General features: G+C 39.8%; 4 protein-coding genes across 5 annotated transcripts; 2 read left to right on the top strand and 2 right to left on the bottom strand.

Moving 5' to 3' along the window:
* Window positions 1-28,070: 28,070 nt before the first annotated feature.
* Window positions 28,071-66,286, top strand: DPY19L4 (dpy-19 like 4). Its single transcript, XM_070942119.1, has 19 exons — window positions 28,071-28,146; window positions 40,329-40,433; window positions 43,175-43,299; window positions 44,478-44,568; window positions 46,138-46,259; window positions 48,046-48,191; window positions 49,886-50,009; window positions 51,958-52,092; window positions 52,293-52,424; window positions 52,513-52,611; window positions 53,856-53,929; window positions 56,026-56,184; window positions 56,868-56,984; window positions 58,811-58,931; window positions 61,363-61,419; window positions 62,335-62,417; window positions 64,521-64,653; window positions 65,133-65,291; window positions 66,122-66,286. Exons 1-19 carry the CDS (start codon window positions 28,071-28,073, stop codon window positions 66,284-66,286), a joined length of 2,223 nt encoding a protein of 740 aa, XP_070798220.1.
* Window positions 66,287-73,151: 6,865 nt separating this feature from the next.
* Window positions 73,152-97,380, top strand: INTS8 (integrator complex subunit 8). Its single transcript, XM_070940446.1, has 28 exons — window positions 73,152-73,235; window positions 75,836-76,008; window positions 76,471-76,645; window positions 77,033-77,173; window positions 77,953-78,024; window positions 78,762-78,813; window positions 79,302-79,484; window positions 80,364-80,471; window positions 80,928-81,077; window positions 82,207-82,307; window positions 83,734-83,875; window positions 84,476-84,546; window positions 84,946-85,121; window positions 86,794-86,927; window positions 87,013-87,123; window positions 87,619-87,820; window positions 88,469-88,590; window positions 89,982-90,166; window positions 91,021-91,054; window positions 92,043-92,099; window positions 92,188-92,249; window positions 93,825-93,943; window positions 94,600-94,703; window positions 96,087-96,137; window positions 96,302-96,375; window positions 96,456-96,520; window positions 96,950-96,993; window positions 97,161-97,380. The coding sequence occupies exons 2-28, from the start codon at window positions 75,879-75,881 to the stop codon at window positions 97,275-97,277; spliced, it is 2,982 nt and encodes a 993-aa protein (XP_070796547.1). The 5' UTR covers window positions 73,152-73,235; window positions 75,836-75,878; the 3' UTR covers window positions 97,278-97,380.
* A 797-nt stretch (window positions 97,381-98,177) lies between these two features.
* CCNE2 (cyclin E2) lies at window positions 98,178-108,949 on the bottom strand. Its single transcript, XM_070940447.1, has 11 exons — window positions 108,936-108,949; window positions 108,743-108,845; window positions 107,694-107,741; window positions 107,151-107,302; window positions 105,711-105,846; window positions 104,936-105,082; window positions 103,377-103,472; window positions 102,195-102,329; window positions 100,927-101,038; window positions 99,159-99,313; window positions 98,178-98,383 (listed from the first exon to the last, which is right to left on the bottom strand). Exons 1-11 carry the CDS (start codon window positions 108,947-108,949, stop codon window positions 98,291-98,293), a joined length of 1,191 nt encoding a protein of 396 aa, XP_070796548.1. The 3' UTR covers window positions 98,178-98,290.
* Window positions 108,950-124,272: 15,323 nt separating this feature from the next.
* TP53INP1 (tumor protein p53 inducible nuclear protein 1) lies at window positions 124,273-128,647 on the bottom strand. Of its 2 annotated transcripts, none has more exons than XM_070942117.1 (3): window positions 128,442-128,647; window positions 126,180-126,588; window positions 124,273-124,541 (listed from the first exon to the last, which is right to left on the bottom strand). In XM_070942117.1, the coding sequence occupies exons 1-3, from the start codon at window positions 128,554-128,556 to the stop codon at window positions 124,289-124,291; spliced, it is 777 nt and encodes a 258-aa protein (XP_070798218.1). In that variant the 5' UTR covers window positions 128,557-128,647; the 3' UTR covers window positions 124,273-124,288. The 2 variants fall into 2 exon arrangements, with proteins under 2 accessions (XP_070798218.1, XP_070798219.1); XM_070942118.1 differs by lacking the exon at window positions 124,273-124,541 and adding an exon at window positions 125,824-125,935.
* Window positions 128,648-144,179: the final 15,532 nt, after the last annotated feature.

The following is a 144,179-nucleotide window of genomic DNA, read 5'->3' as shown; positions in this document are numbered from 1 at the left end:
CCAACAGAAATATATACAGATAGTCCTTGACATACAACAGTTCATTTAGTAACCATTCAAAGTTACAACAGCACTGAAAAAAGTGACTTACGACCATTTTCCACAATATTTATGACGGTTGCAGTGGCCCATGGTCATATGATCACCTTTTGGGACCTTCTGACAAGCAAATTCAATGGAGAAGTCAGATTCACTTAACAAACATGTTACTAACTTAACAACTGCAGTGATTCACTTAACATCTGTGGAAAGAAAGATTGTACAATATAGCAAAGTTCACTTAACAAATGTTTCACTTAGCAACATAAATGTTGGGCTCAATTGTGATTGTGAGTTGAGAACTATCTGCATTGCATATATTGCATTGCCCTCACAGCCAAGGACTATTCTGCCCCAGGAACTAGAGCAGTAGTTGATGTTTTCCTTATAGTTTGAATGCAGGACAATTAAGGAAAGTGACTGATGGAATCCCCTGGCTTCATTTCTACCCTCAACGGAGGTGGAAAATTAACTATAATCACTCTCCTCAAAATGTGGTGGGATAGGCCAGGGCAGGGCAGAGCAAGTATCGGCAGGTGCTATGAGTGGCCGGTTTAGCCAACTGTCAAGTGTCCAAAACACAGCCTGACTATCAGGTTGCAGGATGAGAAAGATTGTAGGGAAGCTAAGAAAGGAATGGAAGAGAACATGTGGACATAAACAATAAAGAGAGAGCAGTGTGTGAGTCATTTCGCAGCTTATCTTATAAACAGCAACTCAGCCCAGCTCAGGAGTAAACTGGAAAGAAGTGTAGCAAAATATTCAGAAAAAGTCTGCCTTCTGAACTCCCTATAAATATGGCCGAGAAATCCCTATTTTGGTTACCAACTTTGTATTTATTCCAGGTGAGCATTAAAAAGACCTTACTGAAATCTTTGGTTTTGCCCAACTATGGGGCTTGACACCCACTTGGAGGAAGCTCTCCTGATGGTTGCATCTGTAGAGCTCTCTTCCCTTTGACCTTGCCTTTTTCCTCCATGGCTGTTTGCTTGCTTGCTTGCTTGTTTATTTATTAAATTTCTGTACTGCCCATCTCACTGATAAGGTGACCCTGGATCAGTGGTGGGTTTTAAATTTTTTTACTACCGGTTCTGTGGGTGTGGCTTGGTGGGCGTGGCGTGGCTTGGTGGGCGTGAAAGGGGAAGGTTATTGCAAAATCCCCATTTCTTCCTGATCAGCTGGGACTTGGGAGGCAGAGAATAGATGGGAGCGGGGCCAGTCAGAATTTCCGCTACCGGTTCTCCAGAAGTAGTCAGAACTTGCTGAAATCCACCTCTGCCCTGGATGCTTATAAAATGCTTCTGTTTATAAAAAGTTATAAACAGAAACAATTGGATTTTTTTAAAGTTACATAAAGCCAAACCGAGGAGACAGAAAGCATGGGAATGAGGGCTTTTTATCCCATAAACCATCTCCAGCAAGGAGCACCCCTATCGGGGTCCCAAGCTACCTGAAAAACCAGGTTTTAAAGCCTGTTATCAGTGATATCCAAAGAACATTGGAAGGATTTGCACAATCTAAAAAACAATATTGTGGAGTCGCAATGCACTGCAAACCCCATCCTTTTACACATACATCATGCTATAACACTGCATTTGTCATTGCTGAGGGAGGCAATAAGTACCATGTTTCCCTGAAAATAAGACCTCCCCCAAAATAAACCTTCCCCCGAAAATAAACCCACCCTGAAAATATTTAAACGCATGTGCAGCCAGTCCCCGCTATTTCCTCTGGTTAGGGTTAGGGAGACAGAGCTGGAAATTAGGTAAGATGGCAAGAGGATTCCTGTCTCGCGCCCCGTGTCCCAAAATAATAAGACCTCCCTGAAAATAAGGCCAAGTACTTATTTCGGGGTTCAAAAAAAATATAAGACAGGGTCTTATTTTCGGGGAAACACGGTACTTCCAGGGTCTGCTGCTCATCTAATTTTTGCCAGCTTCCAGAAATGCCCACAGTACTTTTTCTCTCTGACATTATATCTGGAGTAGCAACAAAACAATATTTCTAGGGAAATTGAATCTACAGGATCTATAGCTTCCTCTTTTCTTACACACATGAAAATGGTGCACATAAATTTCCTCCAATTAGAGTGTTCAGGAAGGAAGGAGGGTTAGATGCTACTTCAGCCTAACGAGAACAAAACTGTTCTGCTTTTGGATTCATCTGCCCAAACACTCTCCTGGAAAGATTCCCTTCCCATGGCCCTATTTAATTCAACCAAATGCTCTTCGTATTGTAGAATGGGAAGAATAAAGCCTTTCAAGGCTTGTAACGCAAGTTTCTACAAGACTCGGCATGCTTTTTGTAGCTTAAACAAAAGCGAAAACCCCCAATTATGGGCTGAAAAGCTGGTCCTGCTCATTGTGATGATGCCATGAGGCCACAAGTACCGAGCACAGAAAAGCAAAGGAAAACTAGTTGTGTAACCCTTAGTTGCAAGAAAATTGTCCTCTCCTGCTACAGTGGTTAGTCCTGGTCTGGGTCAAGGGAAACTCAGGGTTAACTTAACACCATGCTTAACTCTTCAGTTTACTGGATGACTTTGGGACAGTCGCTTTCTCTTAGCCCAACATACTTCAAAGGTTGCTGCTATGAGCATAAAATCTGAGGTTATTGTGTGTCAATATTTCTCAATCACAGTAACTTTAAAATGTGTGGACTCCTAGTATTCACCTTAAAGCTGCTGAGATTAATTAACACCATTCTGTATACGCTTTCTTTATTCTTTTAAGGGATAGTTGGGATGCATATAAAATGCAGCGTGTAAAATAATAAACATTCCCTTGCAGTTAAGACTGGCCAGTTGCTCGGATTTCAGTGCAGTAAATACAAGAGGCAAGTATATAATTTATCATAAAATAAAATGAATTTAGTTGCGCGCTTCAATCCTAGATTTTATTCACTCTGACAGTTATTAAGCAGGTAGGCTGGGACAATGTTATAACTCATTTGAAGAGGATCACCACCAGGGGTGAAATGTAAAATTTGTTACTACCGGTTTTGTGGGCGTGGCTTGGTGGTGGTGGGGTAATGTGACTGGGTGGGCGTGGCCAACTTTTTTTTTTAAACTTTTCAAAGCATTTTTTCTAATGCTTTGAAAAGCCTCTGCCGATCAGGCAACTCAGCTGGGATCGTCAGAGACTTTTCAAAGCATTTTTTTTACCACCTCTTTGGCCAAGAGGTTGCAGAAAAAAATGCTTTGAAAAGCCTCTGACGATCCCAGCTGAGTCACATGATCATCAGAGGCTTTTTTTTTTTACTTTTAAAAGCATTTTTTCGTCGGAAGAGGTTGTAGAAAAAATGCTTTTAAAAGTAAAAAAAAAAAGCCTCTGATGATCGTGCGGCTCAGCTGGGCATGGTGGGGGGGGCACAGGGATTTTTGCTACCGGTTCTCCGAACCACCCGCCGCCACCGCTACCAGATCGGGCGATCGGTCTGAACCGGGAGCATTTCACCCCTGATTACCACTTGATTCCTGGAAAATAACTTTGAGCTGAATCAGAATTAAATCATAAATTGATAGAACCAACAACAACAACAAAATCTCTTATAGGTTTTGTTTCATAAGATTAAATGAGTTTTAGAATGAGGAGTGGGGGGGGAAGTAATAAAACATTAGAGATTGTACTATGATCATTATGAAGGGGGAGGAAAAAAGAAGTGGGAAGCTGCAGACACTAGTCCAGGCCAACCACACGATTATGTAAGCGAGTCTGATAGCCTGATTATTTCAACTTTTAAATATTAATTTTGCCTTTGGCCTCATGAAACCTGTTTTGCTAATAAGCACCTGGGACTGAGGACTAAACGACAAGCAATGCTGGAGATCTCCATCAGGATCTCCCGACCATATGTTTGTTTTGCTTTAGCGACTGAAAATCAAGGGTGTAGCCTTTTACTTCCCAGTATTGCAAAAACAGTTTGACGATGTTTTGCTATGGTTTTCAACTGCTGAAACACTGAGGTCAAGGAGAAAAAAAACATTACCCAACCATGGACTACTATACATTCTGCTTTAATAAATATCCCATCAGTCCCTTTCCAAACAAACCATACAAACTTCCTCTGTTCCATTATTTCTCATACTAGGTCTCTCTCTCTCTCTCTCTCTCTCTCTCTCTCTCTCTCATCTCTGTCTTTCTGTCTGTCTGTCTATCTATCATCAATCATCTATCTATCATCTCTCCCTCTCTCTTTCTCTCTCTCGCTCTTTATTTCTTTCTATCTATTTCTATCTATCTTCCATTTCAAATAAATTGTAGCTGAGTCAGAAATAAATCGGCTCAGCCTTGTGAACGGTGATTTTGTGGTGGGATCACAGAGATCTGGGGCTGCTACTGAACTGATGCAGAGTCTTTCCATGAGGAATCTCTAGTGATTAACTCCGTCAAACAGAAATTCTTCTCAAATTCAAATAATCCAAAGTGCCATTAATGTTAGGGCCAGGAAAATGAAATTCCAACACCTGCAGGACAGCAGTAGCTTTATATGGATAATATACTCAAGAAACAGGCAAGGAAGTAAGGGTCAGACATTGTTTTCCAAACACTTTTTTTCAATTCAAAGGGCTGCTAGCTATGAAGACTCTCTCTTATTAGGTCAGTTTGTGTCCCTGATTTATATTTATATTTGTCAACCTTTGAAATGAACTGAGGGAACATTTAAAGATTAGAAAGGAGAAAGGATTTTGAATGCTTATCTATATACAACACAACAGATTCCTGCAATTAAACCTTCAATAATTGTGGATAACTTAAAAAAAAACTAGTAGAACATTTTATTTAGAGTTATTGGCAATGAAAAAGTTAGGCTCAAAAAATGTTTGGGAGAGAAACAAATACACATTTTAAAAAGCTCCTATTTCTAGTCACTCAGGATTGAATATCTGACACTCAACATCCCTGTGGATACTTGAATCTAATGTAGGGGTAGACAAGCAATAAGTTACTGACCAATCCAGTCCCTACCTATTTGATAGATGCTGTGCTTATGATTCAGTAGTTCATTTAATGCATCAGACCAGTGGTGAAATTCAAATTTTTTTACTACCGGTTTTGTGGGCGTGGCTTGGTGGGAGTGGTGTGGCTTGGTGGGAGTGGTGTGGCTTGGTGGAAGTGGCAGGGGAAGGATACTGCAAAATCTCCATTCCCACCCCACTCCAGGGGAAGGATACTGCAAAATCCCCATTCCCTCCCCACTCCTCTGGGGCCAGCCAGAGGTGGTATTTGCCGGTTCTCCAAACTGCTCAAAATTTCCGCTACTTGGTTCCCCAGAACCTGTCAGAACCTGCTGGATTTCACCCCTGCATCAGTCCTGAAATTTCCCAGTTTGGCCCTTTAGTAATTCTTGTGAAGTCCAAATCACGGTATGTCTATGATAGAGTCATGCAACAAAATTAGATTATTCATGCTCAGTTCAGTCCAATGTTCATCTAGTTTTTATTCTGGTTCCAGTTGCAACCAGCAAGATCACCTTATGTCAGTGTTTCTCAACTTGGCAACTTTAGAACATATGGACTTCAAGAATTTCTCAGCCACCATGCCACAGTGTGATACACATACACAGCAAGCCAAAATCTTTTTAAAGATTTGTTGATGATAGAACATTATCTATTAGGAGAGGACTGGATATTATAACTATATGTGATTTTATTCTGTAGTAAAACAGAATAAAGAGTCAGCTTCACTTTTTTGACAACAAGCATTAATGGAATGGTATCATAACAAATAAGAGATTTTTCAGCCCTCCACATTACATTATATGCTGGCTTCTCTTGAGATAGTAACAGTTAATCATTGGGAACAAGACATCTTAAGTGAAACAAGGGATTCGTGCCAAGATTGTATATTTTGTTGAGTGGCATGAGAATGACAGATTCTCTTTAAAGCCATTTTTTTTCAAAAGAATTAACTTTAGTTAGCTACCACCCTATATAATCCCTGTATATCAGTGATGGCATGACCTCTGTAGATGCCATATGCTAAAAAAAATAAAAAGCTACCACCCTCCATTCTGAGAACTGATTTTCAAGTTCTTAAACAGTTGAAAGTCTAGGGTTTTCTTGTATTAAAATATTTCTCGCTTTTAAATGGATGTTATCAAATAGCTGATCTGAACATGGTACTCGTCAAATGGGTTCAAGTAGAACTTCTATTGTCCCCATGGGGATTGGGGACATTGCACTCCAATCCATCTGGAGGCCAAGAATTTGGAAATGCTGCAATTAGGGAACAAGTGAAGGTTCAGGGGTTACATCTTTCACATCTCAGAAATTCAATGTACTTAAACATCACCATAGTTTTCTTGTTGAGTCACAACAGTAGGAAATGATGAAAAATGGAACAGTATTAGGGACTGTTTCATTTGCTTCTTCTTTCTTTACATCCCAAGAGATGATCATACAGTCAGGTCCAGAAATATTGGGACATCAACACAATTCTAACATCTTTGGCTCTATACACCACCACAATGGAGTTGGAATGAAACAAACACAATGTGCGTTAACTGCAGACTGTCAGCTTTAATTTAAGGGTATGTACATCCAACTCAGGTGAACGGTGTAGGACTTACAGCAGTTTGCATATGTGCCTCCCACTTGTTAAGGGACCAAAAGTAATGGGACAGAATAATAATCATAAATCAAACTTTCCTTTCTTAATACTTGGTTGCAAATCCTTTGCAGTCAATCACAGCCTGAAGTCTGGAATGCATAGACATCACCAGACGCTGGGTTTCATCCTGGTGATGCTCTGCCAGGCCTCTACTGCAACTATCTTCAGTTCCTGCTTGTTCTTGGGGCATTTTCTCTTCAGTTTTGTCTTCAGCAAGTGAAATGCATGCTCAATGGGATCCAGGTCAGGTGATTGACTTGGCCATTGCATAACATTCCACTTCTGTCCGTTCAAAAACTCTTTGGTTGCTTTTGCAGTATGCTTTGGGTCATTGTCCATCTGCACTGTGAAGCGCTGTCCAATGAGTTCTGCAGCATTTGGCTGAATGTGAGCAGATAATATTGCCCGAAACACTTCAGAATTCATCCTGATGCTTTTGTCAGCAATCACATCATCAATAAATACAAGAGAACCAGTTCCATTGGCAGCCATACATGCCCACGCCATGACACTCCCACCACCATGCTTCACTGATGAGGTGGTATGCTTAGGATCATGAGCAGTTCCTTTCCTTCTCCATACTCTTCTCTTCCCATCACTCTGGTACAAGTTGATCTTGGTCGCATCTGTCCATAGGGTCTTGTTCCAGAACTGTGAAGGCTTTGTTAGATGTTGTTTGGCAAACTCTAATCTGGCCTTCCTGTTTTTGAGGCTCACCAATGGTTTACATCTTGTGGTGAACCCTCTGTATTCACTCTGGTGAAGTCTTCTCTTGATTGTTGACTTTGACACACATACACCTACCTCCTGGAGAGTGTTCTTGATCTGGCCAACTGTTGTGAAGGGTGTTTTCTTCACCAGGGAAAGAATTCTTCGGTCATCCACCACACTTGTTTTCCGTGGTCTCCCGGGTCTTTTGGTGTTGCTGAGCTCACCGGTGCATTCCTTCTTTTTGAGAATGTTTCAAACAGTTGTTTTGGCCACGCCTAATGTTCTTGCTATCTCTCTGATGGGTTTGTTTTGTTTCTTCAGCCGAATGATGGCTTGCTTCACTGATAGTGACAGCTCTTTGGATCTCATCTTGAGAGTTGACAGCAACAGATTCCAAATGCAAATAGCACACTTGAAATGAACTCTGGGCCTTTCATCTGCACATTGTAATTGGGGTAATGAGGGAATATCACACACCTGGCCATGGAACAGCTGAGAAGCCAATTGTCCCATTACTTTTGGTCCCTTAACAAGTGGGAGGCACATATACAAACTGCTGTAAGTCCTACACCGTTCACCTGAGTTGGATGTACATACCCTCAAATTAAAGCTGACAGTCTGAAGTTAACGCACATTGTGTTTGTTTTATTCCAGCTCCATTGTGGTGGTGTATAGAGCCAAAGATATTAGAATTGTGTCGATGTCCCAATATTTCTGGACCTGACTGTATGAGGTGCTTTTTCCCATCCTAGCTAGGGAGAATGACAGATTTTGGGAAAAGACTCTTTGCCGGTCATCTTAGGTCTCTTTTGGTTTTTTTAAAAATGTATACTATAGAGTCCTTGGAGCTCTTTGAGTTTGATTGCTAGTTTACAAATGTTTCATTACCAAACTAGGTAATACTCTCAGGGCAAATAAGTGTGGGGTTCCTGGTTATGTACAGTAACTTGCTCTAGCTATATTGGTGGGGGTGTAGTTTTCTCCTTAGTAGTTTGTTTGTTTGTTTGTTTATTAGTTTGTCAAACATGTAGAAGATAGCAGGTATGAATATGAACATGGACATGAACGAAGGAAATGAATACAAATGAAGGCTATTGCTTAGCACATTATAAGCCGCCCTGAGTCTCCGGAGAAGGGCGGCATATAAATCAAATTAATAAATAATAATAATAAAAAAAATAAATAAATAAATGGGGACAGTAGGACAGGGACGGTAGGCACGCTGGTGCGCTTATGCACGCCCCCTTTACGGACCTCTTAGGAATGGGGTGAGGTCCACGATAGACAGTTTAAGGTTGAAGTTGTGAGGGTTAGAGGCTGTAACAATGGAGTCCAGTAGAGCATTCCAGGCGTTGACCACTCTGTTGCTGAAGTCGTATTTTCTGCAATCGAGTTTGGAGTGGTTTACCTTGATTTTGTATCGATTGTTTACCCGTGTATTATTGTGGTTGAAGTTGAAGAAATAGTTGACAGGTAAGATGTTGTAGCAGACAATTTTGTGTACTATGCTTAGATCAGACGGTGCTTAGGATCATGCTTAGATTAGTTCCTTGATTAGGATATTGTTGGTTGCTGGAGAGGATCTGAAACAAAAAGACCGGAACACATCCTCTCCTACAACCAACACCAAGATAAGCAGGAATTAACACCAGACAGTTTAGCAGAAAACAATACCCTAATCATGAAACTACCAACAAGAAAAGCACACCATCAACAAAACTGGCAATTCAAGCCATAGGCACCAAATCCCACACTCACTAGCAGTGATGTTACTAAGTTGAATAATGAACCACCAAAGCTTAGAGAGCACCAAGGACTTCACAGTTCAACCTTGAGGAATATACATTCTGTCACTATGTTTTCAACAATTGTGATGAATGAATTCTGTGAGGAAGGTGAATGAATATGTGCTAGTATTTCAACAGTTTTCTGCAGGACTAGGCAAATTATTCTTTTCAAGGTAGTAATGCTTTCTGATTGTGTTGTCATGGTCACTACAATCATCAGTACAGTATGAAACCAATACAAGCTCTTATATAATACAAAATGGAACATTAAATATTTTAACTGATTTATTGGCTATAGATCCCCTAATAAAAATGCTTCTAGAAGTTGTAAAATCACTAAACATTAATGGGAAGATTTGTTGATTAAAGTATCAAAGTATAATAGTTATGAAAAGGCACTCCTTGGTTATTCCTGGGGACATGAGACTGCTTTTCTAGGAAACAGTGAATGGATATTGTTCAGTCATGACCACCTGGAACAAATCTGATTACAATGTTTAGTGCTTAGGAAATATGAATTTATAGGAAAAGAAACCCAGCTTTGGAAAAATAAAGCACAAGTTGAGACCCTAACATTTTGTATTTTCCAATGTTTTCATCATTGGTTGAAAATCAAAGTTACCATGAACAATAAATAAATAAATTGTCCAGAAAATATACACAACCAAATTATTCACCTGGACTATCTTGCAGACAAATTCCTCTACTATTTCCTAACTTTTCTGGCAACTTCATCCATAGATTAGGATGCAATTTAACACTGATGTTTTTTTACTGCTGGGCATGCAGAACACACGTGTGATACACAGGTACTCATGGAGTTACGATCACTTGTTCAGCAAGCATTCAAAGTTATGACAGCACTGAACTAGGGGTACTGATGACCAATCCTGGAAGTTGCAGTTGTTGCAGCATCCCATGTCATGAGATCGTTATTTGGGCACTTGGCAACTGGCTCGCAATTACAATTGTTGCAGCATCTTGTGGTCACATGATCAGTACTTGCAGTCTTTCCTGCCAGCTTCCCACCAAGAAAGTCAATGGGTAAACTGACAAGACATTGCAAGTCATTCCCGCTCCTGTGACTTTTTTGCCTGCCTGTAAAGTTCCAGCCTGCTTGCCTGGGACTCCTGTTTCTTCCACACTGTGGTCACGTGAGGTCCTCACTTAACAACCATGCAGTTCTGACGTTATGACGGCAACTGCTGGATTGCCTTTGCTAAGCAATGTGGTCATATAATGTCATGCTTTACAGTCCTGAGACTTATGGTAGTGGTGGATAATCTGATCACAATTGTTGTCATAACCTGAGGACTATCTAAAATATAATTCAAGTAGGGAAATTAATTTTGAAAATTTAGGCTTGGAAGTATTTTGGACAAATACTGTATTTTTTGGACAAGTATTTTTTAATTTTCACTAAATTTGGAGAAAGACTCCATTTGTTTGAAGTGATAGGTTCTTTTACTAAGGATTAGTGGTTGTAACAAAAATGAGGCTAGATCTGAGTATTCTCATGCAAAAATTACAACTTTTTTCTCTCCCATGGCCCTCCCACTTGACCATATTGTTAGTGTCCAATAGCATTCCGGTTTGATGTTTTGGGAACTGCTTTTATATTAGGCATGCCGTGAAGCAGTTTTGCATCCTTTCCCAAGTCAGGCATCCTGGGGTGGCTGGATTAGTCTGATTTGACACCTCTGGTTCCTGTCAGTGCCTTTCCTTTCCCCCTTACACCCTTCTTCTCTCCTCCTGCACAACTTCCCCAAATTCCTCTGCCCCCCCCCCGGTATATGGAAGGATGCTAGAAGCTTAGTGAAGCGTAGCGAAGATGGCAGCGCTGACATTCCACATTCATTCACAGTTTTCAATAGGTGTTCTAAATCTGACTTTGTAATACCTCTTCATTAGTGATGTGGTCACAATATGAGACATGGAGGGTTTTTCTCAAGCAGCTGTCAGGGTTCCAAAGTAGCACCCCCAGCGTTGTTGGAAAAAATTTAATCATTTAATCATTTTGGTTGTATACTTCCATATTTCACAAGCATATATTGCAGTTGGTATAGCAACATCTTTGAAGATTTTTCAATTTTACCCATTGTGAAAAAAATAATGGAATGGATTGGCTATCAAAAACAATGTTCTTGTAGTTTGGTCCTTCAAAATCTTAACTTATAAAGAAAATGGGACACTATCCCTCACATTAAATTTATTTTTTTATATTTTTTTATTATATTTTTTATATTTATGCCCTCGCCACGGTCACTCACGCCCTTGTTACCTCTAGGTTGGACTACTGTAACACCCTCTACATGGGGCTGCCCTTGGGATGTGTCTGGAGGCTTCAGCTAGTCCAAAATGCAGCCGCGCGGGTAGTTATGGGGGCGTCTAGATACTCCCGTGTAACACCTCTCCTGCGTGAGCTGCACTGGCTGCCGGTGGCACTCCGGATACGTTTCAAGGTGCTGGTGCTCACCTATAAAGCCCTTCATGGCTTAGGCCCGGGGTACTTGCAGGACCATCTCCAGCCGTTCTCCCATTGTCCTGTGCGCTCTCACAGAGTCGGCCTCCTCAGGGTGCCGTCGGCCAAACAATGTTGGCTGACGACCCGCAGGGGGAGGGCGTTCTCTGTGGGAGCCCCGACCCTCTGGAATGGATTGCCCACTGAGCTCAGGACAGCCCCCGACCTTCTTTCCTTCCGCCGCGAGCTGAAGACGTGGCTCTTTCGCCAATTAAACTGATCTGTTTGGGGGTACACTGGTATAATTTTAAATTGTTTTTTAACTGGGTTATTGATTTTAATTTTGTATTGTATTGTGATTTGTATTGAAGTTGTCATTTTGTAAGCCGCCTTGAGTCCCTAGGGAGAAAGGCGGCATATAAATCGCAATAAATAAATAAAATAAAATAAATTTTATGCTATGACTTTTTCATATATTTTTGTTACAAGAAAAGCTATTATTTTTTCAGGCTACCAAATTTTATATAATAAAAGTACAAATGAGATACTTTGAAAAGGGACCTGAATGTGACATTCTAGTATTATTATTTTGTACCAGTTGTGCCTACGTTCTTTCAAGAGTCATAATTTGGTAAGTACAAAGCCAGCAATGTTATTGTCACAATCCCATGACCTTTGATAAATTACACAAACTTCAGAGTAGAAAAGCCAAGGGCAAATCAACAGTGTTATGTAACAATGCTATACTATTAACACTGATAATAGATCACAGATTATTTTAATAGTACACTGACTCATAGATGTTTAACCCCTGAAAGACAGAAGGATATAGATTTTGAAATGTATAGCAATTATAAGTTTTTTTTATAAAATCATAAAAAGCAGCTGCCAGCACAATATATAACAATTATGTTCAAGCAATCAACATAATCTTGAAATTATCTTCAGCCAGTTTTCTTCAATTCAGCATTTGTCTATATACATAAATGATTGTAAAATGTAATGTAAAAAGAAATGAGATTCCTGCCCCAACTCATCCATTAACTCTTAACATAAAGATAGTTCTCAACTTATGACTGGTCGCTTAACAATCATTCAAAGTTACGATGAAACTCCTCAGGACTACTTGTGACCCACTTTCAAAGTTCCAATGGCCACTTCCCCCCATGGTCACATGAGTGCATTTTAGGCACTTTGCAAGTCGTCCACATTTACAAACGTTTGTAGCATCCCATACTCAGATGACTGCAATTTATAATATTTTTTATGGAAACTGGGCTTTAGTTCCAGTTACTAACAAAGGCACCCATTGAATAAAACAGATTTGCTTAGAACTGTGGCGTTCACTTAGTGATTGAGATCTTCACTTAACAACCCTGGCAAAAGAGGTTGTAACATTGGGAGCAGTCACATAGTGACCTGCTAATGACTGTTGTGGTTCGTTGCCAGATGAGTCAGATGAGATGGAGGGGGTGCCTGTGTTACCATTGGGGCTTGCAGAAGGCTCTGAGGAGCAGGAGGTCTCAGAGCCAGATGCAGAGCAGGGCCCATCTCCTCACGCTCAGGTGGAGAGACAGCTGTTTTCGGGCCTGAGCTGAGCAAGGGGGAGGAACAGCTGGAGCCTGTCCCAGATGCGCGTATGTGCAGAGAAGTGCAGAGAGGAGAGCAATGTAGGACTGAGGGCCAACTATCCAGGAAAAGAAGGAGATGTTAACAAGCCCCTCCCTGGCTGGGATATAAGGAGGAGGGGTGTGGGAGGTGCAGTTGTCGGAGACAACTGTTCACGCTCCAGAAGAGTTCTCTCTGGCAGATTCCTTGACAGGATTTCCTTGCCACTATCCAGGTTGGTCAGGACTCTTTGTGTTGGGATTGAAGGGCTAATTGAGGCTTCCTGCAAGGAACTCAGAGACCGCTATGGCTTGTGACCTGGAGCTTTGTTAGTGAATGCCTGTATTCCTGCCTTTCTAAATAAAAGGGGGTTTCTCCTCACGAGTAGGCTTTTTGAGTGGGGCACGTGAAGGCTGAGTCAGAACAAGGACTGCCACAATTTACTACTGTAATTCCAGCCTCAATTTCAGTTGTGAGCCAAAGACTACCTTTATATCAAGAGAGGGTTATACTGAGGAGAGAAAGGGCGGCATCCAGGCATCCCTAATTACTTCTGGATATTATATATATTTGGAAATAGTTTATTAATATTAGGCTATTTTGCTCTTTCTTCGTCTAAAACCAAGGTCCTACCAAGGCCTCAGGAGACTTTGGGTGCGAGATCTGAGAAACTTTTTGCAATTTGCATAACTGCCCAAAAAAAAACAAATGCTCATTTAAATGAATTTGGGTAAAGAATGTGAAATACCCTTTTGTGTCGCAACAAGGGGAAGAGATACAACTACCTCAGATTACAAAATGGTAACACCATATTTTTATGAAGCACCAATGCTTCCAGATAAGTATAGTCTTGTTTTTTCCCTCTTCTCAAGGACACCTGTTTCATTCATATCATATGAGGCCAAGAATGTTTCATAAGTCTAAGCATGCAATTAATTAATTAACTAGGATAATTTATACCTCCTTTCCTCCTCAAGTTCCACAACAAAGGATGTGGTTCTGTCTCTAGTTATGCCCACAATAGCCCAATGATACTGGCTAAGCAGAGAAAATACCAAACTGACCTAGTTAACTTCACAATTGAACCAGAGTGTGAATTGAGTATCTTGGCTTAGCTCAGTCTGAATTTCTATCATTCTAAAAATAAGGGTTTGTTTATTAATTGATTGATTAGATATACATACTATTTTTTTTCCAAAGACAAAGTACAAAATACAGAATAAAAAAAGAGAAAACCTAACAAAACAAGAATTACAAACAAGATACAAGAAAAGAAACAAGAAATATATATCTTTGTATATAACAAAGATAAAGTTAATGGTAAACATACAACCTCCATCTTGGTTGAATGCTAATATCTGAACCTCAAACAAATCTAATAGATTCCCTCCCCTTTGCAATCTGGATCTACAAATAATACTACACTATTACAAATTTCATCTATGCCTACTAAATTACTATTTTATATCACATTCACTTAGTATCCCAAATATACAAATCTATTGTCTGTCAATCAAGGTGACCCAATATCCATTCACTTCAAGACAGCTGTTAACTATTAACCCGCAAAAATAAATTAAACTTCAAAGCAGAGGTGAAATCCAAATTTTTTTACTACCGGTTCAGTGGGCGTGGCGTGGCGGGTGTGGCATGGTGGGTATGGATTGGTGGGCGTGGCAGGGGAAGGATACTGCAAAATCTCCATTCCCACCCCACTCTGGGGCCAGCCAGAGGTGGTATTTGCTGGTTTTCCAAACTGCTCAAAATTTCCGCTACTGGTTCTCCAGAACCTGTCAGAACCTGCTGGATTTCACCCCTGCTTCAAAGCCTTTCTTAACAGTCTATTATAACATTTATCTCGTAGAAACTCTAAAGACCACTTTCAATCTCTTTTAAACTTATCCAAACCATTGTCTCTAATAAAGGCAGTTAATTTCGCCATTTCTGCCAACTCAAGTCAAATTCAAAATCCATGCTTTTGCCAGTAGTTGTCAATTTTCCTTTTTCTTTACAATAGTTGGCATATGCAATCCTTGCAGCTGTCATTATGTACAGTAATAAGGTTCCAAATTGTTTTTCTGTTAATTTGCCCATTATACCTAGAAGAAAGATTTCAGGTTTCATTAATTTTGCATTTTAAGTATTTTCTGCATAACTATTATGACATTTATCCTATATGATTTAGCATGTTTACAATTGATTGATTTGATATAAAAAAATCAGATAAAAAGAGAAGGGTTGCATTTACACAGCACATGTAATTTTGCTACTAAATTTTTCTGGATTGTATAACACAATGAGCCATGAAGTAAACCGAAAAGGTTAGTTTTGAAGAATACACTAAACCACAGATAAATTAACCCAAATTAATGTTATTACCAAAATCACCATACTATGTAAATATAGCTACTGTTTGACCTTGTTAACTGACCCTGAAAAATAGTTTGTCTGGACAGATTTAAATCCCCCTAATTCCAAACTTTGTTTCCTAAACATAATCTCACTACCCCCACAATAACAGATATTCATCAGTGAATTATCACACAGGGTTTTGAGAATGCCTTGTTTTAAATGTCTATGGAGATTCTTAGTCATCCAGGTCATGGTTGTCCCAAATATAATTTTTCAAGAAGCAACTGGACTTCTTGTTTTTCTTTGAAGACGTTTCGCTTCTCATCCAAGAACTTCTTCTTCTTCTTCAGTTGAAGAAGCTTCTTGGATGAGAAGCAAAACGTCTTCAAAGAAAAACAAGGAAGTCCAGTTTCCTCTTGAAAAAGAAGTTTTTGGATTGCCTTGTTTTAAACACAAAATTCACAGTTGCAATTATCCCTAGGCAGATATTCAGCACTTCCAGGGGAAGTCAGGTTGAACACAGCTAACCTAGAGAGCTTTTGGAAGAGTGTGTCTCAGTTGTAGTTCAAAGGTATGTGTGGGAATAGAAAAATTGGTTTTGAGTTAGTTTTTTTTTTCAGGCAGATGTAAAATTGCTCAGAATTGATTTAGAAAGAAAGAAAGAAAAGAAAGAAAAGAAAGAAAGAAAGAAAGAAAGAAAGAAAGAAAGAAAGAAAGAAAGAAAGAAAGAAAGAAAGAAAGAAAGAAAGACCAATGGGCTGGATCTGGTCTGCGGGGTGCTTAGATCTGGCCCATGGGGCCGCCCTGGAAACAGCAAAGGATTGGCCCGCAGTGCCTCTGCCAGTGAAAATGGAGCTTGTGAGGGCTGGGTGCGTCCCTCCCAAGCTCTGGTTTTGCTGGCAGAGGGTTGCAGGAGGCCGTTGCAGCTGAAAACAGAGCTCGGGAGCCCATTTTCGCTGGCAGAGCGCTCCAGCCACCACAGGCATTCCCCCGACACGAGAAATGTTGAGCTGGCCACAACTACCCTGGCCACACTCACCACGGCCCCCTAAGATCAAACACAACCCTGATGTGGCCCTTCATGAAATTGAGTTTGACACACCTGCTTTAGAGCATATTTAAATGTATAAATGTATAGTTATGTAAGTTCGGAGGGCTGAGAATCTCAATCTATTATTTAATAATCATACATGTGCACTCACTAAGCCTTTGCTTCAAGGACCTCACATCCTATTCACAAAAAAATGCTATTTTCATAAATTAATAGTTAATAGTTAATAACAGATTAATAGTTCTCATTTGGCTGAAATAATGTGCCTGGCAACTATTCACAACTCCCTTGGTTATTTTTATTCTAGGGAATTTTCAAAGGGATCACAGAAATGATTGTCCTCTGAAACTCCTATCATTGTCTATGTAAACTGTCCCAAAAGACAGCAGAACTCAAAAGCATATTTATAATTGCCCTCGGGGGGAAAAATGACTTCTTGGAAAATAGTTTTCTCACAGTTTTACCTTCAGGAATCACCAGATCTGGGCTGTTTTATGTATAGCAAACACAGTAGAGAAGGCAAAGGTTGGCTTATGAGCACTAAAACCAATAAAAGATATTTGGCCTTTCAGATATTTGCAATTAAATATTAACTAATATTACCAGTAAGGTATGTTCAACCTATTCAAGACACCTATTCCCTACTTTCTATTCAGGAGGTTAGGGCTTAATCTACATCAACATGCAAAACTCAGTTGTCCTCAACTTATGACTATTCACTTAATGAAAGTTCAAATTAATTATGTAGACTCTAGAAAGAGTGCAGAGAAGAGCAACAAATATGATTAGGGGACTGATGGCTAAAACATATGAAGAATGGTTACAGGAACTGGGCATGGCTAGTCTAGTGAAGAAAAGGACCAGGAGAGACATGATAACAGTCTTCTAATATTTGAGGGGCTGTCACAGAGAGGAGGGGGTCAACCTATTTTCCAAAGCACCTGAAGGCCAAACAATGAATAATGGATGGAAACTGATCAAGGAGAGATTCAACCTAGAAACAAGGAGAAATTTTCTGACAGTGAGAGCAATCAACCAATGGAACAGCTTGCCTTCAGAAGTGGTGGAAGCTTTATCACTGGAAGCTTTCATGATGAGACTGGACTGCAATCTGTCAGAAATGGTGTAGGGTCTCCTGCTTGGATGGGGGGTTGGACTAGATGGCCTACGAAGCCCCTTCCAACTCTGTTATTCTTATTCTATTCTGTTAATGACAGTCTCCAAAAAGATCAGTTATGACCTAAATTTTGAATTTACAATCTTTGGTCTGCTCCCACACTCACATGATTGCAATTGGGATGCTTGATTACTGGCTTACATTTACTAAGTTGTAACGTCCCATAGTCGTGTGATTGTGATTGCAACTTTTTTGCAGGTTTTTGCAAAAAACAAACATAGTTGGTTAAATCTCTATGGAGATTCTCAGTCATCCAGGTCATGGTTGTCCCAAAGGTGCTTTGTTCAAGAGGCAACTAGACTTTCTTGTTTTTCTTTGAAGATGTTTTGCTTCTCATCCAAGAAGCTTCTTCTTCTTCAGTTGAAGCTTAACTAGACCAGAGGGTTGAAACAGTTGCCAGTTTGTGAGAAGGTAGTAAATGGTTTTTATAAAAATAATTATAACCAATTGACCAATACAGCATTATGATGGTAGTCTACTCTGCTCTTCATTCTGGATGCCTGGAATAATGATACATAATAATAGTAACAAAAAGAGCCACACACCTGTTGAAAGTAATTTTTAAACCAAATTTATAAAAGTAACAAAAACTATAATAGATATAAAAAACAGCAACTACCACCATCACCATCCATAAAACATAAGAATATCCTGAGAAAAAAGTAAATCTCAAAATAAAAATATAATACATATAGAGTCCTCATCAAGCACAGGGATGAACTTATTTTTTACCAAGAAGAATGCTTTAGAAGTGAGATATTAAAATTGCAGAGAGACAGTTTGGTGAAAGCATTTTGGCTTGAAACTGGGAGCCTGTGGATTCTGATCCTGCTTTGGGCACAGAGCTAGGAGAGTAACTTTAGGCCAGTCACTTTCTCTCAGCCCTAGGAAAGAATCAATGGCAAACCAGTTCTAAAAATATTGCCAAGAAAACTGCAGGGATTTGTTCGGGCAGTTTCTGAGAATCAGACATGACTGAATGGAAGGAAAAAGAACCCAATAACGGCAAAAGGCCTCTTTCCTGCTTCTACCTGCCTTACTGTCCTCAGATGAAGATCATAAGATCTGTGTGAGTAAATGTGTACTGCATTCCTATGAGTAAGCTTTGCCCAGGTCACTCAGGGTTTCTAGTTTAGAAACAAGTCTGGAAATTGGCTGACAGCTGATGTACAAGCCTAATATGCTACCGTGTTTCCCCAAAAATAAGACCCTGTCTTATATTTTTTTGAACCCTGAAATAAGCGTGTGTGGCCTTATTGCCATGCGTTCAAAAACCTGATTGGGTTTATTATCAGGGGAGGACTTATTTTGGGGGAAACAGGATAGTACACATAGTCTTTGACTTATAACAGCTCTGGAAAAAGATGACTTATGACCATTTTTCACACTTATGACCGTTGCACTGGAAAAAGATGACTTATGACCATTTTTCACACTTATGACCGTTGCAGCATCCCCATGGTCACATGATTTACATTTGGATACTCAACAACTGGTTCCCAGTTATGACGGTTACAGTGTCGCGGGGTCATGGAATCATCTTTGGCGACCTTCTGATGCGCAAAACCAATGAGGAATCCAGATTCATTTAACAACCGTGTTATTCATTTAACAACTGCAGCGACTCACTTAACAAATGTAGCAAGAAAAATCGTAAAATGGGGCAAGACTCCCTTAACAAATTCCTCGCTTAGTAACATCAATTCTGGGCTCAGTTGTGACCATAAGTCGAGAACTACCTATACTAGCCGCTCAAAAGCATTTCTCATAAACTTTAACTATGAAAGAGTCCTCAAACTGCAGGTGTTTCCAAAGAAGTACAAAAAGGCTTAAAGCTGATCAATCTAATTTCCTACTCTCTGGATCATCTTATTACATAAGCTTGCATTACTCTTGCCAGATGTTTGGCATTCTGTGTGTCATGCAGCTAATTGCTCTCTTTTGTTAATTGTTACAGGACTCTGTGCCAAATCCAGTAACAATTCTAGGTAGCAACAAACCACTCTAAACCACTTAGAAGCAGGAAACAAAATATTGTGAATCATCTTTCTGGCAAGTCTACGCATGCTGGGCAAAGACTGCACCTACAGCCAGAGATTTCCCAGGAGAAAGCTTTCATACAACAGGATGTTTTTGTATCATTGTAATTCAGTTTGTAGAGCACTTACAAAGGCTAACCACATCGCCAAATTTTCAGCTCCATTCTGTTTTAACTTGCAAGGTAGAATAATAACATACAATAGTAATTATGCATTGGCTCATGCAATGTATTATTATACATTGGCTTTTCTACCGTACAAGTTATAATACTTTACTGAGGATGATAATGAGGATAAATTATGATTGTCATTATTTCAAAAGTCTTCTGACGTCAAAACAAGCCGCCATCCCAGCCATGATTCAGAGCACAAGTCCTATCATGTCTGGGCTGACTCTGATGTTCTCACAATTTCTTAATGTGCTTTGTTGGCTTCTCAGAAATGATACTCAAGATTCCCAAAGCTGCCAGGAAGTTGGAACTCAAACATGTTTAAAAAATGTTGGGAATACTATGAGACACAATACTCATTCCAATATTTCCAGTTTTAGATTTGCATTTTTATTTTAAATAAAAATGGTCCAAGTCACTTAATAATTCATTTTAAAATTATTTGTTCAACTGTTACCTACAGTTCACCTGACTTTCCAAAATTTCATAATTTCTCTTGTAATGTTCTCTTGAACATTAAGTGACTAGGGCTCTGATGGCGAACTATGGCACATGTGCCAGAGGTGGCACGCAGCACCCTCTCTTTGGGCACGCGAGCCGTCACCCCAGTTCAACTCCACCACACATGCATGCGTGCCTCCCACTGGCCAACTGGTCTTCAGGTCTCTGCCACACATGCGAGGGGGGTGGGGTGCATGCGGAAGCCCATGTGCGCATGCACAGGGGTCAGGGCGCATGCAGGGTGCCATGCGCGCATGTGCAGAGGGGAGGGGTGCATGCACGGGGCTGCGTGCGCATTGCATTTTGGGTCTCCCGGCATATGTGCATTTGCATGCGCATACACGCCACTTTGGGCACTCATTCTGGAAAAGGTTAGCCATCACTGGACTAGGACATGCTACCTCCAGGCATTTATATTTCTAAATTCCTTCCTTCCTTCCTTCCACAGTTGTTAAGAAGCACTGCAATTGTTAAATTAGTAACCTGATTGTTAAGTGAATCTGTCTTTCCCGTTGACTTTGCTTGTCAGAAGGTCACAAAAGGTGATTACATGACCCCAGGATGCTACAACCTTCATAAATATGAGTTGGTTGCCAAGCATCTAATTTTTGACCATATGATGAGGATGCTACAATGATCGTAAGTGTGAAAAACAGTCATAAGTCATTTTTTTCAGTGCTGTTTTCGAACGGTCACTAAATAACTGTTGTAACTTTCCATCCTACGTCTTTCTCTCTTTTGTCAACAACCTCTTTTATGAGTAACATTCCATAAATGTTGTCCAACTATCAGAATCCCTTTGCTTTCTTTCCGCCATTCTTGGCAATTCCATCCCCAATTCAGGAGCTTTTAAATTTTACTTTCAAACTATACTTTTATTTCACTTTCCAAACTATATTTCTCTTTCCCTTCATGGAAAGAACTCCATGCATCATGCTAAATGCTGAATTTCAGATCGCAATGTCTATAATATCACCATAAACCAAATGAAGCCAACCATATTGTGGCAATGTGATGTGTTGGACCATTCAGTACCATTCTATTGTGTCAGTTTCATTTTCTAAATGATCTGTAAGTATTATTATCTGCAATAAATCAGCTAGTGGCTGGGTGGCTTAAGAAGTGTTAAAGGAACTGAAAGCAATAAGAAATGAATTAAACTAAAAAAGAGTTATTATTTGTTGTTGTTAGTTGCGAAGTCGTGTCCAACCCATCACAACTCCATGGACAATGTTCCTCCAGGCCTTCCTGTCCTCTACCATCCTCTGAAGTCCATTTAAGATCATGCCTATTGCTTCAGTGACTCCATCCAGCCACCTCATTCTCTGTCGTCCCCTTCTTCTTTTGCCCTCAATCTTTCCCAGCATTTGGCTCTTCTCCAGTGAGTCCTTATTATTATATTTATATTATAAATATATTAATATAAATATATTAATATATGTTATTATATACAGTATAAGAAATATATGTGTGCTGGTGAAAACAATCTAATGCTGCCTACATGGTGCCCTGCAAATATGTTTAGACTGCATTTCTCAGAATTCCCAGCGAGCTTGTTCAGGATTTGGTGTATTCCCAGGTTAGGAAAAGATGCCTCAAAGTATTCATTAAGAATGATGTAATAAGCCTTAGGCATTCCACTTCTGATATGATATTGAAGGCGAAGGTGAAAGCAGAACAGCTGCAACAGCGCACTCTAGACATGCCAAACATTTTAGCAGCCTTTGAAATTCTTCAGAAATCACATCATTATTTGCATACCAGATGTTTTCATATGCAGCTAAAGGAAGTGAAAATAAGTTTCCAGAACAATAAGCACTATTCCCACCACTACTAGATAATATTACTGTATATATTATTATAAATGTTATGTAAATATTATGGTTCATCGCATAGTGAGCCAGATGTTCAGATTGGGATCTGGCATTTTTGTCTATACATCGAATCCTTTCTATTATATCAATATGAACACTTATTTTAAAAAATCTGTTGGTATACCAATAATGATTGGAGCCCTCAGGGCAATACCTAAAGGACTTTCTCAATAATCTGGAAATATTGAATTTATAAGACTTGAACACTCTAATTTTATAAAAAAAACCTTCTTGCTTGGACACTTAGACACTACCTTAATAATTTTTAGGTCTTTGGTAAGGACTTCAAATCTTTAGCAACATTGTATGTTGGAATCCATGGTAACAATACTGTGATACTATTGGATTGAAAGGTATGTTTGGCTTGTGTGTTTTGGGGTGTCCAAAGACGTGTGGGAGGATGGACACATAGAGATAAACAACATTTACATACCATTCAAAAGAGACAATCAAAAAGCCAAAAAAGGCACATAAATATCAAAACATCTCCTCACCAGCAATCAACTCTCAGATGGGTAGAGATTAACACCAAGATAGACAATAGACCAACAATCAATACCCCCATACAATACTCCAGTTAAGGAACTACCAACTCAAACAAGCAAGCTAACAATAAATAACAACCCAATCAAGGGACCACCAAGACCACTCCTACTCTACTAGCACTGATGGTGTTAGCTTGTTTGGTAATGAAATGTCTGCAAGAAAACAACTAAGCCCAGAGAGCACCAAGGATCCCACAAATTTTACAAACGAATAAACATTACCTTCTCTATTTGGTTTTGATGTATCTGAAATAAATATTGAATAGTTTAGAGGAAAAGGACTGAAATTGATTCCTGTGCTGTGCAGATTATTTCATGCTTGCACCATGGTTTAATTAAGAAATTTCTCATTAAAATGTTCCCTATGAACATGAATGCTGATACAGTCTTGTGTTTCATAAAAGGTTTGCTAAGGTCTGTATTGCTGGGTTTTTGATAAGAGGATCCAAAGCAACTACCTTTTTTTTTTTCCCAACAGTTGGTCTGAAGGGGGAAGCTCTTGTTAGAAGGGCTAAGGGCTACCCAGCTAGGCAAAAATGTAATGTTTTGTTTTGTTTTGTTTTGTTTTGTTTTGTTTTGTTTTGTTTTGTTTTGTTTTGTTTTGTTTTGTTTTGTTTTGTTTTGATTTATTTACCCTGTTTCCCCTAAAATAAGACATCCCCTGATAATAAGCTGAATCAGACTTTTGAGCATATGTGCTAAAATAAGCCCGCCCCCCCCCCGAAAATAAGCCGTCCCCGAAAATATTTAAATGCATGCACAGCCAGTCCCTACTATTTCCTCTAGTTAGGGTTAGGGAGACAGAACTGAAAATCAAGTAAGACAGCAAGAGGAGCCCCATCTTGCTCCACACACCCCAGAGTAATAAGACATCCCCAAAAATAAGGTCAAGCCACTTATTTCAAGGTTCAAAAAAATATAAGATAAGGTCTTATTTTAGGGGAAACATGGTATTTATTTATTTAGTCAAACATGCACAAGATAACAGGTATAAGTATAAACATGGACATGAACATGAACATAGGAAATGAGTACAAATAAATGGGGACAGTAGGAGAGGGATGGTAGGCACGCTGGTGCGCTTATGCATGCCCCCTTTATGGACCTCTTAGGAATGGAGTGAGGTCCACAGTAGTCAGTTTAAGGTTAAAGTTTTGGGGGTTTGAGGATGTAACAAGAGTCAGGTAGAGCATTCCAGGCATTGACCACTCTGTTGCTGTAGTCATATTTTCTGCAATTGAGTTTGGAGCGGTTTACCTTGAATTTGTATCTATTGTTTGCTCGTGTATTATTGAGGTTGAAGCTGAAGTAGTCGTTAACAGGTAGGACATTGTAGCAGACAATTTTGTGTACCATGCTTAGGTCAGACCGTAGGGGGCATAGTTCCAGGTTGTCCAGGCCCAAAATTTTGTGCCTGGTGACATAAGGGATTCTATTGTGAGCAGAGAAGTGGAGTATTGTATTAATGTTCAATATACAGTGTGGATTCCAGGCAGCATAAGGAGTACCAGAAGATCCTTGATGGCAGTATACCATAAGTATCTTTCTCGGGGAAACTTTTGGCAGAAGATTTTAATTAGTGAGGCTTTAAATTACCCCATCTCCTGTAAGAATATGAATATGATTGTGTGATTTAATGAAGATGATGTGATGATAATAATAAGTAAATATATAATAATAGGATAATGGTTAAAATGGGGATGCCATGGGGTAAGTCATCCAAATGTCTTTTTATTTAATGTCATTACAAGTCTAGCAACATCATCTGTGAAAACCCATGGTGGTGAAGATGGAGATTGTGGGATCCATTCCTAATGGGTAGGTGAATTGTCAGAGGAACATTGAAAGCATACATGCCACAACCACTTAATAAGGGACAATTACTTTCTGCATTAACCTTGAACTCTCCATCTCCATATTCTAAGTCTGATAGTGAAAAATCTGCATATGAATTCCTACCCTGAGCTTCAAGCTGGGATTTGCTTTTGAAATTCTCTCTCCAACCCCCCCTCCCTCCCAAGGATAGCAGATTTCAAGTCCTTTTGAATGTCCAGGGAGACTGAAAAGCTCCCTGCTGGTTTTTGGAGTGTCAATCTAGTCTGAAACTCCTGAATTGAAATTCATATGCAAATTTGACACTATCAAAGTTGGGTAGAATAGAGATGGGGATTGACTAGTTCACAGCCAAAGATAATTGTTCCCTTGTTAGGCATTCATGTACACTAATAATCTTTTTTTCCCTTATTCATTATTAGTTGGCAGTGGGTCACATCCATTCTGAAGGAATCTTTTACCCTTTTGCTGGCCCTTGTTTGCCTTGTAATAGTCTTTTGCACTGCCTGGCCCCATTCATCATTAGTCCTTGCTTTTCCTCTCTTAGTATCTCTCTATTTCTCATGCAGTCGAATAAAGTAAATCTCTTCTGCCACTGTGCATTGTCTAGCTTTGATAATGCTCCAAATCTCATTGATGCTTTTGCTGCCTCCTTTCTGCATTTGGTATCTGACGAATTATTATATTTATTTTATTTGCTCTTTTATATATCCAGCAATATCTGCAGAAGCAGCAAAGTTAGGTACAAATGGAAAAATCATCTCACTGATAGCCGATTGCCCATTGAGAGAAGTATGCAGAGCCACTGATGATGATTAAAGTACCTTGGCGGGCATATCTGGAAGTTCTTTGGCTCCAAGCTATTTAATACTTTAAAGATCAGGAATGACATTGAGTTCTGTCTAGAAATTGATTGGCATCCAGAGCAGCTGTCACAGAAGTGATGTTACATAATTCAGGCGTCACCAACCTTTCGGACCTCAGGGACCACTAAATTCATAATTTTAAATCCCGCGGATCACTAATATGATCTGCCTCATGACCGGCTGGGTTGGCGTGGCAAGGTGGTCATGTGACTGAGTGGGCATGGTCAACTCGATGTCAGTCACATTGAGGGGCGTCTTGCCGGCCTCTACCTGCCCCTCCCCTCCCAGCCCCTCCTCACTTGCCTGCCGAGGCTCCTTAGGGCCCCAATAGGCAGCAGTTGTTGGAGCTAAGCTGCCACCATGAGAAAGAGTTGGCAAAACAGCTCAGTTCAAATTGGATTTGACCAAGAAGGAGGCTCAGCAGAAGCACCTCACTGAGGACTAGGAGCATAGGTTTTCCAAGCAGAAGAAAGACCTGCAGGAGTGCAAGGCCAGGTAACGGTGCCTGGAGGCTCAGCGGGCTGAGATGGTCAGCCAGTTCCAGACCATGATGCAGTCCCACTGGAACGAGGCTCTCTGGCTCTTCGCAACCAGCGGCACTTCCCTCCAGCCTTCTCCCAAAGCCCTGCACCAGGAGGCTGAAGCAGACCCCAAGTTGGAATTTCTGCCCCCCTCTGACCCACACAAAATGACCCCAAAGGGGGAGACTCTGCAGCAACACAAATGTTCATTGCACATATTCAGCCCAGGGGCTGTAGTTTGAGGAGCCCTGATTTAGTGCGGACCACCAAAATTTTCTCGTGGACCATCAGTGGTCCACGGACCACCATTGGTGACCACTGACATAATTGGTTAGCCTCAGTTAGGTTTAGGTTTCTTGCTCTGAACTTTAATTGCTTTTATGCAGTTTAACCCTTGACCATAGATGAACCTTGAAATATTAAACAAGGTAATGTGTCAAAATTAGCTTTGACGTCGATTGATCTCATTGCCTTGTGGAAATACAGTACTTAAGAGAATAAGGAAGAAGGATAATATATGTTTATACAAATATCTCTTTACTCAGACTGTTAATGTTGCTTGTAAACTATTTTGGGAATGTAAACAAATTTGGGGTATGAACAGTAGTCAATATTATAGAAATGTTACAATATATTTTAATATTACATTGTTATGTATTACAATATTTTATTCAAATTGTATTTTATTTATTTATTTAAAAGGCTTGTATGGCCACCCATCTTATGTGTCACAACTCTGGGAGGCTCATTAAAATATAATAAACCCAAAAGAAACAATAAAAGACAACAGACAAAATAGCTAGAAGCCAATGTAGGTTGGGCAACTATGGTCTAATATAAGGAAGGGACATCTAACACTGCTTGGATCACCATATTCTGGACCAGTTATAATATCTGGATGATTTTCAAGGCCATCTCTTCATAGAGTGTCTTGCAGTAATCCAGCTGGGAAGAGAACAAGGCATAAGTGACTATGAGCAAGGTCTCCTCAGCCATGAATGGCACAATTGGTACATAAGGCCATGGTTGTCACTTACTCCTTAAGCAGAAGTCATGGAAGACGTCCAAATTGTGTACCAGCTCTGTCCAAGAAAGTGCTAACCCATCAAGAGTCAGATGACACGTAAAAAATGCAAGTAGAAAAATAGGGACCACCTTTGGTGGGAAGGTAACAGTGTTCTGTACGCCTTTGGTGTTTGTTTAGTCATGCCGGCCACATGACCACAGAGCTGTCTTTGGATAGCGTTGGCTCTTTGGCTTTGAAACAGAGATGAGCACCGCCCCCTGGAGTCGGAAACAACTAGCACATATGTGCGAGGGAAACCTTTACCTTTACCTCCGATCCATGTGCTGTTGAATGACCTCAAGAGTTTTCATATAAATATTAAAGTTTCATATAAATATTAATGGTACTGAAAAAAGTTATCCAAATTTTTTGGGTCCAAGGATTGCCTCTTGTATGTATATATATACATACATACATACATACATACATACATACATACATACATACATACATACACACACCTCTCCCACCCCCCACTCCCCACCCCTCTCTCTCCTCTCATCTTTTTACAAGTTAAGACTAATTCTCTGCGTTTTCAAACGGAGATTCTTTCTTTTGGATTCATTCATGAATGAACTGACATCACAGGAATTAGAGCAAGGAGTAGGCAGTGTCTCAGGGCGGAAGTCGAATACAGAGTACTGGCTTGGCCTCAGTACCTACGCGAATTCGATTCCGCGTGTGCCTTCGATCTCTGGGAAGGACCGTTCCGCATCGCCTTGCAGAAAAGGAAAAGATCGAAAATCGGGGAGCTAACAGGAAGTGAAAAGTATCTCCTTCTGTAATCGGGGCAAGGCTGGGGGTTGCTTTAGTGCGACCTGACGCTGGAAAAGAGAGACGAGAGTCCCGATTGCTTTAATGCCGGAGAGTGCGGCGGAAGAAAGCGCGTTGAACTCGGGTTTCTTTCGGTGTGATAAACTGGAGATGGAGGAAGGTGAGATTTCTGTGCGCGCGTTGTGTCTCCTTTTTCATTCCGCCTCGGGCCAGCCAGAGACCTGGGCGGGGGACGGGAGGGTAATCGACTCTAGTCTGTGATAGAAAGAAAGAGGGAAGCGCTGGAAATTAGCCCTAGAAGGAGGCCGCTCAGATGCAAAGAGCAATTTGGGTATAGGCAAAGTCTTGGTTTTACTGGCATTAGAGTTAGGAAAAGGGCGGAGGAAGGTGGCATTTCTAAAAAATAATTATGCATCCTGTTACAAATCAATAAGGTTAGCAGTAACTTCAGCCTCTCTTTTTTGCAAATAACTTCCAAGCGTCAGCAAATCATTTTGATACCAGTAACCCTCCAATGCGTTTGGTTTCTGAGCTGCTTTGCTCCTAAAGCTTTGTGAAAAGCAGAGCAGGATGAAAAATAAGTGGCAGAGGTGCACATACCAAATGTACCTGCAAATGATCCTCTGTCATTCTGTCAACCACAATGGAATTTGTGCTTCTGTCTAGCTTTTTTTGTGGAAAAGATGAAGCATGAGTGGATCTTTTATGCCCCTGCAATATATATGTAAATTCCCTCTCAAAAATATTGTTTTGTTGATTATAGCTACATTAATTATGTTAAGGCTGTATAAGGAAATATAATATGGAAATACTATATAAAAATAGAAACTTTTCCATTCAGCACAATGCTAGATATATATATGTGCATATTAATATAATATTTATGTGGAAACACTTTTCTCAGCTGTACATTATAGATCTATTAGATTCAGTTAAAGTATTAAAAAGCTTCCACTGTAGCAACGAAAGGATTTTTCCCACCTGCAAAACAAAACAGCAACCCAAGAACCTATTGGTCTCTGGGAATATGTTAATTCAAAGCATGGATGTTTTCAAACTTATCCTCAAAAAATTAGGATTCAACTGTCATAGGTTGTCAATACAAATCATTTGCACTGAACAACTGCTCCTGTGTCTCATTTATAACACCTATGATACTGTTAAGAGAAAGCATACTTTCCTTTCTGTTGTTGAACACTGTATAACACGTTCTTCGTGGTGCAGTGTGTTGTAATTTCTTCAAGGTTGCTTAATTCTGTGACTGTTTCCTGCTCAAGGATCATGCATTGTTTATAGATAGCAGCTTGATATACCAGTTCAACTCTCAGAATGTTGCTTTTACATCTCTGCATCTACTGGATGCATTACAGTAGAAGGTCAACAATTTCTGACCCTCAGTTATTTAATAATAGCAGTACAGTATTGTCATATATCTGATTATATGTAAGCCACACCATACTGGCTGGGTTCAGAAGCTGCATAGAGCCATTGTGTGGGTTGTTTGATTTTTGTTGTTAAGGTTCAGAAATTCTAGCTTATGTCTTATCATATTGCATAAAGAGTTATAGCTTATTGAATAAACATAGCATAGAATGCTAAGCACAAAACTATTCACTGTCATTATGACTCATTGTGATATTCTGAAATGTGTGAGGGTTTTTATTTTTGCTTGTGTCAATGGGGTTTCTTGGGCTTTAGTTCATCAAGTCAAGTCTGCTGGATAAGGCCAATATTTAGTGTTCTCTAATGTAGCTTTAGCAGTGACAAATCAGGTGTCCCTTGAAGCTTGCTGACAGAGTATTAATACATTGTTATAACAGGCATTTATCACAATATCTGATATATAGAGGTATTTTGCCTGTGGACATGAACATTTCATTGAACCATTATGAGTAATGACTAATTGCTTCTAGTTTCTCCTACTTCTGAAATATATAAATAAACAAACCTAACTAGGTTACAGAGTGAAAAATCTCAGTTCTATTTTTAGCACTTAACCTTGCTCAACTTTCGTTTCACTTTGTTAAACAATACTCAAGAATGAAAACAACATTTTCCTTATATTTTTTAAATCAGCATCAAATTAAAGAGAAACAGCATGTGTGTATATTATGATAACAGTTCAGAGGCTGGCAAAACCATTGTGTACAGTAGTTTTGCCAGCTGCTCTGTGTTTGATATGCAACATGGACCTTGTAATGTTTCCATTTTCTTGTTTCTGCCATCTGTAGAGAACTGAAGGAAAAGAGTAACTTGATCTTCTCAATCAGGAAAGAAATTCACAAGTAGGACAGGCATCAAAATGTTCCTCTGTAGAATACAATGCTTCTTATTGAGATTTATCCTTCTATCCTTGTTTTCAAGTTTCTACCTGACGGCATTCTTCGGCTGCAAAGTACACCTAATCCTCACTTGACTGTCTCTCTCTTATTTCACATCTCAAATCATATGTATTTTTCTGCAAACCTTGGAGTTCCTAATTCCTGTTGTATTCATGTATGCTCTGAGGATGACTTTTTAGCTCTATGAGCAATAACATTAGCAACATGAATAACAGAAGCAAATGTAGAGTAGAAGAATTAGAATAGATCTTTAAATGGTTTTGTGCTTTCTTAAATCACTTTATGTGGCTGTAGGTAGTTCCAGATAGTGTCACACAGGTAGCAGACAACCTATACTCATCCATTAATAAAAAAAATCTAGATTCTAAAATCTAGATTAATCTTTGAGTTGGCATAGATATATTTATGAATGAAAATGCATACAAGAGAGAGGCTGAGTTTGAATTCTTTGTTTGGAAAGAATTGGTGTCCCTTATCTCCTGAAAAAGATTCAGAATATCCTGGGAGCAGGGAAGAGGGAGTAGTAGTGAATAATTTTGCCCATTTCCTGACAGAATAGGACACTCATAACATGACTGACTATGCCTATTATGGCAGCCATTTTAGAGACGGTCTGTATCATGTTCTTAATCTTCCAAATGTGCCCACTATCTTAGAGGCTGAAGCAGCACTCTTTTATCCTTAATTTGATTAAAGGAATCATTTGTCTTTGGTAGGTTTTTTTCATTGGACTTATTTCTGATAGAATTAGGAAGAGGGAGAAAAATCATTTGAGGGAAAACTGGCAATAATGAAATGACACTGTTGAGAAAGAATGAGCACATACCTCTTACTTACACAATAACCTTACTTAACTGTACTCTTGTAATATTCCTTCATATGTTGGATTTCTATCAAGAAAGCCAAGAAGACAGATAGATAAGACAAGCACTCATTTCTCCATTTTTTCCTGACATCCTCATGAGTTAGGTTGGGCTAAGAAATAATAATTGCCTTTAATTCACTTAGCCAAAGAGTCAGGTTGGATCAGAATAAACAGGTAGCTTGTCCACGATTCCTTTCTCATTTTGTTGATAGCTTTATCTTCCGCAAATTCATCTATTCATTTTTTTTAAATGGTCCATGTTGGTGGCTATCATAGCATTCTGTGATATGAATGCTATAAATTAATTATATAGTCCCCCTGCGTTCGTTGTGACTTGATCTCATAACAATATAGCCCTTTCTTTATTTGCACCTAACTACAACTAAGAAAGAGCCTGATAGGGTCTTGTTTTGGATGTTTCTCCATTAGGTTGCTTTCATCTTGTTTTCAACCCTTACTTGAGGCAACTTAAAAGTCATTCTCAGCTGTTCTGGTATCAGTGTTTTCCATCTTAAGGAGTCAACAACTGTAGCAATTTTGCCATATGTATAATCTGTTGTTCCCACTATTTTGTTTGTGTCAATAGCAGAGGACATCTATGGTGTGGGATCAGCCTAGCATTTATTAGCCACTTCAAGTTTGTGCTGGTATGAGCCTGCCTGTCCAGTTCTCAGGCACGGTCTTTCAGGTCTAGTCTACTTTGAGGAGCAGGAAAGTTCATTTTTCAAACTGTACTCTCCTTTTCATCAATGAAGTTTCTAAACTGATCTCTCAATCAGCAAACATAGCATCTGCCTCAATGTTATGAAGGGGAAACTATGCAGTGAATGTCATGACCCGGGGCGTGGCACGAAAGCAACACAGCTAGAGAACAGGTCTAACTCCCCATTAATGCTCCAACTTTGCCCCCAAACATCCCCAAGTTTACTACAAGTCCTGGAGCTAAGCTCTCAAACGCACCTTCAGCAGCAACTGGCTGCAAGTAGTCCAGTAAGCAAGGTTAACCAAACAGTAACCAGGGCCAGCAGTCTAGTAAGCCAGGTTAGCCAAACAGTAACCGGAGCAAGAAGTTCAGCGAAGCAGGCAAACCAGGCAAGCCCCACAAAACAGAGCAGAGTAATCTCCAGGTGTCGGCAAGTGCACACGAGGCCCCACAGATTCAATGCTTGTTCTCGACAAATGCCCCTCCCACTGGCACCTCCTTACATCTCAGTCCCCAGGTGTGCCTTGTGAAGGGCAGCGGGGCACTCTCCTCCCTCATAACCGGCATTGGTCTTTGCATTGGTCTGCATTCTCTCTTCTCTCCGTGCTCCTCCCTGTCTGCAAGCCTTTCTAATCCTGAAAAGCCTTGCCCGGACTGACTTTGCCCTTCCCCAGTTTCCTCCAAGGCCAACTCATCTTCCCACACAGATTCAGACACCGATGGGGGCATGGCAGTGAAGTAGAAAAAAAAGTGTGCCTGCTAGTGCAATTCTCTCACTAGGTCTGTCAGCCATTGTTCAGGCTGATATTGACCAGAGGTTGAATGATTTCCCAGAAGAGTGATAAACCTATGTTCAGAAGCAATCAGAACAATGGCTTACAAGTGGTGAAAGTTTTATGAGAAGGTAGACACAGAGAGAGAGAGAGAGTTAACTTGTACATCCTTGACCTTGCCTGTCAGTGGCTGTTCAGTCTGTCATTTACTTGGACTTATCCAGGCCTTGGCCTATCTCAGAGCTCTGACAGGGGGAAGAGTTTTTTCTCTCCTTCCATCTGCCACATCCTGAGCCCAGGCAGCTGATCCCCAGACTAGCATAGATGTCAAATGAAGGGAAATGATGTCCTACAATGGATAAAATCCCAGATTTTGCCATCTGTCAAAACCACTGACCAGCAGTGCTGTGATTGGTAGATAGTTCTCCTACCAGATATTGATGTTAGAAGCTCAGAGGAGGAAGCAGGCTTCACACAGGAAATGTGGACACTATTCTCCAGTTACTTGCCAGAACAAAATCTATTAGGATTGACAGCAGGAACAGTGCTGGTTAAGATCTCTGCTGATTCCAAATAGCAGAGGAGTATTTAACTGAGCCATGGGGGAAACCCTACACTTTTTAAAAACTATACTTTTACATTGCTGATGCATCCAATTTACAAATTGTTTACAAGATCAGTTCAGAGAGTGGTTTTGCCTTGCAAAGCTTTTACTAGGGATGAATAGCCAGTGTAACGTAATGTTCAACTTCAGTCAATCAAATAAACTTCCAGGCATGTCTGTTGCAATGTTGACTCCAGAACTAAGGAATAGGACTAGGGAGGCAGAGCTGTAGTTCTATCCTCAAGGATGGAAGCTTAATCTTGGTGACTTGGAGTCTTTTACTCAGCTATCGTCTCACATACTGTGGAGATTGTGGGGAAACACTAGAAAAGGAATGTGATTTTGATTACCCTGTACTCAAGGATGAACATTTTAGTCATGAGGATGATGCAGACACAAGAGGTTGTATAAATTACATTCGAAATGGAATCTTTATTCTAGCCAAATAAAAAAATTTGTGTGCTAGATGTTTTATTTCCTAGTATGATTTGATTGCTTATTGTACCATATGACTGTCACTGGGTGTTGTGCCTTGTGATTCTTGACAAGTGTATCTTGTCAAGAATCTTGACAAATTCCTTGTGTGTCCAATCACACTTGGCCAATAAAGAATTCTATTTTCCTGTGCGCTGCTCCCACTATCCATGCATGGGTTAATCCTTCAGTGCTTGGCAAACAACTGAGTGAAAACAAAAGACTTTTCCTCCCCTTTCCGGCTCCCAAGCCACGCCTCTGTTCCCATGATCCCCCAGTCTTCACTCAGTTGCTGGCAAACACTGTAGTGATTTTGGGAGCTCCACAGTTTTCCAGGAAGGTATTGTACCTCTGTGGGGATAGTTCTCTCCTTTGTTTCTAGTTTCTAGTTTCTTTAATCCTCCCTTTCTTTAGGGCGTCTAGGTTTTTTTTGTTAATTTTGAATAGTTTGGGTTTTTTCGCGGCTCCTTCCCTTTTACAATTGTTTTCTGCTACGTGCATCAAGAAGAGGGGGGGGAGAGCGGAGCTAAGCCTCTCACGCCGCCTGATCAGCTGGCTTAAATTTAAAAGGCAGCTCCTTTCCCGCCCTGGTAACGCTGCTCTCAATCGCGCTCCCCAGCTGGCCGGCAGGCTCAACTCAGCGCGCGCCCCTCTCGCCCACCGCGCGCCGCGCTCACAAGCGGTTTTGCGCTAATCAGCTGGGCGTCGGGGCCGGAGGCTCAGACCACGTGGCGCAGACTTGCAGCGCTACTTTGGGAGCAGCGCTTCGCCGGAGAGGCACGGGACAGAAGCGCGAAGAGGAGGAGCGAGGAGGAGGCAAGCAGCCTACCCCTACGCTACAGAAAGAGCCTGCAAGGGGAAACGCGCGGCGTTTGGCGGACCCTCGGGCCGCCATTGTGAGTCCGTCGCAGAAGACTGGCACAGTGGGTGACCGCACCACGTGCCAGCGCCATTTTGACGGACCCTCGGGCCGCCATCTTGGCTAGAGCCTTAAGCCTACGCCTCCCTCCACCACCAGGGAGCAGGCTAGCCCCCCCCCAATCACTCCTCGCCCAAAGGGAGTTTTATCATCAGGGGAGTTTTATCATCAGCGCAGCTCCAGGCCGGCTCTCTCATCGCAGAAGCAGCAATGTCTCGCTCCCCCCCGTCTTCTGATATGGAGCTGGAGCTCACCCCCCCACGCAAAACCTCAAAGGGGGGGAAAAAGAAGTCCAAGAGGAGACACGAGAGTGCAACCAGCAGGGCCGCATCGGAAGGCTCCCTACCCATCCAGGACAGGGACGCCTTGAGAAGGCACAATGCACTCGAGCGGCAGTGGGAGAGAGCGCACAAGGCGTCTTCAGGAGCCCCAGCCAGGGAGTCTGGGCCCTTGGGACCAGCACAGGCCCCCCCAGGGGACACAGAGCCAGGACTCTCTTCAGTGGCCGACATTGCAGTCACGCCAAGAACCCCAGATGCGACCAGGCTGGGGCACATGACCCCCCGTCGCGAGACAGGCCCAGGCCCCGGACCGGAGGCCGCAATGTCTCCTTCTCCAGCCCAGTTGTTTCGGGCCAGGGAGGCAACCCCCACCCCTTCAAGGGCAGACCAGCAGCCCCAGGGGGGGGCAGGGGTGACAGCCCCAATGGATTTCCAGGCCATGTTTTCGGCCTTTTCGTCCTTTCTCACAGCAAGTATGCAGCAGGCTTCCCAGACACAGGTCCAAGCCGCACCGGCCCAGGCACGGCAGCACCACCTGCAACCGCGGCCTCTCCCAGATCAAGGACAGGTCTCGTCGTCTGAGGAATCAGACCAAGCGGAGGAGGGGCCTGAGGGGATGGAGCTATCGGAGGACGAGGGCCTGGCACCGGACACCCCGGCATTTACTGGCCTCTTTCGCCCGGCGCTATTCAAGTCCCTACTCCACAAGGCGCGGCTTACAACCAACCTAGGAATTCCAGGGGACGTCGCAACTACTACCCCGCAAACAACAGGTCCTCATGACGCTCTTTTCCAATCGTCAAAACCACAAAAGGACTTCATCCCTTGCCCTCAGCTCTTTACGGAGGTCATTCAGAACCCTTGGGCGCAACCGGCCTCCCTGGCAACGCCCAGCAGCCTGGAGAGGAAGCTCTACTGCTCAGCCCCGGAATTGGAGGACCTTCTGGCGCTACCCTCAGTAGACCAACCAGTGGCAACGCTATCCTCTAGCTCCTTGGTCTCCACCGACCCGCTAGACACTCTCAAAGCAGAGGAGAAGAGAATGGAGGGGGCTTTCCGCAAGGCTCATCAGGCAGCAGGCTGGGCAATCAGATCCGCGACCGCCTCATCCTTCTTCAACAGAGCGTCCCTCATTTGGCTCCGGCACCTCCAGGACAGACTCCCGCCGGAAGACACTAGGCTGCATCAAGATCTTAACAAAATAATAGCTGCCACCGAATATACAGCCGACAGCTCTCTGAACTCTGCTAAGTTCGCTTCTAGGGCTCTGGCCTCAACCATTACCGCCAGGAGGCTGTTCTGGCTTAAGCCATGGAAAGCCGACTTTAAAGCAAAGTGGAAGCTGACCACTTCCCCATACAAAGCGCCAGAGCTGTTCGGAGCGGCGCTTGAACCCCTACTGGTCGAGGGGAAAGACAAGAGGAAGATTCTCCCCTCGACATACCGGCGCCAGGAGCGCAGATACACACCTTACCCGCTCCAGCAGCCCTTTCGCGCCAGCACCGGACCCAGGGGGTCCTTCTCTCATCGCTCCCAATACCAGGGAGGAGACAGATTTCACGACAGGCAGCAGTTCCGAGACCGAGGACGACAACAGCAGCCTAAGCGCAACTTCCGGGGAGCCGGCCCTAAGCCCGCTAGAAGGGGAAAATGACTCAGGGCCCACGGGACCCATAGGGGGAAGGCTCATCCGCTTTCATCCCCAATGGGCCAGATCGACGTCGGACTCCTGGGTAAGGCGTACGATCTCTTCAGGATTATCCATCGAATTTGCCGGTCTGCCGCCCCACCGGTTCGTCCGTTGCCCAACCCCTCAATCCTCGGAGCTTCAGGACTTAATGTCACAAGAGATTGCCCACCTCCTAGAGGTCGAAGCCATAGAGCCGGTCCCGCACAGCCAGTGGGGCTCAGGTTTCTACTCAACCCTCTTCCTGGTGCCCAAGAACTCCGGGGGTTGGAGGGCCATACTCAATCTAAAGCGCCTGAACCTGTCCGTTCAATACCGCAGGTTCAAAATGCACTCCCTCAAGTCCATCTTAGCGGGGGTGAGACAGGGCGACTTCCTTCAGTCGGTCGACCTCAAGGAGGCTTACCTCCATGTGCCCATTCACCCGCATCACCGTCGCTACCTGAGGTTCGAGTATGCGGGCCGGCATTACCAATATCGCGCGATGCCATTCGGCCTCTCGTCGGCCCCGCGCACCTTTACCAAGCTGGTAGCGGTGGTGGCGGCCAGGCTCCGAGCCGTCCCGATCCGGGTTCTCTGTTACCTGGACGACATTCTTGTCCTGTCGTCCACGCCCCACCAGGCCTCCAGAGACATGAAGATGGTGATGAAGATCTTCCAGGATCACGGTTTCACCATAAACCTTGCAAAGAGTCAACTTCAGCCCACCACCAGACTTCTCCACCTAGGGGCGGTGATAGATTCATCCAGCGGCCAGGTGTTCCTGTCACCGGACAGAGTCCAGAGCATCCGAACTCTGATCCTGCAGACCCTGTCGGGGAGGAGAGCTGCACTGTGCCACCTCTCAAGCCTCCTTGGCAAGATGGTATCCTGCTTCGGCATCGTACCGTGGGCACGCAGACATTCGAGACCCTTGCAATGGTTCCTCCTTCCCTTCCAGCGAACGGGAAGGGCCAACTCCAAGAAGGAAGTTCGTCTCACTCCCCAGGTCCGCCGTTCCCTCAGGTGGTGGACATCGCCATCGCTCCTCAAAGGGTCCAGCTTCCTAGAGCCGGACCGCCTGATTCTTACCACCGACGCCAGCCTTCGGGGGTGGGGAGCCCACCTCCACAACCTAGTCACGCAAGGTCAGTGGTCGCCTCAAGAACGGCAATGCAGCATCAATCTCCTAGAGCTGCGGGCGATCAAGCTGGCTCTGCGCAGCTTCCAGCCGACGGTGCAGGGGCATCACATCCTAATCCTGACCGACAACATCTCGGCCAAAGCGCATGTCAACAGGGAGGGGGGCACAAGGTCTCGTACCCTGATGCGGGAGGCCGCAGACCTGTTCAGCTGGGCAGAGAGACACCTACTCTCGATCAGAGCAGATCACATTTCGGGCGCAACCAATGTGAGGGCGGACTGGCTCAGCCGCGAAACAATAGATCAAGCGGAATGGCAGCTCCAGCCTCAGCTGTTCCAAGAACTCGCCTCGCGCTTCGGAAACCTGACGGTAGATCTCTTCGCGACTCCAGCCAACGCCCAACTTCCCCGCTTCATTTCTCGCTACCCAACACCACAGGCGGAGGACCACAATGCGCTACGCTGCAGGTGGCCCAGGGGTCTCCTGTACGCATTTCCACCAGTCCCGCTGCTTCCACGCCTCATCCGAAAGCTACTGGCAGAAAAAGCAGACCTACTCCTGGTAGTCCTGAACTGGCCCCGGAGACCATGGTTCGCCGACCTGGTGGCACTGTCCGTGGAACAACCATGGGTGATCCCACCACAACAGCTCGTCCTGTGCCAGGGAGCAGTCACGCATCCAGAGCCCCAGTGGCTGCAATTAGCCGTCTGGCATTTGAACGGGTCATCCTGAAGAAGGATAACCTGCCAGACGAGGTAGTTGCCACTATCCAGGCGGCCAGGCGCCCGTCTACGACACGCATCTACGAGTCATCATGGCAGGCGTTCTGTCGCTGGAGTGCCAACCAGCACATCGACCCCACGTCAGCTACTACTCGGGACATCCTGCGGTTCCTACAAGCTGGTCTAGAAAGCGGCCTGGCCCCGGCAACCCTACGTAGACAGACAGCGGCTTTGTCAACAGTCATCACATGCCCGCCGTACCAATCCCTCGCGCACCACCCGCGCATCAAGGAGTTTCTGCATGGGGCCACCAACCTGCGACCCCCCACAGTACACCGTTACCCTTCATGGGATTTGCCGCTCGTGTTGCGGGCACTGACCGAGGCCCCCTTTGAGCCCCTAGACTCCAGCTCGCTGAAGTACCTATCATTTAAGGTGACCTTCCTACTGGCGATCACCTCAGCGAGAAGGGTCTCAGAACTAGCAGCTCTTTCTGTCCGCAAGGACTTATGTATCTTCCACGACTCAACCGTGACGCTACGTCTGGATCCCGCCTTTATCCCAAAGGTCAACTCGTGGTTCCACCGAGCCCAGGAGCTCATCCTGCCAGATTTCTGCCCTTCACCTCGTGATCCCAGAGAGAAGAGGTGGCACACTCTAGACGTTCGACGCGCCGTCCGCATTTACATTCGACGGACCGCTCCCTTCCGTCGTACGGAGGGTCTCCTGGTCTCATTCAACCCGAAGTCCATGGGTCAGAAGATTTCAGCAGCCACGGTCAGCAGATGGATCAAGGCCTGCATCGCCTTGGCATATGACCTGTCCTCCAAACCGGGTCCCGGCAAGATCCTACCGCACTCGACTCGCAGCGCGGCCACCACGGCGGCTTGGGCCACTCAAGCCTCGGTCGTGGACATCTGCAGAGCTGCGACGTGGTCGTCCCTCACACCGTTCATCCGACACTACAAGATCGATGTGTTCAACTCGGCTGAGGCATCGTTTGGCCGCAGAGTACTGCAGAAGGTGTTGTCGGAGGAGGACTCTGGAGGCAGTCAGCTTCCCACCCAGGGAGTTTAAGCTTGGGTATATCCCATGCATGGATAGTGGGAGCAGCGCACAGGAAAATGGACGTTGTCTTACCTGAACGTCCCTTTTCTGGGCGCTGCGTACACTATCCATATCCCGCCCATTAGGGCCGACTGCCCCTGTTTATGACTGAGACTAGCTCTCTTTTTCCATTACGTTAATTTGAGTTAATAAAGTTGAGTTATAAGTTACTCATAGTGTGGTTTCTTGTCTGCTGCGCCTTCGTTCAGACTGGGGGATCATGGGAACAGAGGCGTGGCTTGGGAGCCGGAAAGGGGAGGAAAAGTCTTTTGTTTTCACTCAGTTGTTTGCCAAGCACTGAAGGATTAACCCATGCATGGATAGTGTACGCAGCGCCCAGAAAAGGGACGTTCAGGTAAGACAACGTCCATTCTATTCTATTCTATTCTATTCTATTCTATTCTATTCTATTCTATTCTATTCTATTCTATTCTATTCTATTCTATTCTATTCTATTCTATTCTATTCTATTCTATTCTATTCTATTCTATTCTATCCTATCCTATCCTATCCTATCCTATCCTATCCTATCCTATCCTATCCTATCCTATCCTATCCTAGCCAGTATAAACATCATTGAATACTGAAGCTCTTACATCCCTAAAAATATGTCTAGATGGGTAAATACTATTGGAATTGTTTCGAAGATATTTAACAATGCAATCCTATCCATGCATCTGACCTACAACTAAGGTAGATAGGTTTTGTCTTCTAAAATTAATTTGGATATTTTGTTCAAAAGCTGTTGAACTGAGGCAAAGAAAGAATCCAAGCTGTGCAGAAGTTGAAGAAAAAACTCTCAAAGAAAACAACGAAAAAGACAAACAATCCAAAAGATCCCTAAAATGTGAGTGATATCACTTTTCTGTCAGTGTTTCAATTCCATATATATATGTTTTTAAGGAATTAGATATAGAAATATATTTTTCTATGTAGAATGGATAAGAAATCTTTATTCTGGAAAAAGATACTAAAGTATGCCATGTATTTATTCCACTTTGTACACAAGCCTGTCGAAAGTGATTAGTCTTCAAAACCAAAAGCCGCTTTGAGGTTATGAATCTATATTTTACAGTCAACACAGAATAATTACTAAACTTTTTGACAAATTAATTTTCTAAAAAAATCCACCAAGAAGAGCCACAAAAGAGGAAAGATCATATGCCCTGTCTCTGGCAGCCTTGCAAGGATGGAGTTCCTGCTCTATTGTGTTAACAGCATAATAGCTGAACTTGCTCTGTGTATAAGAATTCAAAAGGTTTTTTCTCTCTCTTTTTAAAAATAACAGTCTCTGCTGTTGAAATGCAGATGGTCCTCACTTAATGATGGTAATTTGGATTGGCATTTCCATTTTTAAGTGGTGGTCGTAAAGCGTGACATCTCATCAGTGGGCTGCTTAGGGAAGCAGTTCTGGCAGTCCCCAGTTACCATTGTTAAGCAAGTTATTAAGCAAGTGACTTTAAGCACAGACCTCATGTGACTGTGATTTTCAACTTCCGCTGGCTTCCCCACTGATTTTGCTTGTGTGAAGATGGCGAGAAGGTTGGAAATCACGATCATGTGACCGTGAGACATTACAATGGTCAGAAATCGGGGTCAGTTGCTGAATGCAAGGATCATGATCATGTGACCACAGGGGCACTTTGGTTGCTGGAACTTCAAGGACCAAATTTTAAATGCATCTTGTTCAGAGCCGTCACAAATTTGAATAGCCATAGAATGAGTGGATGCTAACCAAGGATTACATGTAGTCAGTTTCTGATCTGGAACAGATTATAACAATACTTAATAGTTTTCTTTTCAAAATCATGTCCCTTTGTCGCTTTTGTTTTCTTCTGATGCTAGAACTTCGTTATACTTATTGGGATGTAATATGTAAATTTGCCCCCAGTGTTTGTTTGGTACAGGCTGTTGAGAACACCTGAATCTATTTTATTTACCTGGCATAGCTTAAATATAATTTTAAAAAATCTTTTTTTTAAAAAAAAAAACCAACACGAGGTCTAAATTGATTGATATGCTATGCACAAATTCCCAACAATTTAGGTTAAATACAGATCATTTAAACAGAGACAGATGTGGGTGTATAACAAGTTACTACTATGTAAAATGCAAGCAAGCTGCGTGTTTGAGTTTTTAGCAAGATATGAATGAAGATTAAACTTTTACAGATGTCTGCTTTCAAGGAATGTGCCTTGATTTCCATGTCCCCTGGGTTTGTCTATTTCACCATTCAGGCAAATAAACAGTCCTATTTGATTTGAGACAACTGAACAGATACCAAAATAGGCTAACAAACCTGATTTACCCAATTGTATATTATTTGATGTCTGTAACATCCAATTATAATCTGTGAGTTCATGAATGTCCATGGAGCAAACTCTATAAATATTTTGCTTGTTTCATTACAAGATTTATGTAATTCCCAAAAGATTCTAGATAGTATATAAAATACAAAATACAATAGCAATATTATAATACAAAGCCGTATTAGTGTTGATGTCTTTACAGAAACTATTTCTGAGGACTTTCTGAAAAAGTGATGTTTTTACTATATTTCAGATGACTATAGGAGTGGGAACCATACTCACCTCAAGGATCAAGGTGTTCCCTAGGAGGGACCTTACACATAGAATGCCTGCAATTGAGATCTCTCTTATTGCACCTTATGATGGGAGGGATCTTTAGCAGACACTCCCTGATCACCCAGCTCCCTGGGTTGGGTGGACAGAATTTATCTTGAAAAGGCAGATTCTTAGATTCCAGGACCTGAATGATCTAAGGCTTTATAGGTAACAACCAACACCTTGAATTGCACTTGGAAACATCAGAAGCCATGCAGGTCCCTCAGCAGTGGTGTAACCTGGCAATACCTAGCTATCCAGTAAGCATATGGCCTGCTGCATTTTGGATCAGTTGAAGTTTCCAGATGGTCTTCAAAGAGAATCCAACACGGAGCAAATTACAATACAGTAATTCAATTGCTAGATGACAAAGTACAAGTGACTGTTCCCAATGCATCCTGTTTTTAGTAAAGTTAGAACTGGCACTCCAGTGTTAGGCCAAAAGTCTCCTGGCCACAACTTTCATCTCCTCTACTTGAATCCCAACTTGTGAGTCTGCTGTTCCCAGGCAAGTACAGAGACTCAAAATTATTATTATCCTGAAATAATTAGGCACTCCATTTTGCCTGGATTGAGTCTGAGGCTCTTGCCAGTCTGAGTCAGATGAAATCAAGAAATAGACTTCACAGAAGACTAAAATTTAGATTGGCTATGGTAACATACTCTTGCAAGCAATGTTTCCTTTTTGATGCTTTGATAATGGATCTTCCCTTTCTCCATCAAGTCATCCTCTTTGTTCTCTACATCAGGTCAGGACTTGTACCACATCCTCCATTCTTGTGTCTACAGAGCTTGGTGTTATATATTCTGGTGTTTTGTACTTATCGACTGATTGGACATTAGCCCTCTGCTGCCACCTGCTTATTGCATTGCAGAGGGCCTTGACAAACATTGGACATTGGACTTGATACGAAAACATAGATATTCAGTTACTTTATTTGATGTTTATTATATTTCTTTTCAGATGTCTTAATTCCACATTTTACAAAGCTTTTCTTTGGCTGCATTACAGCAATCATAAGTGGAATGATGTATGCCATATATCTTTCAACATACCATGAACGCAAATTCTGGTTTTCTGGTAGGCCGGTAAGGAATCTCAAACAATAAAGTCTTGTTATTTTATACAAGCACAAGGTTGGTTTATGTATAAACAGATGTGGCAGTTCCTACAATGTCTAGGCCATCTGACAAAGAGTACTTAACCTGGCCATTGGTCATGGACAATGAGGGACTTAATCCAAAGCATATGATAAACCATGATTGCCTACACCCAGTTTAGAGTCAAGGTGGAATGATAAGCTGTATAAAGTAGGTTTCTTAGTTTTTCTTCTCACATCCTTAATTATTTTCCTGTAAAGAGGTTCCCTTTCACCTCCGTTCACAATGGATTTATAGCTTGTATTCTGTTTTATTGGCATTCTCTTATTGAAGCATGAATGGATGCACCACAGGTACAAAAACCAGATTTTCAGCCTTTAAAATATACTTTGGGGCCTGTTAAGTTTCCTGTGAACCATTAAGACAAGCAGAGCTGTCTCACTAGTATTAATCTTGTGATACTAATATCACAGAAAGCTGAGGCCATAGCTCCAGAAAGTTTTGGTCAGCCTATAAAAGCATCCTATTTGGGGACTGAAACTTCTGCTTTTAAGCATCTGAAGCAAAGTTGGAAAATATCTCCCTCAAGCTTTTCAGAGCTTCTTCTAGTTTAAGCAACTTAATAGGCCAGATGAAAAAGGGCAATTTGTTACTGATATCATACGAACATTCACATTATTGTAAGTTACCGGTAGCTGCTATGTCCTTATGAAACGGTAGCTGTAACCTTGAGCTATCTAGCTTTCATAAACAGAAGTAGCAAACTCATATCTTCCTATAATTTGTTATAAATATAATCCATCTACCGTGTCAAAGACGAATAGGTAACTGGGTGGATGAGGAACATAATTTTTTGTAAAATAAAATTTGATGCTCAAAGACCATTGTGTGCATTTTGAAAGATCCTCTTTCAAAAGCATAATGAGAGTGGGTGAAATTTAGGACTATTTTGTCTGCAGTTAGTTAATTCTTCAAAAAAAAGTGATTTGATGTTTTAAGCCAATCTAATGGTCCCTTTTTTCATTGTCCATTTGAAAATTTTGGGGAAATTTGTGAATTAGTAGACTGTTCAGTTTTAAAAGCATAATCTTTGTGTTTTGAGAAAGGGATTGGGGGATTCATGTTATTCCTAGCTTACATTTTCTGATAACTCTTTTTTCCTCTAGGAACTTGAACGAGAAATCACATTTCAGGGTGACAGTGCCATTTACTATTCATTTTATAAAGAACTGTTAAAAGCCTCCTCTTTTAAAAAAGGTAAGGCAAATACACTTGCTAAAATGGTAATGGAAGAGAAATCAGGATTGCACAATATGCATTACCTTCTAGGGCTAAATGCTTGCAAATCTTCAGGCTATACAGATTGAATGAAAGTTTATGTGACTTTAAATTTACATGTGAGCTTCAATGCAGTGGAGATTAACAAAGCTTTTATCTACCCATTTTATCTCTTATTCCCTAGGATCTCATTTGTAATTTCATTAATCCCAATTATTTATGTAAACCTAGACCATGGGTTAACTTTTTTTTCTTTTTCTTTTCTTCTTTTAGGAACTCGTGTGAATGATCTCATAGTGGTTTATATGGGCTTCTCTAAATCATCATCCAGATTTTAGGCAAATCTCCTATTAGTATTTGAGGCACATCTCTCTAACCATGGGCTAGGCTTAGACTAGGGAGATGTGCCTCAAATCTGGATGGTGATTTAGAGAAGCCCATATGAATCACTATGAGATGATTCACATGAGCTCCTAAAAGAAGAAAAGAAAAAGAAAAAGAGTTGATAGACAATTAGGGAGACTTAAGATTTACTAAAAGCATTGAATTTTAAAAACAATTGCACCCAAACAACTCTACAAAATAGTTGGGCTGACCCAAAGTCATCCAATTAAGTTTCCCATGGCTGATGTTGATCTGAGCCGTAGTTTCCCCAGTTCTAGTCCAATATCCTATTCACTCTACCACATTGGCTCCCAATAGAGTATTTCTTTAGATTGTATTGCCTTCTGAAGTCTAGTGCCAGATCTGACACCGAACATTAAGTACACAGCTAGATTTCAGGATAGACATAATGAAGTTTGTCCCCTGGAATTGTAAGCCTATGGATATAACTTTCTGTCAAATTGCCATGTTCATGGGGTGCAGTCATCTTCTCAAACATGCTTTAGAAAGAATCTGGTTGAATAATCTACTTTCAGAAACAAGCAAGAATAGATTATCTCCAGTAAATAAAATGTCTTTTATATTCCTCCTGATTTTTATGAGATGGCATCTAAGAGATTTCTATAGTGTGTGATGATAATGGGCATTTATCAAAGTAGCCTTTATAGGGTAGCACACAGAAATATGGTAGGAGCATAAGACAAACTTGTGTGACAACTTATCTCCAATAGTTTCTGCTCATCTGAACAGATCTGACAGAGTGGACGTGCTTTGAGCTCCCTGTATGAAACCATGTTAGCTGATTTTATCTGTTGGAACATCTTCCCAATCAAATATCATTTCCCCCCAGGTCCTGATGGCCCAGACCCTGTTGATTTTCCATTGGCTGTTCTATGTTGAGAGGTTCTTAAGGATGTCCACAATGCCTCTGTCCGTGCTATGCTGATGGTTGCCTTATTTGTTTGTTTGTTTAATATTATCATTGGTATTAGCCAAATAGAGACACTTGCCGAGATGACAAATTGGGACAGCTAGATATGTTTTTCAGATATATATAAATAAATAAATAATGTGGACATCTAGGTTATTTGTTTTCTTGGATACAACTATTTGTATAATAAGAGGAAAAAAAGTATCATATCTCCGTGCTTCCTTCATTCACAGGCATTCATCAGCTTATTCATGACAACAGGACCCTGTCACTAAAAACAATGAACACTGTACGACAGATGACTTTGTATCCGGAATTGATTGCCAGCATTTTATATCAGGCATCTGGCAGTGAAGTATGCATCTTTTCTTTTTTTATCATCTTGTGTGACGGAACCAGGAAAGTTTACTGCCTAAAAGAAGTGTTGAGGTTCTGGGTTGGCAAATTCTGTATTCGTATCATGGTTTTATCATGAATTCATTAGCTAATCTTTGTCAAGCCACTCTTTCGTGTGGACTTCAGTTCCTAACCCTTTCTTAAAATCCCTGAGCAGCTAAGAGAAGCATTACATAAATTAAAACAATCTCCTTACTTTATTTAATGAATTATTTTATACTATATATGCTATGCCAGAATAACAAGTCTGAGCAGAATCTTCTGGCCATGAATGATCTATCATAGCAATCTGTTAAGAAGTTAGGGCTAAGGAGTTCTTGGCCAGTGAAACTTCATTTTGAGATATTCATTATTATAATCCCTAGCAGCACTTGGGGGGTGGGGAGGCAGAGGAGGGGATTATTTGGGTGAGTCTACAGGTTTTGCTAGCAAGGCATAGTTTGGCAGTTGGTAATCGCATTTTAGACTATTCCATGTTGGCATTTTTCAGAAGGCTAACACTCCTATTGTATTATCATTTATGCACTTCACACTGAATCAGTATTTAATTACTGATCTTTTTTGCAAGTCAGTTGTCTACCGGTAGCATGAATGTAGGGAGGAGGTGGGGCTTGATGTGGCAAGCAGGCTCTGGCTGCAGTGAACTACCTAGGGGAGCTTTCTTAGGTCATCAGTAGTAAGCAGATCAAAGTGTGAGAATTACTGTTATATGTGAAGCAGCCTAAATATTTCCAATCTCATGGATGAGGATTAAACATGATATAGTTGGTAAATTGAATCTATACTATCCTTTCAGAGTCTAATGCAGGGGTCCTCAAACTACGGCCCACAGGCCGGATACAGCCCGCCGAAGCCATTAATCTGGCACATGCGGGACCATGAGGCTGCCCCACCCACATTGCCTTGCCGGCCCCCATCCACCTTCTGGAGACCCAGAAGGTCAAAAACTGGCCCGTTTTTGGCCTCCCCAGCCTCCAGAGGAAGAGAGAATTGGGGGGGGGGAGACACACACACACACACACACACACACACACACACACCTTTGGGACTAGCACTTAGACTTATATACCGCTTCACAGTGCTTTGCAGCCCTTTCTAAGTGGTTTACAGGGTCTACAGACAAAGACAAAACTTGTATTTGAAATAATGTACCAGTATGTACAAATTAAGTCATACAAGTTGTCCTCGCTTATGGGAGAAAAAGGACTTTCAAAAAGTGGCAGAACTGAAATTATTTTTATGAGAGTTTTCAGCAGCCAGATGAAAACATTTAGAGTCATTATTTGGTCTTTCCTTGTTTACATAAGTTGATGGTCCCTTGGGACTACAGGAAGTTGTTTCCCTTGGTAAATCTCAGTTGAGATGTTCTAACTATTAAACCGGTCAGTCCTAGAGGAGATCAACCCTGACTGCTCTTTAGAAGGCCAGATCCTGAAGATGAAACTCAAATACTTTGGCCACCTAATGAGAAGGAAGGACTCACTGGAGAAGAGCCTAATGCTGGGAAAGATTGAGGGCAAAAGAAGAAGGGGACGCCAGAGTATGAAGTGCCTGGATTGAGTCACTGAAGCAGTCAGTGTGAGCTTAAATGGTCTCTGGGGGATAGTAGAGGACAGGAAGGCCTGGAGGAATATTGTCCATGGGGTCGCGATGGGTCAGACACGACTTCGCAACTAACAACAATAACAAAACTATCACTCAGTTACTATATGTTTATAAAACAACATTTATCTTTTACTTTTCAGGAAGTTATTGAGCCAGTCTATTTTTACATTGGCATAGTATTTGGGTTACAGGGCATCTATGTGACGGCATTGTTCGTAACCAGCTGGCTTATGAGTGGGACTTGGCTAGCAGGGATGCTGACTGTTGCCTGGTTCATTATTAACAGGTAAAACAAATATTGATTTTCTTTCTGCAGTACAATCTTAAAACGCCAGGTTTGCCACCTTCAACTTTTAGGACAAAGTAAAGATGAGAGCAGCTTTGGGTAGTTTGGATTTGCCAGAGTATTCTCAGATAACTTTCTTGAATGGTGCACCTAATTTCTTCTTGGTAGACATCAAAGGGATACATTAACAAATATATGTTAATACTAAAAAGTCAAGTAAAAGCAGCCTCTCCTTGGCTAGTTTGAGCTGACATAGCTTTAATAATAATAATAATAATAATAATAATAATAACAACAACAACAACAACAACAACAACAACAACAACTTTATTGTCATTGTATGTCTATACACAATATACCCATACAACGAAATTCACTTAACACCCAAAGACCAGGTCCAACACACATAACAATCCCCAAACACACTCCCACACACCACAATTCCCCACCCACAGTTTTGGGACTGTGGATGATCATTTCTTCCCCTCCGAGGATATTTGGTCATTCCATGTCAAGTGGTCTGATTTCAGAAAAGTGCCCCACTCAACCATCATGGATTTTGATGAAATTTTGTGTGAACATGCACACATGTCCCCAGTGAACATTGGTAAAGTGTTATGTGTGCCAATGCAATAAAGATATAGACATAAAATATAAAAAGCCAAACTTTAAATCTTTTTTTCAAACCACACTATTTTTGGCCAACTTTGCTTCAAATTATCTAGATGGAGATCGCTCATGAGAATGTTTTTATTATTTTGTTTAATAGAGCACAAAAAGTTGTACCAGATGGCCAAGTTTTGTTTCTCTCGACAAAATATTGCTGGAGATATTATGTCTTAAAGTTGCTGGAACCTCAGAGTCTTACTGTAGATGGCTGCAGAATGGGGTCACACAAATGCTTATATTACTACAAGTATTGCATCGGCACACATAACTCTTTACCAATGTTCATTGGGAACATATGTGCATGTTCACACAGGATTTCATTGAAATCTGTGATGGTAAGCAGGGACCCCCAGACCACTTGACATGAAATGACCCTATTTCTTTTATTACTGAATTATTGCTTTCTTGTCTTAACAAAACAAGCAGCTATATTCTTGCTGTGATTGGTGAAACCTTAAGGAAATGTTGTATTGGCAGATATATATACAGTTTCCATTAAGAAATATTTTCTGATTGGAATTATTTGAAGAAAAGTACTACTCACATTGTTATGACTGATCATCTGTTACATTTAGCTGCTTTGTAGAATGAAGAATACATTGAAACTCATTGCAGTTGACATTGTGGGCAATTGTAGTAATTTCTCCTTCAAATCAAGGTTGAATTCTAATGATTAAATGGATATATATCCCTGGTCTTTCTCAGTATCATACAGATGTGGTTGCCATGGCTTTCTCTGAGGCTACAAGTTTACCCTACAAAGATGGGATTTTCTACTTGTCTCTCATTCAGATATTAATTTTTTTTTCAAGGTTGGCAAGTGTAAAATGGCATCTGCTTTCAGTGGAACCTGTTTCTAGCTATATAAAGCATAAATAAGAAGACTATATGATCAATTCCCAGATGTGTCTCTACTTCGAAGTATTAATACAGAGATGTAGTTTCTGTCAATCATGCTGCATAATTGAATATTTATGTTATAAAGTGTCAGTAAATTGGGGTTTTTTTTCTTGCTTGCTTTTTAGAGCGGACACAACAAGAATAGATTATTCAATACCTGCTAGGGAGAATTGGGCTCTGCCATATTTTGCTTGTCAAGTTGCAGCTCTAACAGGCTATCTAAAGAATAATATAAACTCCTCTGCTGAGGTAAGAGAAAAGTGTTTAAGAGGAAAGTAAATGGTAAAAAAAAAATGGATTTAAAAAGGGTGGGAAGTAGAAAAAGGGTGGGTCAAAATCACTTTGGGTCAATATGCTTTTGAGGGGATAGAACCAGCCTCTTGTTTTCTCCTTGCACACCAGGTGTTTAGAAAGATAACAGTGTTTTGCTAAAGCATATTTTTCTTCCTGAACCAGGAAACTATTTATTAAGTTCCCCTTTTGAAGGTGTGGTCCTATTCTACCAATCTCTGGTGTTAAAACATCTGACCTTGAGATTGTTTGAGATATTTATGATCTCTTGTTGGAATTTTCTTCCTCTGATCCTTTCTTTCAAAATAAACTTTCGACATTTTGCTATGCAAGAGTAAGTTCAAACACTGGACTCTTCCATACTGCTGTCTTAAACTCCGTGACTCTTGTGTGAAAACTGCCTGTAAAGGGAGCTAGCTTAAGAAGTCCTGCTCCATATTTAAAACCCCTCCTCTGCTTTGGCTACAGAGATAGCCTAGGGTTCTATCTAGACTGTGCTAACCCTTGGTTGCTAGATTCCTCTGCTTCTTTGCCCCTCCTACCTGTGGCAGGAAGACAATCACTTTCCATTTTGTGGGCAAGTCTTTGAGGTAAAAATCTTTTGTATCAGGGGTCACCAACCTTTCGGACGTCAGGGATCACTAAATTCATAATTTTAAATACCACTAATATGATTTTGTAAAAAATGCAAATAATTTTTCTGCGGACCACCATAATTTTCTCACAGACCATCAGTGATCCACGGATCACCAGTTGGTGACTGCTGTTTCGTATCACACCTTCTCCCCTGTACTTGACACCTTTCCATTTGTTGTGCCTGTTGGTGGACCGGTAGAAAAGAAGACCCCCATTGTTTTACTATTCTCCCTATAAATTGTGCTGTAGGAGGAAACTGGCAAAACTCTTTGTCAGTTTTACTTGGTTAAGAAAAAGAAAAGAAAAGAAAGGTCCACCGCTCCTCTCACACTGAAGAAAAACCATGAAAGATTCTGTCTGCATATTACTGACCCAGCAGGGTGGATTTGATTTAAATCGAGTCGATTTAAATCATGATTTAAATCACTAGTAAAAAGACTTGATTTAAATCAACTCGATTTAAATCATAATTTTTAAAGAGCAACTGTCATCTCTGCTACTCCTTTGACCCACTGTTGACTCACCGATAGTTCCAGTGTTGCAGAATATACAGCCTTGTGCTACATAACTAAGCTCCATTTCATGCTGAATAAACTAAATTATTTATGTATCTTAAATAGAAAACTACCTTACGATAGATTTTTACCCCAAAAGTTTATTATTAAAATAAATTCAATAAAAATAAAAAAAATCTGATTTAAATAAAAAAATCCGATTTAAATAAAAAAAATCCGATTTAAATTAAAAAAATCCGATTTAAATTAAAAAAAAATCCGATTTTTTTGATTTTTTAAAAAAAAATCATTGATTTTTATCCACCCTGTGACCCAGCAACCTTGTCTAGCCAAACTTGTAATGAATCACTTGGAATGAAAACCCGCAGGGGGCAGGAAAAGAGCAGGAGAGATGGCTGCAGAAAAGCAGCTGAACAGCTCACTGTTTCACCAATCCACTGCTGAAATTTAGGGGGGAAACAGAGTTCATCAATTAATGTCTCTTCAGATGGAAGCAGGCAAGCAGCCCCAGCAGTGCCTGTGGAAGGAAGCAATCAGAGGAAAATGTGCATTCCTGCATACAGTGGCCAGATTGCATTTAGTGGAGTTTCTGATTAGATACATCTGGAACTGCACAATAACAAAACTCCCAAGCAATTCTACCTTGTCTTTCCCAATATACATTCAAAGTTCCTAAGTTTAATTGGGTAATTTGTAATGCGTTTTAAAAAATCGTTTGCCTTTTCTTCTCATCTTTCTTATGCTCTTTTTTTCAGAGATTTTGCTACCTGCTGGTCAGTGCTTCAACATACACTTTTATGATGATGTGGGAATACAGTCATTATCTACTGTTTATCCAAGCGGTCTCTCTTTTCCTGCTGGATGTCATAGGGTTCACACAGACAGAGAAGGTACATTCAGACACATTCATTATATACTTTTAAATTCAGATTCTGCTTTGTTTTCTTTGCCTTCTGTAAGTTCCAACTGTAGGATTGGGGTGGGTTTAGGAAAAATAATAAAAAAGAATAGAGAGCAAATTATTGTGCAGCTGCAACTCAGAATTTGTTAAAAATCAAGGCATGTTGATGTTTTATTTCCCTATCTGTAGGTGCATGAAATATATAAAATCTACCTGTTTTCCCTCTTCCTGGGATATGTGTTACAATTTGAAAATCCAGCTTTATTAGTATCTCCATTATTAAGCCTTGCTGCTACGGCTTTGCTGGCAAAATACCTTCAGGTAAGGTTAGAGACATTATTTGTAGTTATGCACTTCTCCGTATTAAGGTTTCCATCGAGAAATAAACAGGTCTGTTGCTTTTTTGTAGATGAATATGAAAAAGGGAACTCTTCTTTCAAGGATGCTGAAAGTCATCTATTTTTATTTGGTATTCACAGTCACAGTGACTTTGAATCTTACAATGAAGGTAATCTTTATCTTTAAATACTTTCATTTAATTGTGCACAATAATACAGATAAATCATATCTAAGTTCCAAGAGAAGAGGACATTTCTGATGATACTATTTCCCCGTATTTTTTTAACTGGTAAAATAGTTAATGGACTAAGTCAGCCAAACCTCTCCGAATAGTAGATTAAAGTTATAGGAATGAAAACGCAACCTTGGAGGACACGATTAGAAAAAACTATAGAGTACAGTGGAAAAAAGATATTAAATGTTCCCAATGTGTTTAAGTTCCTTTTTTACAAATTTGGAATTAAAGTGTTGATGGGAAAATTTGGGAATGGGGGAGTGAGGGGAGCGAAAACAAAGAAGTGGAGGGCTGCTTCTCTTCCCAATTTTTTGATTACTGAAGTACAGTAAAAACAAAGATACTGAAGGAAAAACAAATACTGCCTCAAAATATCATTAACTAGTTTTGTAGTATAATATTTGGGTAGTCCTTGACTTAACAACAGTTCGTTTAGTGTCCGTTCAAAGTTACAACTGCTGAAAAAAGTGATTTATGACTGTTTTTCACACTTATGACCGTTGCAGCATCCCCATGGTCACATGATCAAAATTTAGATCCTTGGCAACTAACTCATATTTATGACAGTTGCAAATTCCCAGGGTATGTGATCACCTTTTGCAACCTTCTGACAAGCAAAGTCAATGGGGAAGTCAGATTCACTTAACAACCATGTTATTAACCTAACAACTGCAGTAATTCACTTAACTGTGGCAAGAAAGGTTGTAAAGTGGGGCAAAACTCACTTAACAGCTGTCTCAGCAACAGAATTTGGGGCTCTATTGTGGTTGTAAGCCAAGGACTGCCCATATATTTATTGAGAAACTGCTAATAGCTAAATGAAATTTCAAAGTGAGTTCCTTACATTCCCAGTTTTTGCAGATAGACCAATGATCTCCTCTCTCCAATAAGATCTTTGGTAATGATCTTTATAAGACTCCCTCCTCTTGTGGGCTTTTCCTTAACGGGATCTCCAGATTTTGTTGGACCCCACAGGTGGGTGAAGAACACAGAAGCTGTAGAGCAACCATATCTCACAGATAGAGGCTTCCCTTCAACCTTTGTTACATAAATGTGTTTTCTATTAAAAAATGTAATGCCAGTAATCAAATGATACTTATCTAATCTCATATAATTCTGTTACCTGAGTGAAAAGAATACTATCTATATGCTTTTTCAGTATGTCTTTTCTTTTTCAGACATTTATTTCCCATAAAGAAAATGAGCATTTAATTAAAGTCCTTGAAGTAAAATTGGGATTAAATACAAATAAGTAAGTTTGACATAATGATCTACCTAATTGCAAGTTTAATACCCCTGTACGGTAATAGTTTATAAAACAAAGAAATTAAGCACAATTCTAAAAGGTATGGTGGGTTGTTAAACAGAATGTTTTGACTTATGTTCTGAATTTTAACAAAGGGGAATCCAATCTTGGCTCAAATAGCACATACTTATTAGACAGCATTTTGTATTTGGTTTCCAAAAGGGATTAGTGGCATATAACAGTGCAACTGTTGTATTCTCAAAGGCTGCTGTTTCCTGTGAATGCTTCTGCTGCTGTGTGAAAAGAGACAGCTACTTTTAATGGTGCAGATAGGTATTCCATTGACACTTCAAGCCCTTTGAGAGATCCAGTGAGAAACCCTGCCCAGTCCTCATAATTATGTGCTAGAAGCACTGGATGAGGGCACTGAACCAGTTTTGAGCATCATCTCTGCCCACATGTAGTAGCAGTTATCATAAGCAGATACTTAGCAGTTGGGACATCTCTGGACTCTTTTTAAAATGTATGCTTCTGTCCTTGAGGAAATGCTATGAACTGTGTAGGCAAAGTCTTAGAAGCCAGAATAATTGATGAATAAAGATGAGATGCTAGTCCAGTGGTGGTGAAACTTTTACTCACCAAACAGGTCCGTGCTTCGTGCGCTTCATGTGCGCGTGTGCTATCCGCGCTAATGCGCATCTCCTTCCCATATGCTGCATGTGCAACCGCACCATCTGCGCATGCACACAGCTTTTGCGTGTGTGCTCCATGCGCTGTGCATACAATTGCACCATCTGCGCATGTGCATGGTTTTCACATGCACAATGCACGCACATGAACGCCATCTGCGCATGCTGCTCACCAGTACTTTCATGCGCATGCGCAGGAGAGCTCCAAAGACCAGCTGGGTCCCCTGAATTGCACGCATACGCACCGGAGGCCTGAACACCAGTTGGGGCGCACGCGCCTTCCCAGCTTCCGGTGAGTTGGGCAACAGCTCGCCTGCCTGGAAATATGGCTCCATATGCTACATCTGGCACTAGTCCCTTGTAAACTGAGGTTCAGGTACCAGTAAGAACACAATAAATTACCAAACAGCAGATCTGGAATAATTTTATATATTCCTTTAGTTTGCTTTGTTTCGTGCTTTTTTCTTGTGGAATGTTTTTATGATTGAGGTCTGCATCAATTTGATCAGCCCTGATCATCAAACATGCTGCCTGGGATTGACAGAAATAAGAATTAGCATCATCAAGTGGGTTTCCACAAAACACGTCTTATTTAGTGAGAGATCTCAGGAGTAGCTGTTAGTTAAGTGAGATCTGTGGACTAGTAAACTTGAGGGAGAAGCTAAAAGACAGGTCAAGGAGTTAAATGGAAAGCAAAGCTGAAGTAGCTGCTAGGTAGACAGCATGTGAGGAAGCAGATGGAACATTTGGGAAAAAAGAAACATGCTTATGTACAGGGGAAGGTGGAAAGGTGGCCTCATCTGAGAGCATCAAGTTGTCTTTCTGTAGAAGATGCTCACAGACTGTGAAAGTGGAAGAATTCCGGATAAAATGGGGTTGAATAGACTCAGGCCAAACATACATCTGGCCCCTGGAAAACTTAAGAGCAGCCCCTAAAACTTTCTAAAACATGCCTTCAAATCTTAATTTAAACGCACCCAGCCAAAGAAAAAAGTTATTCAACAATTGTGAAAAAACATATTTTAATTAAAGTGTACGTTAACTTAAAGCTGTTAAATTAACAGCTACACACTTTTCTTTGTTCTCATTGTTTTACTTTGGAGAGTCTCCCTAGTCTCCCACTGAAAGGCCAAAATGAGCCACTCGGCCTTCACTGTGATTTTGTTAAATAGAATTTATAGAGGAGATGGGCAGCATAAAAATTAACAAACAAACGAACAAATAAAACCGATGAAATAAGCTCTGTAGGTGGCCCCGTTGCTTGTTCTTTTAAACATTTATTTCTGAGCAAAATGAAGATATATTTAGGGAATAGTCTTTTCCATGCCAATCCAGTCAGTTTAGCAGGTTATTCTGATTGGCTGGGATCATGTCTGGCTATTTAATGTGTTTCGCTTCCATTGACATGAACAGGAACTTCACAGTTAATTGGCTGCTTTGTCAAGAATCACTTCAGACACCATCCCAAGACTTCTTCCTGCGGCTTACTCATTCTTCGCTATTGCCATTCTACATTTTGGTGCTAATTATTTGCCTTGCTTCTGTGGGTCAGGCTTCCTTTAAGAAAATGAGGTAAATTGATTTTTATCAAGTTTCATTTTTGTTCCATAGTTTCTGTAGATACTAGTTACTTGGTGTAAATGATACACCCATTACATGTTGCGTAAGGGGTTCCCAAACTATTCAGTGGTAGAATTAAATTTGAATTCTAACTTCCTTTGCATATGGTATAAGTATGATACCTGCATGTCATATTTGCATATGTGTTTAACACTTTTGTCCTTCATCTTCAAAATTAGGTAGAAAGAACGTGAGCTGTCTTTGCATTTGTTGTAGACTTTCTTACATTTCCTCCCTCAAATACTTCCAGATCTATAATTGGAACCTGTTGCAAATAGCTTATGACTATTTAAAAAATTCTTGATATTAGAAAGCATTTCTGGATAGTTAGAAAAATCCAAGAATTTGTGATAAGTTCTTGAACTGGGCAGAATTCATTATCCATTCATACGTTATAGTATGTATTTAGAATGCCTGGGGGTGTTTGTACCTCATTCTGTCCTTGGTAACTTCTTTGCTACACAGTTTTCTTGAATTATTGTTAAGACATCAGAGTTTAGATTTAAGAGAAAATATAACGAAGAGTACAATTGTTGGGTCTGGTGGGTCGTTTAATTGTCAAGCAGACTCCATAAGAGAGAGAGAGAGAGAGAGAGGTATGATGACTCCGTCTTCTTTCTCTTCCGCTGTCACAGCAATAAACAAGTCAACGAGCCAACCACACATGAGTGTGGGATTGGTGAAAGACCAGAAGTAGCCTACCATATATTGCACACAGTTTCCTTGGGGTTGCTTTCTATGATGATGGAAGGGTGAGTCCGTGAGAAGGCTGCATGGATTTCTTTTCACTGGGAAGGTGGAAGATATTACTGTTTATGTTATGCATACGGATTTTTTAAAAATTACTTGAACATGGATAAGGATGATTATGATTTTTAAATAAATATTGGTGGCTGGTTAATAACAGCCTTGAATTACAAGCATCTTTATATCGAAGAACAGCTTAGCAGGGAGAGTTGCAGTGGGAATCTCTATTTAAGTGAATTTGTTATTACTTCTGGGCTCATCAAAATGTGTTTTGCACGTATAAAAAGATGAGAATTAGTAACATAGTAGAAAATCAACTTAAGGCGTTTGCTCCTACAAGGTGCAGCATTAATCACCAAATTAGATTATTTTAAAAGGCAGTTATAGAAAAATCAGGTAGAGATAAGCTTATAAATGACTGCTGACTGTGATTGGCTTTATGTTACTTCAAACATTGCTTATGGAATATCTCTGCATAGTTGCCTAGAAACAGTAATAAAGAAGGAATACATTCTCATGTTTGTGAGCTTCCCAAAAGTATCTGATTGGCTACCATGAAAAACACAAACTGAAAGAAAGATTTTTGATGTTGTTATTGCCTTGGTTCCCTTTAAAATAAATGATTACAAACAACCAGCTGCCATTGTGCAAACTTGTGACTACCAATAAAATACAGCTTAATCTATTGCATTACAGAATCTTACACTTGATATCGATCATTGCAATATCAGACTTAGGTGGGCAACCTGTGATCTTAAGAACCATGGTTGAGGGTTGCATCTAATCTTTGAATTATATGCCAAGAGCCACACTCCAAGGAGTAGTAGGAAAACCAGATAAAAATTTGCTTTAATTTTATTTGTATGTAGTTAAATATAAAAGTATTTCATCAGAAATAAACGTTATGTAGGTCCAGTAATGTGTTTATATTTTCCTTCTTTCAAATTCTGCAACCATCTTTTGGACATCTTGGATGACCTGATATAAGGCTATCTTGGGTGCTCTGAGATGTTTTTGTTGCACCTTCTAGCATGTCCATTGGCCATATGGGTTGGGACTAATAGAGGTTGGGCAGTTGTTATTTGCCCTTTAGAAAACAAAACTAAGGCTGCCGCTTATATTTTGCCCTTATATACGAGTGAACAGACATGGTGAAGAAACATTACCTGCTGTTCCTAATCGAGGGGAAAATACATAATCAAGACCATTTGTTTCTGAATAACAAATGTTCCTATTCATAGGGTAACAGTATTGTTTTATTGTTTAATATAATATCTGATATTACCCAACCTTAAAGAAAGTCACATACTGTATAGGTGAATCTTCCAGGAACTTGCAAATCTTATAGATAACAAATAGCTGACATTCCTGTTGAGCTGACATGATACAGCTTTGGGCACTGATAAATAAAAAGAATTGCTTAGATGCACATAGAAGACACCTAATTTTTGGCACTATAAAAGCCTTGATCATCCTGATACGTGACATTATCAGAAGAACAGGGAGAATGTGACCCCGTTTGTTCTTGACTTCTCAGAAACAGTTGGTACCAGTTTTCACATGGTAACAGAAGTCTGTTTGCAAAGTTTGCAGAGGGTTACAAATGCCTCACAGATTTCCATTTTGTTTCTTGTTTGTGCACATGAAATCGGTGCCCATGAAGCTATCTTAGAATTGGCAGTGAAGTATCAATATAGTGTAGATGAAATTTAACTCTATTTCTCATTTCTCAAGTCTGAGTTCAGCGGGTTCTGCCAAACTTGTCCTTTCTTTTTTGCGACATCAGTACCACCCCTTTATCTTTTTTTCTGGATTTGTGTTGTTTCTCTAGAATGAAATACGTGTGGACTCCGTATGTTTGTATGATTGCGGCATTTGGAGTCTGTTCTCCTGAGCTTTGGACGACTCTTTTCAAGTGGATCCGACTGAAAACTGTGCATCCTGTTCTGCTGGTGAGTTCATCTTCTTTATAGTGGCTGTAAGGAATGGCTGTATTCACTGGTAAGCATATAAAAAGTCATCTCTCTTCAAAATCATGGTCTGCAGACAGGATATGGCCAAGCCTTTCTAGCCTGTTATCTTCTAGATATGTTCAGACAACAGTTTTTTGAAGTCTTGGTTGCTTGGTCAAGGGCTGGTCTGAGTTTTCTAGACAGGGGTCTCCAACCTTGGCAACTTTAAGCCTGGCGGACTTCAACTCTCAGAATTCTGGGAGTTGAAGTCCGCCAGGCTTAAAGTTGCCAAGGTTGGACACCCCTGTTCTAGGAGGCAATCATTTTAGGGAAAATTGATATGGGTAGGATTCGAAGGGTATGGTTTATGGATGGGGCTTGCTGCATAGGCTTTTATAGATAAAGATAGGAAAAGACTTGAGGTTGTAGAGACTTGTACTATCTCTAACTTGCATATTATTTTAACATGATCGTTGCAGTTCTGGATGCATCATTATATTTGATTTGTTATTTGGCTGAAGAACTGTAGGTTTAGAGAAGTCTCATGAGTCAGGCAAAATGTGAGTTACAGTGTGATCGTGACAGATGAATGGCTTAGTTATGGCCAAGGGAGGCTACAGAAGTATTGGTATTCTATGACTGTTCTCATTTATTCTGTGATATTGATTGCCTGGCGAAATAACCTCCTCAAGGGCTAAAGACCAATCAGAAGAAGGAAAGACTATATTGGCAACCTGCTTAGGGTACTAAGTGGACGCTAGATTATATCTTGTCTTCTTCTTCCCCTTCTGTTTGTTGCAAAGCAGAGGCTGTAGTAACATATGGCAATGTGAATACTTGGTTGAGTAAATGTCTGAACTTTATTGATGGTTGTCTCACTGGAGCTGGAGAAATATAGGCATTTTTGTATCTTATGTGTATGAGTGTGTCTGCTGGCTCACATGTGCTTACATGATACATACGTAACTGAAAATGTGCTCCTTTTGTACAGTAGTGGCCAAAATTGTGGAAACCTTTTGGGAAAAGTGTATTTTCTAAAACTAGCTAATAACACCACTTTTTTGGGGAGTAATACCATAAAATTATATATCAATGGAAAGATAATTTAATCAAGAATGTAATGCAATAACTTCTATGAAGGGTTTGCTGTTAGAGTAGCAGCTACAGTATAAAGAAGAAAAGTGAAGCACGTAGAAAAACGAGATATACAAAAATTATCACGTCAGTTAATACTTAGTTGGGTAACCTTTAGCATGAATTCCAGCCTTACAATGTCTTCCCATGAAATGAACCATGTCTTTTAATTCTGCAGCTGTTATAATGTGAAACCAAGATTGAATGATTGCATCTATTAACTGGGTTTTATTGCTGGATCGCTTCTGACTAACAAGTTTCTGTAGTTGGTTCCATAGATTTTCATTTGGGTTAAGGTCTGGGCTATTCCTAGGCCATTCCAGCAGTGGAATATGATTATCTTGAAACTCCCCAAAAAGTGGTGCCATTAGCCATCAAACCTCAAAAATACACTTTTCCCAAAAGGTTTCCACAATTTTGGCCACTACTGTACATTTATTGGCCATTTTTTGAGCATAGGTATCATCCACTCAAATCTGGTAGAGCTACCATCTGCCAATTTTGCATTTTCTGGATAATATGTGTATTACATCTCTTCCCTAGATGAGCATACATTAGAGGTACAACTCTTTTGCCATTTAATGGCAGTGTATTGGCAGCCTGAAATGAGGATTTCCTCGTACAGCTGAACCATTTATTGTTGCACTTACGGACTGCTACTCTCCTCCAAAGGAACTCTATATGCCCGTGATGGCGAACCTATGGCACGTGTGCCACAGGTGGCACGCGGAGCCATATCGGTGGGCACGCGAGCGTTGCCCTAGCACAGCTCCGGTGCGCATGCACGTGCCGGCCAGCTGATTTTTGGGCCTTCCGGGCTCACCAGAGCCCGGCTGTTTCCGGCCTCCGGAGGGCCTCCAGCGGGTGGGGAAGCCCGTTTTTCACCCTCCCCAGGCTCCAAGAAAGCCTCTGAAGCCTGGGGAGGGTGAAAAATGGGCCTACTGGGCCCACTGTGCCACCGCATGCCAAAAGCGTGGGGAGCATGGGGGGTCACATGCAGGGGGCCGGGGCGCATTGAATTATGGATGTGGGCACACACGTGCGCAACCCTGCCATGCTCCCCCTGCTTTTGGCACAGAACGGCAAAAAGATTAGCAATCATTGCTATATGCCATCTTTCATCAATGTTAAGATATAATCTTACATATGCCTATTAAAAAAAATCAATGGGATGTATTCCTAAGTAGAACTGTAGCCCCAAGACATGTACAGGAGTGATTTGAAAGAATCTGCATAGGTGGGAACCAAAAAGAAACTCCGAAATATAACTATTTTATCTGTCTGTTTACTTTTCTAGGCTCTCATTCTGAGTATGGCTGTTCCAGCTATTATAGGATTTAGTTTGTGGAAAGAGGTAAGAATAGAATATTATATACAATATAAATATTGCCTTCCCGCTCCTCCTCCTAACTATGCAGAATATTGGAAGATTTAATGATAAGAGCTAATACTTGCTTTTGATACAGTTCACCACATTATGTATAGCAAGCTTGCACACAGAAATTTCCTATAAGGATATTTAACCAAATGTCTGCACCTAAAACAGTAGCACTTACATGGAACATAAAACTAGATAGTACTTTTTGTCTTAACCATGATTGTACTTGGCTGACTTTAGATTCACAAGCTATGCAAGATTGGGCTTGGTTAACATTTGGATGGGAAACATCCAGTGAATACTAGGGCGATAAGCTACAGCAATGTTTGGAAGTAAAAAAGTAAAAACTTAAAAGCTGAGCAGGAGAAGCATATATCCTACCAGTCCTCCATCTTGGCTCCGCCCCGTTTGGAATTCTGGCTGGGGAATTCTAGAAGTTGAAGTCCACACATCTTTAAGTTGTCAAGGTTGAGAAACACTTTAGCTAGAGTGAGAACTATCTTGGAAGAAAGCAGTGGCTACAGCTTTCTATAATGCTGCCAAGAAAATTACATGGACTGGGCTTGAAGGAGGTTTTAGCTTTATCTCACATGCAATTCTAATAATGTTTTTAAAAGATCTTTGAATGATATTGAATATCTTAACAAAACTAGGAGTACTTATATTAATACCCTAAGAGATTTAATTAGATGAACCCAAAAGATGCATTTCTATTAAGGTGCATTATGACAAAGAAACGGAATTTTGCTGTATGTAGCAAATGGATTTTTGAGCATGTAAAATGTGGTTTGATGGTAAAGCTAGAAAGGTGTTTTTAGTCCACTTTCCTGCATTATTTAAAGTTTTGTAATTTGTCTTCCCACAGTTCATAGCCTTGGTGCTTCCTTTTAGTTTTTTCCTAGGATAATGGCAGAACTCTCAGAGCTCCAAGAATTTTATGACCCTGATACAGTAGGACTCATGACCTGGATTAAGTAAGTAATAATTATTATTTTTTTCTAATTTCAGAATATGTTGGTAATCTATGATTCACAGTCATCATTTATCACATAGTTGGTTCAAGAATTCTTTCCTGAGTTTATCCAGGCTTGTTGTGTGCTATAACACTGTTATCTAAAAACTCTTAGTGGTTTAACCACATGAGCATTAATTGATACACCATCATTTTCACATGTTTGAAATTTGATTATTACAAGATGATTGAGAAGGCTTTAGAACGGGGGTGGGCAATTAATTTTCCCACAGGTGCACCTGGGAAACGGATTGTTCAGAGGGCTGAACTCAGGGGTGAAATGCTCCTGGTTCAGACCGGATCACCCGATCCGGTAGCGATGACGGCAGGTGGTTTGGAGAACCTGTAGCAAAAATCCCTCCCCCCCCCATGCCCAGCCTAGCCGCACAATCATCAGAGGCTTTTTTAAAAAAAATTTAAAAGCATTTTTTCTACAACCTCTTCGGCTGAAAAAATGCTTTTAAAAGTAAAAAAAAAAGCCTCTGATGATCGTGCGGCTCAGCTGGGACGGTCAGAGGCTTTTAAAAGCATTTTTTTCTACAACCTCTTCAGCTGAAGAGGTTGTAGAAAAAAATGCTTTTAAAAGCCTCTGACCATCCCAGGTGAGTTGTCTGATCAGCAGAGGCTTTTTTTCTTTTAAAAACCTCTGACGATCCCAGCTGAGTTGCCTGATCGGCAGAGACTTTTAAAAGCATTGTTTTTTACAACCTCTTCAGCTGAAGAAGTTGTAGAAAAAATGGTTTGAAAAGTAAAAAAAAAAAAAAAAGTTCACCACGTCCACCCAGTCACATTACCCCACCACCACTAAGCCACACCCACAGAATCAGTAGTAACAAATTTTACGTTTCACCACTGGCTGAACTAATAGGGCTGCTGCCACCATTGCCACCACTACTTTCACGAGCCACACAGAAACAACCAAAGGGCTGATTGTGGCCCATGGGCTGTAACAGGCCGTATGTGGCCCATAGGCTGTAAAATGCCCAGGTCTGCTTTGGAAACTATCATTATACATTTGTACAAACCATAGTTTCTTTAGCATCAATATTTGAATCAGGAACTCTGACTTGTTTCCTTTTTAAGCAAGCCAGGAACTCAAACCCAGCACAAAACAGGTCAGTTTACACGAGACAAGAAGGAAGGAGGAAATGTCTATCGTTGACATAGACCCAAACTATTCAGCAGCTTAAAAACAAAAACAGCATTTTCAGTCAGTGAAACAAAGTAATAAAGCTACATACCCAAACAAAAACTTTTCAGAGGCAGGACCGCAAGCAGGGGTGAAATCCGGTAGGTTCTGACAGGTTCTGGAGAACCGGTAGCGGAAATTTTGAGTAGTTCGGAGAACCAGCAAATACCACCTCTGGCTGGCCCCAGAATGGGGTGTGAATGGAGATTTTGCAGTATCCTTCTCCCAGGAGTGGGGAGGGAATGGGGATTTTGCAGTATCCTTCCCCTGGAGTGGGGTGGGAGTGGAGATTTTGCAGTATCCTTCCCCTGCCATGCCCACCAAGCCACGCCAAGCTCACCAAACCACGGCCACAGAACCGGTACTAAAAAAATTGGATTTCGCCACTGACTGCAAGGAACACATTACCAGATTTTATGATGTTATGAAAACATGTCTAATTGTGCAGGAAAAGGTGTGATCAGCTGGAAGCCGTGCCAAAGTACCATTGACTGTAATTGCTTCTGGGCCAATAAGTGCCAGGCTTTGGGGCAGCAATCCTTTTTCTAGGCATAAACCTACAGAGTTGTTTTAAGATTTATTGAAGTCATGGGGATTAGGTTACCAGCATTAGAAGTCTTTTGTCCCCTAAATCAATTGGGCCAATCCTTTTGTAATTTTATTATAATGACTTTTCTGTGAACTGGCAAGGAGGCAGGTCTTTTTACTGGTAACGGGTGAGTTATTTATAAAACCACCATCTGGATTCTTACAAAGAACTGACCTTTACACTGAGGAACAAAATCTGGCTCGAACAGGATTTCTGAATTCTATATGTTCTTCATGGAATTCTTCATGGAATATGTGAGAGACAAGGCCTCATTATTTTTTTTACAGAAGACAGGCTCCTATTGCTGCCGTCTTTGCTGGAAGTCCACAGTTAATGGGTGCAATCAGACTGTGCACTGGATGGATGGTGACAAATCTACCCCTGTATAATGATGATGACCTGCAAAAGAGAAATGAAAATGTGAGTCCATTTACCCTAAGATAGCAGGTGCCTTGCATGTAAAACTAAAACTGGAACTTTTTTCAGATAACCTGAACTCAAACTTCATAGGTAAATACATAATGTACAATACTATTTCTCAATCTCTGAAGCTTGTGGCAGCTGCTCTTTATCCAGAGGTCCAGACAGATTTCTCACAGGAAGGCATTGAAATCTATTCTGAAACTGCAGACACCAATATTTTTTTTAAAATGTCAAATTTTCCCATCTCTCTGTCCCCTCCATCTAGCTTTACTTTCTGTTCTAGGGAGCTTCTACATACAATAGCTTGTCCATAAGTACTCCCTATAGACAATCCAATAATTCCTCATCTTTTTGGATTAATCTGGGGAGAGGATGGGTGATTTTGCTTCCAGGCTCCTCATCTTCTCTTCCAAAATGATAACCAGCTATTGCTTCCAGCATACATATTTTCAACTAAATATCTTTTCAATCCATAGATTTTTCAGATCTATTCCAAAAGATCAGCTGAGGATATCTACAAAATACTCACATCTTACAAAGCTACGTATCTGGTCATAGAAGATTCAATTTGCAATGAAGTTGGACCAGTGAGAGGATGCAGGGTTAAAGACTTATTAGATATTGCCAATGGTCATGTAAGTAGTAGTGTGACATAGTTCAGTCACCAGCTCTTGTAGTTTACATGATACATTAATAATTTGCATAATAAGTGTGTGAGCCAAATTCAGCACATTTTTTCAGAAGCAAGATCTACTTGCTCAATGGTGATTGCTACAGATAAATATTACATAGGATACATCTTGTGACCTATTCATCTGTATAACCTGTATAAGATTCTGAAAAGCAGTCATGGAAGGTAATCATAGCTGAGCAATGCATTGAAACCGAGTTCTTTCGATTTAGCCCAATGCCACAATGTGAATGCTCCACACGCACACACATTTGAAGTGAAAGCAAATCCTTCAGGGACCAGTTGTAAGTTCCTTCGCTCAACAATGTCATAACTGATCTCTGAGTAAATAGTCATAAATCAAACACTACTAATATTGGTTAAGATGATGACCTAGAAATCAGAAAACTGAATTCTAGTTCCTCCTTGGGCAAAACCAGTCATTCTCAGCCCACCTCACCTCACAGGGTTGTTACTTTGGAGAAAATCAGAGGGAAAAGGGGTATTGGTATGACCCTCACCTTGAGTTGTGTATGAAAAAACAGTGGAATAAAAATCCTTTTTAAAAAGCAAACAAATTAACTGGTTACATGCGTATAACATTTTTAGTTTTTAAAATTGCTCCTTTTTGTATAAAGCACTTCCATTGGAACCTAATATTGTAGTAATATTACTACTTTCACATTGGCATTATAAACATGAATTTAATTAAGGATTCCAATATAAAATGTATTTGATTCCTCCCTGAAGATAAATATGTATTTTGTTGTTTATTGTTTTCTTGTTTTCCTCTAGGTTTATTATGAAGAAAATGACAGCTCTGGCTTCTCAAAATATGGGCGGTTTTGTCAGGAGATCAAAATGAACTATTCTCCATATGTGAATTACTTCACACGAGTATACTGGAATAGGTCTTACTTGGTATATAAAATCAATTCTATAATATCTTTTCAATCCTGAGATTTTTGCATCCTTTGAAGATGGACTTTGCGTAATTTTTAAAAAGGCTAAGGTTTCCAACAAACCTTTTTTCTATTGCATATAAATTGCAGATGCACACAAAGGCACATCATTGACTACATGAAAACTGCGTAGTGTATCCTGCATGACTATTACAGACTGACACAGGCATCTCTCACAAGAGAGAGATATGCCCAGAACTATAGAAGATACAACTGTCTTCCAAGAATTAAAAGGCATCTTTCCAGTTTTTCACTTTTAACATCAATTTGGTTTCAGTTTCATAGCAATTACTTTTTTAGCTATGTTTATTTATGTTGGCAAATACAAAAAAAGGAATAAGAGAATTTGCTGGACATTATTCTCCGGTTATATACATATATCTGGGTTTGGAAGTGGGGTGGGATGGGGAACGTTCCGCTATTTTCATTAGTTTGGAAATCCCACTATATTCCTGGAATTTGTTACTATGGGAAAAGTAGGGAGACAAATGGCTGAGAATGATAGACTGAGGAGTAAGGCTGTGCAGACTAAGCTGTTGGCTGAGAGCAACTCTCTGATTGGGGCTATCTTTTTTATTATTATTTTTAGTAGAGCATTATTATACTCTTATGTTTGGTGAAAGGTTTGGTTTAGGTACCCAATCAATAATAGTATTCTAAATAAGTTGAATTAAATAAAGATTTCCTTTCAGTTCTGTAAATCATATATTTTAGGCATTATGTCCTATCTAAAAAAAGTAATGAACCAACATAAAATTTAGCCCTTTAATAAGAAAAGGTTGACGGCTCATATTCTAGAAGTTTAGCTTCAACTACTTTCTACTTTGTGGGATTATTCTGTTCATTGCTTATGTTTTTGTGTAATTATTTGCATTTATCATTTGTTCCTAGTCGTTATCAGGACAAATTATTCATTGTGGCTTAAGAAGAATATTCCACCCATTTGCTCTTCTATTCATTGATTTTATAATATGCCCAGATAAATTTGGATTTGTAAGCCAAAATAAAAGATCAGATTTTGTTCATGAATCCTTATGTATTTTGGTAGCTGCAGTTAAATTTTATTTATTCCTGATTTCTTCATCCATTTGAATGGTGGAGCAAGCAAACCATATTTACATACTCATTTTTGTTTTTTTTAATTAAATCCGGATTTCTGGCTTGACATCCGAATGTGGCAATTGTCTGGTTAAAATATTTCTGCAAAATTAAGTCAAAATGCCACTAATGACCAAACTAATAATGTAAATTGGCTTACTTTCATAAAGTAAAAGTTCTTATTATATTTTAGTATAACTTTATTCTTCACAGCTTTTTTATTGTTAAACTTCCTTTTCTACTTTTGTTCTCTGAATTTCTCCTGTGTTTGATCTCATGGTCTTGAATTAAAAAGTTATTTAACTGTATGCCCTGAAGATGTTCCTAGTGTACTTGCTGAAAAAGTATTTTATTCCAAAATTATATTTTTTCTGACTTTATTATTATACTTAATAATACTTAACGAAATAGCCAGAGAGAAAAAATGTGAATATTTTATCATGGTCTTGTTGTATGGCATTTTTAGGGAAGCTAATCAATGCTGCCTTTTATTGTGCAAGTCAAAGCTCCTTGAACATAAGAATTTGAAAATGTAATTATTTTATTTTACATTTAATTTGAGCTTGGAAATATCCTGCCAGGGATATCCATACCAGAGGCTGAAAAAGTCAAGAATGGTGCCCACATCCATGTACTCAAAACCCTGTCCTTTTTTTGTATGTGCATTAGTGCATGTAAAAATGGCTTTGGTCTCATAGTTAGGCTACCATCTTGATGTTTTTGGCCTCTCCCTTCAGGCTGCCCTGCCTCCTGCCATAAAGAATCACTCCAAATCAGCTGGATGTGAGGGCAATCTAGTTGTGACATCTCTGACCCCATTGATCGCTAGGGCTGATTTGCCTCATCTGACTGGCTAGGCAGTGTCCTTTTCCTCCTTCACCGTGCCGTGTGCATTCCTCCCAAATCTGTGCACTCCAGGGAAGAGGACAACTTTCTCAGATAAGAGGTGTACCAGTTTTCGGTGTAAACCAAATCACTTCACAGAACCTGTTGTAGTCTGGGTTTTGAGTAAAATTATCTTAAAAGGGACAAAAGTCTGGAATGCATTGAAATGTAATTTTCTTTAATATTACAGTCATTTATTTCTGTACAAGTTTATGTCTCTGTGCTTTTATGTTGTAGCAGTAAGTTAATGAAAGATACATTTGCTTTAATTTCTAAAAGAAATTAACTTTACAGTACTACTGCTAACCATGGTGTTGTGACATTTGAGGGAGAGATGATAAATTGTGCTCTTAAATGTTCTGCTCATTTGGTATTAAGCCATTTTCTTTTATTTTTATTTGCGAAGCCTATAGAAATATATACAGATAGCATTTCGTTCAGTGGTCTTGAATTTTGAACACAAATTCTAATTCTCTGAAATAGTTGTAGTGGATTGGCCTTTCACGAATCCCAGTCCTTCCAACCAGTGCAGATAAAATTTCACAATCCTAAAATGAATTCCTTTTGAATACTATTCCCAGTGCTGAATATTGTAAAAGTTTAGAGAATACACATTTATGTTACAAAATTTTACAGTTCTGTATATTCTCAGAAAACAGTTCTGACCATGAGCAAGAAATGTGTATCTCTCTCTCGAGTGTCAGTGTGTCTTATAATTTAAATAATGGGGATCTTCCCATACTTCACTGGTTATGCTTGAACTGAAGGATAAGAACTTTCAAGTTGTAAAATCTCTTAAAATGCTGAGTTGTAATGAGATCCTTTTGAAAAGGAATTTGTAATGTAAAAAAAAAAACAGCTCTTAAAGGCTCAGGGAGACCAATGCTCAATCATAACAGTGTTAAATTCCATTTCTGGTTTCTGAATTAAGTGTTGGGAGTTTTTAGGGAGTTGTGTTTAATTTTTTGCTATTCCTTCAGGATTTGGAAAATAACAAGATTGTGGAATCATGTAAGCATGACAAGTATGTATTCCCCGCACTTAATATAGTTCAAAAATAATTATAGCTGTTGAAAACACATATGCTCAAAGATCTAAACCTTGGCTGTCAGTATTGCAATGCTGTTGGAGAATGTGCCTTGTAAACTTCTCTTTTTAAAAAAATGTAAAACTCAAACCTTTGTGCACTTTGCAGATTTTTTTTCCTGAGAAATCCACAAAACAAGACCTTGTCTTGAATTTGGTTTTAAGAAGGCCTTACAGAAGGGAGAAAGGAGAAATATATAGTGATTGATAACAGTAACTACTAACCCATAAGAAAGGTGTGTAAGCCATATCCTTTTTAGCAGAGTTATTTTTCTGTATTCACTTAAATGTATAAAGAGGTTGTCTGCTTCGGGGTTTAACTTTATTTGAACACAGCCATCCTCCTCTTCCTCCTCACGGATAGTTGCTTCAATTATTCTCCCTTTCTTCTGAAAACTTTTTTAAAATATTGTTAAAAATGCAATCCATTCAGTCTATCAAAAAGCATGATTTTACTGGAAATATGTTAGGGAGACATATGCTATCATGGGAACATAGGTTGCTGTTTTAGACAATCGCACCACCTAGCAGTCTAATTTGATATTATTTAGAAGTGCAGATGGTTGAAATGATTCATCTTTGTGGATGCAAACTTGAAACCAGGGTTTCTACAAAGCATATGTTGCATTGCTAAAATAATTAGTTGCTTTCCCTAGTATAGAGCTGTCAAACTCCCGGCCCCTGGGCCGGATGTGTTACACACTGACCATGCCCGGTTTAGTGAAGGGGGGAAAAGTCCCGATATGTCATGTGACGCCACTGTGAGTTTGACACTCCTGCCCTAGTACCTTTTAGCTTTGTTGGATTACGGTTTCTGGAATTACAATCCTGCATCTTTAGAAGGCATTTACAATCATTGATAAATGCAACACCACCATAACTGGCTTGCAATATGCACAGGGAATTCACCCAGTTAATTAGGCCAATGACAGGTACAACCACGTTTAAATTGGAAAAGAAGGGTTAGGGTTAGGGATAACATTTTGATCTCAGGAAGGAGAAAGGTAATTCTGGTTCTTTCTTTCCACAGTAAAAGAGCTGCTAAAAAACTCAAGGCACTCACCATATCATATCAAAACTGTCAATTTCTGCTTATTTCAAAGCAAAAATTTAAGAGAGCTGTAGAGCAGACTTTCAAAACATCTCCAAAAATAAAGATCGTTGCTAATTATCTTAATATTTCATTGTAAACAACAATCATTTTAGATTAATCTCTTGCCATGTATCCATGTAAACAGACGTTTCGATCGTGTTTCTAGAATAAGTAGGCCCTTTTTCTAAGCAGATGTCCATCAAGCAGTCATCCTCATTCAGGCTAAAAACTATTTTTTGTATGTGTATCTTCTCACTTTATTTTCCATGTCACAAACAAAACAGCCTTTTTACATACTATTCATTCACACTGCACAATTTTCCCCAAACTCATCAGTGATTCTTTCATTAACACCATTTGCTGAAGCATGGCATGGCATGCAATTATCACCAATCTATGAATTCCTGCTAAATGTTTTTAATATTCTAGCTGTCATCAGCTTATACTGCCTGACATAAACTTTAACCGTTTTATTCAATTATTCCACACCTTCTCTTCCAAGTGTGTGTATTCATCAACATCACAAGATCACATCTTCATTCAGCTCTATTACATATTTTTCTCTTCATCTTGCATTTGTTAATTCATGCACTTCATACTGTACACTTCTTAAACTATGTGTCTCAGTCTTCCATATTCCTTGTTGTGAATAGAAGGGTTCCTGAATATTATCCTATAACACCCATCATGACGTGTTACTTGAAGCTTTCATGTTGTGCTTTTTAGTCAAGATAACAAACCAATGTTACGAGCCCTAGTTGTTTCAATAACATGTCCTGTTCCCTCCTAACAGAAAAACACTGTACAGGTAGTCCTCGACTTAATGACCACAATTGAGCCCCAAATTTCTGTTGCTAAGTGAGACATTTGTGAAGTGAGTTTTGCACCATTTTATGACTCTTCTTACCATGATTGTTACACTGCAGTTGTTAAATTAGTAATACAGTTAAGTGAATCTGGCTTCCCCATTGACTTTGTCAGAAGGTGGCAAAAAGTGATCACATGTCACCAGGACATTGCAATCATCATAAATATGAGTCAGTTGCCGAGTGTCTGAATTTTAATAGTGTGGAGATGCTGTCACAGTCATAAGTGTAAAAAACAGTCATAAGTCACTTTTGTCAGTGCCTTTGTCAGTATCCCTAAAACAGTCACTAAATGAAATGTTGCAAGTCAAGGACTACCTGTAGTGATTCATTTTGGCCAAACATGCTACAAGCACAATTGAAGCTCAGTTTTATCTCAAGCACATTCACATCTCCTTCAGTATGGTTCCCTCTGAAACTGAAATGTGAATTTAAATATGCATATTTATCACTCTATCCTTTCACACAGGCACACACATGTAAATGCAAATGTAAAACTGGGTTTGCAAATTCTCGAGGCACCTGAACGATTATAACATACAATGAGCAAATGCAAACCAGAGGCCAATCTCCTTTCACTTACTACGGTAGAAGAAAGCAGCATGAGAAGGGAATCCATCATAGACTTCTGCAGTTTATCAAATCCTAGTTCATCCACCTAAGTCAACAAGCACTATGATGAGCATGATTGAGGCAGAAATCCCCGTTTTAAATATGAACAAGAGCCAGCTTCACATGTCACATGAAGACATTTATTTAAGTAAACTCTCCTGATGAACTGGGAGACATATCTATTTTTTGATTTTGTTCACGGTACTATGGAAGTGGATTGCTGTTACGTTTTTTCTAGTTCAGAGTCTCAGCCCATATGGAGAAATCCAATCTAAGCACTGCAACAACCATGTCCAAACTGCTCATTGACTAAATCTGACCAAGGATCACCACCTGTGGAATCTTCAAGCTTTCAAGAATATGCCTAGAGTCACTGAAAGAAAGTGGGACGACTGCCATATAAATTCTCTAAATTAGTGTTTTCAATCTTGGGAACTTTAAGGCAGGGGTCTCCAACCTTGGCAACTTTAAGCCTGGTGGACTTCAACTCCCAGAATTCCCCAGTTTTGCTTTGCTTTGGGAATTCTGGGAGTTAAAGTCCACCAGGCTTAAAGTTGCCAGACCCCTGATTTAAGGCATACGGATGCCAGCTCCCAGAATTTCCCAGCCAGCCACACTGGGGGATTCTGGGAATTGAAGTGTACATGCCTTAAAAGTTCGCAAGGTTGAGAAAGACTTGTATTGTTTACAAGTGCCCAACAGTAAGCCTTAAATCATAGCTAACATAAAGCTGAGCGATAATCAGCCAATCTCACTTAAAGGGGTATGAAACAGTCATTCACCTTTACTTGCCACAGTAACTCACTTAGCAAAGAGTTAGAAAAGTGGATTGTCTAAAATGCTGTATGCTCGCAATAAATAGTTTACTAAACATAGGAGATAATCACAATTTAGCCTGGGGGGGGGGGGGCTAAGCCAGCCAGTACGTCGCAGAAGTTTGCAAAAAGCCTTTGCAGAAGAAGAAGGAAAAAAAAAAACCATCCCGCTGGCTTCTCACTCAACACCTTTCAAATCTACCTCGGCATCACCGTGCGCAAAAAGCGCAAGTTACGCTCTTTACGCCGCACGAGAAGAAGGCAGGAGGCCCATGACGAAATACATTAAGCGTTCGGGCCTCCGATTCTGATTGGTTAAAATCGAGGAACGGAGGCGGAGCAAAAACTGCCCTGGCTGTCTATTCCCCTATCGGAAGCCAGGAAGGTAGGAGTGGAGGGGGAAAGCAGGGAAGGTGCCGTCCATTTTGGTTGATGGGAGGCAGGGTGCCCGCAGGTGGTGGTGGGGTGCGAGAGGATCGAGGTGCAGAAAAGGTGAGAGGGGGGGGAAGTGACTTTTCTCAATTGTTTTGTGTGTTTGAGTAGGCGAACTAGATGCATAACGAGGCAGATGGTTTCACATAAACGAGGAGAAGCAGGGGCAATCACGAGTGGTCTTCTGGTGGGGCAGGGCGCGGCTCTGAAAGGACGGGGCATTTCGTGTGTTTCAGTGAATGTTTTTCACACTTGGCCAGGTTAAGTCCAGGTGTTTGGACTACAACTCCCAGAATTCCCATGCCCGGCTTTATCTGGGGATGCAACAGTCAACAAGGTCCAATTGAACACATAAGAGTAAATTTAAGCATTTCAGCACTCCGGAAGACGTAATTGATATGCTATGTTCAAATTGATAGGAAAATACAGTAACATAAGTTAGAATAGAATAGAATTTGTATTGGCCAAGTGTGATTGGACACACAAGGAATTTGTCTTTGGTGCATGCACTCTCAGAGTACATAAAATTATTATTTTCAACTTATTCATCAATAATCATAGGGTACAACACTTAATGATAGTCATAGGGTACAAATAAGCAATCAAATCATGCTAGGAAACAATATCAATATAAATCATGAGAATACAAGCAACAAAGTTACAGTCATGCAGTCATACGTGGAAGGAGATGGGGGATAGGAACGATGAGACGTTTAATAGTTATGCAGACATAGTGAATAGTTTGACAGTGTTGAGGGAATTATTTGTTTAGCAGAGTGATGGCGTTCGGGAAAAAACTGTTCTTGTGTCTAGTTGTTCTGGTGTGCAGTGCTCTATAGCGTCGTTTTGAGGGTAGGAGTTGAAACAGTTTATGTCCAGGATGCGAGGGGTCTGTAAATATTTTCACAGCCCTCTTTTTGACTCGTGCAGTATACAGGTCCTCAATGGAAGGCAGGTTGGTAGCAATTGTTTTTTCTGCAGTTCTAATTATCTTCTGGAGTCTGGGTCTGTCTTGTTGGGTTGCAGAACCAAACCAGACAGTTATAGAGGTGCAGATGACAGACTCAATAATTCCTCTGTAGAACTGGATCAGCAGTTCCTTGGGCAGTTTGAGCTTTCTGAGTTGACGCAGAAAGAACATTCTTTGTTGTGCTTTTTTAATGACGTTTTTGATGTTAGCCGTCCATTTTAGATCTTGTGATATGGTAGAACCTAGGAATTTGAAGGTCTCTACTGTTGATACTGTGTTGTCTAGTATTGTATGGAAGGGTTTCTCCTAAAGTCTACCACCATTTCTATGGTTTTGAGTGTGTTGAGTTCCAGATTGTTCTCGTCGCGCCACAAGGCTAGTTGTTCAACCTCCCGTCTGTATACATAAAACATACATAAAATAAATATTAAAACGAGTTCAGATTACGACCTGAATAGGGCTATCCCTAAATCAGATTCCCTTTTTGATTCAATTGTTACTTGGAAATACCTTTTTCCCCTCAAAATTCCACTTCAGGAGGAGAATATTGGTAGTTCTTTCTCTTCTGCGCCTTGGCACATCTTATTTTCTTCTGGAATTCTGCCTCCAGACTCCAAAACAACCTTATTTTTGGATGGGTCAAATCTGACTTTTGCTTAGGAGAAAATATGTATTGGGTACTTGTATATCTGAAGTGCCTGTCAAAGAAAACTGGCAAAGTATTTGAAATACAATCAATCCCATTTTACACAAAACTGAAAGGAATAGAGCTTAATATTGCAAATATATATGGGGAATGAGAAACTGGAATGTCTGATTTTGGAAAAATGATGGATCCAGATTTTAAGAAATGTAAAATACACTTCTAATCATCTAGGGAGGGTCACTTTAATATAATGGTTAAGGCATTAGGGTAGAAACTAGACGATTCTGAGTTCTAATCTCCCTTAGTTATGAAGCCAGCTGAGTTACCTTGGGCTATACAATCTATCAACTTTGGAAAAAGGTAATGGCAAGCCATTTCTGAAAACCTTACTACAAAAATTGCAGGGACTAATTCAGGCAGTTGCCAGAATGAACATTGATTCAGCACACAAACATAAATCTAGGAATGAAGTTAATTCCTCATAATTAGTGATTATTGGACTCCTCAAACAATGTTTTAAAAGTTGGATATCAGATGCCCTGTGTTAATGTTACAGCTTTCTTATTTGGTGATATCTATCCATGGCCTTTTTTTTGGCTTCAAATAATCTGTTAACATAACTTGAGGAAAATATAGCAGTTCGTGTGTATGCTCTCTATCAATTTTTAAAAATATTTTAGTAAAATGAAAATATGGAGCAATATGGTCTAGATTTATAATATATGATTAAGCTTGTTTTATTTATTTTTTTTGATTGGGTAATCTGTTCTATTTTTTTCTTGTGCTAATTCTTAACTTTCAAACGAAGATGGAAAAAAAGTTACCAAGGAAGCTGCAGTCTTATAAAAGCTGGGCCACTATTCCCAACAGTTTATTATAAAAATTCTGACTTGTAAATTTGATGAAAAGTTTCTCTAGATATGAGATTCCAGTTTGTTATATTTGGACTGTAAAATCAAATCTGGATGAAAAGATCTGCAATTAAACTTTTAGATCTCGTAAAGCAATTGTGTTCTGATATAATCCATTTTGCTTCTAAATCAGGTCCTGGCCCAAAGGTTTGCTCAAAGGAATTCAAGAAAGAAAGATGAGCGTAGAAGCTGTTGATCGGGAGGCAGCCACATCTAGCCGACCATGCACCCCCCCACAGACTTCCTGGTTTGAATTCCTGCTAGAAGAGTCTCTGCTGGAGAAACACCTGAAAAAAGCTTCTCCTGGTAAATAATGCTGTTGTTCAGAGCTAAAACTTCTATTTTCATAAATTATTGCAGAGGATAGAGGAGTGTGATAACATTTTATATGGGGCTTATTAGGATTCATATTAATTTTTGTAGGATTCTTTTCTTTTATCCAATGATGAAATAAAAGCAGTAGTAGGTATTTGCTGATCCTTACTTGCACTGGACTTAAATCTTCTTCAAGGTCCACATCACATAATGTATTTGGGTTTTTTATGTGTACCAGTATACATAAAAATAAATATACATTTTTGCTTGAATATGACAATGATATTGTTAGTAAATCACAGTAAAATCAGTGACATAAATGATTTCACTAAGGTTTCTTTTAGACAAAAAATATACCTATATATGTTTCTTTAAAAGTTGCTTGTTTACTTTTCATTTATTTGCTTCTCCATAATATACCGTGCATATTTTAAACTTTATTTTTCTTGGCAGATCCTTCACCAGTCCAACTAATTGTTCAGTTTTTGGAGCAGGCTTCCAAACCTTTAGTCAATGAACAGAATCAAGTTCAGCCTCCCCCTGATAATAAGAGAAACCGCATTTTAAAATTACTTGCTCTAAAGGTTGCAGCACATTTAAAGTGGAATTTGGATGTACTGGAAAAAAGGTATCTGTTGACTTCTTGGATAAGATTGTTTACAGATTATTATAGCATAGTAAAAAGTATTAAATTTTCACATTGTCTAAATAAGTAGTATTTTGAAGTTTCCATTTCAAAGGCACATAAACTAGAAATTCAATCGCAAGACATATTAATCATGGGTAATTGTGATGAATAATCAGGAAACTAAGTTATGATTTAGTTTGTACTCCCATAGGAGAACAGCTGGGAAAGATGTTTGCTACTCTTGTTTTCCAGTTTGCAGGTTAGCTGCACAATAAAAATCGCAAAAAGACTGCATTGAAACCTTAATGGTTTTTGTTTTGGTGATATTCTGTAACAAAATTAAGAGCTGATCTATATAGCTTTAGTTGTTTTATTTTTGTCTTTTAGTTTATCTGTCCCTGTATTGAACATGCTATTAAATGAATTGTTGTGCATCAGTAAAGTTCCTCCTGGAACTAAACACATTGATATGGACCTTGCCTCTTTACCTCCAACCACTGCAATGGCTATATTGCTCTACAACAGATGGTAAGATTTTATTTTTCTTGAACACTCTTTACTAGAAGGAAGTGTTAAGGTCAAATAAATCCTATTCTGCTTGTGAGGTTTTTAAGTGATACGTGCACACTAGATAGAATTTTTTTTCTTTTTGATTAGCTGTCACACAAATAAATCAATAATTCTATTTGTGTATCATTCTTAGCCTGGCAAAAGAATAAGCTGTGAAAAGAATAAGCCATCTCATTTCTAATGTCTCTTCCTTTGAAATTGTTTAGAGCAGTGGTGGCAAACCTATAGCATGCGTGCCAGAGATGGCACACAGAGCCCTCTCTGTGGCCACGCAAGCCGTTGCCCCAGTTCAGCTCTGCCATGCATGCGCACACACCTCCCGCCAGCCAGCTGGTCTTCAGGTCTCTGCCATGCATGCGGGAAACGCATGCAGAGGGCGTGCATATGTCTGGGGGTGGGACGCATGCACGGGGGGTACGTGCATTGCATTTGGGGGATGCGCGCTTTGGGCTTTCAGTCTGGAAAAGGTTAGCCGTCATTGGTTTAGAGCATCAATTGATTACAGAATTCACAAAAATGACAACATAAAAATTTGATAAACTGAAGTTAAGCCCTGTTTTGTTTTTATGTGATCTCAACTAGAAGAATCAGTGAAGACAATTTTTCCAGTTTGCTACATGCAAATCAAGCTTTTGCTGTCATATTTGCACTAGCTTTAATTTTTGAAATAAATAATGCCGATATCAAAATAATTCACTATTAAATGCTAACAGTTTTGCTTTTTTTTTTTTAAATAGGGCTATCAGAACCATAGTCAATAGTAGTTTTCCTGTCAGACTGGCAAAACCTGGTCCACCTCAGTTGAATGTGTAAGTTTGTTCATCTGTTTCAGCCTAAACCTAAATCAGGATCCAATTTTCAATGAGGCGTGTGAATAAAATAATATATATGTTAAACTTGTTCGATACTTAAATACTTGTAATTGGCTATCTGATCAATTGAAGTCTTATAGCATATTTTTAAAGTATGTATTAAAAGATTTTTTAGTGGAAAGAGGACAAAATCCCTGACTATGGCACATTTATGTAAAATAATTCTGATTCTCAGAGAACAAATACAATTTAGGCAAAATTATTGAAATAGCTTAAACCTTAAATGATTCAGTTTTCAATCTTGAAATGGGGTTTATTACAAAAAAATGTAAGGAAAAACATTTTGTTTCGTATGTATGTTTGTATGTATGTATGTATGTATGTATGTATGTATGTATGTATGTATCCATTTGTGGGTTTGCATCAGTGTTGACCCCTGGTCACGGCCTAGAAAGTCACTGCAGTTCTCTTGAAGTGATTCTGGAAGTGGTTTGCTTTGCCTCTTCCTGGGGCTGAAAGACAGTGACTGGCCCAAAATCACCCAGCTGCCTTTATGCCTAAAGTGGGATTAGAAATCACCATCTCCTGGTTTCTATCCTGATGCCTTAATTATCGCACCAAACTGTATCTGTTGCATGCTGAACACATGAGTTATACTGGAAATCTAAATAGCGCAATAACTTGATATTGCATTGAATAATAACTTTACAATTGCTTTTGGCTCTTTTGTTTAGTATGAATCAGTTCCAACAAGAAAAGGAAGTCACAGATAACATTTTGAAAGTGGTAAGGGCTTTTCATTAAGTTATCCACAATTAGAAGTTAGTTGATTCAATTTTTTTTTTTTTAATTTGATTTATATGCCGCCCTTCTCCGGAGACTCAGGGCGGCTTACAATGCGTTAAGCAATAGCCTTCATTCTTTTGTATATTTTATACAAAGTCAGCTTATTGCCCCCACAAACTGGGTCCTCATTTCACCTACCTTAGAAAGGATGGAAGGCTGAGTCAACCTTGAGCCTTGGAGAGATTCGAACCAGCAGAAATTGCAGGCAGCTGTGTTAATAACAGGGTGCACTAAACCACTGTACTATCAAGGCTCTTATTATTCAGGCCCAATTATTCAGGAAAAGTGCTAAAGTTAGGACCTTTCTTACATACCTTTGTTAGTGTGTATTTATATATACCTTAGAATTAAAGAAGTACAACATTTGTCTTAAGTAATCAAAACAGCTGCTAATAACTAAACATTTACATCCCTTTGGGTTGTTCCAGCTAAAAGAGCAGGCTGCTGATTCCATTCTGGTTTTAGAAGGAGCGCTCAAATTAAACAAGGACCTTTACATTCACACAATAAGGACGTTAGATCTGCTAGCTATGGAACCTGGTATGGTTAATGGAGAGACAGAGAGTTCTACAGCCGGACTAAGTATTAGCACCGAGGAAATGCAGTGCCAGGTAGGTTGATGTTTTGTCTGAAAATGTTGTTAATATTTATAGGTGGTCCTCGACTTAATGACAGTTTGTGTAACAATAGTTTTAAGTTAATGACAGCTTTGGAAAAACTGATTTATGAGCTGTTATCGAATTATGCCTGTCACCACCCCCACGATCATGTGATCACAGATTAATTTTTATTCGTAAATAAAGAGAACACTTGGCAACCAGTTTGCATTTACAGTAGTTGCAGCCATGCAGTCACCTGAATAAAATTTATGACCTTCCCAGCCAGCTTCCAACAATCAAAGTCAGTTAGAATAGAATAGAATAACAGAGTTGGAAGGGACCTTGGAGGTCTTCTAGTCCAACCCCCTGCTTAGGCAGGAAACCCTTCCCCTATAGTTGGGGAAGCCAGATTTGCTTAATGACCATATGATTAGTTTAATAACTGTATGGTTCACTTAATGACCACATGATTTATTTAACAGCCATACTAAAAATGGTTGTAAAAATGACTTGTTTAACAACCACATTGTTTAGCAATCAAAATTCCAGTTGTAATTGTTGTAGGTTGAGGACTACCTTTAAGTGTGGATTGAAATGAAATGAAATTCATTTTAAAACAATTCATGGTGCCATCAGCCATCCTTGACATTGAAGATAGTGTAGCTTTCGAGTGTTTTGAAAACTTGAAGAATAGTCAGTTTTAAAATTGTTGTATTCTTTCAAGGCTGATTTATTTGCAAATATTTGGAAAGAGAAGGAAAGCACATCTTTAACATAGTACATAGGGCAAATATTTTGTCTCTGCGCATTAAATTGTTGCTTTAGAATTTCTTCTGAGGATTCCAATAGGGATTCAAATAGTCTGCTATAAATTTTTTGGGTCTGTTTCAGGTTTGCTATGATTTAGGGGCCATCTACTTCCAGCAGGGTTCCACAAACTTTGATTTATATAGGAATGCCAGAGATAAATTTTTCAGAACCAAGGAATTGATTTCAAAGGTGAGTAACCAGTTTTAAAATAAAGTAGGAAATGAATTTTGTTTTTACAGAAAATGGAAATCCACCTAAAAGCTTCATTGCAAATTTCAAGAAAGTGCCTATAGTTTCACAAGACTGGTTGATCCTCAAATTATTAGAACATTTGTTCAAACTAGTAATCTTGCCATTATTGTGATTTTGTTTCTTTTTTTAAATAGTAGGATGTTTTAAATTGTTGTACACACAAAGTTATACTATGTTGCAAACTGACCGGGTATCTTTTAGAAGAAGGTTGGTAAATAAATACTGATAATAACAGCAACGACAACAAACTTGTAATGATACTTGGAAAATTATCACACCTGTTTCCATAGGCATTTGAGAAACAAGCCTCTATTAAAGGTGTTTGCCTTGAAGAATAAAATGTTGGAAGTGTTTGCTACATTTTTACAACTTTGATAACATTGTATTTTCTAGATTGGTTCATCACTTCCTTGCATGATAGATGAAAAGAGGCTAGCTGGTTACTGTCAAGCTTGTGGAGTTCTTGCACCTTCTGACAGTAGTTCACAACCATCAACTCCCTACAGTCAAATTCATAGCTGCTTAAGATCTGGCAGTTACCAGGTAAACTGCCTGCAAAGGCAATGCTCTTGTAGCTGCCATTAAGACATCATTATATCACTACTGTGTTTCCCCGAAAATAAGATTCCCCTGTGTTATATTTTTTTGAACCCCGAAATAAGTGCTTGGCCTTATTTTTGGGGATGTCTTATTATTTTGGGGTGTGTGGAGCAAGACGGGGCTCCTCTTGCCGTCTTACCTGATTTCCAGCTCTGTCTCCCTAACCCTAACCAAAGGAAATGGCAGGAACTGGCTGTGCATGCGGTTAAATATTTTTGGGAAGGGCTTATTTTCAGGGGAGGATCTTATTTTAGTACATGTGCTCAAAAGCCCAATTGGGCTTATTATCAGGGGATGTTTTATTTTAGGGGAACAAGGTACTGACAAATGTTCAGAAACTCAGGGCTGTTAAAAGCCTTTATATATCTTGATCCTTGAAAGAGCTACTGCATTTTTATTTGAAAGAGCTTTAGCCATTTGCTTGTGTTATTCAAAGAAGGGAGGTTATTCATCTCTCCCAAGTCATTCCCAAGTATTATTGAAGAGTTGAGTATAGCTTCTGTTGATTGGTTAACATTAGTTTTTTGTCATTGTTACTGATTCAATTTGTGGTCCAACTTTCTTGCAAGGAACTTAGAACAGTGGGCCATCCTCCAAACAAATCTGTGGTGTGTATTAGGCAAGCAACATTGACAGCTCAACACCACTCAGTGAACTGGTGGTGTAAAGCTTTTGTTTCCATATGAACTCTCTTTATGCTGCTTCACAGTGCTGAAGTTGAAATATGAAGTTGAAATAAGAGCCTTGGTAGCACAGTGGACTAAAGCACTGTTATTAACATCTGCTGCTTGCAATTACTGCAATTACTGCAAGTTCAAATCTCACCAGGCTCAAGGTTGACTCAGCCTTCCATCCTTTTAAGGTAGGTAAAATGAGGACCCAGATTGTGGGGGCAATAAGCTGACTTTGTATAAAACATACAAAAGGATGAAGGCTATTGCTTAACGCATTGTAAGCCGCCCTGAGTCTCCGGAGAAGGGCGGCATATAAATTAAAGCAACAACAACAACAACAAAAAAGTACGTGCATTTTGAATTAAAACATGCAAGTAGTGCCTGTGTTTGTGTTCTAGGAACTGGTGAAGATTTTCCTTGAAGACAACCGAATGCTCACTTTACCAATTCAGTTCAGACAGTCGGTGTTAAGGCAGCTCTCCCAGAAGGCTCAACAAGGGTGAGGCATAAATTGAAGGAGAGAACCGCTCTGACCCTCATCTATTAATTAGTTGCCAAGCCTAGCAGAGTAGATAGATTTCTGAGCAAGCCTTTGAGTTGACTTACTTTGTCTTAGTAATAAGCTTGAAACTGGATAATTTTGTCTCAGTTCGGCTTATTAGATGGAATGGTATATCACAAAGGCCTGACCACCAAGACTGCTTAAGTTTAAAAAAAATACTTGGTGAGTTTTAATACATGTTTTCCAAATTTGAAAGTATAGAAAACTCATCACTGCAAAAATGAGAATTCTTTGAAACAGTAACGCCTAAACCAGAATATAGCTGTGAAAGAACTTTGTATGGTGAGAAGTGCTGAAAAATATCAGTATCTACTGGTATTTTGAATTGTATACTGGGTGATGCATAATAACCATTTTAGTAAACTTGTGCTCTCAATCAAGAAAGTGGTATTTAGAAACAATTGTCAAGAACTTTTGCTGAATGCAGATTCTGATAATCATATTGTTATCTCCCAAGGAAAATGGAGTGAATGGCTTCACGTTGTTCATAAATGGCAAATCTTAGAGCAAGTGTATGAATTTGTACACTGTAGTAAAACCATTTACTAAAGGTGAGAAAGTGGGCACATTTTAAGAAGTTAGTAAAAAGACAATAATAGTAGACAGTCTGTTGCAAGGAATAAATGTTTGCCAAAAGAGAGAAAAGTGGCAGAGGATAAGAGTGTCCTGCATTCCACTTCATTATATGGAAATGAAAATTGGGTATATTTGGATGCAATATGAATAGGTAATTTAAAGAGTATGTTGTGGTAAAAGAGGAAGAGATAAAATCAAGAATGAAGGAGACTTGATTGAATGTAAAATACCAAAGTAAGTGACCAGTATACACACACACGCACAGACACATATGCACACACAGACACACAAAATGTTTATACACATAAATATAGAGAATGAATGAATATTGAATCGTAGTGCAGATATACAAAGGAAGAGTGATGGATCAAGACCTAGAAAAAGATTCAAGAAAATTGTCACTGGATGCAGTCAAAAGGAGAGAGGCAAAAAGTTTCAAGAAGAGAAGATGTTCAAACCCAGAGAAAGAAAAATAATTTGCAATGATAGAAAGGGAGAAGTACAGTAGATGGTGTTGGTGTGAACTAGTTTTAAATTTTTTAAAATTCCCTTTTCTTTCCTTTTTTATGTTTTTCCTTATCTTAATTTCTTTGGCTTGCTTTTCTTACCCTTTTCTGTGCTTTCTTTAATGTTACTTATCCTGTGGTATGATATGTATTGCGTATGTGTACTGCATATGTACAGTCGGTTGTTATACTAGGATATGAAAACAGTATTTTGACTTGGTCTTTTAGGTGTAAGTTTTTTGTGTGCCAATTTGCCTTGGTTTATCTTTTATTTTACACAGAGATGAAGTTCTCGATGAAGTATATTTCAAGGTTTGTGCATGCAACAGTGTTTGTGATGTGATGCAGGGTCGGCCAGTTGGTGTCCAGTTTACCCAGATGCTTATTAGACCTACCAAAGAAAAAATAGACTTTCTCCTGGAGGTAAAAATATTCCCAATGTTAGATTTAACTATATACACATATACACATATATGTACCTGTATTTCATTATTCATGTTTAATCTGAAGACAAGCCTGCTATTTCTTTTAAGGCAGATTTTTTTATATCTCTCACTTGGCATGTTGCCTATTTATGTGCTTCTAACTCATTTTAAGTTTTTATCAAGTGGCTTTTTCTATACTTCTGATTTTAGTTACTTATTGGTGAGGATTATCAACATAATAGATGTGGATGTCTCAAGCAAGTTATACTAGTAAACAAACAAAATTCTATCAGTTGAAAGAAACATACGGCTGCATTATGTAAATGAGACTTTTCTCCTTCCTCTGAGTCTTCATATACAATAAGCACTTTTTTTAACCCTTTGCTATTCTAGGGCCTATATATGTGGCTTTTCTAATTTGTAACTAAAATTAGATAAAGAAAATACTTTGTTCATTCAAAAGATAACTATATAATGATATTGCTATAAACAACGTTCAAAAGAATATATACCATTCCAAAAAACGCATACTCTGTTTTTCTAAAGAGTTTACTGGATTTTTCTTGAGATTTAATTATTCAATATTTAAACTTCTTAGGTGTGTTCAAAATCAATACATGTAGAAAATGCATCAGAATCTTCAAAAAGAAAAATGGCTTATTTTCTAAAGTAAGTGTGTGATAAGAATTTATACTGTGTTAAAAATTGAACAGTTATTTTGGTTTTTACCCTTTTTTGGATGGTAAGGGATAGTGAAACAATTCTGATGGCTTCTGAAAAGAGAACCACATAAGAGAAAATTAGAGAGGATATTTTGTTTTTGAAGGGGAAAAATATACTCACATGCATCTTATTGGTAGCTTATTAAAACAGCTACTTTTCCTACAATCATGCATCTTTCATAATCTGAGGAAATGATGTGATTGAATTGGAAGTGTGATTCATTGTAAGGTATCTGTGTTAAGAATTCATTGATAGATGAATTTCCTAAGTATTATTAACCCAATAAACTGAAGAAAGAAGTTGTCATTTCTTTTTCCACAAACATTTGCCCTTAATTCTGTGCAGGAATCTGTGTCTGGGTTTGGAAGATCTCCAGTTTGTCTTCATGATTTCCTCCCATGAGCTCTTCATAGCTTTATTGAAAGATGATGAACGAAAACTGCTCATTGATCAGATGAGGAAGAGGTCACTTCGAGTCAATTTAGGCACTAAACTGATAACTTCATTTTATGATATTCCAGGTAATTTCTCCCACTCCCTTAAATTATTCACTTTTTTTTTAGTGGTGGAAGAGTAGAAGAATAGAATAGAATAGAATAGAATAGAATAGAATAGAATAGAATAGAATAGAATAGAATAGAATAGAATAGAATAGAATAGAATAGAATAGAATAGAATTTTTTATTGGCCAAGTGTGATTGGACACACAAGGAATTTGTCTTGGTGCATATGCTCTCAGTGTACATAAAAGAAAAGATACGTTCATCAATAATCATAGGGTACAACACTTAATGATAGTCATAGGGTACAAATAAGCAATCAAATCATATTAGGAAACAGTCAATATAAATTGTAAGGATGATAGGAACGATGAGAAGATTAATAGTGCAGATTTAGTAAATAGTTTGACAGTGTTGAAGGAATTATTATTAGCAGAGTGATGGCGTTTGGGAAAAAACTGTTCTTGTGTCTAGTTGTTCTGGTGTGCAGTGCTCTATAGCGTCATTTTGAGGGTAGGAATTGAAATAGTTTATGTCCGGGATGTGAGGGGTCTGTAAATATTTTCACAGCCCTCTTTTTGACTCTTGCAGTATACAGGTGGAAGGCAGGTTGATAGCAATTGGTTGTTTTTTTTTGTTTTTTTTTTTGCAGTTCTAATTATCCTCTGAAGTCTGTGTCTGTCTTGTTGGGTTGCTAAACCATATTAACAGCATCTGTTGATTTATTTGCTCAGTATGCAAATTGCAAGGGGTCTAACAGTGGATCTGTGATGGTTTTCAAGTGGTACAGAACTAGCCTTTCAAAGGTTTTCATGACTACAGATGTTAGAGCAACTGGTCTGTAGCCCAGTTGTACACTACAGTAAAGTACAGTAAAAATATTTTTACTGTGGTCAGCTAATGCAGCTTGTTGCAATGTCATGGTTTTTTTTAACAGTTACACAATTATACATATTTCTATTGGCCATGGTTAATCTGTCTGTACTTCAGAACAACGAGGTTTATAGCTTAGTATGGGATATCAATAAGCCTACAGGTTATTTAACTTCTTTTACGGATTAGTAGCAATTCCCTTGTGAGCAAGCACCTGAGAGGAACACCTAAATTTATAGTTATTGCAACAATGAAATGCTTTTCTGCTTGTTTTCCCTGCTATTACAGGAGGATCAATATATAAATCATTGCAATGTTTTGGACTTGGGATGGAGGTCATGTAACATTTTCAGGCTTGCCCCAGCTAGAACCCTAGGAAAGAATGACCCTCGACTACATTTGGTTGAAGCGATAGGTTCTTTTACTAGGATTAGTGGTTGCAAACCAAGCAAGGCTAGAACTAAGGTTTCCTGCACAACGACTACAATGTTTTCCCCTTCGTGGCCCTCCCCCCTTGACCAAAATCATCATTGTCCAATAGCATGCTGGTGCGATATTTTGGGAACCACTGTTGTGGACGCATCCTGCAATGGCTTCACACTTTTTCCTATGCCAGGTATCCTTGAGGCAGCTGGATCAATCCAGTTTAATAGGTCTGATTCCTGTAATATAATGTTTTATTTAATTGTGTCATTACACTAATTTCAGCTGGATATAATGCAAAGATTAAATTATTCTTAACTTTTGAATGGATCTTGTCCATTCGTAACAGTTAATGGTCACTTAGGTATAAATTTCTCAGCAATATATTTTTTTTCAGCTTCATCAAGTGTGAATATTGGTCAATTGGAGCATCAGCTTATTTTATCACTGGATCCTTGGAGAATTCGCCAGATTTTAATTGAGTTGCATGGTATGACATCTGAGCGCCATTTCTGGACTGTTTCTAATAAGGTACTTTCCTTTATTTAAAGATGAAGAATGTAATGATATATAGTTAAAATTATGTAAATATATAATATATGTATATTTTTTCTAGTGGGAAGTTCCAAATGTGTATGGCAATGTTATCCTAGGAATCAAAGATAATTTGACTAGAGATTTGGTCTACATCTTGATGGCAAAAGGACTGCATTGCAGTACAATTAAGGTGAGAAAGATTGCTTATTGGTATTCTGAAAGGCCCCAAAGAAAAATTGCCTCGTAATTAAAATGCCATAACAGTATTTTGAATTATGATTAAAATATGGTTTATGCAAAAAATCTAATTTTATTACATGTATATACAGACTATGGGTCTCTATAGTGTAGAAGATTAAATATATTTTAAAGATTTCTTGCTTATTTCTCTTATTTTTCTCATGTTTCATTTCTTAGTTCTGTAGTTGTTCATTTGCATTTTTAAAATATATCAGCACATACTAAGAAAGACATATGACTTGTCAGGTATCTCTTGAATGCAAGAAAAATTTAGAACTAAATTTCTGTGAACTGTAATATGTAGTTTAACTTAAAATGTAGAAAATTTAACATGTAAAATGCCACAAGCACCTGCCTTCTGCTATAATACCTCAGCATTGCGAATCATGTTTGTAAATGTGACAAGACGACAACAGGGAAAAAAATCTATTGCTTTTTGCTGCAGGATTTTGTCCATGCCAAGCAACTTTTTGCTGCTTGTCTTGAACTTGTGACTGAGTTTTCTCCGAAGTTGCGCCAAGTTATGCTGAATGAAATGCTACTTCTGGACATCTATACCCATGAAGCAGGAGCAGGACTTTCCGGAGACCGTCCTCCCTCTGACTTGATCAGCAGAGTTCGGGGATACTTAGAAATGAGGGTGCACGGTAAGAACCTTCAAGTTAAGTACATGGCAAGATTTCCATCTTTGGCAAGATTTTATTTGTTTATATCCTGCCTTTATTTTTTTTATATATAAATAACTCAAGGCAGCAAACGTACAACTTCTATTCCTCACAACAACAATCCTGTGAAATTGGTTGGGCTGAGAATGAGTGACTGGCCCAGCTGATTTTCATGCCTAAAACAGGTCTGGAACTCACAGTCTCCTGATATCTAGCCTGTTGTCTTAACCACTAGACCAAACTGGCTCTATTAAGAGTGATCAGTCTTTAGGTATGACAATTGTATTACTATCAGTAGTAGTTATAGTGCTTATAATTACATTTTTGTCTGCTGGCCAGTTCTAATGCTACATTAATGCTGATTGACGGTAAGCCATACATAGAATTGTGTATTCTAGATATCCCTGTATATGGCTCATAAGCCACAAAGATAATTGGTGTTACTTCCCTAACCCACATATTCTGTATTGGCGCTTTTCTACTCCTCGTCCCTATTTCCCATTTCATAGACCATAGAGTTCTCTTAAAAGCAAGGAAGTTTTCATAAGCTTGTTAATTGCTCTCAACTTTCTAGGATGTAATTTCTGTAGGAAACCATCTGATCAGTTTCTGTTTCAAAATGCATTGTAGATATTCCTCTTCGACAAGTTGTAGCAGAGGAATGTGTTGCCTTTTTGTTAAACTGGCAGGAGAACGAGTACTTGACTATGCAAGTTCCACATTCATTGGTACAGTCTAATCCTTATGTAAAGGTAAGGCATAGTTTTGTATTGATTAGGAAATTGAAGAATCCTGAACAGTCTTCTAACTTGCTTGCTGTATATGTTAAGGTGTAACCTAGTAGCAGTATTCAGTAATCCGATCCAAAGTGAGCAGTGGTAATTCAGATCTAGGCTGTCACCGATATCCTAAAATGGGTGTCAAACTCGCGGCGTCACTTGACGTATTGGGACTTTTTCCCCCTTCACTAAACCGGGCGTCGGCGTGGCCAGCATATGATGCATCTGGCCCACAGGCCGCAAGTTTGATAGTCCTGTCTTAAAAGAAACTACACTTCTTTAACAGAAAGTAACTGTTCCATGTGCTTCGACCAGGAGTGAAATGCTCCCGGTTCGGACTGGATCATCTGATCCAGTAGCGATGGAGGTGGGTGGTTCGGAGAACTGGTAGCAAAAATCCCTGCCCCCCCCCATGCGCAGCTGAGCCGCACAATCATCAGGGGCTTTTTTTACTTTTAAAAGCATTTTTTCTACAACCTCTTCGGCAGAAACAATACTTTTAAAGGTAAAAAAAAAAGCCGCTGATGATCCTCAAAGGGATCGTCAAAGGCTTTTAAAAGAAAAACCCCCTTTTTTTCTTTTAAATGCCTCTGACGATCCCAGCTGAGTTGCCTGATCGGCAGAGGCTTTTTAAAAAAGCCTCTGTCGATCAGGCAACTCAGCTGGGATTGTCAGAGCCTTTTGAAAGCATTTTTTTAATGCCTCTTCGCCAAAGAGGTTGTAGAAAAAATGGTTTTAAAAGTAAAAAAAAAAAAATGGCCATACCCACCCAGTCACATACCCCCCCCCCCCACCAAGCCACCCCACAGAACCCGTAGTAACAAATTTTAGATTTCACCACTGGCTTCGACGTATAATCATGCTGGCCACATGATTAGGGAACCGTCCTTGGACTATTCTGGTTCCCTCCACTAAGAAATGAAAATGAGCACTGCCCCTTAGAGTCAGAAACGACTGGACAGGGGAAACCTTTACCTTTATATACATATGCATGGTCCAAACTCTGAATTATTTCAGTTTTATAAAAATAATACAATAGTCCAAAATTAGCCAGATCAGAAAATTCTATAATTAATTCTGGATAGTTGAGATGCATTGGGAGCTTTAGACTATTTGTTTAAATATTAGAAGCTCTCTATTCAGGCCCTTAACTACATTTGAACTTCTGAATTTTAGAAATACCTGCGCTATGATGAGCATGGTGTTTCTGGACAATAATCTGGACCTAGATATTCTTTTGAAATATCCTGCATATTTCTAGCTAATGGTTTTAGTATTAACTTGGATAATAGTAAGTTCCAATAGGGATAGATTGCTGGAACAGATGACATTTATCCATTCAAAGACTCTTCTTTTTTGCTTAGTTAGGCCAGCTTTTGGCTGCCACAAGTCAAGATCTTCCTGGACCAAAAGAGGGCAGGTGGGCAGCTACAGACCTTTGGGAGATTGTTGTACAAATCTGCAGTGTATCCCACCAACACAAACGAGGGAATGATGGCAGAGTGAGTTTAATAAAGCAGAGAGAATCAACATTAGGCATTATGTACAGGTAAACTGCTGTAATTTTCTTATATCCCTAGCTGTTATAGTCATGATATTATTCTATATCTAATAGCAGTAGCACTTATATACCACTTTATAGCCTCATCTAAATGGTTTACAGAGTCAGAATATTGCCCCAGCAACAATCTGGATCCTCATAAAACGATCTTGCTTGTAATTAAATTTCCTAAGAATATCTCATTTACTTATAATTATGCTTCTTTGGAATAAAATAAAAGTAGCCTCCTAAGTAGAAAAGTTGTTCTGGGTAAGTTCTATGCAATATGCAAAAATAAATACATAGCTTGTACCATATTTACATAATATTTAATGATCTTGTTTGTACATTGTAAACAGAATAATTCCAGCAACAGTGGAATTTTTCCACAAATAGCAAACTCAGGCGATGAGCACTAAAAAGATTGGAGTCAAAACAAGGCAGCTGATAAGAGAGGTAGATAGGCGTGCTCTGGAGAATTTTTCTGAAGTACAAACATACATAAAAATGATAAAGGCATGGTGAAATAAGCACTCTGCAAAATGGTGGTTGCTTTTGGAAGAGAAGAGAAAAATTGAGATCTAGGTTGAGGATGGAGGTATGAACTACCATTAAGAACATTCTCCTTAGAAACCAAGAAGATACTTCAAAAAAATTTGGCATGTTTTATGCATATTGTCTGGTCTTGCCATTTTACCTTACAATCTGGGAATGCTTTGTTGTTGCTGCTCTTTTTAAAGTTCCAAATATTGATCAGATCTGTATTAAAATCTTTTACATTGTCTCACTCTTCTAGAAAAAAAGTTTAAAAACTAATCTAATTAATAGTAAGTCAGTACATTAAACAAACACTTTCTCTTTAGGAATGAATTATTATCGTTCATCAAAAAGTTGCGGGTGAGTTTGGAGTTAAAAATTGTAAATGTGTTAAAGCATAATAGCCTGTTTCTGCTGAATAGGGATGCCTGCTGGGTATAGTCAAAAAAGTTAAGTGGCAACTACACTGATATGAGCAAATCCTTATCTGTTTCCTATGTGTGTCACCATAACATCATCCCTATTTTGTTGGTTACATCCTATCAACACCCCATTGCTAATAAGGACGCTAAACAAAAATATTCTAATTAAGAAAGTGATTTTGATATTACACTTGTCAGAACAAATTTTGACATATTAACAAAAGGAATAACAAAAGGACTGGGATATAAGTCTGATTTCATCAATTATACGGCCTTCAAAAGAATATCATTTTCAGTGTTAATGAGTTAATACAAAATATTTTAAAATACAGTTACTGTAACTTGTCTGCAGATTTGAGAAATGTGAAAAGGGATTTAAAACAGTTTCTATAAAAAGGATTGCAGAAAATTGTACATGGTATTGTATTTAAGATCACTTTTAGATAATTATTTGGGAGCAAATTAAGGTTGTTAATACTAGACAGGTAGTCTAATAGTCCATGAAGATAAAACCACTGTAAACTTAAGTAAATATAGGTAGTTCTCACTTAACAATAGTAATTGGGACTGGCAACTCTATTGCTAAGTGACATCCAAAATGCAACATCATGTGACTTATGGTGCAGTTTGGGTTACTGTTGTTAAGTGCATTTCACACTATTGTTAGGCACAACATCATGTGATCACAATTTGCAACCCCCTGTTTGTTTCCCCACTGACTTTGTTAGAAGCTGGCAATGAAAGTCCCAAATGGTAATCAAAGGGACCGGTTGTCTTACTCAGCACCGTCATAACTTAAAATGGTCACTGAACATGTTGTTAAATGAGAACTACCTGCATGGCAAAAATTTGCCTAGAAAATTTGAATTTCATGGGGAAAGGTTGTGATTTTATATCAGCTCATGTTTTTCTCAATGTTCTCATAGGAACCTCTGGTTTTGACAACAATATTATCCTTGTTTGTCAAGCTTCATAACAATCATGTAAGTGCAGTATTCTCTTTTATCATAAATCATCCGCTTTGCTTTCTGAATTCTCTTACTTATTTTATCCTGTCTTTTCTTTTTTTAGGAATTAATTGTAAATAATGTCACAGCAGAGTATATTTCCATTTGGCCATCATCTTTTCCTAAGTAAGGAACTTCGTTTATCCAACTCCATTTATAAATACAATGAAATGTATTTTTGTTTTTTTGGATCTGTACAGGTTATTTCTTAGTTCGGAGCCCCATGTAAAGCTCCATTGGTCACCTTCCATCCAATATTAGGTCTGATGCTGAAAAGGTGATTAAGCAGAATTTTAAGGTTCAAAACAGCCTTTTTTGAGTGCTCCAAGCTCAAAACAAAGTATCTGAATTCCAAGAACTTTGTTTTGAAATTAGATTAAACCTATTCTTTCGTTTACACTTTAGAACAAAACTTGCCTGCAAATTCAGGGTTGTTCCTGTCTTGAGGAAAAAACTTGATACAGGCTGGAAAATTTGGAATAGTCCAGTAAAGCATGCTGTTTTAAGATCAAAATAAAACACATGACTGTTTTTAACATGTAGATTTTAAGCTGAGAATAGGGAAACTATTCAGCGCTCTGCAGGCTCTTGTTCCCACAAAATGAAATCTGGGAGCTAGTGAGATTAATGGGATATACTTCGGCATGTAGATGCATGAGAGCATGGAAGGAAGTGAAAAGAAAACTCCAGCCCACTCTCTGTCTCAACATGCAGCCTCTGGGACAACATGTCCTCATCTCTAACAGAGGCTCAAAAGGGAAATTATGTAGTATTACATTTTTTGTGAACATAAGATACAAATAAGTTCTTAGGAGTGGTAAAGCAAAGTTTAAATCTTAGATCAAGTTAAGGATGTTTGGAATTAAATACTTAGCAGTGACAGGCAAAGAAATTAAAAAGCATGGACAATAGCAAATATCTTCTCCTGGACTGATTTAAGCCATAATGTGTAGATGACCAGGCTGAACCCAAGGGAGGGGCCAAATGTGTCATAAGTCTTGAGTCCCTGCGTGCCAGCAAAAGATCTAAGTCCAATGCACCTTGAATGCCCTCTTATTCCTGCTCATTTCCCTTTAGTGCTAGTAAGTCAGATTTTTATAGAGAGCTTAAACTTGCAATCTTTATCCTCATTTGAACTGCCTGAATCTCCTGATTTCCCTGGCGCTTCATATGATGCAGAAGATTGGAACATAGGTGAAAATCAAGGACTTCAGAGAAGAGAGAAGCTCTCTTAATTTTGGATTCCATGTAATAGCAAAATGGCATTCTGTTGATGTGTATATTCCCAATGAGAGAATGAGAATGAAAAGTTTGCAAGGGGTGTACAGCCGAATCTGAACAGGTAGAAGAAAGGAGCTCCATAATATTGGTTGGTGATTTTGATAAGGAGAGTAAGCAATTTCTTTGATAAAATAGATAATTTCAGATTAACAGAGAAACGTTTTCTGTCTCGGTGGGGCTGTCATAAAGCGATACATTTAGCTTGCAATCATTCCTATGACCAATAGAAAACAGAAAAGGAAGTTTATATATGTAGCAGTGGAGGGGCCGATCTTTGTCTAGAACTGTCCTTTATGTGTAACATCACTAAAAAGGGCATGGAGGCGTACAAAGAATTATTTAAATGCTTTTATTGAAGCAGATTTTAACTACATCATAGTTTTAAGTACAATTACTAATAATTATGTTTTCTCATTTCAGTTTTCAGTCAGTAGATTTTGAAGCAGTAGCGGTTACCGTCAAAGAACTAGTCAACTATGCACTCACTATAAATTCAAACAATCATTTCTGGCTAATCACTCAGGCAGATATTTATTTTGGTAAGTAGAGTTAAACTTGTTTCTGTCCATTTTTATATATATATATGCCTGGTTATCTCACTGTAGTGACTCTGGGTGGCTAACAATATCTAAAAACAAAAGCAACAACAAGCCAAAGTAAAAAAAAAACAACAACACCAGGCAACAGTTAAAATAAGCATTTCACAGACTCTTAACTGGCTATCTAACCCCCATGTTTGGGAACCCAGCCACATTTTCAGCCCCTTCTGAAAGGTTGGTAGGATTGGGCCAGTCTACTCTCTGGGAGAGAGGATGTTCCAAAGAGCGGATGCCACAAAATTTTAGTGCAAGAACGGTGTCACTTTGAGGCCGGAGCTGAAAACTTTATTTCTTTTTCTCTTTTGTCAGGCTATTTTGCCGTAATTTGTCCATCCTATTCAAACATCATTGGTAGAGAGGACAGCGTAGGATTCGAAGTAACTTGAAAAAACCCCGTCCTAATTCACAACAAATGTTAAGCTGTTGTATGATGCATTTTGGGGTTAGCCTGATGAGCTGTATCATTATGCATGAATCGGGTCATTGTGGATTATTTAACGAATCTTGATGTTAAAAATCTTTAGCTTCGTGTTACATGTGAATATGGCCACTAGATGAAATCATTAACTTTTTTTTCTTCTCCATCTCCAATGTAGCAACTAACCAATACTCTGCTGCACTTCACTACTATCTTCAGGCAGGAGCGGTGTGCTCAGATTTCTTCACTAAGATGGTGCCACCTGATGTATACACTGATCAGGTGAGTGATGAAGTTAGGTAGCAGTATACAAGGAATAAATAGATACACACACACAGAGGTCTCTGATGAACTAGGCTGCTTTATAATACAAGCTGAGTATTAAAGTAGGACCCATTGATTAAAGTTCAGCATTCTAAACATGGGCATGTTGAACTCCTTATTTTATCTGACTTTTTTATCATCTATCCTACTGCAATGAACTTAGAATAAAGTGCATTATTTGGAATTGCTCATTCATGGCCTTTCCCCATATATATCAGAATTATAGTATGAACACTTCCCCTCCCTCCACCATAGTTTTTCTCAGCTTTATTTCACTTCCAGCCAATCCGTAAGACATCCTTAAATCAACTTAGTTGTATTGGTGCTATAATAGCAGTTTCGCCTTACTTGAAAGCAACTGGCCAGGTTCAGGATGCATCAGAACTGACCTGCTTTGGTGCTTGTTGGTAGCAGTCAGATGGGAGAACAAGATCTGCCCAGTGTCCATTGGCTACTTCATGCTGGGGCAGATAGGTCCTTTCCAGAGATGGGTTTCAAAAATTTCTACTACCGGGTCTGTGGGTGTGGCTTGGTGGGCATGGCAGGGGAAGGATACTGTAAAATCTCCATTCCCACCCCACTCCAGGAGAAGGATACTGTAAAATCTCCATCCCTCCCCAATCCCAGGGAAGGTTACTGCAAAATCCCCATTTCCTCCCGATCAGCTGGGACTTGGGAGGCAGAAAATAGACGAAAGCAGGGCCAGGCAGAATTTTTACTACCGGTTCTCCGAACTACTCAAAATTTCCACTACCGGTTCTCCAGAACTGGTCGGAACCTGCTGAAATCCACCTCTGGTCCTTTCCCCTCTAGGGTTAATCTGACCTGCAGAGAAGGTGGTAGGCTAGGAATGTTCTACAGGACAGGCATTTCTCTTTCAACGTACACTTGAATGTACTCCAAGCTTTGATTTCTGATATTCCATAATAAACTCAGCAAGTATGGGAAATTAATTAGAAGGCTTAATATTTAGCAACCTGGCACCGTACAATGTATCTTTCTGTCATCTTGAGCCTTTTAGTCCCAGCAGTATATTAAGCTGTCATTTCAGATGTGATGCAGAAGATTCTTCAACACTTTTGGCAGTTCCAGAAGCCGACTATCTAATTCTAACCAGAGTAGAAGCCAAGATAATAATGTAACAATTTATAGCAAGTGAGGCCAATGGAACATTGGTAGATGTATTTGGTCTCTAAGAGTTTGTTTTTGCTTATGCTATTAATAGTGAAGCAGAAAACAATTAAGTGATATGACTTGTACTCATTGTTTTCCATTTAGGTACAGTAGCTATACCGGGTAAATGGATAAATCGTAGATTTTAACTTGCATATTTCTCTGTAGGTGATTAAACGAATGATAAAATGCTGTTCTCTGCTCAATTGCCATACACAGGTAAGAATATGTATCCATCTATTAACTGGGAAAATTGTGAAGAGGGAAATGCTACAAAAAAAGCCTGTACTGCATTCATCTGGAGTGCAGTGTCAGTTTATTGTATAATCATGACATAATAACCTCATGACAAGTTATATATTAGTAAATCATTATTCTTCCAGGTGGCAATTTTGTGCCAGTTCCTTCGAGAGGTAGATTATAAAACTGCATTTAAAGCACTTCAGGAGCAAAACAGGTAAACAAGATTTTTACAGTTTCATTTGCCATATAAATATACATTAATGGCATAAAAATAACTGAAACCCTGTTTTTCAGCCATGATGCTATGGATTCTTATTATGACTATATATGGGACATTACTATCTTGGAATACTTGACATGTATCCTTTTATTTTAAAAAGCTACATGGGATTGATTTGCAACCAGAATGGCTTTAGTAATTGGCTATTATTTAAACTGGTAATGGTAATTTCATTTATGAGAAGTATATTTCATTTTCATTTTCTTAAATTTGTATACCGCCCTACTCCCGAAGGACTCAGGGCGGTGAACAGCCATAAAATAAAACATATAGATACAAAATTTAAAATAGAGATATAGCAGGGAGATAGCACAAAATAAGGAAATCCTTTCTCTATTTAAAAATAGCTGCATTTTAAAAGATTAGGACTTTGACGCTCATTTTGCCAGAGGAAGAATTAGGCTCACAGAAGTGCAAGGAAACTGTTTCTAAAAGAATTTTAAACTGCTATACAAATAGTCTTAAGAATTTAGATGACTCTTTGCTGGTTTCCTAAATGGTGTTTCAGATCTTCATCACAAGCGAGGCGAAACAGACAAGAAACAGATAGCGGTATGTTCTTACGGTTTCATATATTGAAAGGAATTTCTAAGAAGATATCGCAGTGGTCTGCGTCTGAAACCATTACATTTTAAAAATCACCCTTTTCCCCCATTGACAAAATTTGTGAATAAGAACTTATTACTAACCTGAGTTTTTGTTGATGTTTGGGCACATAGATTAAAGCTATTGGGCAGACAGAACTGAATTCTAGCAACCCAGAAGAAGTACTACAGCTTGCTGCTCAAAGACGAAAAAAGAAGTTTCTTCAAGCAATGGCAAAGCTTTACTTTTAGAAACTTATTTTCCTTTGCAATATAAGAAGAAAAGTATCTGTTGCAAGATATTTCAACGCTTTATTTAACATGAGAATTTTTATAATACATATTTATAAACATACTGTGTGGTATTTTCCTATTTATAAAACAAAATCCCTCATTTTTGCACGTATAGAGAATTAGATTAGCTGTGTATTGCATGTAAAAAAATAGATGTGAGTTGTAATGAAGAAGGCCTACTATTCAGAGTGTAGCTCCTTTGCATTCAAGCTATCCTTACTGTAATCCAGTCTTTGTTTCTCTTGCATTGTAGACAGCTAGTTTGTAGAATATTTAGCACTTCATGAGGAAAGAGGTAGGATACGACAGCTGTTCACTGAAGATGTCCAGTTTAAGTGGAAAATTCTTAAACTGCTTCTTTACCTCTAAAAGTAAAGTTTTTCAGTCTTTGCATTCCCTACTCCTGCTTTATTATATTAAGGCAATTTGTTATCATTCCTTAGTTACACCATCTTAAGTGTATGGCAGTAGGAACGTTGGCTTAGTAACCTTAGATTAAAAAGGTTAATATAAAGGCTTTTACTTTGTGGCTGCACCAATGTGCAAGCTGAAAAGTGACTCACTTTGTTGAGTCCTTAGATTCAGACTTCCTCACTCAGGGTTTTATCACCACAGGTCAGAAGAATGTTTTATCCTATGCAAAACCAGCATACACCAATAGACAATTGGCAAAACAGTACTATTAAATTCACAAATAACTAAATTTGACAAATTCATTTGCATCTGTTAAAAAAATTAAAAGTTGCTTAAGACAATTTTAAGTTAAAAATCCATAGTTAATTATGAATGTAGTTAATCAGAAAAAATCCAATTTCTCTAGGCCTCATTGGGCTTTAAATGTAAAAGATCCAGGCCAGCTGCATGTGAATGTCCTTCAGTTGCATCCTGATAGTCTGGTCAGCCACATCAAGTGTAAAAGCTGTTTGTATATTCAGTCTTAACAAAGATCCCAGTCTTCGCACACAGGATTTTCACTTTTCAGAACTCTTTGGAGGAGTTATTATTCCTCCCGTAGATACCGGTGATAGCTGACTGGGTACTGCTACTTCATAGTTAATTTCATCCTATCCAATAAAAAGAACAAATTATTGTGATGAAAAAGAAACTACTTTATTGTTAATTTCATTCTGTCCAGTAAAAAGGACAATTATTATTGTGATGAAAGGAGAAAAAAATCCTCTAGCCACAATGTGTCATCTCTTTGAAAAGGTGAAATAATCACTCTGCAAAGTATGTTGGGCCAAAACGGAGTGGATGGTCCAAAGTCACTGAGAGCTCCTAGGGCTGAGGGTGGACTTTAACCTGGGTCTCATTGGATCTTGACCAACACTTTCACCATAGCACCACACTGGCTTTCACATATCTCAAAGGGTTATTATAAGCTTCCTATTGATGATCATTTCTTGCAAGAACAATTTCAGATCATGGTAGTCAAATTTACTAAATCATCATTTAGGTATTATTAAATCAGCAGATAGTTTAGAATTCATAATGCTAGCCAAATTGTTGCATGCTTTGTCAGCAGCTGGACCTGAAGCTGGAAATCTCCACAGATGACCGTATGGTCTCAACGTTTTCTGCTGACAACCCTTTTGTGCATGGCTAGTTCAACTACTGTTCTTTAGATTCCAGATAATCCTCACCCCAATGTTCTAGGCCTTGTCCAGACCATGGTAGATGGAAGTATGATTCTTGTCATCTTAGAATCATAGGAAAATGCATACTACTACCAAATAACTATATTAGGTAGGAGAGATATAAAGAAGCATTTTTCTAATTCCAAGAAAGTATAATCACAATGGAAGACCAAACATTTAAAGAGGGAAAATTCATTCTTACCAACATATCCAAATAGTTTGTATGGGTTTGTATGTTATGTCTATCTTCCACTGCAATCTTCTTGAAATTTTTCAATTTCACTGGTATTTTTTTTGCTACTTTGAAAAATGGTTCCATCCACTCTACGCATTCTGCAATATTAGTCCAATCCAATCCTAAAAACAAAGCAAAAGAATTTACTGTAGCTATCTGAAATACTCGACATCTGTGATATACTAATGTCTCAAAGCCTCCTGTTGATTTTTTACTTCTGTTAACTTGCAAGGCTGGAAGAAGCTTTTGCACTGCTCTTACACAGAAGCCTCTTCTAGTCACTATAATAGCAATAGCATTTAGACCTATATACCACTTCACAATGCCTTACAGCCCTCTCTATGCGGTTAACAGAGTCAGCCTATTGCCCCCAATAATCTGGGTCCTCATTTTACCCACCTCAGAAGAATGGAAGGCTGGGTCAACCTTGAGCTGGTGAGATTTGGACTGCTGAACTGCAGCTAGCAGTCAGCTGAAGTAGCCTGCAGTACTGCACTCTAACCACTGCGCCACCTTGGCTCTCTATAAGTGCAGGACAGTGTTACCTCAGTCTTCTTTTAGCAATCTCTAGCATCCACCAATATCTGACCTGCCAAACACACTCTTCACTATTGCAAGCAAAGGAGCAAAAGCAGCATAGAGGGCGCTCAGCTATCATTGAAATTAAGTGCCCTTCGAAGATCTGAATAGTTCTTTTACATATACTATATTTGCAGGTGTATTTTATTATAATAGAGGAAGTAAGTCATTGATCATATGATTGGAAATTAACATTTATATAGTCTGACAACTTAAGACAATAGAATAAAACACTTCTTATTTCATGGCTAGTCATGTTTACTTGTGACTAATCACTGTTGGATTTTAACGTGAATCGTATTATTCATAAGAGCAGACTCATTTAATGAATAGTAAAAAGATTTACACCAAAATGCACAACTGAAGAAAGGACTACACGAAAGAATTATTTGCAAAGGTTTTAGAAAGTCCAAATAAAAGGGCAAAAATTTTCTCATGAGAACTGAATATAATTGCAAACATTGTAAATCAAACAAAAAAAAATGAAGGGGAAGGAGGAGAATGCAGAAAGAAATATGGTTATTTTCTCTTAACACTCTTTGAGACTATCCAAGAGCACAAAGAAGGAAAAAGAGTGGAAAATAGCTATACAGCCATATTTTCCCCTCATTCTTTACATTGTTTTCTCCATCAAGTGTTCAAGACGAGATTAAAAACAGCAACAGAAGAACATTTTTTTTAAAAAAAGAGACAGAATCTCATTGGATGAAATTCCCCAATTCATACTGAGACAATATTTTTTAATCATGCTTAAGATAGAAGTGAAAATGGGCCATGGAAATCATAGAAGAAATCTATTACTTTAATCTGTGGCTGAAAAAGAAGGAAATTAAGAAAAATTAAGGAAAAGAAGAGGGTGGATGAGGCAAGGCCCAGGAAGCAGGAAGTCTCAGGATGAGAAAAGGAAGTATTGTATTGAACATTTAGATGCCATTTCTCTAGATCTACCTGCTCACTCTTCAATTAACTGAGAAAACACACAGAGAGAGATAGGGTGGGGAGGATACTATAATTCATCACTTTTATGATCATGTCATGAATATGCCAAATTTATTAAATATTGTGCCCTTCAATATCTTATGACACTTGCAGCCTCACATACATTAACTTCCTAAAATGAAAATAAAAATACACAATTATTCATAGTTTACCATACCTGAAGCCTTCTTTACTACTAGTTCTGAGGTATGATAGCAGAGGGCAGCAGCTGCCAATATCCTATATTGGAAATCCAGAGAATTGACATCTATAATACAGAGATCTAAAAGCTGTGGAATGACATACATATCATTAGAAAGAACTACATCAATTATTGCGCAATATAAGCTCAGTATAAAATCTATTATATCTTTCCCACATTTATATTAGAAAAACTCAGATTTACTGACTCATTAAATTTGCATCTGACTCACAGCCTATATTTGTGCTGTAGGTCTGCCTCCCAATCAGTGTTAATTTCTCATGCAAAGCTGATGGTAATTGCCTTTTAGACAGTGAAGCTGAGCACCTCAGACAGCAGCTCATTATGGCTCACAACTTTCATACTTCAAAGCCCAGTCAAGTGGCTGTTTTGCTTTCCCACCTACAGTAGTCTGCAATTTGATTGGAGGCTTAGATTTTCTATCTACTTATCTGTTCTCTTCGTTAGATCTATCTAGATTCAGTTTATTGAATTAAATAAGTTATGCATCTGCATTAAGTTGAAATTTAGCTAGTGCTACTTCAAGGTTAAACAGATTTCAGACTTGAAGGATCTTCTCTGCTCTTTGATTGAGATCCAGAGATCAAGGCATAAATGTAGAATTGGTATTTTGAGCCAAAGATTTTATTTTTAGTATCTTAACTAACTTAGTATAAAACTGTCTCCCAGCTTTCTTCTTTTGGATAGGGAATCATTTGCTTTTACTATGAAGTCGAGAACATTTGTATATCTGGTGCAAATCAAACAAAAATCTACCTGTAAATACTTTATATAATTATAAATTACAATTATAGCTGGTTTAATACATGGAGGTTAACAGGTGATGCTATATTCCAAAGAAAGTTAAAACTGGTTCTTTTTTGCATCTACACTACAAGAATTCAATATGCTATGCATTTTTTTTAAAAAAATCTTTTTTTTACAACTGCTGACTGCTGTAAAATCTCTTTAGAATTTAGAATATAGTTTTAAGAAAAATTAGGCCTCTAACAGAATCCCAAGAAAGCAACATTTCTTATCTCCAGAGAACAACGCATCAGAGGTCATACAATGAAGGAGACATGCAATTAGAAAAGAAGCATGGATAGAGCATAAGGTGATTGCAGATTATGGCTTCCTATACTACATTTTTAATGCTATCTAGAATGACAATAGCTTTACTGTCAGTAATAGCAGTTGTCCCCCCAGCTTTACATGCCATGCATGCTGAAACAGAAACCTACCTGTGCTATTTCAATAAATTTGTCCTGAGAATATTGAGGTAGCAGCACTTTGGGAGCATCCTTCACTGCATCCACTTGAAGATAAAGGTTCAGCCAGGAGATTACGGTCACTGGGCACAACTCCCACTTAAGAGCCTACAAATATTAAAACATAATGTTTATAGGGCTGTCTATTGCAGTGGTTTAGCTTTCAAACTGTGGGATATCTGCAACAGATACTCTCTAAGTAAATAAGCTTTCATTATTTTAGTCTCACAAACAGCAGAAGAGGTAGCATTCTTTATTATGTCATAAATAAGTATTATTATAAGTATTAAATAAATATGTGATAAGTAAGTTCTTATTTTCATATTTGATAGCATGCTAATTTTTCAATGTGTAATATTAGTGGAAGGGATGACCTTTCAAATCAAAGCATTTTGCATAGGCCAACTGTACAATCTGAAATTCTAGATCTACATGAGATCTTCAAAGCCTCTAGATTCCCCCCCGCCCTAAAACTTACCACAGATTTGTAATTGAATATGACACCATGGGGAAATTATTAAATATATGGGGATTTAACTATGTTCATTAAATGTATATTCAGTTAAAACACACAATCAAGTTTAGGTCATTGATTTGTTTGTCCTAACCTCAGATACATTTAGAACCATGACAATTTGAGTAGAAGTCTACTCAAAAGCTAAGGACATATCTCAGCCTGGGGAAAAAAAAGGTAATTTCTGTCAAGTCTTACAACATTCTGGAAATAATCCACTGAAGAGATCCCATTCTGAACAAGCCAAACAAAATGTTCTGTGATAAGGCTAATGTGAATAATCTCAAAAGCAAAACTTGTTCGAGCTTCATATACTCATTTAATATAGCTACATCTAGAATCACACCACTAGCATGAGCAATTCCTAGTCCTAATTCTTCAATTCCTAGTCTTAATTCTTCAATAAGACAGTTAAATTTTCTTCCATCAACTATTACGCTGGAAAAAATAACTGCGCTTAAAATAACTAACTTTTCCTTTAAAAGGGATTTTTCCCAGCTGATTAGTAATATACAACTTTAAGGCAAGAATTAAGACCTAGCATTTATAAAGCAGTATTTAAAAGCAGTTCAGATAAGAGGTTGGTAAATTAATTCCTAGTATATCAGTTCCAGAAAGAAGGGCTCAAATTGTTTTGTTACCTTTAGTATAATTAGTTCCATCCTTATAATGTCATCTTCACTGCAAGCACCATCAGTAACGTAGGCAAACTCCTGCAGTTTAGGAGCATATATTTCCTTTAAAAAGAAGAAACAGTGTTAAAACAGACTTTGCAGAACTGATCACAGTTTTCTACATCCCTAAGCAGTATAAATATGTATTTTAGTTTTACAACTTGGAAGAAGCTCAATTCAATTACTGATTTTTTTAAAATTTCCCACAGGAAACATAATTGGCTACGTAGATACAATCTATTGTGTAAAACAGCAGTGCTCCCTATGCAATCCCGAATATATCAGAAATCCACTGGTAATTCTTTCTCTGCCCTAACCTTGCAAAATAAAAATAAAAAATCAATCTACAAATAACTGTCGGCTATGTTAGGATATCTATTCCTAAACTGCACCAGCTTTCCAAATCTCTAGAAATCTGAGTTATTTAACCTAAATGAGTTTCTATATGCTGAGTAAAATGACATGGCAATGTTTCAACATGCATTATCTTCCCAAATAATATTTTTTTTAAAAAAATGAATTAGCAGGACATCCTAAAGCTGACCATAAGTGCTTTGTTTTTAATAAGTCTAGGTCAGAAATATCCCTACAGCCTATGAAAGGGAAATCATTTGGATATTTTCAGGAAGTTTCCTGAAATACTTTTATTTTCAGAAGAGACTATTTTATCTGATCTCAAACCCAGTCACACTTATAAGAACCCATCAAACTTCTAAAAGGTTAGCAGATTAGCTACAGAGCCTGTTTCCTACTTTGTAACCAAATTCACTAAATCTACCCGATACTTCCTCAGCTGTCATTAGATTTTGAAAGTTATATGAGCTATGTACGGGGGATTAGGCTTTACGATTTTTATTTGACTGAATATTAGATATTTAAGATCTTTTTGATTAGTTTGCTTGCTTGCTTTCAAGTCAGATTTTACTCCTGGTGACTCCAAAAACAAACTGGAGAGCCACTTTGACGTAGTGGTTAAGGTGCTGGCCTAGAAACCAGGAGACTATGAGTTCTAGTCCCATTTTAGGCATGAAAGTCAGCTGGGTGATTTTGGGACAATCATTCACCCTCAGCCCAAGTTACCTCACAAGATTGCTGTGAGGAAAATAGGAGAAGAAAAGAGTATTATGTAAGTAACACCTTGAGTTACTTATAATGTAATAAAGGTGAGATAAAATGTCCTAATAAATAAAACAAGCATAGGCAGTTTTCTAGGAAAGCACATTTTCAAAAGTGGTGCACCATTGCCTTCGAATTTTCTGATTGAAAGCACAGCTTCAGGGAATGACTTTTAAAAGTATATACTATTTCTGGGGAGCTCAAGACAATTTAAATTGGGATTTCTTTTCATTTTCATCTCCATAACAATGACCTACTGAAGAAGACTGTCAAAGAGAAGAAGACTGACCCAAAATTATCTTGTGAGTTTTCATGGATGAAAGTAGATGGGAAACAGAGTCTCCTCAATTCTGCCCCAATACTAAGTATAACCAAGTAGCTGCAGAAATGTATTGCATGTCTCTACTTACCTCAAGCTTGGAAGCAATGAACAGGGTTGTAATTCCTATAAGCTGAAGCATGGTTTTATTTATGTCCTTCTGAGTCAACATGAATCTATCAAAAAAGTCTTGGGCCAAATAGAATGTTTCTCTATGAAGTGTGTATACTTCACATACCTGTAATGAAATGCATAGCAAACAACATTCTGAATGGTTGGTGAAAATTTCATTTTGATATTACATGCCCTTAATTTTAAATAAAAATCAATTTTTTTTTACTTGATTTTGTTCTAATAATTCTTCACATGCAAAGCAAGCATACCTGGGGCTGGAACTATACCATAAGGTGTGTGTGTGTGTGTGTGTGTGTGTGTGTGTGTGTGTGTGTGTGTGTTAACATGAAATCTTATATATGCAGGTTTGATTCCTCAATCACATATCTGATATATGAAACATTTAAAGTTGCAAGCTTGCAAGTATTCCTTTATAGATGACTTGCTGATGCATGTAGTTTAAGGAGACAAGTCAAGCAATGAGGTGGGTAGAGTTCATAAAACACCTTTCTTTCTTGCTACTTTACTGAACAAGGTTGATACCTTTCAGATTTGATCATAAAATCCACCTTTCTCTTTTAATATTATTCACTGACGTTCTAGAAGTAATGTTAAATCCTTAATTTAAAACTGGTGCTTTAACTTAAGAAGGAAAATATACATTATTAAAAGTAAACAAATTAAATGCTTAAGATTCTTGGACACTATGCTGTTCCCTCAGTGTTGTTTTACAATCTTATTTCAATACTTACCTCTAGAAGCCAATCCAATAGGACTGATCTCATATGTGGCTGTAGGTTTGAATGTAGCGATGTGAAATGCTTGCAGTGAGAATATTTGTTTTCTTTTTTGAGAATGTTGAACCAAACATCTCTAGAACTTCCCCAACTAAAATCAAGATAAATAATAAAATTTCGGATAAAAGAAAAAACAAACATGCAAATTTGCTTTGGCACAACTATTTGATTCTGAAACTAAATGCTTCTGTTTGGTGAACCCAATTTATTATTTTTAATTTCTAAAACAAAATATATATTTAACAGTGATTCTGTTAAATGCTGTGAAATTAAGTGCCATTTTATTTACTGCATTTCCTAGTTGTTTTTCAGTACTGGATATTTCATAAATACAAAAAAAACAGTAGAAAAATAAACAGACATTTCACTTGAGACAAAACTGTAACACAGAAGATTTTTATGTGCAAAAGAAGCAGAAAACAAAAAATAGCATGAATAAGATCAAAACACATATTCTGTGCAAAGCTATAGCTTATCTTGGACTTTTGAGAATTTATATTCCTAAATTCTACTGTCTGCTTAAAAATAGGATGTTTATTACACAGCAACCATACCAAAATGAGTTCCACATTTTAAAAATCAGTTAGCTGTTTTATTATACCAGAAGCCTCAGCACAAAAAATTGTCATGTTGGTCAGTTTTAACAACAAAACAGATTACTTTATGACAATTTCATACTTTAGAAGAGAGGTCACAAGAAGAGATGTTTTATTTGTTATATATGAACTCAGAGCTCCCATTTTCCCTTTCAAAATGGAGGGAGGGGAATGGTACAACAACCATATTGAGAAAATGCAGCTGTTATTTTCAAGTGTTGTTCCTGGAATGAAAGCTCTTCAAGTGACTACAATCAGGTAGTTTTCTCCTGGCAAATAATCAATTGCATTCCAAGATGCACTTGTCCATCAAGAATTGAGATTTTAGCATTACCTCTGAAAACATGTTGAAGGCTTAGACTAAAACCAAAACTTTTGAAACAGCTGCATGGTGAGTTCTTTATTATGTTCCATATATCACTGGAACCAAGTTAAGCGTAACACTTTTGTATACCCTCCTTAACAATAGTTCTGCATGGAACACGTTCTGCCTCCCCAGCTCTGCATAGAACCATGAGTGTAGCCAAAGCACTGCTGCTTCTAATAAGCATGGTTTATCAATCTCTCGGAATTGTTAGGCACGTTATCCAAATGCAGGATGACATTACTTCAAGCCTATTTAAGGAAACTACTCTATCTAAGTAACATATATGTCTTTCTTTTAGACAGCACATTTAACGCTTAGGTACAGTTTAACCATAGCTATGCATGAGGCTTTCTGACGGGATATCCTATTTTCTCCATGGATATATCAATACATAGCAATATTTTAAATAAATTTTCAGCGCATCTAGCTTACCTAAGATCTGGTAAAGGTGATGGATTTATGAAGAGATTTCTAAACCTGTATTTTTTGAATCTGGAAAAGTCTGTGGTTGTACTTTCTTTGTGTGGAGTTTCTATTATTATGCAAGGAGATACACCACCTGATATTGTGGATGGCCAACAGCTCTAAAAATAAAATAATAATACAGTTCTTAGATAGTTTTTTGGCAAACAGTGATGTCTTCATCCCATGCATTTTTTAATATGGATTTATGTCATTCATATTATGTTATCAGCCCATACCCATTTTAACTAAGCAGTTTTATTCTGGGAACTAAAATGCAATGTTTCCTTAGTGAAAAATGGTCTTCATAAACAAATTATAACATTAAAAGCATGTCATGCATTCCCTTCTTATGTGTTTATTAAAACTAAACACAACTAAACACCCCTGCCAATACAGGGGTGAATAAAATCTTCCCCTTATATTGAATCCACATATACTTTCTAAATTACCACCTTCTGAAGAACGGAATCCAATTATATTTCAAAGCAGTGTTACACAGATCAACCATACCTTAATTTCATATTGATATCCCACATTTTCTTCATCTATCTTGGAGTCCTTTGGAAAACAAACAAAAACCATTAATACTTGAGCAGCAATGAACTAATATCCAGCTCCTCAGATTCATCAAGAGCTTCTCAAACAATTGGGACCCAGGGACAAAAACAATAAGACTCTAAATGTACGGCTTGTTATTCAAAATATTCATCAGAGCCTGATAACCTATCCAACTTTGTTTCATGATTATTAAACAGCTGTACATACTTTCTTTAATCAAAAAGGAAATAAAATAATTTGTTTTTTACAATCAAGCAAGGTCAATCTCATATACTTAACAGGTAAAGGGGATTCTGTTGTATGTTGTCAAATATTTCCACCTGATGTGCGAATACAGATACTGCCATATACTTGAGGTTTCCCTGACAATGTCACCCTAAAATAAAATTGGGTCAGTGGAAAAGGCAGATTCAGGCCATAGTTAAGGTGTCACAAGACATGCACTCAAGGTCCCACTCAATCAGATTTCATGTGTCTGTTTGGAACAATCAATCTTCTCAAAGTACTCTGCAGGATTTTTGTGGTGGAGCTGAGAACAAGTCTCCATCTAAGACAACGTGATTTCTCGGGGGGGGGGGGGGGTCAGTATAAATGCATTAATGAATTGGACCCTTAGTATTTGTAAATCTATGGCATATGCTTGAGATGCTAATACCATATACACATGTGTATATACATACATACACACACACACAAATATGCACACACACACATACATGCACACAGAGACTTAAATCAGTTGCATCCAAAGGAGCTTGATTCTTTTGTCAGAAGGATGAAAGCAACATTGCAACATTGTGCTGCAAGTCCTGCCTCATTTTTATGTATGCACATCATAATGCATTTACAAAAGCGGCAATACTGTTTTTGTCATTCTTCTCCTACCCTTGGTCTGCCCTACAGATTCCACTGGATTGAATTATTCACTGGTCATTGCATAAGACCACCCCAGTTCATACACAATCTTTTTTCTATTTGTGACTCTAAAAATTCCAACCCACCTGCATCGATTTCCTTTTCCTGTTCTGAAGTGACAATGGAACCTGCAGTTCTTCTGGAGATGTGACCTGGCATGGCTGATGCAGTTTAGCTTGCAAACGGCTACTGCAGAAAGGAAAGATATTTTATTCCATCAGTGACATAGAAGAGTGCGCTGCTTTACTTGCATTATATAATTATAAAAGCGATCATTACCTTCGTCTGGACATCTTATTGGAAATTCCAAATTATTTCCTGCAAATAACAAAAGATTAGATGTTAATTCAAAGCCACCGTTTTTCCATTAAACACTAGCTTATGAAAATTCCTGGCTTCAATTACTTATTCTGAAAAAGTGCTTCATTTGTTGCACCCCAAAAGTTGGGGAACTTGTCTCTATGTACGCATTCAAGTTGCATACTGTACCCAAGACTTGCTACAGTAACATAAAGGACAACAAAGGACCAAGGCACAAATTTATGGCACATCAGATTTACAGAGTTGGAAGGGACCTTGTAGATCATCTAGTCCAAACACCCCCACCCAAGTGGGAATACATCCAAATATATGTTTCTGAAATCCAGGTTCTGAAATGTACAACCAGAACAAACAAGTGCTCCACAGAAAGGCAGGCTCCTGTTTCTCCTGAAAAGCCTGGGCTTGGGAAAGAAAATTCATTGGGCAAACTGCCCACATTAGTCATGTTTCATCCTGGAAAAAATTTGCATGCCTGAATCAGGTGAATTGAATTGGGAGACTGGCACACTGTCTCAACCTAAGATAACAGATTTCTCTAAACCAGTATTTCTCAGCCATAGTAGCTCGAAGATGTATGGACATCGGCTCTCAGAATTATTGGCTGAGGAATTCTGAGAGTTTAAGTCAACATATTTTTGAAGCTGCCAAGGTTGAGAAACACTAGTCTAACCCCTTAGAAGTAAAGGTTACCTTTCCATCCTTTCAAAGAATCGAGTCAGTTTCAGGTTTGCCTACTTCCATTTATTGCCTCACAGTAGCCATTTTGTACTATATTTAAAGATCCTTCTTGAGGCACCTTCTGTTTCCTTTCTCGAAAGCAACTACAAATATTATAGCCCTGTACAGTGTTGGTTACAATGAAGTGAGAATTGTATAATCCAATATTAAGTGATACAGATACATAGGATATACTGAAAATCTTAGCAGTTTAAGAACCAGCACAATTGTACTTTCATTAGGAGCCGGTTTTGTACCTGAAACTTTTCTGGGCACAGATATACATACTGACTACTGTAGAACTCCCAGCCTTTATTTTATCCATTATTATGGTAGCTCATTATGACTACAAACAGATACATTGTGGTTTCTCTTGATGGGAAACAAAAAACAAAATAAAACTTCAATATCTCCCCAACTTTTCTTTCTGCTGGGCGGGAAGGGGCCTGATCCTGTTCTATAACCCTTGCTCGTCAAGCAGGAGCTCTTCAAATGCCCCCGTTTCTCCGCTCTTAACAACCCCGCGCCAATTTGCAGAGAGCGGGTAAGTGAAGAAGGCGGCAACAGCAGCAGCAGCAGCAGCAAAGGCTTCACTCTGAGCGTCCTCCCAATGTCCACCCGAGTCCCGATTGTCGCCACTCTTAACCCGCTGGCGTGGGATTGCTGGATCCAGGGAATGCAAGTAAAAGGGGGAAGAAGTGGGGTGCAATAATAACGCCTTGCTAAATTTACAATTGAGGGGGGAGGGAAGGTGGCAAGCGGGAACCGGGGTGGGGTGGAAACACCCCTTTAAATAGAGTCACACAAGAGAACAGGAAACCTTTCCCGCCTTCGGTTACTTATTTGTGGGGGGGGGGGGGGAAGCGCTTCATTTGTCGCACCCCGATAGTCGAAGAGAGACTTTTGACAGAAGTGCTCCAAGGGGACCCTAGGAACCCCGATTGCTCCCCGCTCTTTGCATTAAGGTTTCCCTCCAAATGGAGCAAAAGTCCGGACACCCAGACCTTCCCCCACCCCAGGATGGCACCGATCAAGAGCCGGTCTTTCGACCCTTGGGCAAATACTTCGGGGAGGTGGGTGGGAGGGTATTTCGGAGGAGAAACGAGCTCCCCCCACCTCCCCAAACTGGCTCACTCTCTCTCCCGCCTTCTGCTGAGAAAGCGCCTTCCACCTTCGCGCATGCCCGGCACCCCATCTGGATTTGGGGGGGGGGTGAGAGAAGGGTAAGTGCTGGGGCAGCCCGGGAAATGAACGAGCGGGATCCCCACCCCCCCAAATTCCACCCTCTTGCAACGCGGGGAGGGAGTCCGGCTCTCTCCCTCCAAAAATATCTGGCACTCCCAGCATAGGCAGGCCGATCGAGCCGGGTCTTACCTCTTCGGATATCCCCTACGCTGAAGGCTCATAGCTCCCCACTTCGGATAAGGCTCGACCGACCCCCCCCCCCCGAGCCAGACATCCCCCCAAAAATCGCCTCTTCTCATGCCCGGGATTCCCTCCAAGCCGGGGGGTGGGGGGAGGGAGAGAGATATGAAACTACCCAGAAGCAGCCCTTTTCCACCCGAGGGGCAGACACCCCTCTCTCCCGCCACGACACCCTCCGAGCTGACCTCCCCGAGGTCGGATGGGCTGGGGATCCCCGTTATTTCCCTTTCCCCGCCTCATTCTCCCTCCAAAATGCAAGTCGGCGAGCTGGCGGGCGTGCATCCCGCCTTCTGGCTTCCTTCCCCTTGGCCAGGAGCCTCGCGCCTTTTGCCCCGCTGCCAGTCGCCCCCACCCATGCCCCCCCCTTAAAGACCCCCCTCAGAATCTTGGGGCGCAATCCCGCCCCCCCAAAAAAGCATCCCCACAGCCGCTCCCCCACCCAGCGCTCCCTCGCAGAGGAAAACCGGGGGTGGGTGGGAGCCCGGGCAGGGCAACCACCACCACCCCGGCGCCCCCTCGGGCAGCCTCCCCCCACCCTCCCCGCCGGAGCCCCCACGCACCGCACCTCAGTCGCTTCAGCCGCGCAGAAACTGAACTGTTCTCAGCTGGCGCCGGCGCCAAGGCTCTATATGGGCCACGTCTGCGCATGCGCCAGGGCGGCTCCCGGCTCTTCCCTCCAGTCAGCGCCTGCGGTTCCCGGGCTGCGGATTTCTCCCGCCCGCCGCCTGCTCCCTCCGGCCGCTTCAACCCGCATCCAGGCAGTTATCTCCGCGAGAGAAGGCCGCTTCCTTTCACCCCTGCAAGGAGAGCCCCGCTTAGTCTGGGGCTGCTGTTCCCCCTTTGCAGGTGAAGGGAAAGAAGATTTTGAAAGCCGCTCCTCAAAACCGGGGCCAGCGTGATAGTGGTGGGGGTGTCTTTTTCCTGCACCCGCTCGGCGCGCTTTGCAGAAAGAAAGCTCTGCTCCAGGCTGCTTTATTCTCCCCCCCACCCACAAAAAAACCCCCGGCGATTGCGCAATAGCGCGCCGCTTAGTCCCTGCCGGCTGTCCTCCCTTCCCCTTCCAGTCCCGCCAAATGTGCTTTCGCTGACATCACCGCTCCGAGCGGCCTCCCTGCAAGGCTGACCACTCTTCGGCTCGTCAGGGGCGGCGTGGTGGTACCGCCAGCCCGGTAGCTCCGAGAGCATCTGTCTCTCCCTGGAAATGCCGGGTGAGATGCCAGGTTTGTACCCGGGGAATTTAGCCCACAAGGGATAAAACGAAGCCCCTTGTCCGAGGTAAAGCCCGTGCGCCCTCTTCCCAAGCTCTTTCCCACGTGCGAGATATAAAGGTCCCCCGCCAAGCCCAATCCGCTTTAAGACCATCGGGCGCAGCAGCAGCTCGGGGAGCCCGCGGAACCCGACGCTCCCCGGGTTTCAGCCGGCCCCGCTGGTTTGTTTGGCGCTTTGTCGCCGCCCCTGGGCGGAGTCAAACGGCGCGCCTCAGCCAATGAGAAGGGAGAGAATCTCGGCAACGTGGAGTTGTCAGCAAAATGTAAACAACAAGCCGGTTTGAAGTTGGGGAAAAGGAAGCGCCGCTCTGCCTTCACCGCGGGGACTGCAGCCGTGGCTTCTCTAAACGGGAAAGGAGGTTGCAGTATTTCTTCGGAGGAAGCATTGCAAAACTTAAAAGTCTGTAGAGATTCTCAGTCATCCAGGTCATGGTTCTTTCTGCAGCGAAACGTCTTCAAAAGAAAAGAAAAAAAAACAAAGTCCAGTTGTCTCCTGAAAAAGCATCTTTGGGACAACTTGATCTGGATGACTGAGAATCTCTACAGACTTTTAGCTATACAATTTGGGATGGACACCCATTGAATGGTGTGGGAGAGTAGGAATGGATTTCCAGAGGAAAAATTGTAGACTACAGGTACCAGGAGCACTACTCGGGTGATCCTGAGGACACAGATAAACCTCCAAGTGCTTCTAAAAGGATGCAAATGATGCAAGGAATATAAATCCTTCCATTCCTCGCTATCCTGTCAGAGTTGAAGAAGCTTCTTGGATGAGAAGCAAAACATCTTCAAGAGAAAAAACAAGTCCAGTTGCCTCCTGAAAAGGCACTGTTGGGACATTGCAAAACTTTGTACTTTTTGTTGGGAATAAGCCCCATTAAACCTGCCGGGTTGGCTATACAGAAGCACAGAGCAGCATTCGGCTTTAAGGAAGAATTAGAGTGGCATTGATTTCCTTTTCCTTTTTCCTTTCCTTTCCTTTGTCAGATTTATATGCCGCCCTTCTCCGGAGACTCAGGGCGGCTTACAATGCGTTAAGCAATAGCCTTCATGCTTTTGTATATTTATACAAAGTCAGCTTATTGCTCCCACAACTGGGTCCTCATTTAACCTACCTTAGAAAGGATGGAAGGCTGAGTCAACCTTGAGCCTGGTAAAATTCGAACCTGCAGTAATTGCAGGCAGCTGTTAATAACAGGGTGCTTTAAACCACTGTACTACCAAGGCTCTTCTTTTGCACTTCTTGCAAAAGGAAATTTGCAATTTCCTTGCAATTTTCTTCCGATAAAGAATTCCTCCAGAAGAATTCAACTTTGGAATTTATCTCTTCTTAATGACTTGAAAAGCCAAGTGTCTTAATTTTTCTTTGCAAACACCCTGTTGGAGTGCTGCTAGTCCATTCTGTTCTCCTGGCAGATGCTCATTGCTCCTTCAGCCCAAGTGATGGTGAGCCTTGGCTCTGTTTCTAAGGTCCACTCTGACTACCACACTGCTCCAGAACAGTATGAGAAATTGAAGGGAGACAGAATCTCCATTGCCTCAGAGCTGTTTCGTTTATTCCATCTGAAGAGGAACATATTGACTTTGATGTTGAACTGTAAGAAAGTGTATAATCAGAACCTATTTAGACCTTAACACATGGCTGACCCACATGAACTACTCTTTGGGGAGACGTTTGCTTGTGTGAATAGTATATTAACACAGGAAGGGGTATTCTAGAGGTTAATAACCATTGTTGTTGTTAGTTGTGAAGTCGTGTCCCACCAATCGCCACCCCATGAACAATGTTCCTCCAGGCCTTTCTGTCCTCTACCATCCTCTGGAGTCCATTTAAGCTCATGCCGACTGCTTCAGTGACTCCATCCAGCCACCTCATTCTCTGCCGTCCCCTTCTTCTTTTGCCCTCAATCTTTCCCAGCATTTGGCTCTTCTCCAGTGAGTCCTTCCTTCTCATTAGGTGGCCAAAGTATTTGAGTTTCACCTTCAGGATCTGGCCTTCTAAAGAGCAGTCAGGGTTGATCTCCTCTAGGACTGACCAGTTTGATCACCTTGCAGGCCAAGGGACTCGCAGTAGTCTTCTCCAGCATCATTGTTCAAAGGCCTCAATTCTTTGGTGCTCAGCCTTCCTTATGGTCCAACTTTCACAACCATACATTGCAACTGGGAAAACCATAGCCTTGACTATACACACTTTTGTTGGCAGAGTGATGTCTCTGCTTTTTAGAATATAATAACCATTATAAAACCTGAAATGGATGACACCTAGAATGGATGAGTCATCATGTTAATCATCTCAATAAAAATATGCCTAAAGTAAAGATAAACGCATCAAAGGGAGCCTACTGCTTTAATTCTTAGAGCCTACTGCTTAATTTAAGTCAGTTGCCAAGTGTCTGAATTTTGATCACATATCTGGGGATACTGCAATGGTCGTAAGTGTGAGAAACAATCACAAGACACATTTTTCAGTGCCTTTGTAACTTTGAACTGTCACTAAATGAACTATTGTAAATCGAGGACTACCTGTATTCTATTTTAATTTTGTGTGTGTGTGTATCAATCAAGATGTAATCTGGGTATGACTGAATTGATAGAAAGTACAGGTGAAACTCGAAAAATTAAAATATCGTGCAAAAGTTCATTTATTTCAGTAATGCAACTTAAAAGGTGAAATTAATATATGAGATAGACTCATTACATGCAAAGCGAGATAGTTCAAGCCTTGATTTGTCATAATTTTGATGATTATGGCTTACAGCTCATGAAAACCCCAAATTCACAATCTCAGAAAATTAGAATATTACAGGAAATCAATAAAACAAGGATTGTACGTAGAACAATATTGGACCTCTGAAAAGTATAAGCATGCGTATGTACTCAGTACTTGGTTTGGGCCCCTTTTACATCAATTACTGCCTCAATGTGGTGTGGCATGGATGCTATCAACCTGTGGCACTGCTGAGGTGTTATGGAAGACCAGGATGCTTCAATAGCAGCCTTCAGCTCTTCTGCATTGTTCGGTCTCATGTCTCTCATCTTTCTCTTGGCAATGCCCCATAGATTCTCTATGGGGTTCAGGTCAGGCGAGTTTGCTGGCCAATCAAGCAGAGTAATCCCATGGTCATTGAACCAGGTTTTGGTACTTTTAGCAGTGTGGGCAGGTGCAAAGGTCCTGCTGGAAAATGAAGTCAGCATCCCCATAAAGCTCGTCTGCAGAAGGAAGCATGAAGTGCTTCAAAATCTCCTGGTAGATGGCTGCGTTGACCCTGGACTTAATGAAGCACAGTGGACCAACACCAGCAGATGACATGGGTCCCCAAATCAACACAGACTATGAAAACTTCACACTGGACTTCAAGCATCTTGCAGTGTGTGCCTCTCCATTTTTCCTCCAGACTCGGTCCTTGGTTTCCAAATGAGATGCAAAAGTTGCTCTCATCAGAAAAGAGGACTTTGGACCACTGAGCAACAGACCAGTTCTTTTTTTCTTTAGCCCAGGTAAGATGCTTCTGACGTTGTTTGTTGTTCAGGAATGGCTTGACAAGAGGAATACGACATTCGAAGCCCATGTCCAGGATCCGTCTGTGTGTGGTGGCTCTTGATGCACTGACTCCAGCCTCAGTCCACTCCTTGTGAAAGTCCCCAACACTTTTGAATGGCCTTTTCCTGACAATCCTCTCTAGGCTGCCATCATCCCTGCTGCTTGTGCACCTTTTTCTTCCACACTTTTCCCTTCCACATAACTTTCTATTAATGTACTTTGATACAGCACTTTGGGAACATCCAATTTATTTTCCAATTACCTTTTGAGGCTTTCCCTCCAGGAAAGGTGGAGGGTGTCAATGATGGTTTTCTGCACAACCGTCAGGTCAGCAGTCTTTCCCATGATTGTGACTCCTACTGAACCAGACTGAGAGACCATTTAAAGGCTCAGGAACCCTTTGCAGGTATTATGACTTAATTAGCTGATTAGAGTGGGACACTTTGAGCCTAGAATATTGAACCTTTTCACAATATTCTAATTTTCTGAGATTGTGAATTTGGGGTTTTCATGAGCTGTAAGCCATAATCATCAAAAGTATGACAAATCAAGGCTTGAACTATCTCGCTTTGCATGTAATGAGTCTATCTCATATAGTAGTTTCACCTTTTAAGTTGCATTACTGAAATAAATGAACTTTTGCACGATATTCTAATTTTTCGAGTTTCACCTGTATAGTCCTTTATTAGCATAAAGATGAAATGTTTATTGTTATGTTAGCTGATATAGAGAGTGTAAAATCATTTTAACAGTGGTCCAATAAATCCTTTCATCAGATATATATTCAGTTTCAATCCAAAGATATTTGTTTGAGAGAGATGCCAAATTAACTCTTGGTAAATGATAAATTCTCTCTTCTGTGCAGTTCTATTTTGCAGATGGATATCATCTGTGTCTTTCATTTTCCTGTTATTTTTGTACTTTCTAATTGCTGGCAGTTTACTCCCACCCTTGTTCAATATTTTTTTTTAGATAGTCAGCTGTCTAACATGATGGCAGCACATCTTCAGTTCCAGTACAATATAAGCATATGACTGATCTGTCAAACTAGCAGTTACACTTACATGCTTTTTAAAAACATCAGAGTAGGACTTTCATGCATATTTTTCTTGCAATCTACTCCACTGCATAAATATGCCTTCCAGTCATACATGGAAGCAAAATCCCAAAAGTAAAAGTGATCAAAGCCTGCAACAGCTAGACAAAAAGCACTGTCACATTTAAAGTCTAATTGATTAACACTAGGATGACAAAAGAACTTCAAAGTGGAAATTGCATTGCAGAACCAGTTGAAACAGTCGGAGGCTGTTGTCTCCTTGGCAAAAAACAGTGTAGCATTGGTTGACTTATGTTGCTAGCACTCATACTTCCAGTGCCCAGGCCATTTAGCAGTAAGGGCCTTCCAGGGGCTGCCTGGGTCATGCAACTTGTTACCTATAATTCAACATCGGAATCGGCTAGCACTTGTAGCAGAGAAATGAGGTCTAATGGTATACTACTGAAGGCCAGTCTCTTGACTTGACCCAGATGCTGAAGAATTCATCTGATTGTATGATGTACATCTGCTTGGTGGCAATGGTGGAAGGTCCACTGAGCTTCTGTGAGCTAAAGAAAATGTAAGGAAAGAAAAATAAAGTGCCAAAGGGAAAGGTGGTAAAATGGATGTGGTGAAGATCTGAGACTGAAGAAGTCTTTGAGGGAGCTGACCAACAGATACATTCTCAAGGCAAAGGCAGGGCTTGAAACTGGCAGATATCTCCTTCCACTAGAAGTGGTATAAAAAAGGTTCTCCAATCTTGCAATTACAAGAACATGTCTTTGAAATCATCAGGAGTCAAAGGAAAATGTATCTTAAACTCAATTTCAAATATTCTGGTGGGGGGAAAATAGGATGGCAGTAATATGTTTCTGTTTTTCATAGCTAAAATGTCAATTTATCTATGTAGATATATGTTGCATTAATGCTATTAGTGAGAGCATACACCAGATTTCTATGCAGGTACCTTTGGAGCAGGCATGTCCCTAATTTTAAAAAAATCTGGGAGCATTTTCAGTAAGTTCATTAATCAGTTAAGTTAGTGCCATTCTAGTACTTGTCTCTCGATTCCATCAACTGAGTCTTTCTCAACAGTTGCATTGCATTTTATATTTAACAAGAAGCCTTATCTGAAAAGTATTCCAGAAAAAACTGTAGTTGTATGCTACATGAGCCTCGGTGATCAAATAATGTGTAACCAAGGGTTTGCACTTGTAAATTATCTCAAAATATCCCTTTGGCAATAGCCCTGTATAAGTTAACAAGGAATTGCCATTCTCTAGGCAGCCGTTTCAGAAACATCAACGTATCTGCCTTATTTTTGAAAGTGACCTGTCCTGCATCTCATCTCCCAAGGCCCCATTATAGCAATATGATGGCTTGCTTACAAAAAGCAGCCCAAGTGCAGAATTGCCAATACACTGCAATTTTAAAGACATTGGAAATTTGCCTTGATGGTGAGCCTAGAAGCAAGAGAAAAGATTAAACCATTTAGGGCAAATTTTGATTAGCTGGCAGTTCTCTACAAGCTTGTTTGACCCACGAATGGGTAAATGTGCCTGTATCTAAAGTTTCTCTGTGTTCAAGTAGATACAAAATAATTTTTATAAAATATTTATAAATTTGATGGATTTGAAACCAGATTCAGAAGAGATGGGAAACAAAAAGACTAAAAAATCTCAAATAGCTGAAGTCAGACCACTGGTCCACCTATTGTAGTTCAGTGGTATTTGCTATCATTGCTGTCTGTCTTGGGGTTCAGACTTTTCTAGCCCTACAAAGAATTGTAGAGATGAATCTTTCAAAGAACTGTTCTACAATTACATTTTCCTTATCTATTGCAATTTGTATTGGGATTCTCCTTAGACATAAAAGGTATTTAATCGGAGACCACAGTTGGTAGTTATCTTGGGAGATCATTTGGTACCTCACACTTCTCAGCAGAACCACTAAAGGAGGATTTTTCCATTCTGATGTAACTATTGAAATCAACAAAAAGGTAGCAAGCTTTAGTGTTTTGCAAATTGGGCTAAATCTAGAGATCAAAATGTCTAAAATGTGATGAGTAACCTATGCCTGCTCCACTCCCAGATATTATCCTCACAGCATTCCAGTAAATCTCTCTCCCTCTTACACACACACACAAAGAACTGATTAATATAGAGCAAACATTGGATTCTGGAAACTCTTTTATCAATTGGCCTTTTTATTGACTGTTTCTCCAGAGCACATTATGAAACAAAATACTTAAGGTATATAGATGGGTTACTATGATTCATTTCCCTTTTTTTTCCTGGAGACCCTTGAAACCCTTTTATTTGACCTGTTAGATTGCTAGCCTACAACGCAGTGCGAATGTGAAAATATCTGTGCCTCTATCACAACTGAAAGAGTGGTAATGTGATGAATTCACAGAAGAAATTGCCCTAGAACCATGGAATCCATGGTTTGGATTCCTTTAGGCCACAATGTAGACCAGCATTGTGACCAAATGATGCTCTTTCCCAAAATATAACACACACAAGGAATAGATGGGAGAGTAACTGATCTGAAACAAGGCTTTCATTACAAAATTCCTGGTCTGGCTTTGACTCAAACATTCTTTGAGTGTAATAGAAAGCAACAATTCACATTGATAAGGTGTCCAAATTCAGTCAGGCCAATATATTACCGTTAATATATCAATAAAAAAACAGCCTATAAAGACAGCTCAAAAGATACCAATTTCTCCAGGTAAGACTGAGTGATTCGTACATGTTAAACTGCCCAATGGATTTAGTTTATCGGATATGCCAAACCAAACTGTAGTATTGACAAACACATTGGTATCCAACTTTTCTTTAGGCAGCAATCCAAGACATCTTCCTGACAGGCCAGCAGATACAGGGGAGGTTCCGTTAATGTAACATCACATGATAGGACATGGCCAAAAGTTCCTGGACCATTTGTTGGTGGATTAAGTGGTTTGGATGCGTTTAAGCAAGTGTACAGCCACTGGGAAATAAATGCTTCAATGCCATTGTATTGTTTAGCAAAAAACCTAGCCGCCAAAATTCAGCAGCTAGGCATAAAACAGACCCCAAATGAGGCATGGTAGACATATGGCCAGAGACTGCTTACTCCTAGCCAGCACAGTACTGTATGTAGACATAATCATAAAGTAGCTGCTTTGGGTAAGTCTATATACCGTACTATGTGTCCTGAGCCTAATAAATTGGGACAGCGTGGAAAATTTCTACTAACCACTCTAGTTTTCTAAATATAGGAATATTATCTTTTAGCGCATACACATTGAAATATGGAATCACTTGGCAAAAACATTTCTTCTTCATAGGAATAGATCATTGTAAAAATGAATGAGAAATGAGTCCCATGCATTTTCAAAATGAATGGAAAAATAATCAAATTAAATCCAATTAATTTTCATTTGTCATTCATTTTTAGTTAGATTCCTATTCTGGACCACGGTTAATTGCTCAAGTGGAGATACAAGTATGGGAAGAAATAAACTATCCAGTGAAACTGAAAACTAACAGGCTAGAAATCTATCAAACTTGAGCAACTGATTGAGTTTGAACAACTTTTTAATAGCTTGTTAACCCAGCCACCACCACCCCTTTTAATCCATCTGAAGAGTGACAGGTCTGATGTCCTTTTTTTAGAAGGGCCTGTTTTACAGCATTTTGCGCTCTTTCACCAATACCAGTATAAAGGCAATACAGTATGGTTGGTAAATGAATAATGAGAAGAAAAATGGTTAAGTTTTAAATGAATGGAAAATCAAAAAAGTTTAAGCGTCAGAATTGTATGAGAAAAATGTGCTTCCTTGCTCACCCACAGCAAATGGTTTTTATCAAGCAACATGTCATTGGTGAAGATCAGAACTGCAGATTATGATTGAGCAGAAAGATAAGCAACGTTATGCCCTCCTTATGGGTCAACTCAGACTTCAACAGTCCTCAGCTCCAGCCAACATGATAAAGGGCCAAAGACAGCTATGAATCTGAAATCTAACTTGTTGCTTCTGAAGATGTCCCATTGCTCCCTGCTGTAGGCAAATCAATGAAGGAAATGGTACTATATCAAAGCCAACTGACATTAGACAACAGGATTTCATAACATATTGCAATATTCAAAACATACTGTATTGCATATTTCCTTTTCATTCCAGAACAAGAACTTGGTATAGAAACCATTTAAGCTCTGGTCATTTTGAGATGTTAAGTACTGTAACCTGTATATGGTATCAACAGGATGGCCAAACCTTGCTTACCAACAGTTCTGCCACAGGCACAAGGAAAATGGCTCCACAAACAAGCTGCCATTGAGAATGCATAGGCTGATATACAGTATTTATCCAAACAGAATGGGGTTTTTTTGTATCTTCAAATTCAAGTTTGGTGTGTACAAGTCATTGAAAAAGGCACAGTTTTGTTTATAATATGTATAAAAAACAGTTCCAGCAAAGTTATTGAAATACCATTCAACATAACACAAGGCCTTCATTTTTACAAGTTATTACATTTGTTGTTTGTGGAAAAAAATATACAGATATATAAAAAGTCATATTCTAGCCACAAAACACACATTGTTTGAAAAGCAACAAATTCTAATACTCTAATAGTTCCAGGCACGTAATAAAACAAGCTATATAAATATACAAGGAAAAGAGTCAGGCTTAAAGTTGTGTGTAAAAATTCCTTTCACCATAGCATTATTTCCAATGTTAAAAACTGACAAGCACATATTTCTTTTTCCCCATCACTAGCAAATTATCCAGTAAAGACAGCAACTGTACCTCTCAATTAGAAGTCCTAACTTCAAATCCTTGCTAAATCAGGAATACAGAAATAAATGTGGCCTTTATTTTAAAATTCCTAAAAGTAGACAATGAGAATCCAATAGTTTGTGTGGGGAAAAAAGATGAAGTTGGCTAAGAGTCACTTGCTGGTACAGTACGTTATTTCACTTAATCAATTTAAAATCCAAGCCAAACTTGAAAGGGGTTCCTGAGTTTTAGCGGGGCGGGAGGGAATACAGTGATGGTGCTGTGAATCTGACAGATGAAAGGTCCTGAGTGACTACTAAAACAAGGAATGCTTTAGCAGTTTTTAGAAACTTGAACAACAGGATTCAAGATTCAAATCACAGAAATTTAATAGAGAAACATCTCCTGAATCCTGGAAGCCAAATGGCAAATTCAAATATATATCCAAAAAAAATGTGGGGACAGCCAGAAAACAAACAAAAAGCTACTGAACTTTGCCATCTGTGGTTTTAAATTGCTTGTAAATTCTTTGGACTCTTCTTTTGGGATATTTGACAATTAGTGTCTGTATAAAAGCATGAATCTTTTTAGAATATCAAGGAAAAGTTAGTTAAGCTTAAGTGAGGAACACACAATTACAGTGACAAATTTGGGTTGCCTAGGAAACAACAGCCAGAGGAATTTCAGATTTCTATGTCAGCAATTATCCATATCTTTTATAGACTATAGTAGTGTGTTTAGAGAAGGCAGCTATGAATTACAGTTCCTTAAAAAAACAAATATAACTTTCATCAATCTGGTGTAGATTGAATCTACTGGACTGAAATGTGGCAGATCATGCTTATAAATCAGTTCAAAATTGGAGGTGCAGCTTTTGAAAAATGCAACACCCACAGCAGGCAATCATTCAAACAAACCAGGGCAGAGAGTTATGCATTTCAGCGCTATTAACCTCAACAAGTTTCCAGAACCTTTAATTAAATGTTCTGTTGTAAAATAGTCACTAAGTAATATTACATTGTTTTGTGTAATTGACTTTAGACCAACCCACCAAGAAAAATTACTCTCTAGCTTTGTTGACAATAAGAAGGAATGTTTCATTTTATCTGCTCTTTGCCACAGGGATAATCTTTGTATTTTCATGCCATTTCCTTTGTCTATGGAGATCAGGTGTAACCTGAAACCAATAAAACTCAATAGTGAATCTATACTCAATATATAGCCATCTTGGGACGGACTTCAAACTGCAAGTCTGAAATATGAGACATCTGGCCTTATTTTAGAACTTTCTTACTTCCTCCCTTTTCCATTTTTTTTTTTTTTTTTTTTGCTTCTTGCCTGATTGAGAGTTCTAGAAAACATTGGGTTAAATTTCAATGGTCTTTAACTATTATCAAGTAATAGATTTTGGATTTTCCCCCACATGGTTTATCACTGCTTTTTATGAAAAGTTTACTCCTGTTCTTCAAAGTAGTCTTTCCCAAACTGGATACTATGTACAGTATATTGGACCACAATTCCCATCATCTAATTATACAAGCATAGGATAACTGGAACACATACTCAAAACCTGGTTCGCGCTGGTCTTCATTTGTAGGTCTATTAAAAGGTAAAGGTTCCCCTCACACATATGTGCTAGTCGTTCCCGACTCTAGGGGGGCAGTGCTCATCTCCATTTCAAAGCCGAAGATCCAGCGCTGTCCGAAGACGTCTCCATGGTCATGTGGCTGGCATGACTGAATGCCAAAGGTGCACGGAACGCTGTTACCTTCCCACCAAAGGTGGTCCCTATTTTTCTACTTGCATTTTTTACGTGCTTTCGAACTGCTAGGTTGGCAGAAGCTGGGACAAGTAACAGGAGCTCACCCCGTTACGCAGCATTAGGGATTCGAACCGCTGAACTGCCGACCATTCAATTGACAAGCTCAGCATCTTAGCCACTAAGCCACTGCGTCCCTTACAAAATACCTCCATTGCACAGGAAACTGGTAAACCATACTAAACCAGAGATTTTGAAAGCTATGTAGAAAGATATTAGGTTACACATTTTTCCCTCTTCACCTTCTACTGCTACATAGAAAATAAATTCCTTATTAGGAATATAATGCCACTCAGGCCACCTGTATTTTGATGGTTATGTTAATATTTTAAAAGACAATCTATAGTATACATAGATCATTGCAAGTGTATGGGTGACCCTGAGAAATTCTGTAACTACAAGATGGCTGAAAGAGGCCTTATAACTTGGCTGTAAATACTAATATAAAAAACAAACAAAACCATCCATACCTAATAAAATTTGTAAAGTCTGACACAAGGAGGCAGAGAGGCACAATCACACAAACATTACTACACATACTGTATATGTTTACCTGCTACAAACAAAACATTGAAAAGGCATTTTGTGACACTGAAATCAAAGTGGTTTTCAACTGAATTGTAACACTCAAGTGATTGTGTAAAAACAACTCACGAGCATCCTAAGACAGTTCTCACCTTCACTGTCTCACAATAGTTAACAAATATTATTTCTGGGGAGAAAAATGCAAAACACTATCAGTAATTATACTGACGCTGGCAAGGCTGGTGAACAAAAAATCCACTGTTCTTGAGTTGCCTTGTGTAGGGATCCCTGGTGAGATTTTGGCGACGGAGACAGTTTCTGTTCAGGGATTGTCTTTCGCTGAACTCTTTTATCCTCTGGGAAGGACGAAAACTCTTGGTACTTTGTTCAAGAAAAGTTGAGTGAGCAGCAAGTGCAGCAATGTAGCATTGGACGTGTTGGCCCATTTTGCTTTGGGCTTCAGATCTAAAATTCCAAGCACAAGGATGGAACTGATAGCATTGGCTGTAGAGCAAGGACTCAGGCACATGGCAGAGAGTTTTCATAGGAAGCCACAATAATACACAACACAAATAGTAAACTAGTCAATCACATTCCAATTTGTGAATATGTGAGCCCAATCAATGCACAGGTAGTTCTTGAGTTCTGACCATAACTGAGCCATCATGGTCATAACTTGTGACAGCCATAAATTGGATCGCCCACAAGACCAGCCTGATTTTATGACTTTTTTTGCGACAGTTAAGCAAACCAATGGTTTGCTATGGCCTGGTTTTGCTGAAAACCAAAAGTAGCAATAGCACTTAGACTTATATACTGCTTCATAGTGCTTTACAGCCCTCTCTAAGTGGTTTACAGAGTCAGCCTATTGCTCCCAACAATCTGGGTCCTCATTTTACCCATCTCGTAAGGATGGAAGGCTGAGTCAACCTTGAGCCTGGTGAGATTCGTTCTGCCAAACTGCTGGCAGCTGGTGATCAGCAGAAGTAGCCTGCAGTACTGCACTCTAACCACTGCGCCACCGCGGCTCAGTAAGTGCAATATTTGACAAAAACATCATAAAACAGTCGCATGACTGCAGAACATTGCAAACAGCCATAAATGTAAGCTGGTTGCTGAGTGCCCAAAATGCAGTAATGTGACCGGACCCAGGGGAAGGGGGGATTGGCCATCAAAACTTTGATCCCAGTTGTAAGTAGCTCCAGGAAGGTCCATCATAACTTAGAATGGTTGCTAAGTGAGCGGTTGTAATTCAAGAACTATCTGTAGTTACTTGATGGCTCACAGCACAAGCATGTGCAGTTAATACCGTAAGTCCTCTTTAATTTAATCAAGGGCCAAAGTCTGTGCAAGTCCAACCAACTAGTATCACTGAAATGCAGTGAACAGCACTTTTCCCAAAGGGATACAAAGATACTGTACTTCTTTCCCTAAAGGAAGTTGGGGAAAGCCTTTGGCCTCATGGTCAACTGGCAATTTTCTATAGGAACAGGCTGGAGAAAGGGAGTGGAAGATTGAGATGATTAACAGGGCTTCAAGTAACAGCCAATGCCTTCCTCTCTGTACAGAGGATATTGAGGAGCTCTTGATTCACATGTGTTTGTATCTTTTATCCAACCAATGCCCCTTCACTTTCCTTCTTCTTCCTCCTCCAAATGTTAACTTGTGTAGCTGTCCGAAGTCCACTCTACTGAGAAATATGAATTTCACTTAATGCGTGTAAAACCATTTTGCAACGCAAGCAGTTTTGATGACAAAAAGGTATCGCCAAGGGCCACACCTTAATAGGGGACTTGCCTCCAGTTCCTGGTATTTTCTCGTCTAAATGTTTCAATGCTCTTCTCGCTCGCTCCTGTTATCTGTTTACAAGCAAGCAATGACAAAGGCATTGATACCATACAAAGAAACTCAAAGAAGAAGACAAATGAAGGACAGTGATGAAGGGGCAGAGTGAGGGGAGCAAGGAGAAAAGCATTCTGCCCATAGCATCATTCACACCACTCATAATAATTTTCAATGCTGTCTTAATGTAATTTTCCCAATTTTTTCATTTGGTTACTAGCACCTCTACATTTTGCCTGAACCAAAGAGTAGAGAACATACCTATGATTGCTTTCATCGTGGGACTCCACTTCCTCCTCCTCCTGTTCCTCCTCCTGTTCTTCTTTTTCATCACAATTGTTCTTGTTGAGGTTATGACAGGTATTATGGATTGCATATACAGACATGCTGGGATGTTCAATGAGCAGATTTTCCAGTGGGCTGGTTTCTACTTTGAGAGTGGTTAAACCACCTGCTGTAAAACATGGAGGGGGAGTGATGAACCAGCTTTCTTCCATGGGGCACGAGTTTAATTGGATGAAGCAGGATTCACTGGCATCTTCTAAGCAGTCCAAGGAATCAGGCAGACAAGAAAAGATGGGTGAGTGGTCATCAGGAGGTGGTTTGCAGATGTCATCCACTTCCTCCTCCTCATCTTCATCATCAACCGTAGAGAAGTTTGAACAGGAATCTATCAGGAATTATAACAGAGAAATGCACGAGCTGATCAAAGTAGCTGGAGATTGGATATTCTAGAGCAGGGGTGTCAAATTTAATGCCCATGAGATGCTTACATCTGGCCCACAGGGCCACCCTGGCAAAGAACTGGCCAGCAGTGCCTCTGCCAGTGAAAACAGCTCCATTTTTGCTAGCAGAGGGTTGCATGAGGCTGTCATAGCCAAAAATGGAGTTTGCAAAGGCTGCGGACAGCCCTCCCAAGCTCCGTTTTTGCTGGCAGAGGGTTGCAGGAAGCCATTGTAGCCGAAAACGGAGATCGGGAGCCAGTTTTCGCTGGCATTGCACTCGGGCCACCACAGGTGCCCCCAACATGAGTGATGTTGAGCTGCCCCCCCAGCCCCTCCCAAGGTCAAACACAACCCTGATGTGGCCCTCAATGAAATTGAGTTTGACACCCCTGTTCTAGAGTTAGCTTTCTAGTAGCCAGGGACCCCTAGATAAATTGACAACATATATTTTGTTGACAACTTGGTTGACAACTATTGGTTGACAACTATTATTGACAACAAAGAGCCAAGGTGGTGCAGTGGTTAGAGTGCAGTACTACAGCTACTTCAGCTGACTGCTAGTTCAGCAGATCAGCGGATCAAATCTCACCGGCTCAAGGTTGACTCAGCCTTCCATCCTTCCGAGATGGGTAAAATGAGGACCCAGATTGTTAGGGGGCAATATGCTATTTAGTATACTGTCTTTGGTGTAAGCCGCCCAGAGTCCTTGGAGAGTGGGCAGCATAGAAATATGACTGACAAACAAACAAACAAATAAATAAATAAATAAATAAATCTCAACTCACATAGAGGGCCTAGTTATGGAAGATTAATTTATAGGAACGACATATAAATTGTTTACAGAATTTATATATAGCTTTTGAACATCAAAAATAATCAAGCAGTTCATGTTAAGTACTGTATATAATACTCTGTTTCCCCCAAAATAATACATCCCCTGATAACAAGCCCAATCGGGCTTTTGAATGCATGGTAATAAGGCCAAGCACTTATTTCAGGGTTCAAAAAAATATAAGACAGGGTCTTATTTTCGAGGAAACACCGTACATTCCATCAAATTAAAAATAATACCCAAAGAGTAAACCAGCAATTAATTAATACCTATATCTTACATTATATATGTATGTATGTAGATACAGAAAAGCAGGAATCATACTTAGTTTCAATACTTATAGGATTGAAAATTCCATTTCCTGTAGCTGAGGAAGGCACATGAGTATTATCTCCTACTATGGATAAGAAGGATTTTCACACCAATGTAAACATTTGAACCAAAAGCATGCAGTACCCAACTTCAAGCTGTCCCTCTATCCTTATCAACTTCAGCCAACATGACCTCTAGGATTGCTTTGGCCTTGCTGTCTATCAATCTGCTACTAAGTTGGAGAAAGCAGCCCTTGAGAATTTATCCTTTTGTTCAACAATAACTGAGCAAACTGGAACAGGGACAAGAAAGAATGAGGAATGGCCAGTCTTCTGCTATAATCAATTGTTGAAGCACAATGAAATTATGCTAGTTCTGACAAGGTGGGCTAAACAGCTTGAAGTTATACAATTTTCCCCAAAAAATAAGATCCTGTCTTATATTTTTTGGAACATTGAAATAAGCGCTTGGCCCTATTGCCATGCGCTCAAAAGCCTGATTGGGCTTATTATCAGGGGATGTCTTATTTGGGGGGAAACGATATTATTTTCTTCCTCACACCATCCATGTTTAGCCCAATATATTGCCTGCATATAAAGAACTTTTTGGTTTAAAATCTCCCATTTAAACAATTCTGTTTAAAAGAAATCTTACCGATAAAGTCTACCAGAATCCACTCTTCTTCTTCTTCTTTCTCACTGAACTCTGGTTCTTCGCTGGGCAAATTACTGAGTTCTCCCACAAACATATTATTCAGCCTCTGGAACATTACTAAGACGAAACAAGACTCTGGCTAGCACTTGTTTGCGCCCACAAGATGAGGTACCGCTCCACAGCGTACCAAAGTTTAAGGGTGCAGGTAGAAGATTAAAGTGCATAAAAACTTTATCAGCTGAGGCACTGGATGCAGAGAGGCATGATTTGTAAACAGTTGCTACAAAAACCTGCAGAGGAGACAATAAAAAAAGCATAATTTTAATGCTCTATGCAAGCACAAAACACATCATGCATCTGCATTCAATTAAACCTACCTGAACATACCTGACTGATACATGCTTACCTCAAGGTTACAATATGTGTTTGTACAACCAATACACACACACACACATCCTTGACCTACCTGAAAATGGCAAATCTCACCCTAGTTTTAAATACACCATTGTCCATGATAGTGTTGTATATGTTGTGTTTACCATGGCATGGTATAACCAGGCAAGCCTGCTGAAGAATTCTGAGAGTTAAAACCAGGATACCAGTTTGGAAGCTGCCACGGACTCAAGAAAGTTCCCTGGATCAGTTTGGTGCTTTTTAGAGTTTTCATAAAATTAAAAACCAGAGAAGTCTGCCACCTGTGGTGCTATGAGACTTCCACAGGGCACTGTAGAAAAGGAGACCTCTCCTTTTGCCATCAGCAATGTATTAATGTTGTCAGATATTTCCTTTCCCATGTTGGCCGCCTTGCATATTGTATTCCCCCGTCTGGCTGCCTCCAAATATGGTCATTTCCCAGAATTCTCAGCAGTAGCTACCCTGGCTGAGGAATCTGGATCTTGGAAGTCCATTCATCTAGATTTTAAAACACCCAGGTTGGTAATAACTATGCTAAGCATAATGAGAACTGTTTGGTATTGGCTTAGTCCAGACTCAGAGGATATTCCATGGATTGCATTCAATTTTATAGTTTTTAATGAATGCTGTGACTCTATCATTAAACTTCAGCACCAAAAATCATTAACTTTTAGCAATGTGGTTTATTACTTTATTTTCCCTTCAAGCATGCTCTCTAAAAAAAACAAACCCAAAAATAAAAAGAGAAAATAATCAACAATCTTCCATTGATAGCTTTAAAGGCTGTGTGGACAGCCAACTAGGATTTATTAAACAAGCCAACATTAAGGTAATTATGGTTTAATACAATGTGTAAAGATATTCCTGATCTCCATTTCTTCTGACCTTACAAAACAATTTTTTGTGTGTTTTGGAATCTATTCCAAATCCTCAAACTTCATGTTTTTTTCTCTTTGATCATTTCTTTAAATATACTGCAGGAATATTTAAAGCTCCCTTTGTTTTTCAGAACACACTTTTGCTCTTTGACCATATAGCTGCTTCCAGCAGGGGGCTCAACATTGAAAAAGATTTACGGTAAATTCTAGTGTTCTCATCCAGAAACCATTGACCCTGTTCCTTCAGTTTTCTTGCCTTGCATATCTGCAGCAGGGTAAGGCAGAGTTGCAGTAGATTTAGATTATTGGATTTAGAACTTGTCCAAAGAGCAAATCAAGCATACCACATAGACATGGTTTACAGTTCAAGATTATTTAAAATAGTTATTTACATAGGAAAAAAATATAAATCTCCTTATATAGCTAAAACCAATCCAATCCAACCTTCTCTTGTCCTGAATACAAATGTAATGCTCTAAAGGAGTTTTTTTTTTCCTCCATCCAAGCATCACCACTGATTAAAATCTGAGAAGTTCATGTTCGAAGTCTGAGATTGCATCAGATTACATAAATTGGATTTAGCCATGCCCACAGTGAAAATAAACAAACAGAACAGTTGCCCAATATTGGAGGCGTCTGTACAAAAATACTTTTGAAACATAAAGGGGTGGAGGTGGGTGGAAAAATGATTCTCTTCTCTCCAAAGAATCAAAATGATCTGTTGTACTGTTTCATAGGAATACATTTGTTTTAGGACAATCCAGGACGCACTAAACTTTCTCTCTTTCTCTCCCTCCCTCCCTCTGTGTGTGTGTGTGTGTGTGTGTGTGTGTTTGTTTGTTTGTCTCTCCCAACTCCAGGAAGTGCTGCACTGACTCTTTTCTAAAGAAACAATGGAAGAAGTTCCCAAAACCTCACATAAGGAGGAGGCCCATCTAAAGTATGCTTAGTCTTTTGAAATAATCTTATGCTTTTCATTCAAGACAGCAAATGTTATTGGTTAAAACACAATTTCAAAGGTCATTCCAACAAATAGGGATTTCCCCCACCCACCCTTATTCCAGACAGAAACAAAATAAAGAGAGCAGGAAACGTACTCATCTATAAAAAACTGGAGAAGTTTCCAATGTCTATCTACCCATAAGTCTCTCAAAAACAACCCTCTGGATCAGACCTCAACCCAGCCTAGTTCAGCATTTTGTCTCTCGCAATAGCTAGCAAGTTGCCTTTAGGTGCTCATAAATTTAAAAAGGCTCTGAATAGTTTTCAAATTCAGCTTGCAGCCAGGGAAAGTGGGGTTTCAATAAGGGAACAGTTGTTAAGTGTTGAACTGTGGAGTCCTTGGTGTTTTCTGAGCTGGGTTGTTTTCTTGCAGATGCTGCATTACTCAATTAGCTAACTTCCTCAGAGCACTGATGATGTTAGATGGGTAATGAAATGTCCTCAAGAAAACAACCAAGTTCAGAGAGCACCAAGGACTCCACAAAATAGGATTTGTAATACCGAATACATGGGAATGACAACCCGTCTGTGCATGCATTTTAGGAATTTATTTCTTACAGTATATGACTCCCACCCCACCCCCACCGGAACTGCCCCTGCTCCAGTGGTGGGTTTCTACCGGTTCGCCCCAGTTTGGGCGAACTGGTAGCAGTGGCAGGGGGGGGGAAGGCTCCACCCACTCACCCGGACGTTATCACGGACACTCTGCGCATGTGCAGAAACACACGTACTCGCAGTTCCAAAATGGTAGTGAAGTGATACCCACTACTGCCCTGCTCAGATACACAAACAGGCACACAGGCACACAAAGGTAGTCCTCAACTTATGACCACAGTTGCGCCCAACATTCTTCTTGCTAAGCGAAATATTTGTTGAATATTGCCCCATTTTACGGCCTTTCGTGCCACAGTTGCTAAGTGAATTACTGCAGCTGCTAAATTAATCACAGTTGTCCAGTGAAAGTGACTTCTCCATTGACTTTGCTTGTCAGAAGGTCGCTAAAGGGGATCATGTGATTCTGGGACATTGCAACCGTCATAAATATGAGTCAGTTGCCAAGCATCCTAATTTTGATCACGTAACTATAGGGGGGGGGTACCTGAATGGTCCCTACAATGTGAAAAAACGGTCATAAATCACTTTTTTCAGTGTGGTTCTAACTTTGAACGTCACTAAATGAACTGCTGTAAGTCGAGGACTTGTGTGTGTGTGTGTGAGAGAGAGAGAGAGAGAAAGAAAGAAAAAGAGAGAGAGAGAGAAGGAGAACAAACGGAGGGGAAAAGAAAGGGAAGGGACTCAGGGCATCCGATTTGTTTTGTTCAATTTGTTTGGCTTGCCAGCTAACTCCTCCCTGGCAGCGGCGCCGCCTGGCTGCTCCGGGGAGGGTTAGTCACACCTGAGCACCAAGAAAGTGCCCCGAAGTAGTTAAGGAAGAACGAAAAGGCCACTTCTCGCTTCTGTTTAAACAAAACAGGATATGCAAAGGAAGAGGGCAAGCCGACACTTCTCCAGCCCCCCTTGGGCGGGACCAAGCACTTCCCGCTCCTCCTCTTCCATCTCGCCAGGAGGCGGCGAAACGCGAAAGCAACTCCCGCGGCAGGTTGCAAACCAGGCAGAGAAAGTGAAGAACGTTAAGCTATAAAATGAGAGGATCGAGGCCCACCGCGTTTTGCCCGGCTTCGGGAGGAACTTCAACTGCATTACTCCGAGGATCGCAACAGGCGGGTTGCTTAAGAGGCATCTCTAAAGCCTGGGGCATTTCTGGGTATTCGTCCCGGAGCCCTCGCTGAATGGGATGATGCCCTCCGCTTCGATTTCTCAAGAGAGAGAGAAAAGGAAGTCCTTTCCCAGCCTGCCAGCCTTGGCGCAGGCGCCCCTAATTCAGTTTGGATTGAAACCACGTTTTTTTTAAAAAAAAAAATTTCCTCCCTTCGGTTATTATTTCAAAGTTTTATAGCCGCAGCCAACCAAATTTTTTGCAGCCCACAAGCAAAAATTCCAACTCCGAAAGTGGAACCTGGATAAGCAAATCGCCGATCCATTTTTTTGGGGGGGAGAAAAGCAGGATTTAACGCTGGGCATACACTAAATGCAGAATAAAGCACGTTGGAATCGCTCTCCCAAGCGAACCTGCGCACGCTTGCTTAACGGCAAGTTCCCCCCTCACATCAAGCATCTCAACTCGTCTAATTCCGAGTTGTAGCCCCCTCCCCGCCCCCATTTAAAATGCCACTCGAGACCACGTACAGTTAAGAGCAAAAGTTTAAAAACTTTAGTGAGATCAGGTAGGGACTTCCCTCTCTCTCCCCCCCCGAATCTAAATGGTCATCCTTAAAAGGGTCTCGGGGAGCCCCACGGAAATCACCGGGGCGATCGGGAGGAAGGCGGTCGAATAGCGGACTGCATTTGAACAGCCGTCTGAATCGCGTCTCTCCGGGTGTGCACTGACCGACCGACAGACAGACAGACCTGCCTGCCTCCCTGCCTGGCGTCTTCCCTCCCGAGGAAACGCGAGCTGAGTCGGCGAGCTCGAAGAGACCTACGCCACAAGTGGTTGCGCTGAGAGCCGCGCTAGCTAAGCTCATCGAGCCCGGGGCGAAGCCGCCAAGTGGGTTTTTCTCAGGAAAGGAGAAAAGCGGAGGGGGGGTGGGTTTGAGGGAAATAGAAGAGGAACTACTTTTATTGCGGCGCTACTTCTTCGCCTCGCCACCGGTCCGCTTGTTTACAGCTTTGCAGAAGGCGTGGGGTGAGGGGGGAGGGAATGCTGGTGGCGGTGAAGAGACCGACTCCTTCCTTGTCCACGGAAGGATGGAAGTCGACCAGCCCGCCCCACCTAAAGGCAGCGGCGGCGATGAGAATCCCCCATCGCCTCGCTCCCGGTTCGGATCTTTAAATAAGCCTCCGGGCGCGACCAATCCGTCCAGGAGGAACATGCCCGGGCGGATCGCGCGCCCTTCGCGCCAGGCACATCGGGGAAAGTCTCTTTGGCCACCCCACTCACCCCGGTGCAAAAAGGGCTGCCGCGGCGGCATCACTCACCGTCCTGGGAACGTCGGGGCAGAACGAAGCTGGACGGCGGCTACTGAGGTAGGTGGCAGGGCGGCGGTCCCCTCAGTTCCTTCGAGGCTCCCTGTTGCGTCGGCCCGTCTCGGCTCCCGGCTGAGTCTTTTGTTGTTATAGAATCCAGCGAACAGCTGATCGGCAGGGGCCGTCCCTGGCCCCGCCCCGGCTCCCCCCACTTTCCCATCCCATCCTATGCTGTATGTATCTCTCTCTCTCTCTCTCTGCGTGTGAGAAAGCGGGGGGTGGGTGGGGGGGGAGGAGAGAGAGGGATGGACCGCGGCTTCGGCTGCGCACCAATGTGAGCCTCGCGGTGTTCGGGGCCGCGCCGAGACAGGCTGTCACTAACGCACGTGATCTGGCCCTTCGCTGCCGAATCGAAGCAAGTTCCGAGAGGTTTGCAAAGCCCCAACAACAAAAGGAGTTGAGGACGAAGTAGGGAGAAGTTGAGGGAGGTAGAAGGAAGAGGACAATTTGGGAGGAGGGGAATGGGGGGGGAGAGAGAGAGGGACAAAGGGATGAAAGGTGGACGAGAAGGAAGAAGCGACAGCCGGGTGGAAAAATACAGCATAAGAGAAGAAAGGGAGGGAGAGGGAAAAAAAAAAAAGGACTGAGTGATAGGCTGGAAATATTCCAGCTGTTCTGAGGTTGAGTAAACATCTGGGCATAAAGAAGCTTTTCTCAGTGTAGTTCTTAAATTTTTTAATCTCCTCAATTCTCAGGCTCTCCCACACAGAACAACGTTTATCTCCTCAATTCTCACAGGATATCTCTGGATTTAGCCACCAGCTGGGAATAAGGAAATGCTGGTCTTGGTTTAAGAAGGTGCCAATATTTCAGAGTGGGGGTGGAGAGTTTTTATTTATTTTTATTTATTTTATTGAATTTGTATACCGCCCTGTATATCCCACCTGTATATCCCCATTCATGAGAAATCCATACATTGTTTTTATAGTTGCAAGCAACACGATTCCTGTCCATATTAGAGACTTGCTTATATATATATATATCACTTGTTTCTCAACCTCGGCACCTTTTAAAATGTGTGGACTTCACTTCCCAGAATTCAACAGCTAGCTTTTAAGATAATTATGGACTTCAACTCCCAGAATCCTCCAGACAACATACTTGCTAGGAAATTCTGGGAATTGAAGTCTACACATAAAGTGCTGAGGTTGAGAAACCCTGATTTAAATCACTAACCGTCTATATAAGATGGTTTTAAAGAGTTTGGAAGCAAACTCTAGGAAATAAGATATTTAGAGACCAGATATTATACTGGCTTTGAATAACTTCACTAATTTGCAGTTTTAAGTACAATTCAGAGGTCTATAGTATTCTGATTCATATACAAAAAATAATTTCTAAATACTAAATATGCATGTCAACAATATATCTTCATTCTATAGTAAGCTATAATAGAGATTGATTATGATTTACTGTGGCACAAGGGAAACAGGATAGAATTATGTATATTGTGCCTTACTTGTTAAGCCATTAACAAGCCATTTTAGACCTGCTATAAGCAAAGTATGAAGAAAATTGAGTCCAAACCAACCAACTTTTGCTGACCTTTGCAGCAGGGGTACATTTGGATGGGACTAAAAAAAAAGTCATGATAGCCACAAGAGTGCCATCAAAATATTGGCTCTTTTTATATTCATCGTACATGTGGCATACATAAAAGAGGAACATAACTCCTATTCTGGACTTTTGGTTGACTTTCTATTGGGGACTTTTTAACCTAGGTAAAGGTAAAGGTAAAGGTTCCCCTCGCCCATATGTGCTAGTCGTTCCTGACTTCCCCCCCCCCAAATAGAGGTAGCTGCCTTACTATTAACTTTATGAACCCTAGTTACCCAGGCTGATTATGACAAGCAGCTAGCATTTGTTCCAAAAGTGGAACAAAACAAAAGTGGAATTTGAACCAAACAGTCCACATAACAGCAAATCATAATAGATGCCATTGGTGGGTTTCTACCGGTTCTACCCGGTTCGGGCAAACTGGTAGCAATGGCGGGTGGCTGCATCCACCCGCCTGGACATCATCATGGATGCTTTGCACATGTGCAGAAGCATCTGTGCATGTGCAGACGTGGTAGCAACGGTAAATGAAACCCACTACTGATTGATACCATCTGTTTAACCAAGGTGGAGAATAGTTATATTAATAATGTAGACATTTATAATTTAGTAGTTAAGAGATAAATTAGATGGATAGATAAGATCTACAGGTAGATTTAAAAGCAGAGTAATAAGTAATACAAAAACATCTTTGCTTAATTGGCATCCAGGATATGGACAGAATTTTACTCCTCATGTCTAGATTGTTGGTATTGTGTTTTCATACTGGAGTTCAGTATGGTGTAGTGGTTAAATTACTGGATTAAAATAACAAAGACTCAGGTACAAGCCTATCCTAGCCATGGAAACACTGAGTGACTTTAGGCCAGTCATAACTCTCAGCCCAACCGACCTCACAGGTTTTTTGTTAAGAAGAAAAATGGAGGGTGATGTACATTACCTTGAGTTCATGGAGGAAAGATAAGATATAAATCTAATAAATCTTGTCAAATCCATTCGTTTAGCTTGAAGAATAAACTAACAATATTTATTTTTGCAGTCTGTAAGATTATGGTTGTAAAAATTTTTGTCCTGAATAGAAGAAATTTTAGGGTTTATCTTTTCTAAAATTATTCTTCAGTATATATTTGCACCAATGTCTCCTGAGGAGGGAGACATGGTTCTATGTGCTATCAGTTAAGCCACTTGTTTCCTGAACCCAGGCCCCTCCAAGATTGGGAAAATGCCCTGGGAGGTAACCTGCATTTGGGTTCACCCTGTAGTGACAGCCTCATTGAAGAAGGGTGTGGTGCAGGGGTGAAATGCTCCCAGTTCGGACTGGATCACCTGATCTGGTAGCGATAGAGGCGGGTGGTTTGGAAAACCGGTAGTAAAAATCCCTGCCCCCCCCCCCCCATGCCCAGCTGAGCCGCACAATCATCAGAGGCTTCTTTTAAAAAATTTTAAACGCATTTTTTCTACAACTTCTTTGGCCGAAAAAATGCGTTTAAAAGTTAAAAAAAAAAGCCTCTGATGATCGCGCGGCTCAGCTGGGATCTTCAAATGCTTTTAAAAGCCTCTGATGATCCCAGCTGAGTTGCCTGATCTGCAGAGGATTTTAAAAGAAAAAAAGCCTTTTCCCATCAGGCAACTCAGCTGGGATCATCAGAGTTTTTTGAAAGCATTATTTTACAACCTCTTCCCCAAAGAGGTTGTAGAAAAAATGGTTTTAAAAGTAAAAAAAAAAATGGCCATGCCCACCCAGTCACATTACCCCCCCCCCTCACCAAGCCATGCTCGCAGAACCAGTAGTAACAAATTTTAGATTTCACCATTGGGGTGATGGTGCAACATCTCCCGAAGAGACTGTCCTTGGGCCCATAGTTTTTGATAATTATCATCCTGTCTCCAAACTTCCATTTTTATGGAAGGTTATTGAGAAAGTGGACAGTCTGCGACAACCCTAAAGGAACAGATTTTCTGGACCCATTTCAGTTAGTTTCACAGTGGATTTAATACAGAGACAGTCTTGAACATGCTAGATTATCTGTGGTGAGCCAGAAAGAGTAGATGTACCCATCCCTGTGCTCCTTCCTTGATCTCTCGGCAGCTTTCATTCCATCAACTACAATATCTTTCTGTGTTGGCTTCAGTGGCTTTTACAGTGCTTCTCTCCCATCCTCCAAGGTTACCATGCCCGTGGTTACAAGTAGAATATCCTTAGAACTACGTGGCCCTAACATCCATAGCTACTCAGTCTTCTAGGATTGAATTGGAGATGGTTGCTCTTCATCAAAACGTGCAGAGCTTCCAGGCATTAGTAAAGGATCACAACAGCTTCGCTTGGCCTGCTTAGGGTCAAAACAGGTTCTGGAGAACCGGTAGCGGAAATTTTGAGTAGTTCGGAGAACCGGCAAATGCCACCTCTAGCTGGCCCCAGAGTGGGGTGGTAATAGCGATTTTGCAATATCCTTTCCCCATGAGGGAGGAGGGAATGGGGATTTTGCAGTATCCTTCCCCTGAAGTGGGGTGAGAATGGAGATTTTGCTGTATCCTTCTCCTGGAGTGCGGTGGAAATGGAGATTTTGCAGTATCCTTTCCCTGCCATGCCCACCAAGCCACACCATGCCCACCAAGCCATGCACACAGAAAAAAAATTGTAGTAAAAAAAATTGGATTTTACCACTGGGTCAAAATATAATTGGGTATCTCATCATACTGTTGATACCGAAATCCATAATGGCAAATGATCTGACCCGGCAGTTTCATGTAGGAGGGGAAAAACAGTTGATTCTATGGTACTCCACAAAGGAGGGGCCTAGACACCTCACAACTTGATTACTACTGTATACTCTACATGGGGTTGCCCTTGACGACCACCTGGAATCTTCAACTGAGCCAGAACACAGAGGCATGGACAACAATGGGCATGTGACATCCATGCTTGATGAGCTGCACTAATTAGTAGTGTTCTTCTGGTGTGACTCAAGGTGGTGATTATGGCTTATAAAGTCCTACATGGCATAGGGCCTGGTTACTGAGGGGCCACCTGTCTCCTGTGATACCAGCCCTGGCAGTTTGATCTGACAGGTTGGCATGTTCCAGATTTGTTTGAACAAACAGTGCCATCCAACCAGACCTTAGTACCCTCTGAAATAAGGGTCTTCCAGAGCAGCGGTCTCCAACCTTGGCAACTTTAAGACTGGTGGACTTCAACTCCCAGAATTCCTCAGCCAGCTTTGCTGACTGAGGAATTCTGGGAGTTGAAGTCCACCAGTCTTAAAGTTGCCAAGGTTGGAGACCCCAGTTCCAGAGAACCAGATGATAGCATTCCAATGAGCCTTAAAGACCTGGCTCTTGTTCCAGATTTTAGGCTAGCAGGACTGAAGACGTTTGTAGAGTGAATATATGTTCCTTTTAGCTGGATTCACCATTTTATTCATTGTTTATTTTATCTGAATTTCAAATTGCAATTTGTTTTTTATGCTGTGAGCTGACCAGAGTCAAATCATATCCAAGTTGAATACAGTACAATACATAATCCTTTTAATTAAAGAAACCCCAACTGTTAAAGGAACATCTCTTTAAGTATACATAATTTATGCTACCATTGTAGGCCCAGTTATATCACAACATTGTTTCTTAGAGACCTGGGTACTCAAGGAAGGTTTCTTTGATATGATCATCTTAATCACAGACTTTCCTTCTGAGATAGATAAGAATGCCTCTTCCTTGTTCTTTTTCAATAGCTAGTTGGGGTTATGAACATTTTAACAACCTGTGATTAGATCATTTAGCATCACTCTGACATTTGACTGCATGGTTTTTAATCCTCTGTTTCTTGGTTTTATATTAAGCTTTAATTGATCTCTTTAGGTAGAGGGCATAATTTATGTTAAATCATTAACATAAGTTTAATAAGTTTATAAGTGCAAATGTGGGAAGGCTTGTAAATCTGTATGTGAATATTATAATGCTTTTGTTTTACACTGTCCTTTCCTTCTGCTTCTGCATAAATACCAGCAGGGACTGTTAGTCCTTGAAATAATAATTGCAGCTCGATACGCCCTGACTTTCTGTGGCCTTTGTCCTGTCTTTAAAAGGGCTATATCATTTGGGACACAGCTGTGCAGTGCTAAGATGTTTTGTTTAAAAAAAAAATACAACTGAATGCGACAGAGCCCTTGAGATATTATATTTATCTACACACAAGCCCAGGATAGGAGGTATGAGCTTAGCATTAGAAGTTTGAATTGCAACTGGAATGTAGTATCTATCTTTGAACAGAAGAAATGCAGAAGTGTAGAAAAGGTGGCTTCTCACTTTAGGACAATAGTACGTTGACCGGAAGAGAGAATTGGTGAAAGAAGAATCCAAGATGCCTAAAGCCTGCTTGGTTATAGTAAATTTTCATTTGTAATAATTTTTTTTTTTAATTTGATTTATATGCCGCCCTTCTCCGGAGACTCAGGGCGGCTTACAATGTGCTAAGCAATAGCCTTCATCCTTTTGTATATTTATACAAAGTCAGCTTATTGCCTCCACAACTGGGTCCTCAATTTACCTACCTTAGAAAGGATGGAAGGCTGAATCAACCTTGAGCCTGGCGAGATTCGAACCTGCAGTAATTGCAGGCAGCTGGTCTTAATAACAGGGTGCTTTAGACCACTGTACTACCAAGGCTCTTCTGCTCGGGGGGTCGCATAACTAGTTAGCATGCCAGAGTCTATTTTATAATTTATAATTTATTTTATAATGACTGTTTTTATATATTTGTTGTTTTTATTGATTGTGGTACTGTGCCCAGAGTCCCTTGTGTGAAATGGCCAGCCATATAAATGTAAGACAGACAGACATTTAGATTTCCTCTTGAAAATCAGGATTTTAGATTTGTCCCAATATATTTCAAGGGAATTTTGCTTCCCATAATCAGTAAAGGTTTAGAAGGCATTTGCGTCTCAGTCTTGAATGAGGGGGTAAAACTATTGTTGGAAGAAATGTCCATCTGGGTTCAGTTCCAAGTGGGAAGAAAGACATTGGAAACATGGAGACTGCTTGGAAAGACGGTTTAATGGTGGACAGGACCACATAGTTTGAGGTCCTGGGCAAAAAGAGCACATGGATGAGAGAGAGAGAGAGATTTATACCCTCTCTTGGGCCCCGCCTTGGAGCTTCCTGTTCCTGTGTAAGGAATGTACTCTGATTGGTTGTCAGACTCCCAGGCCTGGTTGAATCTTGCTGGGTGATGAGGTAATGAAGGGGCTTTGGGCAATTCCTATTATAGCTTAATGGCTTTGTCCTGGTTTGGATCTTGAGTGAGGGCTAATCCTATCATGACCTGAGGGACATGTCTTTTGTGTTGTAGATAAGCTGGCCCAGCCTTTGTCTTGTAGATAGGTTGGCATCAAAATATCTGCTGAGGGGCAGGGAGCTAAGGCTCTGAGTTTGTCTTTAGAAACATGTTTCTCCTTTAGGGAAAATATAACATTCTGCCTTTTTATATTTTTCCTAGAGTATTTCATTTTCCTAGGAGAGGGGTGGGTGCTAACTTCCTACACTATATTACCAGCATGGAGCATCAAGCATGGTCTTCTACAACCAAGGGAAGGGAAGTGGCTTTTGATGCAGTTTACAAATGCTGGCAGTTCATTAAGATAGATGTTAAATAGCATTGAGGTGAAAATGCAGCTCTGATATGCATCCTCATTCATAGGGATAATGTTTCTAAGATCACCATCATTACAACATCTTATTTGCAATTAACTATTTTTGTACAGAGCTCTGTCTTTGTGCAGAGATTAGAAGGACTAATCTCTTGTCAGTAGCATTTTGTTGAGCTTTTGCCAGACTTTGGATTTAGGGGAAGTCAAATATAGCCCTCGGGCCCATAAAGGTAGCAGTTCCTCTACTGAGAGACTGGAATATTTTTCTGCAAGGTGAGTTAGCCAGACAGAGATCCAGAGTGGAGTGTCATTTCCTGAAGGCAGTTTGGGCTTTTGTGACTAATGATCTTTTTTCCAGAAATGATGTTAATGTATTATTTAGAAATCTGGACACAGTTTCCTATATTAAACAATAAATTTTTAGCCTACAGTTTGCAGCATTCATTGGAGACCCTTTTCTGTAGATTGGGCATATCATAGCTCAGTTCCAGCCTGGAGGCATTCCTGTATCCCTGAGTTGGTAACAATTGTAAATAGTATGGCAAGTCAAAATACTCATAGATCAGAATTTGCCTGGTAAAATCAAGGGAAATATAGAGGGAACGCCCAAGAGTTTTCCCTAATCTAAAATGTTGAACAAAGAAACAGGTATCAGTTTCAGTTAGAAGAACTCAAAGGAGAGAATTTGTAGTATTAAAATCTTTATGGTTGGTATCAAAAGTCTTCTCAAAAAGAATAAGAGTTTGGAAATGGTGTTGCAAATAACTGTTGGAATAGTTCACAGCAGGAATGGTTATTGAAAGAGGCATCAAGTAATTCGTACCAGGTGTCCTTACTTTTTTGATATTTTCAATGTTATCAAATTCTTATAAACATTTTTTAAATTGAAAACAACTAAGTGGAAGATTAGGGGGATTGTATAAATGATATGAAATATAGGTTTCTCTTAACTGCTTTCTAAAAAAAGAGACACTTGTATGGTTTATTAACTACACCCTTCATTTTCTTGTTTGTTGTTGGGATTATAAATATTAGATCCTTCAAGCCATAAACTTTTAATTAGAAAAGAGAGTTTATCATAACCATTTGTAACATCCTGAGAATTTCCATTCTCAGTTGTGATAGTTATTAATTGAAGGGAATTTAAATGGGTCACCAAAAATTCATCCGGATCTGGCAACCATTTTAGGTTTTGTAGGAAGTTAGCACCCATCCCTCTCCTAGAAAAATGAATTATTCTAGGAAATATTTAAAAAGCAGAATATTATACCTTCCTGGATTAGAAAAGGAGAAACATGCTCTTGGAAAGCGGCCCCCACCTTTGTTAATAGCCTCAGAAAGACAAAAGACATTTTATGTACAACACAAAAGACCTTCAGCTCCAGGGTGATGGGATTAAGACATGGCCCTCAGAACATGATAGGATTAGCCTTCTACCCATCTCACCACATGGCACCTGGGAAGATTATATCATCCAGCAAGGCTCAACCAAGCTTGGGACTCAAAAACACAGCCTACAGAATTGCCCTTGCATGGCCTCCTGGGGGACTGACAACCAATCAGAATACAAGCTCAAATGCAAAAGCCCAGAGAAGGTATAAAATCCAGGCACTCTCATCATCTCTTCCCTTTTTTTCTTCACCCAACATCATCAAGGCATGTGATCCTGTCCACCATTAAAAACCATCTTTCCAAGCAGTCTCCATGTTTCCAGTGTCTTTTTCCCCACTTAGAACTGAACCCAGATGGACATTTCTTCCAACAATTTGACTACATTTTGTCGGCGCTAGTTAATTACCAAGGTAAATCCATTTAGTTATTGTTAGAGCATATCTAGGATTTAAAAGAGATGTTCATAGAGGCTAATAATCTAAAGTCCTGGCAGTTTTGGATATCAGGCAGTTATCTAGAGTCTCTTTTGATAAGATGGGCAGCCAATCAAATAGACAGATGACACTTAAAATCAAGTTATTTAATTTGTGCAGATGCAATTTATTGATTAGATGAACTGGGCCAGCAACCAAAAAAATAATGCAGTTGTCTTGCATGACCAAGAATAGCCTTCTATGGTAAGAAAAAGATGTTATCTCTGCCCTCTGTCCAAACAATGCATATTGGTGAAAAGCTTTCTCTGTTGGTGCTTTCCCCACTCCATTCTTTCAATGTAAATGGAAGAGGCATGATCACTATACTTGGCCTCATCCCCCCTTTCTTCTGTGCTTATGCATAAATTTAACTGGCCCTTAAGGAAGCCCAAATCTCTCAAAGGACAGCATGTCCTGTATGAGCGCACATTGTTACAGAGAAGGACCAATCCAGTACTTTGCAGTTCAAAACTTTCCCTTGCTATGGCAGAACCTTGAAGCCTTGATAGTACAGTGGTCTACGCACCCTGTTATTAACACAGCTACCTGCAATTTACTGCTGGTTCGAATCTCTCCAAGGCTCAAGGTTGACTCAGCCTTCCATCCTTTCTAAGGTAGGTGAAATGAGAACCCTGTTTGTGGGGGCAATAAGCTGACTTTGTATAAATATACAAAAGTATGAAGGCTATTGCTTAACGCATTGTAAGCCGTCCTGAGTCTCCGGAGAAGGGTGGCATATAAATCAAATTAAAAAAAAAAAAAAGAACATTATCAGCTGCAGCAATCTCACAAATCTGGTCAATGTGCAAAGAGATAAAGCGACATGTTGTTGAAAGCATCTTTTGGGGGTGATTTACATTTGATCTCCATTCTTTTGGGGAAGTTGCTACCTGTGCTGAGCCTCTTCTGATTGAATTTTGATTTTAATGAGCAAGGGAGTTTGTAATAGGATTGCTGGCAAATCCTATTTTGTTAACATTTCTCCTGTTTGTTGAGATTAAGACATTTGATATAGTTTAGTAAGATTGGAGAAAGTTAGCACCCACCCTTCTCCTAGAAGAATGAAATACTTTGAGAAATATTTAAAAAGACAGAATATTATATTTCCCCTAAAAGAGAAATAGAAATCTTAAAGGAGACAGAAACTCAGAGCCACAGTTCCCTGCCCCCAAGCAGATCCTAAACTGAGGCAAGTTTTTAGAAATGCAGATTTGGTAATCCATTCAAGACAGGATATTTTGAACAAAGGCAGAATTAGGTAGAATGGTTGTGTAGGAAGTTAGCACCTTCCCC

This window comes from Pituophis catenifer, unplaced genomic scaffold (assembly GCF_029215685.1).
Source record: "Pituophis catenifer annectens isolate HBS135680 unplaced genomic scaffold, rPitCat1.0.hap2 SCAF_3, whole genome shotgun sequence".
In the NCBI taxonomy this organism is placed as follows: Eukaryota; Metazoa; Chordata; class Lepidosauria; order Squamata; family Colubridae; genus Pituophis; species Pituophis catenifer.
This window is presented reverse-complemented; position numbering and strand designations above follow the sequence as displayed.

Excerpts from the sequence above, each read along its gene's own strand:
- DPY19L4 (XM_070942119.1), top strand. The coding sequence starts at position 28,071 with ATGCCGGAGAGTGCGGCGGAAGAAAGCGCGTTGAACTCGGGTTTCTTT. Across the intron at positions 43,300-44,477 it reads TCTGGTTTTCTGGTAGGCCG|GAACTTGAACGAGAAATCAC; the intron begins GTAAGGAATCTC and ends TTTTTCCTCTAG. Across the intron at positions 65,292-66,121 it reads TAGATATTGCCAATGGTCAT|GTTTATTATGAAGAAAATGA; the intron begins GTAAGTAGTAGT and ends GTTTTCCTCTAG.
- INTS8 (XM_070940446.1), top strand. The coding sequence starts at position 75,879 with ATGAGCGTAGAAGCTGTTGATCGGGAGGCAGCCACATCTAGCCGACCA. Across the intron at positions 86,928-87,012 it reads TCTGGACTGTTTCTAATAAG|TGGGAAGTTCCAAATGTGTA; the intron begins GTACTTTCCTTT and ends TATTTTTTCTAG. Across the intron at positions 96,376-96,455 it reads GCACTTCAGGAGCAAAACAG|CCATGATGCTATGGATTCTT; the intron begins GTAAACAAGATT and ends CCTGTTTTTCAG.
- CCNE2 (XM_070940447.1), bottom strand. Across the intron at positions 107,742-108,742 it reads GGAAAAGGAAATCGATGCAG|GACTCCAAGATAGATGAAGA; the intron begins GTGGGTTGGAAT and ends TGTTTTCCAAAG. Across the intron at positions 101,039-102,194 it reads AATTTATTGAAATAGCACAG|CTTTTAGATCTCTGTATTAT; the intron begins GTAGGTTTCTGT and ends GTCATTCCACAG.
- TP53INP1 (XM_070942117.1), bottom strand. The coding sequence starts at position 128,556 with ATGTTCCAGAGGCTGAATAATATGTTTGTGGGAGAACTCAGTAATTTG. Across the intron at positions 126,589-128,441 it reads GATTCTGGTAGACTTTATCG|ATTCCTGTTCAAACTTCTCT; the intron begins GTAAGATTTCTT and ends AATTCCTGATAG. Across the intron at positions 124,542-126,179 it reads CACGATGAAAGCAATCATAG|ATCTGAAGCCCAAAGCAAAA; the intron begins GTATGTTCTCTA and ends TTGGAATTTTAG.